This window comes from Oryzias latipes, chromosome 14 (genome assembly GCF_053564925.1).
Source record: "Oryzias latipes strain Hd-rR chromosome 14, Olatipes_Hd-rR_3.1".
NCBI lineage: Eukaryota > Metazoa > Chordata > Actinopteri > Beloniformes > Adrianichthyidae > Oryzias > Oryzias latipes.
The window spans coordinates 10,230,777-10,353,069 of NC_136250.1; the positions used below are offsets into that span (position 1 = coordinate 10,230,777).

Below are 122,293 nucleotides of genomic sequence, written 5' to 3' on the forward strand. Positions count from 1 at the left end.
CAATTACCAGTATGAAGCCCATGGAGACAACTATGTTGTAATATTGGCTTATATAAATAAAGTTGAATTGAATTTTGTGGCTGAACTGAGGCTCCAAAGCAGCTGAGGCTCTTAGCAGCATTTTGGGAAGAGTGTAAAATGGATGGATGATTTCTGACCCTCTCTTACCCAGAAACAACCAGACAGTCAAGAACTCACAGAACAGCAGCAGCAGCTCCTAGACAGAGTTTGACTGCTGGACATGTTTGTTCATCATAAAAATTCTGATTCTGCTTTTTTGTCTTTTACAGATGACAGCAGGAGAAAAAGGTTTTAAATATAGAAGTTCTTGTCAGCTTAGTAATGTTTTTTTATTGTTAGTTTGGCCTGAAGACTGGCGTAGACTTCATTATGATATCATGAGTGGATGAATTATATCATTTTTGATCTAACCAGGTTGAATCTGCTGTTAACTACAGGCTAACAAACCTAGACGCCCCCAACATCTCCTTGTGCAAGCCATGGATGTAGAAGTGACAGAGGTCATTACAGTTAAAGGAAATAATTGTGTTGACTTATTGTGAGTAATGGGTAATTAGAGCCCACTCTGTTATTTCTTAAGCATATGGATATTTTCTTTGTACCAAGTGGACTTTATACAAATAAGTTAACAAGTTTACATTAAAGTAGATTTTTTTCAAATTTAAAATGGTATAAAGGTTCACCCAGAGGTCTTGGCATCAGGTTTTTTTTTTTTTTTGTAGCTTTAAACTATTAAAGTGCAGTTTTGTAATATTGCAGGTTTTATTTTTTAATCAGATGTCTTCAGTGTTGAAGTCCCTTTAGTTGTCTTGCAAGATATGTGTGAAACTTAAAAATAAAACCATCACTATGAGGCGCAATCCTGCAGAAGCCTGCATAACTTTGTTTAGTTCCTGATTTAATGTGCAGCACTTATATCTAAAAGGCAGGACAGGTCAAATCAAAGTGGAAGTTCCTCATGGGCTAAAGCAGAGGTGCTTGCGAAAACCTTAAAAGATAAACAGCATGGCCTCAAAAATGAATGTACATCAGTTTTTAACCATGTTTACTGATATATTAAGCGAGTTTTACCAGCTTTTGTGTGGATGTTTTTGAGCCAAGTAATGTGGAACTTAATGGTTAACTGGATGTTTTCCTGCATAGAATAGCTCACATTGTAGAAACTTTAACATCTAGAAGGAGATTACCTTAAAGAGAATATCATCATTGCATGGGAAAATGAAGAATGACAGCAGATACATTAAATAATGGTTAGGTACCAAATACAGAAGACCTCCTTGTTCACAGAAACTGAATCGCTTTAATAAATGAACTCAAATGAAAAACTGAAACAGATTAAACCAGAAATCCAGTTAAAAAAAACTATGACAAAATGCAGGACCCAAAAATGAGTCATGGAACACTCACAGATTTGGAGCAGCAAAGAAAAATTAACATGTATGATATGTTTACAATTATATTCAATCAAAAGGTGCACTTAGGTTTGATTGAAAAGCAAAAACTGGAAATAATGGTGTAACCCACCTGCCTTTAACTTTCTAATACCATCTTACTGCTCATAATCAAAAAGCCACACAATGACAGTATATACACTGACCAAAAATATAAACGCAACACTTTTGTTATTGCTCCCATTTTTTATGGTATTAACTCCAAGATGTGAAACATTTTCCACATACACAAAATAACCAGTTCTCTGAAATATTGTTAACAAATCTTTCTAAATCTGTGATAGTGAGCACTTCTCCTTTGCCAAGACAATCCATCCCACCTCACAATAGTGCCATATCAAGATGCTGATTAGACAGCATGATTATTGCACAGGTGTGCCATATCAAGATGCTGATTAGACAGCATGATTATTGCACAGGTGTGCCTTAGACTGGCCACAAGAAAAGGCCACTCTGAAATCTTCAGTTGTATCACACAGCACAATGCCAAAGATGTCGCAAGTTTTGAGGGAGCGTGCAATTGGCATGCTGATAACAGGAATGTCCACCAGAGCTGTTGCTAGGGAATTGAATGTCCATTTCTCCACCATAAGCCGTCTCCAAAGGCGTTTCCGAGAATTTGGCAGCACATCCAACCAGCCTCACAACCGCAGACCACGTGTAACCACACCAGCCCAAGACCTCCACATCCAGCATGTCCACCTCCAAGATCGTCTGAGACCAGCCACTCGGACAGCTGTTGAAACAATCGGTTTGCATAACCACAGAATTTCTGCACAAACTGTCAGAAACCGTCCCAGGGAAGTTAATCTGCATGCTCGTCGTCCTCATCGAGGTTTCGACCTCACTCCAGTTCGTCGTCGTAACTGACTTGAGTGGGGCAAATGCTCACATGCGATGGCGTCTGGCACGTTGGAGAGGTGTTCTCTTCACGGATGAATCCCGGTTTACACTGTTCAAGGCAGATGGCAGACAGCGTGTGTGGCGTCGTGTGGGTGAGCGGTTTTCTGATGTCAATGTTGTGGATCGAGTAGCCCATGGTGGTGGTGGGGTTATGGTATGGGCAGGCATATGTTATGGGCGACGGACACAGGTGCATTTTATTGATGGCATTTTGAATGCACAGAGATACCGTGACGAGACCCTGGGGCCCATTGTTGTGCCGTACATCCAACAACATCACCTCATGTTGCAGCATGATAATGCACGGTCCCATGTTGCAAGGATCTGTACACAATTGTTGGAAGCTGAAAACATCCCAGTTCTTGCATGGCCAGCATACTCACCGGACATGTCACCCATTGAGCATGTTTGGGATGCTCTGGATCGGCGTATACGACAGCGTGTTCCAGTTCCTGCCAATATCCAGCAACTTTGCACAGCCATTGAAGAAGAGTGGACCAACATTCCACAGGCCACAATCGACAACCTGATCAACTCTATGCGAAGGAAATGTGACGCACTTCATGAGGCAAATGGTGGTCACACCAGATATACTGACTGGTTGTCTGAGTCCCCTGACCCCCTCAATAAAACAAAACTGAAGATTTCAGATTGGCCTTTTCTTGTGGCCAGTCTAAGGCACACCTGTGCAATAATCATGCTGTCTAATCAGCATCTTGATATGGCACACCTGCGAGGTGGGATGGATTGTCTTGGCAAAGGAGAAGTGCTCACTATCACAGATTTAGACAGATTTGTGAACAATATTTCAGAGAACTGGTTATTTGGTGTATGTGGAAAATGTTTCAAATCTTTGAGTTCATACCATAAAAAATGGGAGCAATAATAAAGGTGTTGCGTTTATATTTTTGGTCAGTGTAGTTACAAACAGCCTGATCTGAGTGATGAGATGACCCTAAAATAAAACCACTATGATGAAATTAACAAAAAAGTTGACAAACTAGGAGCAAGTTATGTAACTTAAAAAAAAACAACAAAAAAATAAACTTTGAAAAAGTAAACCAGTAAACCAAGATATGAAATTCAAGCAGCCCTTTGGCTCATTTGCCCACTGAAATATGTTGTGTTTAACCCCAGTAGATCTACTTGTGTTGTTCGTTACAGCACAAGCCCTGCTTAGGAATTATTGAGTTCATGTTGTTTCCTATTGACATTTAATACTAAGTCATAAAATCTATGGTCACTGATCTCTGACCCAATCCCAATGTTTAGGAAAAATACTGCATCCAACCATTGGAAGTGCACAGTTTGATAACAACAACAAAAAGGACACAAATGCATCACACTGCTCTGCCAATTGAACTATTATTTATGAAAAAAATAAGCATCACCAGCTGCATGAGCTCTGTATAACAGGAAACGCATAAAAGAGCCAACAAGGCTTCAGGGCACACAACAGAGGTTCCTCAAAATCAAGAGTGACTATTGTGCTATGTTGTGGTCTAATCCTCTTAGCCTGAAGTGCAGGTTTGAACTGTGCACCGCTCCATTTTAATCAGTGTCATGAGAAACTGGCTTCTCACTTAATCAACAAGTCACAGTCTGACATGGATATGCAGTCAATAAGAAATTCTCAGTCCAGGCACTTGTTTTAGACATACTTCAGATCACTGTTAGACATTTCTGAGATTAAAATGTGGGACTGAGGACTTTTTTTTAAAATATCAGTTATTGTGTCCTTGCATATTTTAGAACATGGATTTATTTTTTGTATACTCTCACTGGCTACACCTTACTAGTACAGGGTTGGACCCCCTTTTGCCTTTAAGGCAGTTCTGAAGGCAAATTCTTCCCTCCACACGTCACTCATCGAATAATCTTGACTTTGAGCCAATAGCTTAAGTGCTCACTTTCTTCTCTGCCAATCACATGCAAATTCCTCCCTTTAAATAAAAATAAATAAAAAATAAAAATGTGTTTATCTGCATTCCAGACATTTTGCCAGCCCATCAATGCCCCATTCTCATCCTGGCTCTTCCTTCAGGGGCAGTCTGGCCTTTACCACCATCAGCGTCTAGGCTCTGGAGTCTCTTCAAATGGTTCAAGGTCAACCCAAGGTCAGCCTCTGACCCAGAGCCCTAAGCACTATTTCACGCAAAAAAAAAAAATCCAGTTTTACTCTTAAATTTTTCAATCAAACGTTCAAGATCTCTTTTTATTGACATCCCCTTTCTTTGGTGCAGCAGGTCCTCTTGACCGTGCCTTCATGCTCATGGTTGCTGCCATGTGATTTGCCAATTAGAAATTTGCATTAATCTGACAGGTGTGGCTATTAAAGTGGCCAGTTCTCAACCCTAGTTCTACATGTTGTATCAGCTTAGCAGTGCAGAGAAATCTGAAGAACTGGAAACCTTGTACTTCTGAATTCATACCACTTGCAAGAGCAATCTGGAGCGGGCACATCTAGTCTGAGCTTATTTGACGTCAAACTTTTAAGCTCAACTGGGCATTGTGTGGCTGATAGAGAGAAAAGGAGCAGTCCTTTGATGTTGTGGTTGATATCCACAACATTTAATTGAAATGCTTTCAGTTAAAGCCCTCTGTTGCACTTGTTAATTAAGCACAAAGTGTTTGTTAAACTAAATGCACAGAGAGAAAGATAAAGTGTAGGAGGGTTGTTCTGGGGCCTGATTTGTGTGTCTGTTAGAGTGAAGCAGTGCACGCTTTGGGTGTTCACATGACAGCAAGCAAAACAGTCTGGAAAGCCAGAGCAGAAAATAAAGGAGAAACAAAGAGACTGCTTTGTCATTCTAGTCCTTATCTACTTCACTCCATAACCTCACTGCATTCATCTGACTTCTGCTATAGAATCCACAATCCATCATGGAGTAATATGTTTGTGAGCCTGCCTTTGTGTCACAGGCCTCCTACAGTTTGTGTTTTTGTCCAATTGTTTCCACAAAGGAGGCTGGTTGTTTAAATGTTGTTGGCATGTCCCTTGAGAGGGAGGCTAATCCCTGTACCGTGTAGATTTTCATGGCAGGAATGTCACAGATAGTGAGATGTCATGGTATTAGCTGACATGTCCTCTGCAGGGACTTTGCAACACTTTTACGGGTGTGCGTAAAAGCGCCGTTAACTCACACCAAAGAAGGTAAACAGTTCCGAAATCAGTAAGGTATCTTTCTGCATACAGTTGACGTTTTGCCAGAGCTATTTTTGTTAAGAAAGTGGCCTTTAGTCGTTAAAAATAGACTCCAGGATTCCTAATTAGCATTTTGCATGTATGTATGTCTAACTGCGTTGCCCTGTTTGTACTCTCTATGAACAGAATAGACTAAAACCTTGCCTTAATCTTTAAAAACTGAGACAATTACAAAAAAACTCATAATTTACAAACTTAAGACAGAAATTGCAGGCTTATTAAAAGTGTCTGCATTTTTTGGGGGGAAATTAAATTAGCCACAACAGTTTTTTCATTCATTCATTCAGTTTTTCGCTTTTTATTTCTTTAGCTATGTGAATAACATAAACATAAACATTTCACAGAATTTGCCTACCCATGTCATATACTGTCTTTGAAAAATCAAAGCATCTTTCCCATCTTTGTATCCCACAGTGCTTCTTTTCCACCTCTTCTATAATAAATAGTATTTTTCTTTTCTAAACCTTTAAAGACTTCTCTTCAGAAACGCAAACTAACAGCTAAGATAGATGAATACTACTAATTTGTTAAATTCACTTATTACAGATAATAAATGTACCAGATGGTAGACAGCCCACATAAACAGTAGGGGACTCTTCCGTTGTTTTCCATGTGTCACTAATTCACTAATTGTGCCATTTTAAATGCGACTCATGCACAGCTGTGACCCTGAAATTAACCTTTTATAAACTGCAAAACAGATTTTCATGGGCACAAATCTATCAAAGAGTTAATCATTTTAGGAATTAATAATCACTTTGTCTCCATCTAATCACTTGTTTTTTTTCTCCACTGTTTGCACTACTTCGAAAAAAGAGCAGCTCATGAATTTGCAAAAATAAGTTCACTGAGCCTAGAAGGGCATCTTTGTTGCTTGGAAGGAAAGACACCATCACATACATCAGTTCCATGTGAAGTGAATCGTAAGGTCACTTGTAAGTACCGGTAAGTTGTTAAGACAAGCAAATTTATTTTTTGAGAAAAGCACACCCTTGCTCTTTTGACAACAGCCAATCAATTAAAGCTTCATCTGCCATTTTGTCTACTTTTGTCACTCTCACCCACTCTAACTCTGTCAACCCTCCCTATGCTTCGTATTATAGTCTCCATCTCCTTCTCCTCCTGCCAGATGCCGGTGATTCACATTCAAAGTGTTTATCGCCCCTGCTGTTCTTCTCGTTCCTCCCACCATTGCATTCCTCACAGTTTCTCCTTCTCATGCAGCTTCTCTTCTGCCTTTTTTCTGTCCTTGTTCCCTCTCCTCGTCGTATCGTCTCCCACTGTTTTTCGGCCTCCTCCTGTGACTCTTAGATAACCGTGTTTGCTGCTGACACTTTCATCATTGTAAGAGCAGTAGACAGGGAGGAGGGGGCCTCAGCCCATCCGTGTCACCCTGTCACTCCCTCTGCGAGGATTCCTACCCCGGTTTCCACCAGCAGTAGGTTTTTTTTCCTGTTTTTCTAAAGACCCACTCCAATGAAAATTGTGCTTTTGGTGTTTTCAACATGTTTGTATGGCATTTTACCCATGATGGAAGACATGTATAAAGAAAATTCAGCTTAAAATTGCAGTTTTTGATGATTTCTTTAATCAACTTGTGGTGAAGTGGGGGCAGACGAAAAACTATCCTTGCAAAAAGCTTGTATCCACAAGCTCTCTGCTCTGCTCCATTCTGATGCGTCCACTTATAAACAAATAGATGCATGTATGTCTTTATTTTTCTCATCCGAGCGGGCATCTGACTCAAAACTACACAAAATTTTAGAATATTTGTTATTGACTAGACTTTAAGTGGATCTTTTAACAAGCGAGAATCATTTTGGTTTTAAAAAAGCCTTGGCACTGATGTGTATTTACAACTTACAGGAGATAGTCAGGAAATACCTGAATCTGAATACATCCTTATTTTTGTGTTTTATTAATGCCACTAAGGCCTTTGACAGAGTGAAGCACCATAAACTATTTAAGAAGCTAATAAATCAAGGTGTGCTGAAATATCTGGTACGATTCCTGATTTTTTGGCATGCTAATCAAATGATGGTTGTCAAACGGGGCAATGTTTTATCAGAGACTTTATGTGAGCAATGGTGTCATACATTCTTTCACTATGTTTTTTTTCAATGTATATATTGATGATCTTTCCACGGAGTTAAATCTCTGCAGAACCGGGTGTGTTTTTTTTTTGTTTTTTTTTACCGGGTGTGTTTTTGGATGTCGGGTTTTTAATCATCTTATGTATGCTGATGACCTTGTCATTTTTAGCCTGTACAGTGCTGGGATGCAAAAACGTTTAAAAGTCTGCTCTGACTACAACAGAGACTTTGATGTTAACTATAATCCTTCTATAAGCAAAATATTGATTGTCAAGACCAAAGACGACAAAAATGTAAACTTTCCTGTTTTCAAGCTTTGTGGACAGCCTTTGGTAAAAAATTCAATTATTAAATATCTTGGACATTTTATTCCCGATGATTGGCGGGACGACAGAGATATCCAGAGACAATATTGTAAACTCCATGCTCAGGCAAATATGCTGATGAGAAATGTGTTTTCTCCAAGTAAAGCATTTATTGTTCAGAGCTTATTTCACTCCACTGTATACGGCTCCTCTGTGGTGGAATTATGGATGTGGGAAATTCCGTAGATTCATAGTGGCCTATAATGATGCCTTTAGGCTTCTGCTACTGGTGCCCAGGTGGTACAGAGCCAGTCAGCTGTTTGTGGATGCTCACATCCCCCCCTGTGAGGCACTACTACGTCATCTTACCTGCAGCCTCATGGAGCGCCTGGACAAGTCTAAAGATGGAATTATAATGTCTCTGACTGATCCCCAAAGGAGCTCATGGCGCTATACCTCCACTTTGAGGAAGCACTGGGCACAGAGTTTATACTCTGTTTGACTGGTTGTGAATTGAAGTTCTCTTTTTGTTTGTTCTGTTTGTCTGTCTTCTTTTATGGACCGCACCCGAGTCTGCATAAAGTGTGTAAAAAATGCTCAAGCCAAGTTCCTGATTAAGTGACGCGACCCATCTTCTTCATCAAATTTCAGATATTTTTTAAACTCTGGACGCACCATGCCACCCAAATTATGCCATGACTCTTAAATTGTGCATCAGTCGGTCCGTCGCACTGCGCCTGACGCTCAAATTGCACCGCAGGACCTTAGATCGCATCTGTACATTGAGTTAACATTGAAACTGATACCTCTGCTGTGTGTACATTTGAAAAATGTTTAAGTTTACTTCAAGTGTAAAGTTAGAGGTCTTCTTTCTCTTTCAGCTTTTCCCATCAGGGGTCGCCACAGCGAAACAACCTCCCTTTCAACGATGAGTCGCATGGTTAACTTGGCAATGTTTTACGCCGGATGCCCTTCCTGACGCAACCCTCTCAATTTATCCGGGCTTAGGACTGGCACAGAAGCAGAGAAGGGAATAGGGAGCAGCCAAGAGTCCGAACCGAAAAAAACAAGAACAAAAAACTCACAGTTGGTTTGATGTTAAGCACTCTAATCTGATGTAATATTTGGCCTTACCTGCAGCACCATAACAGTCACAGTTTGTTCCACGACTGCTGTGTGAGTGTCGTTACGATTTTTAAAAGAGAGCTCAAAGAAACACCCTGCATTCGCCTTTCATACAATTTCTTGCAATTCACAGTGTGCCGAGGCTTATATCACGCACATAGCCACACACATACAAACACTTGGATGACTCAGACACTGCTCTGGCTGTGTGAGATTGGGAGGTCTTACAGCAGACAAATACGGCTGGCCCGGCTTGTGCTAACCTAAAACCATTTGTTCTGCTAAATGTACTTGTTGTCAGAGCTGCAGACAAAAAGGAAATGAACACTCACATTTAGAGACATGGATATGCACACAGAGATCTTCATTAACCTCTGTCAAAATCAGCTGACTGTTATCAAAGCTACACAAGTTGACTTCAACTTGGTTTTACCATGAGACAAATTATTCTCCATTCATATTTTTAGACTTTGTTATTTAAAAAAAAAATTTTTTTAATACTTAAAACTGTCCAAATGCTGGTATCCAACATATTTCCCAGCATCCTCTTGCAGTAACTTGGTGAGCATTTATATAAATTTCATCTATTTTTGTTTGAAAGATGACAACATTGTGACCCTGAGTGCTTTTCTCTCATAACAAAGGCCTGTCCTGAGCAGAGTCCTGCTGGGTGGAGTGAAGCTCCATCTGTCTTCATCTTCAGCCCTCATTATTCCTGTCTGCCCACTGGCCCAGCACCACACATGCAGCTATTCACTGATGACAACTAACTTACTGCACTAGCTGAAGGAACTTTTGCTGGCGTTTTATTTTTCTAGCAGGGAGGCAGTGCCACACATGCATAAAACCACAGGTCTGGGGTTTTACTGTTTGAAATTTGTGCAAAACTTTGAAACCGTCTATGGTGAATCCTCCTGGACAGGTAGTGCTGCTCCCTCATAAATTCTAACCTACATTGACTGTGTGTCCTGCTTCTGTCCAGACTACCATTAGTACCACATCACACTCACAGACACACAATATTCTAAAATGAACTTTTGGTGATAGCAGAGATGGTCTTCTAAGTCCCCTTTTGGCAGTTTAGCCCAAATTATTTTAGAAATTAATTTAAAAAGGCAAATTAGCATCTAAAAGTACCCAATTCAGGACTAAAAAACTTAAAGCAGTCACTTTCTGTGTTCAATTTCATTTATTTCTCATCTTTTAATGCAATTAATATTTATTTTGGTTAACATTATTTATATTTAAAATGTGTTTGTACAAAAAATTTGCTTACCTCAATGAATTTCCCTCACCCCTTTTTGAAAGGTGAGTGCTTTACAGTCACAAACCCATTCACACACACACACATTCAAACACTGGTGGTGACTCCACTGCTTAACACTGGCACCAACCTGTGGGGGTGCAGTGGCGCCACCAGGGGGTGGCCACTGGGGTGGCCACGGCCACCCCTGTCCGACACCTGGCCACCCCAGTGGCCACCCCACGGTCACTATAAGCTGTTGCATCAGTTATGCGTTTCATCCCAAATGTACAGCCAGCAGCAGCAAGTCGCTCTGATCACCTAAACCGGCCCTCACCCCCTCCCCTCCCTGCTGCCTTTGAGTGCACAGACATCTAAAGACGAGCCGCTGGACGCAGAACACGAATAAGACGCGGGGTTCACTTCCGCGTTCGAGCCCCCAGAGCCTCCGAGCCGGTTAGACAAAAAAACAGTCTCAGTTCCTAAAGTTGAACTTTCTTGATGACTTTTTCCTTAAGTCCAAAACGGTGACTGATTTCAGGACGAATCCACGCACGCACACATGCGTGTGCACGCACGCATTCACGCACACAATCGCACACCCCAAAACACTAAATTTCTTTTCATGCCTGTTAAATATTTTCTGTGGGTCTTTTAACAATCTGTTTACTTTAGATCACCTGATCTGTATTGTTCGCAAATACTTGGTGCAAAGACGCCACATCACCAGTGGTGGTGAATGTGCGATTACTTTTTATTAATATGTAAAAAAGGATGTCCCTGTCACATGCGCCTCTCATTTCATGACACTATCGGTTGTTGTGTTACCGCAACATTTTGATATGTGTTTGTCTTGTTTCCACATAGTTACCTACAGTCATTAGTTGATGCTTGTGAATGTCAATTTTCAGAGAATGAAGAGAAATTCAACATATATTCTTATTTTAAGAAGAAAAGTACAGCAGAAGGAGGGAAAGAGATTGTAGGGGAGCAACAGAGGAGTAGTGACGAGGAGGAAGATGAGACGGCATGAGACGAGGGACTGTCAGCATCATTGGTCAGAGACGCAAGGCAGAACTCAGTTAACCCTTGTGCTATCTTAGATGACCCCACCCTTACATTGACGTGTTCTCCCTACCATGACAAAGGTGGATAAAGGTGGAAAGATTTCATGTAATCCATGGACACCAGTGAAGATCACAAATCATTGAAGAAAAAAGGTTCAGCGCACTGTCCAGTGGGTCTAGATGACCCAACTCCCAACGTTAAAGTGCCTAGGATAGCACAAGGGTTGCAGGGGCTCCACCTGTCCCTGGCCCAACTGGTGAAGTTAGAATTATGTTGCCCTATTAATAAAACTTTTATGTTTATTAGCCAAAATAGAAATGTCTACAGATATAATTAATAATTACCATGGAAGGGTATTGTTATTTTTATTTCAGAACAATTAATTTCACTTTTGTTCATTATAGAAATCTCCCAGTCAAGAGCCGAACACCCCAAGCAGACACACCTAAGCATGAAATATAAACAAAACAAATAAAAATATATCAGTAGTATTATCTACTAATGCAGTGTTTTTCAACCAGTGTGGGAGATGGTCAGGTGTGCCGTGGGAAATTGCCCTCATTAACTGATCTAAAAACATTTTCCATCTCCAGGATGTCAGCTCTGTGTTCATCCAAACATCCTGATAAAATACTGAGTAGTTAGGAATATGAAAGATCGTAAAAAACTTTTTTCTTTGTGTTTATTTGATTCTATGAAAGACATTTTGATACGAATGACGTACCGCGATTTAGCAGGAACTAAAGCCGTTGCCGGCAAAGTCCCGCCCCTTTAACTGTCTCCACCAATCATTCTTGGAGTCTTAATCACATGTCATTGGTCTGACCAATCAGAAGAGGTGAAAGTCTTCACTTCCTTGTTCTTATTCTGTTGATAAAGTCTCTCAGTTCTAACAAGAATACCAGCTAAAGCTCGTTTTTAGCGGTGTAGCTTTCCACAGAATCCAGTATCAGACCGTGGAACAAGTGAACAAAACAATGAAGCTCAGAGACGCTAGTCTTTCTGCCATCACTACATCATGATGCATTAGGTTAAATTGACAGCGTCTCAGCGCACAATGAGTCTCTCCTCTTTTTTTTATTTTTTTATTTTTTAACTTGTCCTGTCCAACAGCTAGGCAGACAGATGAGAGCTGAGGGCCTCTTGTGTTGGACATATTTTACTTTAACAAGAGGGGTTATTAATCTTCAGACAAACCAAAGGTGTGCCCCCCGCCGCGCCGGGAGCGCCCAACGCAGGGCCCCACCGGAGAAGGACGCCCACAGCCCCAGACGAGCACCCCACCACCACCCAGGAGTTCCGGGCATCCCCCCGCCCCCACCCCAGGTACGAGCCAGGACCCCCCAAGGGAGACCCGCTCCGCACTCCAGGCAACCATCCGCCCGGCCCACGGTTGGTCCAGGGAGGAGCAAGGCAGGGGCCCGCCGCCCCCGCCCAGGAGGGGGAACCCCGGGGAAAAAAGAGGGTCCACAAGGGTTGTTGTAAATATGGCCCGACCAGGCTCGGCCACAGTTGGAAATTTGGCGGGGCCCAGCGCTCAGGAGCAGGGACCAGAACCCACCCCCCAGGGACACGAACACCTCCGGCTCAGATGTAATGTGAACCCCCCCACCGCGCGGAGAGAGCACCGCCGGGCCCAGGAAGCCGGCACCCCGGGGACACGGTCGCCGTTGCAAAGGGACCCGTACCCCCCACCAGGGAAGAGGTAAGGGACAGATGGTCCTAGGTCCCACCTTCCTTGCAAAATGTGTGTGCGCGTATGTGTGTTTGAGAGGGTGTGTGTGTGCATGTGTGTGTGTTTATGTTGGGATGTATATATTGAGGGGGGAGGGGTGTGTGTACTAAGGGGGGTACAGTTAAAATTGGCGGGTAGGGCACTAAGGGGACATCTCCTGATTACTCACAGTGACGTCCCCTCACCCTCCCCACCAAGGGGCCCTAAATGTCTAAGGTGCGGTTAAAATTGGCGGGTAGGGTGCTAGGAGGACATCTGCTGCTTGCTGGCAGTGATGTCCAAGCACCCCCCCTACCAAGGGCCCTACATGTCTAAGGTGCAAATAAAACCGAAAGAGGGGGGGCCCACTCCATACGGCAACCATAGGAGGGGGGCCACTGCCTAGTAACCCCCCCCCCCCAAGGCCCATCGCAGGCTAAGCCCCCCACCCCCTCACCCTAATATGAGTTTATATGAGGAAGGGGGTAAGTTGGGGACAGCTGGTAGACTGTCCCCCGGTGGTAAAACAGCTGTCCCCCGCCCGCCCCCCACAGCAAGGGGGCCAGGCCCACCCAGCCCAGGGGCCCCACCCCCGGAGGCGCCAACACCCCAGGCCCAGCACCACCCACCCCACACATAGAGAGAGGAGCCAGAAAGCATCCCCCCCCGGAGCAAGCCCAGGCCCCCACCCCCAAACGCCGGCCCTAGAAGAGCTCTGGTCAGGCCTCGACGGGACCGAGGCAGCCAACCGGCCGGGGAAACCGCCGATGGCCTCAGCGGAGACCCCGACCCGTCAACCCCCCCTGCCCCGTACCAATAGTGCCCCCCCCCCAGAATGCCCCCCTCAGGACAGGGCCGACAAGACCGCCCCCCCCCCCCACCCCACCCCAGACCCCGCAGCCGAAGCGGATGACACCCAGAGCGACCGGGGGCCCCAATAGGGTTGTCCCGTCCCGCCCCAGAGCCAGGGAAGGGCCGATCCCAGCTCCAGGTGTAGATGGACAGCCCATCCGGCGCCGCTGGGCCCCCCCCCGAGCAGGGCCCCCCGCCAACCCCCCCAGCACAGGCAAAGGGACCACCCCCCCAAGCCAAGCCAGACCACCACCCCACCCCCCCACCACGCACCCCCACACCCAAGCCCAGAGGACCACGCAGCACCCCAGCCCGCCCCACCCAGGTGCCGGACCCGACCCCCCGACCAACAGAGCCCCCACCACCCCCCGCCAGGCACCGGAGGCCCCGACCCCCACCCCGGCCCACGGCAGAAGGACAAGGAGCAACGACGACCAGGCCCCCCCACCCCCTAAGTCATGGAGTTAGCTATGGGAGACCAGAGAGACCGAATTCTTTCAAAGTTACTTGAACCTTGGGCTGACATTTTTTCCAAGCTGATCTGATCAAGCAGCAGATTTCTGTGTTGACTTGTATTTATATTTTTCTTGCTTTTCCAATTTATTAAAATAGTTTTTTTAGCAATGCAAAGAGTTATGAAAATGATAAAGCCTAATCCTCCTACATCGATGGCACTAATGTCACCAAGCACACAAAGTGACGGTGAAGCTGTGATTGAAACCTTAAGCCAGACTGATAGATCGGCACATACCTGCTGCCAGAGAGCCTGGACAGGCGTGCAGAACCATAGTGCATGCATGTAATTGTCGGGTAGATTACCGTCACAGTGCTGACAAATGTCTGAGTTGCTGAGACCCATATTGAACATCCTCTGTCCAGTGTAGTAAATTCTGTGTAGAGTTTTGAAATGGATTAGCTGCAGATTTGGACTTTTTGTCAGTTTAAAAGGTGTTTAGACAAAGTTCTGACCAAAAGCTTTCATCTGTGCTGATGCTCAAATCCGCATCCCATTTTGTTGTCGGAAGTGAAATATTATTATCTAAATTACATAAAAGTTTGTATATTTTGGAGAGAGTTTTATTCATTGAGAAATTGATCAGAGTGGTAACTACATCTAGTAGCTTTAAATCGTTGTCTCTGTATTTAAACTTTTTAGTAATAATTGATTTAAGTTGCTGATATTCCAAGAAGGTATTTATTCCATGTTTGTCTTGAAGTTCCTGGGTAGTTATGAATCTTCTATCAATAATTACGTGCTCTAGTTGTTTTATGCCCCCTGCTTGCCAAGCTGGGAAGTGGATAATTTTTTTGTTTTTGAGGATGTCTGGGTTGTTCCAGATGGGTGTCATTTTGCACGGTTGAATTGATGATTTTGATATTTTGAGAAATTCCCACCAGGCTGTTAAAGTGGCATTTATATTAATACTTTTGAAACAATCCTGTTTTTAACTGTTTGGCTAATAAATGGAAGATCTGATAGGTTGATCTTTCCACAAAACGCCTGTTCCAAGTCTAACCATGAGTTGGTTTCTGGATTATTTTTTAACCATTTTAAGATGTATTGTAATCTATTTGCAAGAAAGTAATTGTGGAAGTTAGGTAATTCTAATCCTCCACAGCTTTTTGCAGATTTTAAAGTTTTTAAACTAATTCTTGCAGGTTTATTGTTCCATAAAAAGCTTGATATGGATGAGTCTAATGTTTTGAACCATTTTAATGGCGATTGTGTGGGAATCATTGAGATGAGATAATTAACTTTGGGTACGATTTTCATTTTTACTGTGGCTACGTTGCCCATAAGGGACAGAGGCAGGTTGGTCCAGCGTGTTAGATGAGTCTCTCCTCTTAACGTCTTGAAACAACAACGAACGCAAATCAAACAGTTTTTGAATCTTTTAACTTAACTTTTATTCCATCTTTTAGAAAAAAAACAGCTGCAGCTTCCAGCTTTTCTGCCACAATTATCACAAAAATGCATGTGAGATTGTGGAGGGGCTGCACGTCAATACAGACTATGATTTTCTCCTTTTTAAAAAAATTTTTAGATGCTGGTGTGCCACGGGATTTTTGTCAATGTTAAAGTGTGCCGTGGCTCAAAAAAGGTTGAAAAACACTGATCTAATGATATCTACTAGAATCTATAGTAGTATCTACTAAAAGTTAATGTTCTACAAAATATCAGTAGGCATTTAACTTTCTGTTGGTTTTCTAAAGTTTGTTTTACTACGTTTAGTAGAATGAATTTTAAAAATATGGCTCATGGTTTTTCTGTGCCACCCCAAGATTTAATGAGGCCCCCTACCGGCCACCCCCATGAAAAATTTCTGGAGGCGCCACTGTGGGGGTGGGGTTCAAGTGTCTTGCCCAAGGACACATTGTGCGGGGGGGGGGGGGGGGGGGGGGGGAGGAATCAAACCTCAGATCTTATAGGATAAAGACTATAGGATAGAAATGAAAAAAATTGGTATATTCCTTTTATTTAACCCCTTGATGCCATTTCCAACCATGCAAAAAAAAAAAAAATCACTTTTTTTATTCTTTTGATTAGAGGCTAAATTAAGGTAATTTTGTATGTATGTTCACAAAAGTGTCTTGCAGCTATACTGAGCAGGATTGACATTATATTGATGCATATTTGCATCAATACATGTCAAGGGCTTAAAAATGTGTAAACCTGTCCAAAACCTGTGCTAAAGGTCTAACCATTTGATAAAAATACTATTTATTTTTGTATTTTTTTCAGAATTCATGTTGGTCTATCCAAAAAAAACTTCTGTTTTGTTTTAATAGTGAAATGCACCTCTGTGTTCATTTTAAACATTTTTTATTTAAAACTGTTTTTTTTATAAACAAAACTGTCTTGAAGTGTGACTTGAAAAACAAGCTATTCAAAATGTGTGGAAATTAAATCCTAGTGTGAACAAAATTTCTAATTATTTGAGTATTTTGGCACTGCGACGTAGCCCTAAAATAAAGGCACTGTTTATTTTTTATTCCTTTGCTGTAGTAAAATATGCTAAGAATGTCAGAAATGAATCAAAATGTGCAACTTTTGTAAAAATTAGTTAAAGTTTCTCCTCGAAGCACAAAGGAATGAGAATATTTAATTTCCTCGGTAAATCAAGAAATGGTTTGAACCATTTATAAACAAATAAATTAGAAAAAGACACAAATGTTAAAACAGAAATTGTATAAAGACCCAAATTTGCAGAGCAACTTAAGGAAAAGTTAGAAAGAAAGAGATCATTCAGAGGCTTAGTACAATTAGATACATAGATGCAAAACATGCCCTCTTTCTACATCAGAAAAAAATGTAAATCAACTTCCTTAACTTCTTTAACCTCTAAACATGTACTCACAGGGACCCAGTCAAGCAGAATTAACTAAAGTGGTCATAATGTGATGTCCAAACATGTTGACCTCAGGTCTGAAAAGGGTTAAAGATGCTCAAGGACTACCAGAGTGCTGACAAAAATCCCACAAAAAGTCAACAAAGGTCTTTAACATACCCAGGCAATAAAAGTCTGAACTAGCAGCTACACAATTTGTTCAGTGCACTTGCGAATAATCCTACTGATCAATGAGTTGATCAGAAATATTTGGGTTGGAGAAGGGAAATAAACCCTCACTAAAAGAGTGAATTGGGAAAAGTAATAAATTGCCTGATTTCACACTATAGACATACTGTAAATAAATGGATGATAATTTCTATCACCTTTTAAATTCTGCAAGAAAAATTACCAGTCTCAAAGCAACGTGGGTATGTTGAGAGTTTACAATGCCCAACTCAACAACTTCATGAAATTAGTAATGCAACACATGTATAAGTTTGAAGTTTTACCCATCTGCTAATCAACAAACCGAAACCTGTGCAACTTTGATCCATAAAAAAATTAAATGGTGGGTTTATATGGCCTTGCTTTGTGCACTGATGTACAGCCTTGTAGGAGGAACAATCCGCAAACCAAAGTTAGAAGGACTGAATTGTCAGACACACCTAGTTATATTGAAGGATTCAGAGAGCTCTTCTCACTGAGATTAAGGGGTCAAGCCCAGCTCTTGTAGAACAAAAACACAACCCCTCCTCCGTCAGATTTCACAATTCGTTCAATGCTTTTAAACAAGTACCATTCTCCTGAAAACCCCCAAACCCACTTCAGAGAACATGTCTGTGCTGCTTTAGTGTTCAGTGGTGGTGGGGCTTTAGACCACTGCATCCACAAATTTGCACTTTATTTTATGAAAATAAGCTTACCTTCAGCTGTTTGGTTATACAGAGCCTTACTACAAAGCTCTCTATAGATTTTTACATGTTGACCTGAAGGTCTGTTGTGATTGAGTGTGCAGAAATAGGTTGGCAGTATTTTTGGCAATAGCATGGATCAGATGGATTTCTTGTTTACGTTGCTTTCACATTAATGCATGTGAAATCTTCACTATGTTATTGTTAGTCGTCTTTCAGTGTTTGTCGTATGAATGTGCACATGGAGCTTTGCCGTTCAAAGAAAATAACTAAATAGATAAATGCAGACCGGATGCTGTGAGTGTGGCTGCTGCTTTTGTGCAAATTCTTTATCTGATTTATTAACTTTGCAGTTCATCTGCAAGATCTCCAGCGACTATTTGTTCTATAAAAGTATTTTCCAATTTGTTTTGATAGCCTTTATTTGCACAGATGCCTGCTAACATAAATAAAGTGAATGTGCAATTTGAGTTCATTATTTTGATTTATCCTCCGGTGACTGCTGTCAAAGAAAAGATCTATGCCTTTACTGTACTCTACTGTACTCTGAGCGAATCTTTAGTAAAAATGTTAGACAGTCCTGTAAGAAACTTTTACATAAACACACAGAAAAAGGAAACAAGGAATCAGCAGCTAAGAATGTTCCTCCAAAAGATCAATTGTAACTGGAAGGATGGGTGTGATTTATGAATTATCAGAGATCTTACAATGCTTTCCCTGAGGAGAGGATTCAGTTGTCAGCAACAGCTATGGCTTAGTCACACTGCATGTCGGTGAAAAATGGGCAAACCTGTACGGGGCACGCAGTTGGCCCATACAAAATATCAAGGTCGCAGATCGCTCAGAGAGCTTGTAGAGCAAAAATGTTCATGCACATTTTTTCGTTGGGCTTGCTGCAGGCAACAGTTTGAAAGTGAACGCTTCTATAACACGTAATACCCAAGTGAGATGTAGGCATCTTTTACCGATTCTTAATTTCTTTTAACCTCCCAAACTCTGAGCATTGTACAAGAAGGTTCAAGTAATAAGTGTGTGCTTCTTATGTCCAGCGTGACTGTTAGAATTGAGGAAATGAGACAATCAGGGTTGTTTATGTAGATATCCTATGGGCGTCCATACAGGCAATTCTGCCTGGTTTACCTGCACACCCCATGTATGTAGCTATGCGTGCGGTCAGCAAGGAGCCAGTGTGCGCATAGTTGGAGATTAACCTGCACTCTGTTAAGATGCAGCCACTCCTGTCTATGACCCTCCACGGGCCCGAACAACCCAACATTGCAGCACCTCTATGGGTCAAACCTCCCGTACATGTGCATGTGACTGAGGCTTTGAATTATAAATCTACGGAGCCCGTGTCCTGACATTCAAAAACTAAAATGTATCTCGTCCCCACAGATTAATATCTTGAGAATTACTATTCTGTTCCCAAAAGATAATATTGCGTTCCCTCGAAATGATCAACTCATGCGAACTTAACAATTAATTCGTGAGAAGCAATAATTATTCACGTCATAAGTCATTCATGAGCACGGATATGGTCTCTGTTCGGCCGCAAAAGCCACTTTCAGCGTTCTCTACTCGTTCGCACAAGTTAATCATTTCGAGGGAACGCAATATTATCTTGTGGGAATGGAATAGTATTTGGTGCGAACAAGATATTAATTCGTGGGAACAAGATATTAATCTGTGGGAATGAGATATCTTTTAATTTTTTAATGTCAGGACACGGGCTCCGTACAAATTACTATGTTTCAGAAAAAGAAAAGAAAAACAATTCTAGTCCTGTGTGTACTTAATAATTGGCTCTTTTAAACAAGTTGGCGTAAAGATTACTATATCATCAAGTGTGTTTGTGACTCGTTAGTAAGTCTAGTATATGTGCAGTCTTGTCCCTGGTGTCTTTGGACAACTCTTGCTTTGTCATGATGCAAAGGTTGCAACCTAACTTAAGGGTGTAGCTAGATTTGTTTTGTACTGATGACATTTTCAAACAAGTTCCATTACAACTGTTAACAAATGGTGGAAAGAAGAGCTTCTTAAAGAGGTAGTAACAGGTTTAAGAGGGACAGGACTCTTGCTCGTTTGTAAGAGTAAACCCTTTAACACAGAAGATTTCGCCAGCCACATCTAAACAAGATGTGCTCTTTGACATGCTGTTACTCCTCTACCGTTCACGCTGTCAATGTCAATGAAACGATATGCCGTGAAAAGTGGCTTTTCATATTGGCTTTCCACCAACATGCAACAAATTGCTAACGAAAAGAGTTGCCTAATGGCACAAAGCCACTTATTTTTCCCGCAGTAGAATCAACTGATTTGGTAAACGCTTCACTGGAATTTCGCTGGAATAATGTTACCTGAGTCAATGGTTGAAGAGTTACGCTCGTTGAAAGAATGTCAACACCGGAACTAAAGCTCTGGTTTAAAGGGTTAAAAATACTTGCTTTCTGTGCCATTATACAAGTAAATTCTTTTTCTATTTTTTTAACTTGTCCTCTCCAACAGCTGAGCAGACAGATGAGAGCTGAAAGCCTCTTGTGTTGGACATATTTTACTGTTACAATAGGGGTGATGAAACATTTGACACACTAGGTGTATATTTAAATAAACCCCTTTAGTAATTTAGGCTAAACTTTATTACGGTGGCCCTGAAGTGCAAACCATTCAACAAATCACTCGATACAAAAACATTTTTAAGATCACAGCAACAATTTAAAAAGCGTATTACATTTTAGAAAACAAAACAAAATTTCAGAAACCAAAACATAAAAAAGAAAAAAGAAAAAAAAGAAAAAAAGATTTCAGAAAACAAAATTAATTTCCAGAAAAAAAAGAAATATTACAAAATGAAAACATTTCAGAAAAAAAATTAATTTCCAGAAAACAAAATGAAATAAAAAAAATGAAAACATTTCAGAAAAACAAAATGAAATATTAAAAAATGAAAAACATTTCAGAAAAAAAATGAAATATTAAAAAATGAAAAACATTTCAGAACACAGAATGAATTTCCAGAAAACAAAACGAAATCTTCAAAAATGAAAAACATTTCCAAACCGGAAGAAGCAGGTACTATGGGACAACGCTGATTGGATGATGATGTTTGTCAATCATTTGAACTGAAAAGTATTTTAAATGAAGCGACGACGGATTTTATCGTCCAAACAACAATGTACCATGATAATTCCCGTATTTCCCATTTACATATTAAATCAAAAATGCAGCAAACATATAATGAAGGTTTAAATTATTTTGTTTGAATATTTCGTCTGAAGCAGAACGGTCACCCGGAAGTAGTTTGTGTGGATGACGTCCGTTCTGCAGGTAAACAAAGAAAGGGACGGTAAAACGTTAACATAAACGTTAATCTTTGAATATTTAGCGGATGTGATGACAGAACGCACGCAGAAATATCAACACCAACCAGGTTTACAAATGTTTCAAAATGTCGTGAGAGGATTCTGTCTAAAGCAGCAGCTGCGAAGAAACGGGTGTTAAAGACGGCGCACATCAGGAAATGCAGTCCCGCCATCCACAGATAAGGTATGGAGGCACATTTGTTTGATCTAATAAATGTAGCGTTAAACGTGATTTCTAGGTGGGTGTTTACAGACAGATCCAAGATCCTTCAGTCATACGTTAATGACAGGTTACCTCATCAGCTGGAGAGGGGGGGTCACGTGGGCAGGATTCTCAGACAGGTGTACCAGCAGCATAAATCAGCAAAGCTGTCAGGTAAACTGCAGCAGTTTGTGTCTCAGAATAACAGTTATGAATGCTTCTTATTCACACTATTAAGATCTGTGACTTTAGAGTGTGTCAGTGCACAGAAACATGACAGTAAATGACTGGATGTGCACATCATCAGACATGTACAGGTGTGTAACTAAAGGTGGCAAAGTTTGTAGTGTAAAATAAATCTTTAAAAAAAACATTTTAGTCTTTCAGGCAGAGGAGGAATACCAAATTGTTTTAGAATGTATTTTTTATAAGACTGAAATAATGTATTTTATTCTGAGTTTGGTGTTTTGACCCCTCCCTAATGAATTTCTGGTTTAACCCATTTTCTCCTAATTTTGATGAACTCAACTTTTTCCTGAATGAAAGATGAACGGCAGCCGATGTTTTTCTGTCAGGGATTTTTAATTTATTAATTTATCTCTGTCAGGGATTTCAAGAGCTGGAGCTGGAGTCCAGTGCAGAGGAAGCTGCAAGCATGCACGAGCAGGAACTGGGGTCCCTTACCTGTGCATCTTCCTCTGGATGTGATGCTGAGCAGCAATGTGGACAAAACTTCCCTGACATGACTCTTTTTGATATAGTTGTTAAGCACAAACAGACTTTTCCCAGATGCATTTTTTCCTCTAATAAATGTGACTGACAGGTACGCTGAGTAAATGCTGAATGTAAATGTAACATTTGATTAACTGCATGAAGAAGCCCTTAAAGGAAAATCCACAACTGTTTCTTTGTTTCTGTTATTGAATAAAGTATTTATGTTAAGTTTTCAATAAATATACTGCATTGCTATGAAACAAATTTGTTTATTTTCATATCCATTATTACAATCCTCACATCAGCATTCAGTTTTTTCATTGACAAAAAAACATTTCTAAACAACAGCTTTGAAAATCAAACATCATCTTTGTTAATAAAGCTTTAAAACCTAAAATGGTAAACATGGAAAAACTCCTAAATGAAGCAAGCCTAATATGAACATTTTAAACTGGAGTTTTGCTTAAAGGAACATTAAGTTGTTTGGAGTTGTACAAGTGTTTGATGCGATTCCTCATAGATGTGATTTCCAGATCATCAGCCCGACACTAAAGGCAGGAATTGTGCTTCGTTTTTCACTCCCCACTGCATCATTTACAACTAATCAGGCTTATGCAGCAGGTTAAATACGTTTTTTTAAAGGACCTGCAATTTAAAAAAAAAATTAGATATTAAGGTTAAATAATATTTATTGATTACATTGCACATAAATCATGGTGACTTGCCTGTACACTGCACAATGATATGAATGACTTTAGTCTTCTTGTATTCCCATGTAGAGCTGCCATCTGTTCTTCTGCAGCACAAACCTTTCTGGAACTTCGCTTTGAGTAACTTCACCTGCAGAAATATCACATGTTAATTCAATTAAGTATTTTATAAACTTTAAAGTTCATTTTTAAGTTTCAGTATATGTGTATATGCATGGTTCAAAAATATACAATGCACTTAAATATTATTTCCCATAAGAACTTGTTTACTGATTTCAGTCTTAAAGTCGATTTTTAGCAACACTGATGCCATATAATTACTGTAATTACTGTATAAATCACAGAATCAGGCTGGCTCGGAGCTTTTTCTCTCATGTTGTCACCGAAAACGGGAACGGCTATCATGTGAAGACGGTTCGTCTCCATCGGGTTCCTTTTGCGCATGCGCAAGATAAAAAGAAATTATCTTTTCAAAGCAGCACTTTAACATCCTAAAATTAACATCCTTAGAAACATGTGACTGACAAAAGAAAAGATCACAGAATTGATTCTTACCTAAAGATGATTGACAGCGTGAACCTCGCAGCCGTAGACATTAGCGCACAGCGTTCAAAGTAAAAGTGCTCACAAACTACTTCCGGGTGACCGTGTGTCAGGCGAAATGTTAAAAAAATAATTTTAAAGTTCATTTACAGTTTGCTGCATTTTTTATTTGATATATAAATGGGAAATACGTGGATTATTATAGTACATTGTTGTTTGGACGATAAAATCCGTCATCGCTTCATTTAAAATACTTTTCAGTTCAAATGATTGACAAAAATCATCATCCAATCAGCGTTGTCCCATAGTACCTGCCTCTTCCGGTTTGGAAATGTTTTTCATTTTTGAAGATTTCGTTTTGTTTTCTGGAAATTCATTCTGTGTTCTGAAATGTTTTTCATTTTTTAATATTTCATTTTTTTTCTGAAATGTTTTTCATTTTTTAATATTTCATTTTTTTTCTGGAATTTTTTTTTTCTGAAATGTTTTTCATTTTTTAATATTTCTTTTTTTTCCTGGAAATTAATTTTGTTTTCTGAATTTTTTTTTGTTGTCATTTTTGTTTTTCAAGTTTTGGTTTCTGAAATTTTGTTTTGTTTTCTAAAATGTAATGCTGCTTTTTATTTATTTTTTATTTTTTTAATTGTTGTGATCTTAAAAATGTTTTTGTATCGAGTGATTTGTTGAATGCTTTGCACTTCAGGGCCACCGTACTTTATTCATCTTACTCATATCTGTAACAGTCTTTTGTTGGACTGGACGGAAAAGAAAAGAAGGGAAGAAGAGAGAGTAAATTCTTAATTTCCTGGATTCTTTTGATTTTTTTTTTTTTTTTTTACATTCTGTCTCTCACTGTTAAATGTTACAAAACTCTCATCTATTTAAGTGGAACAAATTGCAGAATCTGTGACTCACAAATCCTTTTCTTCCCTCTGTTTAAGCGCACATATAGTCCTAATTTGTTGTGGGCTTGTGGAACCACAGATGATCAATAATAAAATTATTTTAATGGGCTAACTTATGCATGTCCCTTGGAAGCAGCAGACAACGTGCATATGTGGTGTGTTTTCCCCACTGCTTCAGCCTAACTTGTGCTTTGCAAAGAACCATTGTAAAGGAACTGAGATCATAATTTGTGAATGAAGCGCTCTTCCTGTCTTTAGATGACACAATAAGTCACCATACCCCGAACACTATTACTACAAGACATCCAGTAATAAAAATGGTTTTGTTCCTGTGCAAAACACAGCCTCCAAAGAAACCCTCTCTCCAATTACAGCCCAGTAGCACGCAGATAGAAAACGGGCCTTTGTGTGTAAGTCCTCTACTATGACTCTCCGATTTAAACAAAGAGAACAGATGTTTTAAAAAATGAGGGATTAAAAAAGGAGAAGAAGAAAAAAATCATTAAAACTGAAATCTTCTCATGAGTGATCTCAACATTTCATTAGTTTCTAAGTGGAATGGAATGCCCGACTAAGCTGAAATCATTAGCAGAAGGGGCAGGATAAATGAGATGGCAAAGTCTAGAGGAGGGGGACTCTGATTGGACATGCATACGACATGAGAAAAGAGTTTTATTTTTGCACAAAGAAAAGGAATAAATACAAACTGACAGATGGTTAAGACAGTTAGTGTTTCAAGGTAAACGTTGAATTTTTGTTTGTATTATTGGCTTAATTATTTACTGTGGAAAACATAACTCTTTATTCACTATTCTTAGCCTGTTGTGATCATTAGCTCACCAGGTTTTATTCATTGTCCTGCATCAACACAGGTCATGATGCGGAAAAATCACGAGGGCATGTAAATTTGCTTTGAATGAGTTATTGATGTTTAGCAAATCTATACCTGCATTTTTCAGAAACAATGATGCATGGAATTGTTTATTCTTTTCATCCCAGCTTCTTATCCAAAGAAAAGCAAACATTTATGACCAATTTAACAATGTGAGCTTTCCTATTACCCCAATGGACCTCCAATTTGTATCTAGGTTTACTGTAATTCTGCGGGAAATCAAATCAACAAATTACTGGAACTATTCCTTACATATTTTGATTCATTTTAACATGATAGCATCATGCAAATTCTACACACATACACACACGTTACCACTGAATGGTTGGTTTTGAGGCTGTTGAGGCCACTTGAGAATAGGGAATTTACTTTTGTGTTTAAAAATATATTTGACTATTGTGCTTATATTGGTCAAAGCATCCAGGAAAAGACGAGTATACCATGGTCTAAGCTGAGGTAGGTTTTTTTTTTTTTTTACCTGGGGGACCCAACATATGCAAAGCTTTTGTCACATCAGTGACAACACATCAGTATACCAGCACTACCAATCTGTGGTTGATCTAAGGTAAAATAGACCTTCACTTTTAATGTTGTTTAGGCATTCTTCAGGCCCCATCACCAAAATGTCACAGCTGAAATCCAGTGTCTTCTGACTTAATTTTTTTTTTTTTCACTTTTTGTATTCAACATTGTGAGTTTCCTTTTTTATAGAGGACTTGTGTTTAGAGTGGTGTCCTGATGCTGTGGTCTATCTGCTTCAAAGATCTAACGTGTCTGTTCAGAGATGGCGCTCTGCTGCAGCTCGTTGTTTTTGGAGTAATTGTTGTCACATAAAGCCAGCTTGTTCAGTCTCCCCTGAACTCTGACATCCACAAGGCTGTTTTTGCGCAAAGGTTTTATCTTTAACTTATATGAACCTCCAAGATCCCAACAAAAACCCTAAAGCATCAGTGGTTTCTGAAACACTCAGACCATCAGTTATAAGTTGCTTGATTCACCTTTTTTCCCCCCACCCTGATGCTAAGTTTCAACACTTAGTCATCTTTACTGCATCTGTGTGTTTGTACTCAACGACTTTTCTTAGCAAGGGATAGAGAGTGAAACCAAAAGAGTGACTTGAGTATTTTTCATTCTTTGTCATATAAAGAGTGTTTCAGTTGGAATGTTTTGAGTGACGTTTAACAGCCAATCTGAGCTGATTAATCAGAAACAAATGGCACTATAGCATGTGATGCACATGAAATGCAAAAGAATGATGATGAAAGAGGACATTGAGCAGAATTTCTATGGACCCCCTTTTTGGAAAAATATTTGTTTAAACATGACAACTCAGTAGGAAAAAGAAAAACAATAGGCATGTAACAATTCTTTTCAACCATCATGCATGCAAACCATTTTTTTGCAAGAAAAAGCAGCTGATTTTCTTTATGGCTCTGCAGTTTACGTCAAATCTATATATATATGTATATTAGGGCTGCACGATATGAGCAAAACTTGCGATGTGCGATATTAGTGATCAATATTGCGATAACGATATAATTTACGGTATATAAACAAATAGCAAAACAACCCAAAACATCATTACCATCTCATTGCAACAGTTTAAAAAAATGATACTCCAAATTACCCTTGTTGACGTAGGAGGCAAAAATCTAACATAAAAGGGCTTATCTGATTGGTCAACATCGGAAAGGGTCCATCCAATTGGTCAAATGCATAAATGGATTTATTTGATTCGTTAAATGCTTCAAGCTGCCATAGGATTGTATTAGCACATTTAAGGTAACCATTTATTGCGATTTTTGCTGACTTTTGCGATATGGATATTGCACTGCTTGATATTGCGATAACGATAAATTTGCGGTATATTGTGCAGGCCTAATGTGTGTGTATATATATATATATATATATATATAAATAATATAAATGCAACACTTTTGTTATTGCTCCCATTTTTATTGGTATGAACTCAAAGATGTGAAACATTTTCCACATACACAAAATAACCAGTTCTCTGAAATATTGTTCACAAATCTGTCTAAATCTGTGATAGTGAGCACTTCTCCTTTGCCAAGACAATCCATCCCACCTCGCAGGTGTGCCATATCAAGATGCTAATTAGGCAGCATGATTATTGCACAGGTGTGCCTTAGACTGGCCACAAGAAAAGGCCACTCTGAAATCTTCAGTTGTATCACACAGCACAATGCCACAGATGTCGCAAGTTTTGAGGGAGCGTGCAATTGGCATGCTGATAACAGGAATGTCCACCAGAGCTGTTGCTAGGGAATTGAATGCCCATTTCTCCACTATAAGCAGTCTTCAAAGGCGTTTCCGAGAATTTGGCAGCACATCCAACCAGCCTCACAACCGCAGACCACGTGTAACCACACCAGCCCAAGACCTCCACATCCAGCATGTCCACCTCCAAGACCAGCCACTCGGACAGCTGCTGAAACAATCGGTTTGCATAACCACAGAATTTCTGCACAAACTGTCAGAAACCGTCCCAGGGAAGCTCATCTGCATGCTCGTCGTCCTCATCGAGGTCTGGACCTCACTCCAGTTCGTCGTCGTAACCAACTTGAGTGGGCAAATGCTCACATGCGATGGCGTCTGGCACGTTGGAGAGGTGTTCTCTTCACGGATGAATCCCGGTTTACACTGTTCAAGGCAGATGGCAGACAGCGTGTGTGGCGTCGTGTGGGTGAGCGGTTTTCTGATGTCAATGTTGTGGATCGAGTAGCCCATGGTGGTGGTGGGGTTATGGTATGGGCAGGCATATGTTATGGGTGACGAACACAGGTGCATTTCATTGATGGCATTTTGAATGCACAGAGATACCGTGACGAGATCCTGGGGCCCATTGTTGTGCCGTACATCCAACAACATCACCTCATGTTGCAGCATGATAATGCACGGCCCCATGTTGCAAGGATCTGTACAGAATTGTTGGAAGCTGAAAACATCCCAGTTCTTCCATGGCCAGCATACTCACCGGACATGTCACCCATTGAGCATGTTTGGGATGCTCTGGATCGGCGTATACGACAGCGTGTTCCAGTTCCTGCCAATATCCAGCAACTTTGCACAGCCATTGAAGAAGAGTGGACCAACATTCCACAGGCCACAATCGACAACCTGATCAACTCTATGCGTAGGAGATGTGTCGCACTTCATGAGGCAGATGGTGGTCACACCAGATACTGACTGGTTGTCTGAGTCCCCTGACTCCCTCAATAAAACAAAACAAAGATTTCAGAGTGGCCTTTTCTTGTGGCCAGTCTAAGGCACACCTGTGCAATAATCATGCTGTCTAATCAGCATCTTGATATGGCACACCTGCGAGGTGGGATGGATTGTCTTGGCAAAGGAGAAGTGCTCACCATCACAGATTTAGACAGATTTGTGAACAATATTTCAGAGAACTGGTTATTTGGTGTATGTGGAAAATGTTTCACATCTTTGAGTTCATACCATAAAAAATGGGAGCAATAACAAAAGTGTGGTGTTTATATTTTTGGTCAGTGTATATATAAATTTATATAAAAGTCAAAACACAAATAATCTGGCAGATACATGAACAATGAATCAGAGTGAGAACGTAGTGTTAAAATGTGAAAATTATTTTACCTTAAATGACTTGATTAAATTATAGAGAAAAAAAACATGTCATGACAGCAGTTATTTCATTATTGTTTAACCTTTGTTTTATATGTTTTATCTTGCAAATTAGTTACAATAATAACTAAGAAAATGCTGGATATTGGTCTCACTATTTATGACATTTACATGATGTAAACTTTAACTGGCTAAGGAAAATTAAAATGTTAACTGGAAAAAAAATGAAGTTCAGAATGCTGTAGTCAGCAAGTTAGGTTGGTTTTATACAGAGAGATAATCAACAATACAAAGCAGCTCTGGTTGTTTCAAACCAAATCAGGTCTGAACAATAACAATAATGTTGTTAGGCTGCTAGAAGTTTAAAGCTGGGAAACCATGGTGCACTGGGGTTCTATTCTCGCCTACTTCTACTCTCCTCTTCTCTATTCTTGATCATTATTCATCATTTAGTTCTCCGTGCCTCTGTTGTGTGCAGTGTGATTCATGTACTCCCACTCCCCTCCTGGGGAGCGGGAGTGTTTCCAGATTGCAGTTGGCTTGTCCGTGTTCCTGTACCTGACCGTGTACCTCGTCTCTGGCTTACCTCCACTACTGCTCCTACACCTGGCTGTGGAATTCTCCGGCTTGTCTCGCGCCCCCAGCCTTCCCCCAAGTTCATCTAGATGAAGATCATTGGACTATTTAAATATGTAGTTTTAGAGCTGGATAAGTTAATTCTTCTCTAAGAGTTCTGGTACATAGCCTGTCCGTCCTGTTTTTCCTTACTGCAAAGGGGGGTCTAAGCCAGGGATGTCCAGTTTAGTTTAGTCTGTTTAGTTAAATTTTAGTGTTATCGTATTGAATTCTATGCATTTATGATCCTTTATGATTGTATATTTACCAGTACGAAGCCCATGGAGACGACTTTTTGTGAATTGGGGATATACAAATAAATTTGAAAAAAATTTAATTAAACAATTACCAGTGTGACCAAAAACACCACAGTCACTGGAAGAAGAAAACAGAAGTTAGAGCCATGTGCAAGATGTCAAATTAATCAGAATAAGAAGCAAAAACTGTAAAGCATTTATAAAAAATAAATAAGAAAATACATTATTTAAATAAATTAAAAATGACAACCCTAAATTTCATTGGTTTGACTTAGTTTTTTTACACCATTGTGCTATATTCAAATTACTATTAACATCACTAGAAAACCGAAGCATTTTTAATTTCCACACCTTGTTAAAAAAGTCAAATAAAAACATTTGATTTAAAATATTATTAAGTACAGTATAGTACCTAACTATTATACATGCACAGATACATGAACATGTACATAAACTTTTGGAGGTGCTATGATCTTCTCAGCTTTTTTCCCCCGAATCTATTGTGGATGCTGTGTGGCAAAACGACTTTCTAATAACAGAGAGCTGATGTTTCCTCCTCTAGATGTGTTTTTGTTTAATAAATGAAAGGGCAAACATGATTTTTGGTTGGGACAAAAACAAGAAGGGGGTCCGAAAGAAGCATGCTGTGATGTGATACATCCCATCTGTCTTCTGCTTTGTGTTTTCACTGGAACTAGTCTGCACAGTATATTAATGTGACCTGCTTTCACATGAGCGATGTATCTGTATTTGTAAGAACACAAAAAGTCTCTTTTTTTTTACTTTATGCATTTGTGAGAACCAGCCCAGAACTAAATAATATGAGGACATTTACAGTTGTCAGAAAATGTAGTGTTTTGCCTAAACTTTAAGGCTTTTGTGACTTTTCCGATTTAGTTTTATAGGAGAGTGAAGTGGTTCAAGAATCAGAATCGGCTTTCTCAGCAAAGACATTCATGACACTGGATTAAGTTTCACTTGCAGCTCACCAAACATGTTTAACCAAAGAAAATATAAGGCACCGCTGGGATGCCATCTTTTACCATAGTCATTCACTTTGAAAGAGTCCATACAAACGCAGCATCTATCTGTCGACAGTGTTGCCAGATAGGGCGAAAAAAACAGCCCATTAAATACTTGTCCACTTTGTACGGGAAAATGCCCAATCTGGCAACATTGTCCGTCTGTGTAAACAGAGTACCTCCTCCCTCAGTGCAGCTCACACCTTCCCCTCCCTTTCTTGCTTTAAAGAAGATCATTCATTAAAAAGCCACGTATTTGCACCAATGGCAGGATTTTTTGTTGGGTTGTTTATATTTTTATATTTCTTAGTGTGTTTTTTTTTCATTTTTTCCCAACTGACTTTATTTTCTGACTGCCTTTATTTTTTTTAATTAAATATATGTTTGTGATGTTGTTACACTTACATTTGTTTCATTTTTGCTTTTTTTTGAAATTTTGAAATAGTTACTGTTTTCTCATTATTGCAGTTTTGCAATTATTACTATAAATGTTCTATATTTGATGTATGTTCAGTTCAGATTATTGTAATTATTTAATTAACATTTTTACTTGCCAAAGTCTCTGTCCTGTGTTTTATTACATGTAATTACCAAAAAATTGAGTATTTCCAAAATTATTGTATGATATCATATTTCCAGGAAAAAAATTATGGATATGGATATCGGCAATGCTAGCCCTGTAAATATTTGGTATCCGATTGACAACCAAATCCCCTGTATTGAACATCCCTGATACTTGCAACTAAAGAAAAGCCTTTTTTTGTGTATGCATTTTAGTCCTTCGCACAGTTTGTGTGTTCCACCTGTAGGCCTGTCACTTGTTTTTTTCCTTCATTTTGACCAAAATATGATCCTTTTTCCACTTTGTGGGGACTTTGGCCAGAATAAATTCCTATGTGTACACAATAAAAGCTTTTCAAGTCACACTTTAGGTGTCTTTGTGTTTCCATTGTAGTCCTTCACACAGTCTGTGCTTGGATATAACGCAATTTTTTCTCCCCCTTGCAGTGATAACAGTATTGTTCTTGGCACGCTTTGTGCGTGATTGGGTCAAGAAAACTGTAAAATAAATACAATTTTTAAATTTGTAAAAATATTCATGTTGCATGTTTCATTTGGTTTAACTTGCATGAACAACAGGGACATTATTTTTCTTATTGAGAAATTACATGAATTAGATTAGATTCTTCAAAGAGCTGCATGATAACATCACAGATTTTAAACCGTTTACGATGCATCCATGTGTACATTTTACTGTAAAAATGTCTTTAGCTGGATACATCTACAAGAGCCACATCACTGTACTGTTAGTCAAATTTTCATGAGACTATTTACAAGCAGATAATTTCAAGAACAATGTTCTTGGAAAGGCTGATGTAAACAGCTGACGTAAACAAGAGATTATTTTTACACTTTCCCCACACTCGGAAAACCTTTAGTCTCCAATCTCCCACTCAAAATCAGCTACTCTCCTTTTTTCTCTTTATTAAAATTTCATTTCAGATTGTAAAGCATCCCACATCCTGATGTTGTGTGCTTTGGAATACAATCAGCTGCATTGTTGCTCGCGACCATCTGTACTGATGATCTGGCTAAAATAGCGAGCTACAGACACGTGGTGCATCTATGATTAGCCATGTCCCTGTGGGAGAGAGATTTATGAGCATCCAGCTTTATTGTTTTATTCTAAGTCTGGCAACACAAACCCAGTGTGTTTGTGGCTTCAGCTCCTCATCTTAGCTCTTTGTTTTCAAATGACTGGTGTACTTCAAGTCCAAAACTTTAAACATTGCATGATTTACATAGTCAAGTAGAGTTGAAAGCAGATATTTACATACATTTCAGATAAATTATTATATGTCTTCTTTTCTCAAACATTTAGTCAGAGTTAATAATTTTCCGTCATCATTTTCTACTATTTAGTGAAGTGCACCTGTCCTGTTGGCAGTCCCACATCATTATACTGCCAATACCATACTTTTCAGTTGCTATAGTGTTCTAAGGTGTTCACGGTTTGCCCTTTCTCAAGATATGTAGCTTTTCATTATGGCAGCATGCTTAAAATTTTCTATCAGGCTGCAGGACATTTCTCCAGAAATTATGATTGTTGTTCCCGTGTGCAGTTGTTACCTCAAGTCTGGCTTTTTTTGTGATGTTTTTGAAGTAATGACTTCCCAGAGAAACCCCTCAGCTCGTGGTGGTGCAAGACTTATTTTTTGTAGGAGAATGGCTTCATGTTTTAACCAGCATCTTCCTTGTCTCTTGCTGTTATGCTGGTGTTGATTCACACATTTTGCACCAACTCTGGGAGTTCGAACTGACTGTTCGAAATGATACATTTCAATGTTTTTTTTACTGCATTTTAACTGAACAGGTGAACATGGGACGTTCACATATTAGGATGAACTGCACATGGGGTTTCTTTAATTCACTGCTGGAGGTTGAGTATGTGTGTTTACGGTGTCCGTTCATAGGCATCCAGAGGTTAACCAACCAACCAACAATAGAACCGATTAACCAGTCAGATGAATTTAAGAATAAAATTATCTGGGTTTTATTTTTGTTTGACCCTTCAACACCGGAAATGTCACCAGCAACAATTTGACATACCATCAATTTTTAAATGTTTATGCGATTGCTGTGAATCAGCTGATTCTGGAGCACAGAAAAGCGGCTTTTTATATAACAGCTTAGCACCATTATGCAACAAGCTGCTTTTCTCCACTTCAGAATCAGCTGGACATGCATAAATTGCATAATTGGTAAATGTAAACAATAGGGTTAAAGACATGTACTTCTGACTTTGTTTTAACCCTTGTGCTCTCTTAGATGACCCCACCCTTACATTGACGTGTCATTCCTACCATGACAAAGGTGGATAAAGGTGGAAAGATTTCATGTAATCCATGGACACCAGTGAAAATCACAAATCATTGAAGAAAAAAGGTTCAGAGCACTGTCTAGTGGGTCTAGATTACACAACTCCCAATGGTAAAGTGCATAGGATAGCACAAGGGTTAATCTGACATGCAAAAACACATGTTACTGAATAGTGACTGATCATAAAAAATTTCAACAATGTATTTTTTCCCATAATATATATCTGTTTTCAATTGTATCAATGAAACACTCAGACAGCTGCACAGAGCAGAGAGCTTCTTTTCCACTCGTTCGAGATTCCTTTATACTACAGTTTAACTGTGTAACTTTTCATGGGGGTGTAATTACATTTTTTTGTGTAAAACGGTTAATTAGCAGTTACAACACTTAGCTCACAGCTGGATAAATGGAGGAGAGCAAAAGAAGAAGACACTGAGACTGCTATATCTGCTGAGTTTGACTTCTACAAACAAAAAGGAAATACAAACCACATGCTACTGAATTAGCTTCACTTTCACTCACACAATTTTGTTTGCCAAGTTTACTTACTCTAATCATCTTTTGATCTTTTGTAAAGCCATTTCCAGTCATTTGTCTTTAATTACGATTATGCTGTTTTAAACAAAAAGAAATTAAAAAAAATGTAATTTTTCTAAGACATATTTTCTGCAGAGCGACAGGAGTTAAATCAGAAATTCACCTCTGAGTTTTGGGGAAGTAACCGCCTGCTGATGTCCCATCATCCCTTTGTTTAAACTCTCCCACTATCTTAGAGCTGCTAACAATCCAAGCTGACATTAGCTGTTTGACAAAAAATTATGGAAGCTATTTAGGCGAACAGTTTTGAAGCGGATGCCAGCTCAGACGAGGAAAACGAAGACGAACATGGATCTATTTGTCTGCAAGTGGATGCATCATAATGGGACGGAGCAGAAAGAAAGACCGCCCATTTCAGTTTATACGTCAAAACTGAGCGCTTTTTCAAACGCTGGGTTTTTATTAGTTCCCTGTCCAACACGATTTGAATAAAGAAATACTCAGAAATTAAGATTTTAATCATTATTTTTTAAATGTCCTCCATCATGAGAAAGATGCCACAAGAACATGTCTAAAACAGCACAAACACAATTTTTATTGGAGTGGGTCTTTAAATAGCCAACATGTCCTTTATCTTCTTCTCAGGCTCAAAGCAAGCAGAGTTTTCATAGCTATGCCAACAGGAGCATCAGATTTAGTGGAAAAGCAACTAATACTTCAGTATCTGTGCGATCAGATTTGAGGCGATAAAAATAAAAGCGTAAGACAGTTATCAACTAGGTAATCAGATAAACACTACAGATGTCATCACATGGACTGACTCAACAACTAGTGATTGGATAGCTGCTGCATACTGATTTATTTTACATCAGCATTTTTAATAATAATAAAAATGGATTGGATTTATCTGTGCTTTTCCAGATGCTCAAAGCACTTACAGTGTGTCCAATATTCATTCATACTTGGTGATGGTAACTACAGTTGTAGCCACAGCTGCCCTGGAGCAGACTGGCAGTTAGTCTCTATATATATTTTCGGAGTAAAATCTGGAAACAAGCTGGAGAATTAGAGCTAAGTCTTAAATGTGCTGACAGTACAGCATGCAGAACAGCACATGTGGGTAGAAAAAAAAGGGAGTAAACAAGTAAGAGAAAAATGCAAATTTTATCAAGATATGCACAAACAAAAAACAATGGAAAGACTCAGCTGTAAAAGTGGAAGGCGGGTCATTATGATGGAACTGAAATCAGTCACGCAGAAATGAGAGGAGGAAATCTGGTGATTTACTAAAAAAATGGAAAAAAAAAGACATAAAAAAATAGACATTTTGATTCTAGTTGCAACATATTAAAGTTTTATAATTGTGTTTCACTCTCGGGCATTCCCGCCATTTTATGAGCTATCACTCACATGTACACAAAGGAAACATAAAGTTGCTAGTGATGCTCCCACTGTAGCAGGCTCCAGAGGAGCGTCCACTGATGAACCATTAAAAGGATTATGCAAACATAGTGTGTGTCCAGGATATGTATTATAGATGGGATATAACTAGAAAAGGTGGTACTGTCTCATACCCACCCAATATAAATCCAATAAATATGTGACAAAACTTGGCCGAAATCTGATTAATACATTTACAACGAAGTCATATAAACTTTGCACCAAAAGAGATGGTAAAAACTGATCAAATTCAGGAAAAAGTGGGCCTATCCTGCAAACTATAATATATTTTGTTGCACTGTAAATGAAAAATAAAAACCAGCATCTGCTAAAAGTATGGCCTGTCCATATTTGTGTGCAGGAGAAAGAGAAATGGAAGCCCAGAAAGAGAAAGCTGCATACAAAGTCGGGAAGTATAGCTTTTTCTTCTTGTACCAACATGTGAAAGGAGCTCCAGCACATTTGAAATGTGTCACATGACCACCAGTGATGGGCTACCATGGTTTGCAGCCCGATTTTAACCCTTTAACAACCCAACCAAGACAAAAATCAATTAAAAAAGGCTTTTTCTGCTGCTTATTGCCTTGGCAAGTAATACACACAATCACTGTTTTTAATAATATGTTTGTTGAGCAGGCAGTTAAAAGGGTTAAAGAAGAAATATTTTTAAAAAGGGAACTTGTAAATATGTTCCTTGTTGAATCAGGTCTTTGGATCTTTCGTCTGCTTCAAAAACATTTGCATTTTGACTTTAAAAAAATGCAGTGTATAAAAATTGTAATCAATATTTTTATTTCTCAAATATGTACTTTAGCGTGTGGTGCTATTAGCACATTTGCAACCTGTCATACTCTTAAAACTAGTTTAAGTCCCAAGTATGTCTTATTGTTTTTGAGCAAATTGTTGGAAGTGCAAAATAGAAAACCATTGGAAATTAAATTTAAGGACTCAAAAGTCTAGCATTTAGAGACCTTAAAGAAATCAAGTTTAGACCACTTTAGACCACATTTTAAACTACTTTTTAAATATATAGCTGGAATTATTAGAATAAAAGTATTAAATTACAGTAGTCCTCAAATGAAGTTATGTATATTTATTTTAGCATCTATAAATTCCACTTCACTCTTCTGAATCATCGACTGAGCCGATTGCAGAAGAAAACTCCAGAAACAAAGGCAGAAAATAGCACATCAATAGCACTGATGATGATTGACATGAGCCTCCACCACATCCTGAAAGCATATTTCTCATAATCATACCCTCCGTCCAACTGCGCCTCAATTGTGCCTCGTTCCTTTAGCAATTAAAAATCCAGAAGTCAGCTGCCACAGTGGGAGTGTCACATTCTGCATCACTGCGTCTTTAGAAAAGAGCCTCCAAACACCAATTTGTCAGCCAGCAGCAGCAACAAAAGACCAAAGCATAATAAAGCTTTGACTAATGTCTGCCATTCAAAACATTTTTCTCATTCTGCTGTATGAGATTTGGACATTTCCATTGCTCCGGTTGGTGACAAAAATGCAGCAAGTTCTTTTTATGCCTCTGAAGGATTCAGAAATTAGGGGAAATCCACAAACTAAAGTAAATTTAATTTATTTATTAACTGACTATCTCTTTATACAGTTGACGGAAGAGAGGGAGACAGCTGGAGCTTTTCAAGCTTTCATTAGGTGAAAGGCATCGCACACTCTTGATCGCTGGCTCATAAAAAAAGGGATGTTTTGTGTTGCAATTTAGCCTGAAGAGCCCTCAGCATGCAGTGCTTGGCACGCTAATAAAGTGAAGTATTGAAGGTGCAGTGTTAGTGCATAATAAATAAGTATTTTACCACATTTACTGCTGATTGTTGCACCACGAAGAAATACATAAAATTAACATTAATAAAATGCATACTATAGTTTCAACTCAAACAAGTTTGTAAGTTACACCCAAGAGTTTATGTACAAGTCAAAGTATTGTTTCCACCACTAAAAAGGTCTGACAATTAAAGTCACTGGTTTGTGGTCGATCCATGTGATTTACACAAAATATATAGCCCATTGACTGTAATTCAGGACTCTCACAGCATGCCTTTCCTAAAACATACAGGGTCAGAAAAAAACTTTAATTTGATTTATCATCCCAAAGAATAGAAAATTAAAACGAATAAGTCCAATTAAAGCCACAAGCAGCGTTAAACGCCCGCCAAGCTATGGGGACTGTGGCCATCCCATAATTATTTCAAAACATCTTGTGGATATCATGTATGTTTTGTTCATGAACATTTAAGTGTTTTTTTAGGTCAAAATTCCTCATCACCCAGTAATAGGTGCCAATTTGTAGAATCAAAAGGCAAAAACATTTTAGTTTGTGCTACCTTTAATCCCTTGAGAATTGTTATGTAAGTAGAAAAAAAGTAAATACTTTTTAAAGTAATTTAATTACAATTTCATGAGTAACTACAGCAAAGTCATCAAGTACTCTTTAAAAGTAATGTACCCACCACAGATTATCTGTGGGAATTATTCAGGAATCAGACATAGCGGAGCGGCTTCTGGTACGTGGGAACAACTGTTTCAATAAATCCACGTCGAGGAAGACTCCTGCATTTGTCTGTAAACAGCAGCGTTATTTTTCTTTGAAGTCGAAAGCTCTTATTCGGTTTCCTCACTGGCTCTTTTCTATCCAAAGAAACTTTGTTTGTTTTTCATTAGCTTTTTAGCTTTGGGTTTCTGACTTAGCAATACAAACAGATGCTTACAGTCATGTGGCGCGTCGAGACAGACGGACGTGGTGAACAGAAACCAGTAGATTTAAAAAAAAAATTATAATACAAAAAATTGCTAACTTCAGGATCAGAAAAGAAACAAAACAAAAATAATTGCAGTTGATGTATGCCTTTTTTTCTGTCTGCGGCCCGTTGGGAACCACTGCTTTAGTGAATGTGACAGACATTATGTTGTAATTTAACACCCTTTAGAATGCAATTTAAGTGTGAAATAGTTCTATTATTAGTTTTGTATGTAATATTAATTTAAATGTTAAATATCTTATTTGATAAAATATTTTAGGGGGTTTCTGTCTGTTCAGAAAGTTGTGTGAAGTGTTGCAGAAACCCCTTTTTAATGTCCCTCGTTGCACGCGAGGTAGATTTTTCCTTTACAACATACAATCAAAGTAAATAAGGGAGATTTCTTGTGAGATTATTAGGTTTATTGGTGGTTTCTTTAAACACCTTAGCTACGCCGACTCTACAAATGTCCTTTAAAAGCCACACACATTTTCTGACCCAGACGCGCCAACAATTCAGCAATGTTGCATTTTGAGCAGGTGAGGACTCAGCATGCCAACACCTAATCTCTCTTACAAACACTTGTATGTTTGCCAATACAAACAAATGTCCTTCTGGATGTTAACTGATGTGGTTTTTAGTTATGAAACATTAACAAGCTCAAAATTTTAGGGACAAAGAACCCAGGCTTTCTAATTCACATGGGGAAATTAAAAAAAGGCTTGGAGACATTATACACAAATGTCATTCAACCAGTGACGTGCGGTGAGGTTAATGGCTGGTGAGGCACTGACGTCATCAGTCAGATTTACAAACATATGAACCATACTGAGTAATTTATTCACCATTTAATTGACAACAGTTAACGTGTTTTGTTTAAAATATCATTTCAACGTGTTTTTTTCCATATACAAACTGCAGCATAGAAAAAAGCACAAACGTTATTATCATCTTACATTTACTTGTAAATAAAGTCCATATGCCGCTCCTTCTGAAGAAAATGTCTTGCCGCTTGCTATCACTTGTTCCATTATTTTTTTAGCTTCAAAATCTCAGGGCTCACCGGCGCCCCCTAACATGAGGCACGAAAACTGCTGGCCTCACCCAGCAGCTTTTTCGCAGGCGTTTAGCGCTCAGCACAAGAAACACGTCCCTCACATACAGTTATTTATAAAAACAAACACTTTACATCATATACATCTGCTAAATTATGTAAACTCAGCTCATATAGTACAAGTGATTGAACCGACATACAGAGAGACAGCAGTACCGTCTGACTGGATAGGTATTGCGCAATCCAAGGTGAGGCTCAGCGGGCTGGTGCCTCATCGCACGTCACTTAGTATCTGAACGGCAAATGCGGAAATTCAGCGATTTTGAAAAGAAAAAAAAACCAAAAATGGTACATTTAAATGGAAAATGACTGCAAAGCACAAATAACTGATCAAATATAATAATTTAATTTATTTTTTCTCTTTTCTTCCCATAATGACAGGTGAGGCACAGCCTCACCTGCCTCTCCTGACTGCACGTCACTGCATTCAACTATAAATCTAAATTATTAATTTTTTGAGCAATAATAAGTAAGGATGATTAGCTTAATATTTATGCATGTTTGCATGCATAAAGCCCATTTTTTGTAGCTCAAAACTCCCCATTTCCTTTTTTCTTCAGGAGATGCACATGCAGTTGTGTGTGTCAATTGCAGTATGTCAAGTAAAAACCACATGCTGGCAAAAACCATGCACCTCTACGCTCAAGCGCCGCCTCTAACAGTGAGCTTTTAAATCATTTAGCACTCCTTTATTTCAATGATTTATCATGTAAACATGTCAACGTCATTTTAAGCGGCTCTGTTGACTGACCGCCAAACACGACCCACATTTTCATGCGAAATCCGCATTCAGGATTTTAGATTATTTTTTATTCATATTCATGGGGTTTACTGCTATGACCCAGCTGGTTGTTGCAATTGCAAAGCTTGGTGCTTTTGCGCTCCGCGGGTATAATTCTGGTGTTAGTGTCTGCATGGCCTCTGGCCCTAAAAGAAGAACAAAGTTTGAAAGGAAAAGAAAAAAATTGGAAAATGGAGAAAGAAAAGAAAAGAACAAAAAAAAAAAAGCATGTCCGCAGGCTGAACCTGCATGATAAAAGGGGGCGAGGACATTAAAGTTTATCCTAGTACTGGGGGAGTAGGCAGAAGGTAAAGTCACCAGACAATTAAGAGAAATCCATGAAAAATCAATTAGTCCTGAGAGAAATAAAGACAGTTCTAAGGGAACAGTATGAAACACTAAATGTACTGTAGGTGGACATTTAAAAAGCAGAAAAAGCAGATTAGAAATATGCCAATGAGTTTCATGATTATCTTGTAATTTATGTGAATATGGAAGCAGGCAGAAATGCTATATATAGGGAAAGAAACCTTCAACTTTCAGAGCTTTTAAGGTGCACCTGCAGAATGTATAACACCGAAGAGGAAAAGTGTGTGCTGCTGCTGCCACCGGGGCTTTTTCTTTCTTCTCCCCTGAAATAACGAGATCTTGCACACATCCAGGCACAAACACATTGAGAGAAAACAGAGCCTATAAATACCCTGGTGAGCATGAGGTGTCCTTGATAACACAGTGAAATCCTTGAAGAGAAACAGGCAGTCAAACTGTCTATTAAAGTTATCTGTGAGATCCGCAGAGACCAAACTGATGAACGCAATCCCGTTTCTGCTAGCGGATGCATGTTTTGGATAAAATGAGAATTTTTAAATGATGCGCATCAAAGCACAACATGTAGATCTTTGATGGAATGCTATGCCATAGCTGACTTTAGGCTTTTCTTGATACATTTCAGTCTTTTTCACCCAGCAGCACATGTTTTTTTTTACCTTTGCAAACCAATATCATCCTAATTGGCTTTTGTGGGGTTACAGTTTATTTGTTAAAATTAAAAAAAAAAAAATACTGAACATAATCAACATTAGGACTTTCAGTCCATACAGAGTTCACACTTTTATGATGTCAATGTGACTGCTGGCCAAACTGCTTTTTGAATATTAGTCATGAATTCATTTGAAATCACTGTCCTTGGTTAATGCTGCACAGTCATCTCATGCCAACTTAGAGCACTTTCACTCTGGGCTGTTGGCCCGCACCACCATTTGTTTCCTCTGATAAACAACTTTGTTTGACATGTTTGAAAATTCACCTGCACAATCATGCAGAGCAAACACAAAACCCTGGTCCTGCCTGAAAATGAGGGTCTCAGTCCCTTTGAAATTAATCCCCGTTGCAATTAATTCACTGAAATGCAGACGTGAGATAGGTAAACCAAGAAAAGTGATTTGTTTCATGTATAATGAGTCTCAGACATAGAACTGTTTTTGTCAGGTGGTTTGGTTTGCTTCTGTCTTAGGTTTGCTCTAAGAGAACAAAGAAAATCAACAGTCTGCAAACTATTCTAAGCGTGAGGGTGCCCCTAAAAACTTTAACTGTGTTGATGAATTTATGTAGGCTAATGAGAAGTAGTGGAGGACTTGGACCAAGTCCTGAGAATGAGCAGGAACAATTTTTGTCTTTAGGTAAAATTTTGGCCCAGATTCCAATTCAATCAAATTTGAGTATTGGCTGAAAGCAAGTTTTGATCAGATACTTTTGTAACACATCAACGTAAACAGATCTAGGTTGGTCCTTTTTTATGTTATTAACTTTCATTTATCATTTCATATTTAGCACTTCTGTGAAGTAGCTTGAATAATCAAGCTACTCCGGGCTGCCGGGCCTGGTGTGCCCATGTTGGGTGCTTTTTTTTTTTTTTTTGCTTTTCTTAAGGTCTGTCATTTCTCTTTTACTTGTGCTTGTTTTTTTGTATTTTATTCTGATGGGCTTATTTAATTATTTTATTACATGTGCGGGGATTGGTTTTATTGTATTCTTGTTTGTTTTTTATGGAAAGCACCTTGAGCTGTCTGTGTGACATGAAAGGTGCTTTATAAATAAATTTTATTTGAATTTGAATTAATCAACATTTGTGCAACTAAAAACAAAAACAAAAAATAGAGAAAAACTAGAAAGTTTGGTGATGGATCTTCAGAACCATTAAACATTTTTTATCATATGCGATTGACATGGCCATTTAAATTCCTTAAAAATTAGCGATGACATGCTTTAACAGCTTTTCACATGACATAAGGTCAGTGGAAAAACTGGTAAAGCATGGAGAGAATGAAACCGTCTTGGAAAGGGGAGAGGAAAATGTTTTTTGGTACGAGCAACATGGGATGTTCTTCCATCTACAAAAAAAAATTGAATAGACAGACATGTGAGGATCCGTCATGTCTATTGTCTTCAGGGGCAGCCTGACTCCAACACTCAGAGCTTGCCACAGGGGAGACTCAGATGGAGGCATAATAAGTACAATGCAAGTGCTAAATGCAGTAAACTGCAAAAGCAAGGAATGGTGTTTATTTGTGAATTAGAAGAATGCACCAGTAGGAATGCTACTGGATGAAGCCAGAGAATGGCAAGTGAGAGTAGACTTGGGAGCCCAGCTTCCTCAGAATACATCACCTGCTCAAACAATTTGGTGTTGTGGTCTGAACATATTGTATGATTAAATGAGCTCATAGTTGCCTGGGAGAACTAGAAAATGGCATATGAAAGAAAAAGTTAAACACACAAAATTGGCCAAAGAAACAGAGGAACAGTTATGGAGGCCTTAAGGCTGCCAAGTTAAGGGTTGCTGGTCAGCTCACTCTCTGCTGAGAGAGCTGGGCATTAAAAGAAGGAGCCTAAAGCATGTGATTAACAAGCTGACCAACACTGCTGCTGACCATAGTGAGGTCTTGTGGAAAAAAGAAACAGGATTAATAGAAAGATGAATACTTGGTTGGGCACATTTACAGGATATGTTTTTAATGAGTTTTTTTTTTGGGAAAGGTCACTCTCAGGAGGGGAGTTTAAACAATTAAAAAAAAGGCTAGTAGAATAAGTGAAGAGTCATTCCACAGCTGATAAGAAACACTTACCGTCAGCAAAGGATTGACTTGAGAGTGACGTCTTTCACAGGTGTGAGTGTTTTAATCTGACTAAAGAAACTGTAATCCAAGTAGTTGGGGAAACAATCTACTAGACAGGCTACTTTCCACTCTCAGCACTGAAAACCTAAAGAGCCTCTATTAGACCCGCTGGAGGGTCGTAGAGAGGAGCGGCTGCATCTGAAGAGAAGTGGAGGTGTGTCTTGCAGTTCCTTGAGGTTTGTTTCATAGAAACGTGTATGGTGATGTGTGAACATTAGGGTTTTAAATGCCAAAGCCCAAAATGTGCATGTCGGGCGTTTACATAGACTTCATTGGAAATGCTTGCTCAACATTGCATTGCCCAGGACGCTGTGAACATAGTTTAAGGCTTAATGAATTCAGAAAAAGGGAGATCTTACAACAGACAGACAAACAGAAAAAAAAGGTCTAAAAGCAAACACGCTTGGTCAGATCACAAAAAATGTGAAGGCAAAACTTACAGTCTTGATCCAAATGACGGTGAGTCACATATGATAAATCCAAACAGAAGAGTAAACAATAACTCAATGAGGCTGAAACAAAAGTTAAGGCAAACCAATCTGGCACTAGGGTGAGGAGATACAGAAGCATCAATGCAGTGGCCGGCAGGTGAAGCAGATGAGGCCTGATTACATGGACCACGGTATGGATAGACAGAAGGGTCAAGAGGGACTTAATTAGACCTGAAAGGGCAGAAAACACATGCAGAAAAAAAACACACGAGTGAGGACATGAAGGATTCACAAATTCTGGAAGCAACTATAGACGAACGATGAATACATGGTGATGTAGAGAAGGTTTCACACATGGACAGAAAAGACATTTCATAATCTGTAGGAGATATTCATGGACATGGTTTATGACAATATGTTGAGTTGGGGCTTGATTTAACCCTCATCAACTTTTTATCTGTTTCTGTAACCACCGTTTTCTTTGTACATCTGTTTGATTTCTGTTCTGCTCCAGTCATACAAGCTTTTTTCAACTTCCCAAAGGTTTTTTTTGTAAGTTGTTGAATTCTACCCTCCTCAATATCACTTTCTTGATGTAGTGAGTGCCTTTTGGCTCTTTCAGCTCTGTGCCTCTTGTGTCCTGCAATAGGGTCCCACAACACTCTCAAGTAGAGAACGCTGAAGATATTCCCATGACTCTCCCACTCCCTAGGCGTTAACATCAATAAAAACATACTGAAAAAAATCCAAAAGTGAAGAGTTTCACACAACTTAAACCTTTTGTCACAAAAATATAGCAATAATTCCCCAACCAGGTGCAAAAAAAATATTTCTGTTTGTTGTAAAACCACTTTATGAAAAAAGATACTGCTAAAAGTGAGTGCAAACGTGAAAACAGTTTTTTTTAATGTATTTAAAAAAAGTAATCTTATCTATTATCTTTTCTTTATTTAGTCCAATCAATTTTATAGGGCTAAAAAAGCAAACATGGAGAAGCTGCATTCAGCTTCAATGCTCCATGGAACAGACGTCCAGAAAGCCTTAGATTAGTTGAAGCACTCGGTTTATTTAAATACAGGTTAAGAACCCACCTGTTCTCAGCTGCGTTTGATTAGTTTTTTTTCAAAGGTTTACATCAAACTGTTACTTCGAGCTTAAGTACATTTAATTTAACTTTCTTTGAATGTTAAGATTACTAATTTAGATTTTATTTTAATGTTTATATAAGGCTTTTAGACTTGTCTTTGTACACCAAATAAGCTACACAAATACACTTGCCTTGCTTAAAATTGAGCACTCTGTAATAACTCATACTTCATTTTTGATCCATCATTTGTCACCCTTTTTGCAATAATCATTGTGCAGTAATGATGCTAATCAAACATTCAATCCAAATATTTTTGTTTCTTCTTTACAAGTGAGGAGGTTGAAAATTGTGCAAAATCCTCCTAAATAAGCTCCTGGGAAGGACATCTGTGCAAATGTCCAAGCCTACATAGGACTGTGCAGTTGTGTTTTTCCAAAAATGCTCCTTGCATAGTAACACGCACCTGTTTCCAGCACACACATCCATGAACACAAACATAGCAAAGCTTGACTGAATCGCATTGTGACTCCCGACAGGACCGTGGACAGATAAGAGCGAGATCAGCAGCGTGACCTCTGATGGCAGCAGCTCATTTCCATGTGTCGTCCTTGTAGCCTCGCACATTCTCTCTGCAGATAGAGACACAGTACGCAGTGACCAGACAGAGGCTCCCACATTCCCATCCTTAAATCACTTCACTGTGTCCTCCACGCTCCCTTGAAGCCTTAGGGCTGTCCAGAACTGCAGACTCGCAGTTTCCATCTTAAATGTCATTTTTTAATTAGCTGGAAATGATAGCCCAACTGCTTAGACTGTATAGATTAGCACACACAGTTCATATTAATTGCAGCAAATGTAAAAAAAAAAAAAAAAATTCTTATGTTAGAAAAGGGATGCTCCAATGTTGGTGCCACTTCAAAAGCACATTGTCTAAACGGTGTTATACAATTTTACTCATCAATCACCATCAAAAGCAGCAATTAATTATTTACTTAACTTATTTTATACAGGCACTCGACCTAATTTAATAAGATGGGATTAATTGCCTTTAAAGTGTGATGATCAGAGACCAGAGGCTCAGAACAGTGAACACGTGTCAGAGATTATGATAAAAGGAACACTGGGTTTGGAGGAAAAAAAAAGGCGTGTCAGTGTTAAAACCTCCACACAAAGCTTGGCATGCAGCAGAAAGGAGGTGGCGCTGATGGTGAAGTCAGCGGAGCAGCACGTTATTGTCATAAATGAGGTCACTGACCCTGCCCCTTTCTATTCAGCGTTGGAGTGCAAGCTACAAGAAAAGAAAATGTCATTTCAAACGCTGTTGATGTTTCATCTGGCACATCTCTCGTCAGGCTAAACAACAGTATGTTGTACCACCTTAAGCCTCCCTCCTTTTTCAATAAGCCTACTATCGTCTGGTTTTTGAATGCCACTTTTCAAAACACAGACGGTGCAGAGCCAAATTGCTATTTGACAGTCAGAACAATTAATTGGAACCACCTGCATCTCAGATAGATGGGAGCACAACTTTTCATTGACGGAGCTTAGTGTCAGGCTGCAAACATAAAAACATGTACAGTCAGGACCATAAATATTGGGACAGAGACACATTCTTTCTAATTTAGTTTCTGTACATCACGACAGTGAATTTAAAATAAAACAACTCAGATGCCATTAAAGTGCAGATTTTCAGCTTTTATTCCATGGGTTGAACAAAAAGATTGCATAAAAATGTGAAAAACTAAAGCAATGTTTAAACACAATCCCTTCATTTCATGGGCTGGTGAGTAACTGGACAATTGACTTCCTTGCTATTGCATGGGCAGTTGTGGGAAATTCCCTTGTTATGTTATTATGAGTGAAGCAGATAAAAGGCCTGGAGTTGATTAGAGGACTCATGCTTGCATTTGGAAGATTTTGCTGTGAACAAACAACATGTGGTCAAAGGAGCTCTCCATGCATGTGAAAGGAGCCATCATTAAGCTGAGAAAACAGACAAAAAGCATGCCAGAAATTGCCACAGTATTAGGAGTGGCAAAATCAACAGTGTGGTACATCCTGAGAAAGAAAGAAAGCACTGGTGAACTCAGCAACGCAAAAAGACCTGGACGTCCACGGAAGACAACAGTGGTGGATGATGGCAGAATCATCACCATGGTGGAGAAGAACCCGTTCACAACAGCCAACCAAGTGAACAACACTCTCCAGGAGGAAGGCGTATCAGTATTCAAGTCTACCATAAAAAGAAGACTGCATGAAAGTATATACAGAGGGTACACTGCAAGATGCAAGCCGCTCATAAGCCTGAAGAATAGGAAGGCTAGATTGGACTTTGCTAAAAGGGCATCTCAAAAAGCCAGCACAGTTCTGGAAAAACATTCTTTGGACAGATGAAACCAAAATCAACCTCTACCAGAATGATGGCAAAAGAAAAGTATGGAGAAGGCATGGAGAAGCTCATGATCCAAAGCACACGACATCATCAGTAAAGCACTGTGGAGGCAGTGTGATGGTCTGGGCGTACATGGCTGCTAGTGGCACTGGGACACTAGTGTTATTGATGACGTGACACAGGACAGAAGCAGCCCAATGAATTCTGAGGTGTTCAGAGACATACTGTCTGTGCAGATCCAGGTGAATGCAGCCAAACTGATTGGGCGGCGTTTCATAATACAGATGGACAACGACCCCAAACAAACAGCCAAAGCAACTCAGGAGTTTATTAAAGCAAAGAAGTGGAATATTCTTGAATGGCCAAGTCAGTCACCTGATCTTAACCCAATTGAGCATGCATTTCACTTGTTGAAGACTAAACGTCAGACAGAAAGGCCCACAAACAAACAGCAACTGAAAGCCGCTGCAGTAAAGGCCTGGCAGAGCATTCAGAAGGAGAAAACCCAGCATCTGGTGATGTCCATGACTTCAAGACTTCAGGCTGTCATTGCCAACAAAGGCTTTTCAACCAAATATTAGTAATGAACATTTTGTTTTCAGTTATATCAATTGTCCAATTACTTACGAGCCCATGAAATGAAGGGATTATGTTTAAAAAATGCTTTAGTTTTTCACATTTTTATGCAATCTTTTTGTTCAACCCATGGAATAAAAGCTGAAAGTTTGCACTTCAATGACATCTGAGTTGTTTTATTTAAAATTCACTGTGGTAATGTACAGAAACTAAATTACAAAGAATCTGTCTCTGTCCAAATATTTATGGTCCTAACTGTATAAACTTTTTTTATAACTATTTCTTAATACTCCAGACTGTGACAGGCCAGGTTAGGAGAGGTTCAAAACCTCCTTATGGCTGTATACATGAAATCAAAACTGATTACACTCCATTGCATTGATAACACTGGAACTCATAAGGGACTGCCTATTGGCTTGTCTGCTACAATGTGACCCCCACCAGTCCCAGCTCATGACACTACATGAGACCACCAAGGTGGATACTTGGTAGCTCAATCCATGGAATTGGACTCCTTCCATCACAACATGGAATATCACCTTGCAGAGTGTGAAGGAGCCTGAACTCAGTCGAGTCGTATCGACTGGAGATTGTGGTGCTTCCCTCTACACACAGCTTGGACTCTCAATTTGTTGTGTAGTTGGACACTCCTCTATTCCGGAGTTGCCCATAGTAAAGAAAATACAGTTGGTTTGTGTTGATTCATGACTCTTAGTAAGGCCAGTCTGATCTCTGTACAACCAGAGCAGGAGATTGGTCTGCATTGCCAGCAGTGAGTGAAGCCTGTTCCCAGTGTTTGTCAGAGTCTGACAGGGATGACCTTTGTCATCGATTTTATTCATAATTTTTAAGAACAGAATTTCCAGGACCTGGAGTGAGCACTAAAGCAGTTTGTAGTTCAGTGTAAAAAGGCAGGAATGAGAAGCAGCATTCCCATTCTGAGGCCTTCTTTCTTGACATGGGGGGCTAGTCTACCTCAAAAATTCTTGTTTCAAATGGAGGCTTTGAATATCTTAAGGTCTTGTTCATGAGAGAAAGTAGATTGGAGCGCAATATCGACAGGTGGATAGGTGCAGCTGAACCAGTCTGAAGAAGCAGCTCAGCAATATTCAATTCAATTCAATTTTATTTGTATAGCCCAAAATCACAACAACAGTCGTCTCGATGGGCTTCGAAGTAAACCATGAACTCAAAAGGATCACAAATACAAAGAGTTCAAATAGGAAAATACTAAAATGAACTAACAAACTGACTAAGCTATACTGGCATCCCTGCCCTTAGACCCCCCTTCGCGGCAAGGAAAAACTCCTAAAAAAACGGATTCCGGAAAAAACAAAGAAACCTCAGGGGTGCCCACATGAAGGAGGGATCCTCCCCCAGGACGGACAGGCGATTTACCAGAACTCTTAGAGAAAAATTAACTTATCTAAATCTACAACTACATATATAAAGTCCAGCAGACGAGCTTCATCCAGCTGTGGTTGGGGGGACAGTCAAAGGCAAAGCTTTTGACCTACTAGTCAATAAATGTTGATACCCTCAGCTATGATAATGAGCTTTGGGTCATGACCAAAAGCACAAGATCCCAGCTGAAACTAGTTTTCATCTGCAAGGTGGTTGAGCGCTCCCTCAGAGATAGGGTGAGGAGCTTAGTTGCCTGCAGAAGCTTGTAGTGAAACCACTGCTCACATGCATTGAGAAAAGCCAGTAGAGGTAGCACAGGCGTGTCTTCTGAAGCCTGGACGCCTCCCTGAGGGGATATCCTCGGAGGTCCTGGGGAAGCTCAAGGATGCGCTGGGGGGACTATATCTGGCAGGGTTTTGCTGAAGTTTTAGGAACCCAAGGCGTTCCCTGAGCAGAGATGGAGGAAGTGGCTGTGGAGAGAGAAGTCTGGGGATCTTTAGACGTTTCCCCCCAACGATCTGGCCTGTGTAGGTAGAAGAAGATGGACGGATGGAATGTTACCCTAATCTATAAACAACTGCAGTCTAAAAATCTGACCCCTGCAATGATTGACAAAGGCCAAAAAAATATGAATATTAATATTAGAGCCAACACATGCAATTTGCCTTAACAAAAAATTATGCAAATCATATTATAGATCGTATCACAGGCTATCTATATTTTAATACTTCTCCTTTGCTTGAAGGCAGTAAAATACTGATGATTTCTTTCAAACATAAATCAAACTTGGCTCATATTCACCTTGGCTACATTGTTTAAATTCAACAACATTTAAATTCAGTTACTGCATCAGAAAGGGATTTGTAGCCATTATGTAAAAGCACAACACACATCCACTTCATACACTCTTTTATTTTTTGGTTGGGCCAGGATGCATAAAACAATGAAACAACATGACAATCTAAATAGAACTCAAAATGTAAATATGTCACACATTAAAGCCATTCCCACTAAGTTTCCCTCAAAGCCTCCTTAAGACTATGAACAGCTACATATTAGCCTTTGTTTGGCTGCCAATAATTCCCATGAGTCACTGACTGCTCCTCCACGGCATCACTCAGATATGATGTTATCTTGCAGTGAGAAAATACCAGAAACTCGCCAAAGATGTGTAATTACATGGCAGCCGTTTGGATGACTGGGACAGAGCTCAGCAAGCCAATCTGCGAATGTTACTGAGAAGCCTCCTGCTGTATTCTCTGTGGTCAACCGGCAGGACTTCCATCACTGTCACCTTCACTCGACTTTCATCCTGAGAAAGAAAAAAAAAAAAGGTCTGGAATCAACCATCACATCAAAATGCTCAAAATACTCTGTCTAAAGTCTGCCCTCTGACATTGGAAGCTGGATTTAGAGGAAAAACTAGAGTGGGGTTTAGCTTCAGCTGCCAGCTGGGATTTTTTTATGGAGGTCACTGCTCTAATAATGGTTTAACACATGGTATGAACGAATGGGTGAGAATGAAACCCAGACCAGTCTTTGTTTTGTTTTTTACACAGTTAACACCTCTAAGCCCAGCGGATTTCACTGTGCAGTTGATTTCAGGTGTTTTGACCGGAATGAAAGCCTAGCAGAGCTGTTTTTTATTTAAAATACTTTAATATTGAGAACAAAGAATAAAAACAGAGTAATTACAAACTTGTTCATTATAGATAAATACTGATACCTTTTTCTACTTGACACAGGCTCACTATTTAATTCTTTTTTAACGGCAAATATGACGTTACCCATTTGTCGAAGTAAAAACGTAATAAATGTGAATATTTGTTTGGACACACCTTCCCATTCATTTGAATGAGAAGGTGTGTCCAAAGGTCTATCCTCTCAGCCTTCCGCGGGTGGTTTCTCACATAAGCTCGGGGCCTCTATCAGAGGCGTGGGAGCTTGAGGGTCCTGCGCAGTATCTTAGCTGTTCCTACCACTGCGCTTTTCTGGACTGAGAGGTCTGAGGTCTTTCCAGGTATCTGTTGTAGCCACTCCTCCAGCTTGGGGGTTACTGCCCCGAGTGCTTCAATTACCACAGGCGCCACTTTGCACAGCCTACAACTTGGGTCTTGTCTGGTGTGGTAGATCTGAGCCTCTATCGATCTGGTGCTCAGGGCTTGTTCATGAGCTGCCAGGATGAGTGCTTCAGTGCTGTCCTGTAGGCCAGCCCTTTCTAGCTATTGGTAGGACTTCTTGATATCAGCCACTTCAGTTATGGTCCGGTGGTACATCCCATGCAGGGGTTGGTCCTCCCATGAGGATCTGTCCTCCAGCACTGTATTCTCTGCTCTCCATTGCCTGAGACATTCACTGAGCACATTGTCAGTTGGGGCCTTGAGCTTGATGTACTCATGCATCTTGGATGTTTCACCTTGGATAGTGGCTTTCATGCTGACTAGTCCTCTGCCTCCTTCCTTGCGGCTAGCATACAGTCTTAGGGTGCTGGATTTGGGATGGAACCCTCCATGCATGGTGAGGAGCTTTCGTGTCTTAAGATCCGTGGTTTGTATCTCTTCCGTTGGCCATCTTATTATTCCTGCAGGAACTCCTGTTAAGTGGCAGTGCGTAGCTGTTTATTGCCCGGGTCTTGTTCTTGCCATTGTGCTGGCTTCTCAGGACTTGCCTTACCCGTTGGAGGTATTTGGCTGTTGCAGGTTTCCTTGTTGCCTGCTCCAGGTTGCCATTTGCCAGCGGAATTCCAAGGTACTTGTAACTGTCCTCAATGTCTGCTATTGTTCCTTCTGGGAGTGAGACCCCTCCTGTGTGGACTACCTTGCCTCTCTTTGTCACCATCCGGTTACATTTCTCGATCCCGAATGACATCCCAATGTCAGTACTCTAGATCCTGGTGGTGTAGATAAGGGAGTCAATGTCACGCTCACTCTTAGCATTTAGCTTGATGTCATCCATGTAGGGGAGATGACTGATATTGGGCCCATTTCTGAGTCGGTATCCATAGCCAGTCTTGTTGATTATTTGGCTGAGGTGGTTCAGACCTGGGGGGTATTGCAGAAAGCAGGTTATGCTATGGGACTGCACCCTTTGAGGGATCCTTGAATTACCACTGTTTGCCCTTCCGTTAGCCATTTGGGGTGAGTCCCATCTCTTAGCAGCTGGTTCATTTGTGCTGCCAGGCGCTCGTGGAGTGCGGTGAGTTTCTTTAGCCAGTAGGCCTGTATCATGTCAGGCCCCGGTGCTGTTCAGTTCTTCATTCTTGAGACTCTTTCTTGGATGTCTGCCACTGTGATGGTTACAGGATTCTGTTCAGGGAGGTTGCTATGTTCTGTTCTCAGAGAGACCACCCACTGGGGATTGCTGTTATGTGCTGTCTCTTTCTCCCATATACTTTTCCAGTACTTTTCAGTTTCTAGCCTATATATATAGGCTAGAAACTGAACATATATATATATATGAATATATATAAAACTAAATATATATATATATTCATTCTATATAGAACATGCTTACACACATGGTGGTACAGTCCCCAATGACAAAGCTTCCCCTTTGAGCCCTCTGAGAGGGTAATGACAGTATAATTTAGACCTTTAGTTTGTGCGCATGAGAATGAAACACCTGAGGACAGAAAATCAAAAGGGGTATTTTTCTGCCCATTAAATGGACCCCTAAAAGCTCATCTTTCCTCCCCTTTTTTTACCCAATCTCTGATTTAGATTTCATCATTAATGTTCTGCATTTTAGAGAGAAAAAGGTGAAACCATGAAATTGATTATTCTACTCATTTGTTCATCACCTTTCTAAAAACAAACCCAAAAGCGTAACCATGTTATCTCTTTAATGGAACTTTATTCGGTTTTTTTTTAAGACTGATTGAAAAGAGGGAGAGAATAAAACAAGACTCTATACATTCAATTCTATACATTGTATTTGAGATCTGGACTGAAGATATGTGACGTCACCAAAAGAAATTGGTTTACTTTCAGCTCCAACAAAATGAAGTCAATTGAGCTGACATTTTTTCATAATACGGCAGACGCCATTTTGGAGCCAAACAATGCCAGTAAGCAGTGATTTGTCCGATTGGTCGCCAATCAGGAATGAGCTTGTTGGAGGGCCACACCCCTACAACTTGAATCGTGCTCGGGAGAATCTGTTAAGGTTTTTAACACTTGACGTAGGACCACATACTTTTATTGAGGCAACCGATTGGCCAGTTTACAACTTGAATAACTTGCACTAAAGAAAAATATCAAGAAAAAAATTTGGATTAGCAAGAACATTTTAAAAAAGGAAGTAGAGCAAGAACGGTTATTCTGACAAATACAATGGCTGCCTGCTTCTCAATAGAAGTCTATGGGATTTTGGCTTCCTGCTAGTCAGCAGGTACGTCCTTTTTGCGAGGGGGTCACTTAGTCCATTTCTCATATACAGTCAATGATTCTACATGATGAAGAAACTCAGGAGGGGATGATCTGACCTGACTTGAATATATACACAGAATAAACAAACTTTAGTCTGGAAGTGACCTCACTGGGGTCAAAGGTGTTATGAACTCCAAATAACTCGATAATGAATTCAATTTGTCAGGGTAGAAAAATGTGAAAGCTAATGTTTTTCCTTTTTGAAGCTGAAGTAAGGCCAGTTCTTTTAAGTGACAGAAAAAGACATTCTTGTCTTTTTCAAACTTGATTTAATTTTGTTTTTTTGCTACAAACAATTTACAACTAGATACCACTAACTACCAAATTATTAAAATGTGTGTTTTCTTTTTTAATCGAGGCACAGCTACAAAATGCCTGTGATAACACTGGTAGGATTCAATTAATGACAGTTCTTAAATCAATTAGTGACTCAGCAACAAGCCGGAAGAATTCAACGTCTGCCTAAATGTCATTGTTGATTTCACACTTCTATTAGTGATTTTAATTTGCATCCACCTGAAAACTGCAGGAGGAATTAAGTAACAAAGCGGGAGCTGTCAACTTCCACTTCACAAAATGTGACAACTTATTTGAAAGTAATAGTTTTCCGACAGGCTGCTGTTAAAAAGAGGTAGCGTTGATTTAATGTGCTTTGACTATTATTGCTCTCACACTTCAGACAAAAAAAGCACTTCTCAGCTCTCAAAGCACATTTCACCTGCTAAAGCCGACAATTGTTTTCCTCTTAGAAGAAACAAGACTTGGAGAATGCGATAATGACAAAACGAGAACAAACACTGGTGCAACACACAACTGTTCAGTCCACAGACTGAAAACATGACCTCAAAGAGAATTAATGGCAGGCTACTCTGTGCTAAATATTTGATTACAGGACTAAGGATGCATGCAGAGAAACAGTGATAATGAAGCTGCACACAACACCATCCCATTGTGATGTGCAGAGTTTTTTGAAGCAAAATCCAAACTTCCACTAATATTTGAACATATAATGATTTATAAGCTTTAAAGTCCGACTCCAATCAACTTTTGATCTATTTGTAAATAGTGGTCCTTTAATTATGATTATGTTATTTTTATGCAGGGAGCCGGTTTAGCTCGTGCTGGTTTACGGCACCTTCCGTCCGTGAAACCAGGGTGCTCCCTGTTTCCCTTCTCTACTTCTGTGCCGGTCCCAAGCCCGGCTAAATTGAGAGGGTTGCGTCAGGAAGGGCATCCGGCATAAAACATTGCCAAGATAACCATGCAACTCATCCGCAATTGGAAGGATGATTCAAATGGCTGTTTTTCACCAGCTCGTGATTTACCACCATTTCCATAAAGAAATACTCAGGAATGCAGTTTTAATCCTAAATAATTTTTTATATGTACTATATAGTGAGAAAAATGCTACAAGACTGTTAAAACACCCAAAATAAAATTTTCATTGGAGTAGGTCTTAAAAAGCTGTTTATCACACAAATGATAGCACAATTTACATTTAAAGTTTTACATGATTATAGGAGAAAATTTAGTCTGCATATTTGTGTTCACCTACTGAGTTTGTATTGAACCTCAGTTACACCCTGAAGAAGAAAGTAACTGGAAGACGTCAATGTATTAAAGTACAAAGCCATTATGCAAATGGAATTTGAGTTTCTGAAACCATTCCCTCACATAGTTCGACAGATGAACATGATGTTGGCAGAGTCTGCTTCCAGTCTGCTTGGTGGATGATCTAAAGTGACAGAGTTAAGTGTGTAGTTGGCTCTCAATGACCTGCCTGTGAAAATGCAGCATAAAAAGCAGGTCTCCTCTGACAGTAATGCATTCAATGAGACAAAAAGTATGTATTCCCTTAAGACAGACAGATGTACTTTTACCCACGCACACATACATGCATGCATACGTCTGAGGCCCTCTAGCAGAGAACAGGTGCACACACATTTCTGTTCGGATCAGACTTGTTCTGAAGGATTAAGCAAAAACAGTATTGCTGTTTGACGGTATTGCTTCTCAATAAACAATCTGAATGCTGTAAACAGCTTCTGGTGAATGTGTTGACAGGTGTCTTGCGTGTCAAAGTCTTAAGATCAATTTTACTTGCTCCTTTTGTGGGGTTTCACTTTAACAACACACGACAGGGCAATTTCATCTTTCACTTTTTTTGGTAGTTGTTTTGACAGCAATTTTGACTTTAATTTTAATTTAGCTACATTAAATCAATCAATTAAAAGATCCTTAGAATTGTTGTTTTATGTAAGTTTCAATCCTCAGTTTTAATTCTAAAAACACAACTAACTTGATAAAGCTGTGAAAGGATCAAACTGTTCCTTTTATTAAAACCCAGAACCCATTAATAAAAGGAGGAACAATCCCCCAAAAATAAAGTATCAAATACTATTTGTGTCAACTTAGTAGAAGAAAAATAGAAACTGAAGTTAAGAACTGGAATTTCTATCTTTTGACCTATTTCACATCAGGAAAATATATACAAAAATAGTTCATATTTTTCTATAAAGGCAGGCTTGATGGTTAAAAAACTATAGCTTTTTTCAGTAAGTGATACGTTTTCAGCCAATACCACATAAAGAACATCACCTGTCTAATGACTGCCCTAGAATAAGAACTGGTTTTACATATAAAAAGGTTCCAATACTAATATTAAAAACATTATATTAGAAAACAAACGTGACTGTTTTACCCTCACTCATCAAGCGAAGATAAAGTTTTATATTTTGTGCTTGGCTGTGGCCACAGTAATCAACTCTTAGAAGCTTTCTTTGTAAGAATTTACAGCAAGCATTCTTTAACTTATATATAGGTTCATCCCATTTCACACAAATCTGACTACAGCTGCACATCATGTTGGGTGTCTGCAAATATTAATTGCAGTTTCTTTCCTGCAATGGTTTCAGATCATTTTCCTCACTATAGAAAATCTTGAAAACTCTGCATAATGTTGCTTGAAGGTTTTTTTTAAGGTCACGACGCAGCTCACACCACATCTCAATCACTTCTCAGGCTCTAGAGTATGTGCCCCAGTAGCAAATTAGCCACTGAATAATTAAACTAATTAGGCTTAGACAGACAATAGCTAAATGCTAATTAGAACCTAATTAAGAGAAATGGAATCACAGTTGTATTTGTTTTCTAAGAGCATTGGCGGAGGAACAACTCTCTTGTCACAGACACAAATGGAAATGATTTTGATTCATGTTGCGTGACTCACAGTTTGTTGTGATTATGCAGCATTTATGTGTCCTGGTTGGTGGCCTTTTATGCTTTGGACTGCAGTTTGCTGATAGATAATAGGTGACAAGTTGCCTTTTATAAATCTATGCAGGACATGCAGGCTGATGAGCACAGAAGCACTAAACTGTTTCAGAAATTATCAGGTAATGTAAACCCCTGACAGATACATAATATGATAAATAAGACGTACCAGTATGTGAGAAACATTTCACTTCTCTGTTTCATTGCTCTTTAGTGTTTTATTTTGTTTTTCATTACAAAATTAGATCTAAATGAGACCATTTAACAGCTCTGAAAACAGTGCGTCTTGCTTGTAGTCCTGGCTCCTATAACAAATATATTTTTCCTGTGTCATTGTTTTAGTTTGAGGAAAATAAAATGCCTGCTGGGAAATTTCTTCAAAAATAAAGACAAGACAGGGGATCTGCCAGCAGGCCAATGATCTATTATTATGTGTCATTAAATTCCCCCAATTTTATACTTGCAATTCTTGTATTGCATTGCATCAAAGCCCATTGTACTACTGATTGCAGCTACTTACGTTGTACGTCTCCAGCTTGACTCGGTTTTTAAAGATGTGAGTTCTGAAGTTGGCCTTCTGGAAGACTTCATCAAATGCAGCCTCATCCTTTGAAACAGACCCACACAAAATAAGAACAAGGTCTGGAAGAAGCACTTTACCAGAAATAATTCATGACTGGAAAGACTTCCTAGAAAAATTAGGAGTCTGCAGCAGAATTTGCGTGTGAGCCTCACCGTTTCTCTGAGCTGTCCCAGCGTCTGTGCACTGTGACCTAACAGGACCTCAGCTGTCTCCTGGAAGCATGTCACCCACTGGTTATCCCCAAAGTCTGCCAAGTTGGCCTAAGACAGACAGATATACAGGGAAGAGTTGTGGGCAGGAGATACATTTTCAGTCTGATTGTGTTTATGCGATCAGTGGGGACCGCAGCTTGCTAGACATGAATGTGTTAAAGTAGATCTCTTCACTTACGGAGAGTAAGAATCTGTATTTGAAGTCTGAAAACTCTCTGTTACACTTCTCACAGCGGTACAGGCCATTATGCTGGATGATGACCTTTTTGTTGCAGTCTGCAGATGGGCAGGCCTGGTACAGACAATTCTCCTTACGCATGTACACCACTGTGGCCAAACAGCTGAAATACTCCGCCTGCAGAGAGACAGAAATGTTAGAAGGCTAATGAAAAAAGAGGGATCACGGGCCACAAAATCAAGTCACCTTTTAATTTGCTGTTAAAAAAAACACTAACACAATAAAGACATTTAGCTGAAGACGTTCCTCACAGATAAGTACCTTTGTTGATGAAACAGAAACACTTCTCATTTTAATAGCTAAATGCAAAAAAGAGTGAATTCCTCTGATTGATCATGGAGTAAACAATTACCAGGAAATAACTGATATGATTTTACATTAACCTCAATCTTCATGGCACTAATATTGCTTAACACCTAATTTACAAGCAAGAATGGCTCATGAAAAACAAATACTTAGCCTGTCTGGTGGTAATATTTAAGACATATTTCTGCATACAGATGTGCACATTTACAGAAATGAGCCTGCATACTCATTAGTTGTGAACAATACTCAGGTTTGTCGAAGGATTATACGCATGCAGGATTCTTTTTTAGGTTCGAATCAACTTTAATCTGACCATGAATTTGTTTTCACGAATTGTTTCACTTTTAGACAGTAAATCAGTGTCTTTAGAAACTAAGATCCAAATATAAAAAAAACATCAAAATATGCTATTTTATTGTGATCTCCAGCTTTAATCTGGCTGGGTTTCCATTTAAAGTTCTATTTCGAGTTTTGGTCATATAATATTATCTCTCATTATTTGGCTTGTGGGGGGTTCCAGGGTTGAAGGTTTTCTGTGTGTTTTATAATTTTATTTTTTATTGTTTTAAGTCTATAAAGCACTCCACCTAACTGCAGTACTAAAAGTCCTTTATAAATAAAGTTTGATTGAATTTGATTACTTTTCAGGCTGTTGATTAAAAATATATCCGATGAGATACATTTTTGGGGACATTTTTCCTGTTCATAAAAGCAGGAAAACTGATAGAAACTGTCTAAATAATTTTTCTTCCCAAAACATTTGCTGTTATGACTAAATAGTCGGCTGGCACAGTTTCGAAACTTCTTTTTTTAAACACCTAAAAAAATTGGGAACTGCTGACAATAAATCAACATTCTACAACAGTACAGTGCATTTAGAAAACACATATCCACTTCCGAAATACTGTATTTTTTGAATGTTTATAGCCTCCACAGCTTTCACAACAGGAAAGCAGCTTTTCAGCTGTCAACTTTGGCAGTATGGGTTCTACCACCAAAGGTGTTAAAAATATGTTTACATGACATCAGCATCCAGACACTTTAATAAGATTCCATTCATTCAAATTCACAACACAAAAGTTTAGCTCACCCCATGTGTGCTGTGCAAGTTTTGCTCTTCTTAACCTTGTATAGTAGTCAGTGTTGAGACTATTAGCACATTCAGTGTGCTGCAGCTTTATCTCACATTGCATCTATTATGCAAAGAATTCTCAGGCTCCCTCTCCGCTCTTTGTAAACTATTCCAAGATTGTTTGGAAGTCAAATAGAGATGTGCAGACAGGAAGCATGGAGCGGTTGGACTGACTTGAAGGCAATAGTTTGACAGAAGGTGCCAGGTTTGATGAGATTATTTTTATTTGCCCGGTGCAGCTTTTACGTAACACAAGGCGGTTCTGAGATAAAACACTGAATGGTTTACTGCTCATTTAAAAAACTAAAAGGTTTATGATCTAACTTGGGAAATTAATCACTTTTAAAGTTATCCAATGATCTTTTATCATGAATAATTGTTTGACCCTTACCCAACGATATTGGGTGGATTAAATTAAATTAAATTAGTTCAAATCATTGTGTCATTGGAAATGTGTATGAAGTGTTATCTTTGTCTCGGTTATCTTGTCATCAACTAATAAATAATTACCATCAACTAATAAGACCAATTTTGTCCATTAACACGTGTCAAAAGTTAAAATCATCTTATAAGGCTGATGAGGGATTTTTTTTTTTTTTTTTTTTGTTTTTTTTTTAACTTGTCCTGTCCAACAGCTAGGCAGACAGATGAGAGCTGAGGGCCTCTTGGGTTGGACATATTTTACTTTAACAAGAGGGGTTATTAATCTTCAGACAAACCAAAGGTATGTCTGAATAAACCCCTTTTGTAATTGAGGCCAAACTTTATTAATTTCAAACATGTCTGAAAATCTTTGGTGTTGGACCGGACGGAAAAGGAAAGAGGGGAAGAAGAGAGAGGGACGTTAGAGAGAGGGGGGGTAGGGGGTGATAATAGGAGGGGAAGGGGGATAAGACCATGAAGCAGCATAAAGCAACAAGTTTACTGGTTGTTAATCATTATGGTAAGGTTCAAATGTAAAAAAAAAACAACAAAAAAAAAAGGGCGGAGCCTGTCCACACACACACTCAAATGTTATAAACACACCTGTTAGTTGCAAAAATGTCCACCTGTCGACATGTACACAAAACAGATAGTGTTCACACGCATACTTATGCCTTAAAACCAACTAGTGTGAAATATTTCAGTCATTCAGTCTGTTGAGCTAACACCTGTGCTCAGGTGAGTGTTTATGTTCTTCTAAAATGGATGGTGGAACGTGAAAAGAAGGAGGGAGAGTGCCCAGCCATCCCCACCCCAAGACCCCCACCGCACCAGCAGCGGCAGCCGGATTCCCCCCAACGCCACACGGGAACCGGCAGGGAACAACCGCCGCCCGGGCGACCAAGCCCGCCACCCAGGCCAGGGCCAGCAGGGCCGCCGCAAGGCCCCCAGAGCCAGAGAGCAGGGAGGCACGGAGGGAAAGAGGGCGCCGCCCCAGCCCAACCAGGAGATCAGCCCCCCCGCCGCGCCGGGAGAACCCAAAGCAGGGCCCCACTGGAGAAGGACGCCCACAGCCCCAGACGAGCACCCCACCACCACCCAGGAGTTCCGGGCATCCCCCCGCCCCAACCCCAGGTACGGGCCAGGACCCCCCAAGGGAGACCCACTCCGCACTCCAGGCAGCCACCCGCCCGGCCCACGGTTGGTCCAGGTAGGAGCGAGGCAGGGGCCCGCCGCCCCCGCCCAGAAGGGGGGAACCCCGGGGAAAAAAGAGGGCCCACAAGGGGTGTTGTAAATATGGCCCGACCAGGCTCGGCCACAGTTGGAAATTTGGCGGGGCCCAGCACTCAGGAGCAAGGACCAGAACCCACCCCCCAGGGACACGAACACCCCCGGCTCAGATGTAATGTGAACCCCCCCACCGCGCGGAGAGAGCACCGCCGGGCCCAGGAAGCCAGCACCCCGGGGACACAGCCGCCGTTGCAAAGGGGCCCGTACCCCCCACCAGGGAAGAGGCAGGGGACAGATGGTCCTAGGTCCCACCTTCTTTGCAAAATGTGTGTGCGTGCATGTGTGTTTGAGAGAGTGTGTGTGTGCATGTGTGTGTGTTTATGTTGGGATGTATATATTGAGGGGGGAGGGGTGTGTGTACTAAGGGGGGTGCGGTTAAAATTGGCGGGTAGGGCACTAAGGGGACGTCTCCTGATTACTCACAGTGACGTCCCCTCACTGATGAGGGATTTTTTGTCAATGTACATGCAACACTTTTAAGAAAAAGCCTTATTTTGGGTTTCCTTCTATTTCTTTCAAGAGCGATGATACCCACTCCATGCATACAACCTACACATGTACTATCAGACAAAGAGCCCTGTGACACTTTTTTTCTTCCTCTAGCACACTACGACTGACTCACATCCTCATAATCTGTTCTCCCAACTACTGAGTACTCATGCCACACAGCAAGAACCCTTCTCAAACACTTAGCGAGAAGCTTTTTTTTTAATTAGGAGAATTTCCCCCGTTAGCAATGCTCCCCTTGTTTCTGTCCTCGTGCCTGTCTCATCACATTTCGCAGGCCCGAGCAGATTGTTGTGCTCAAAGGCTGGAGAGGTGGGGAGGACGTGGTCGTAGGAGGGTGGATGTGGGTGAAGAGTGGATTTTGTTTAAGGTTTCTGGTGACAGCAGATGCTGCTGTTTATGTAAATCTGAGGTCAGAGAGTTCTGGACCGGGGCAATTCCCTTACAATTAATTTCACATCATCTCTTCCAATCTGCTGTTTTTGGTTTCTCTCTATCTGTATGTATGTACATGGAAGCCCAGGGGCAAGCCTTAAACCTAACAACACAGAAGAGAGCATACTAAAAGCTGCATGACTAAAACGCAGCAAAACAGTAAGAAACATGCATGCAAGAAAGTATGCAAAAAGGCTCGCACACACAGCAGTTCTCATTCTTATCGCACCAAATCCTCGTGTCACCTTCTGGCACCTAAATGCAATTAAATTTAGTATGTGGAAGGGCAACCAAGTAAAACTCCCCTTCAAACAATTGACGTTGCTGCACATGCCAACCTAAATGTTGTCCAACGACTCAACACACACGCACGTGCGACGCTAATTAGAAATACCATGCACATCTATACCCCCCTTAGCCTCTTTCCTTCCTCATCCCCTCCAAACAGGGAGCCAATGAAGGCAAACAGGTCAATGTCAAATGAAATCCTTTAAAACTTGAAGCCAGAGATTTAGATCCCCATTGTTCTAGCCTGAGCTGTGGCCTCGCAGCCAATGACAGAAACCCCCTTGAACTATTCAATTATACAAACAGTTGGGGGGGTCCACTAATCTCACTTCCACCCTGTGTACCCATCTTTCAAGAAAAAAAAGTGAGAATTGCTTAAATAAAAACTTCTTCATCTTACAATCAGCCTCTGAATTTACTGTCATCTCTTTGAAATATTGCTGTTTCTTTTTTCCCTCCTGTGTTTCTTGCAGCTTTGATCCCTGCATGCTTTCACGCAAGGATGCCAGTGACTTCAAGTTGAAGAAGTACTGCCATGCTTTTGTTCTGAGGCGTCACCACCCCCATCTTCTCTTTAGGAGTTGTGGCCTACAGGCTTCCTCCACAGCATAATTCGAAATTTCCATTAGATTCATTAGATGGAAAATTTAAGGACTGGCAAATACTATTTAGATTATTCTGGCTCAAACATGATAATGCCATGCAGTGATACTAAAACAGGACTTTCTTCATTGATCTTTTAATAGTATCCTGCAGAAGACCTTCAATAAGTGGCAATATTTCCCTCCAATAGCTAAAACAAGTTGGCACAGCAAACCCATAAACTCACAGCAAGCGAAAGCAGCATTCAAGCTAACACATTACCATATTTTCTGGACTAGAAGTGGCTCCAGAGTAGTCGCAGCAGCCAAAATATGCATAATAAAGACACTTTTGGGGGACCTTTTTTTTTTTTTTTTACAAAATCTGGCACCAAAAAGGACAACTCATCTTGAAAGGCAAATCATTATAACAAAATAGATAAATAGTAGATTAAATATTTGTACGCCTCACTACCGTAACACATTGAAGCTTATTTAGCTTCATAAAACAGGAGAAATCTAGTATATTAGCGCAACATATGAGCAATTATTGAGATAACCACATAACGAACATGCGGTTGTTTTATTTAAAAAAAAAACATATAAGTTGCACCCTCGACCAAATTATTTAGAAAATCGCAACTTACTTAATTGTTGAATTTTTTGATAGATTTGGATGCCGTCCTGATTCTCTCTGTAACAAATACCTCATGATGCTGCTTGCCTGTCTTATCTCGTCTTCAGTGTTAGCACCTACAACTGTGATTCTCTACTTTCCCAACACCTGCTGATAGTCTCCCATGGAGAGGTAAATGAGTTGAATTCAGGAGATGTTAGAAAAACATGAAGCTTCCTTTCATACAAAAGGTGGAATAAGCAATCGGTGTGCTTTTGATGCTGAAGGTTGTCAGCACGATGGATCTTTCTGTCAATTCGGTCTCAGGTGCTTTCAGGTAAAACTGTGGACCCAAACCATCTTTGCTCATCTTCCAGCAACAGAATGATTCCCTGCTATCAACCTTGTTGCACTAAATCTACAATGCAGTTGCATCATCCATGCAGAGGCTCTTTTATGCTTCTTCAAAAAGAAGGTAAGTGACCTAGCGAGAGAGATTTTCTTTCTCACATCATTATGCTTCAGAGCTAGATTCTCAGAGAAACCAACCAAGAATTTAAGAGTAAAATCTGATGAGGTCTAATTCTCACCTGATTAAATGCTGATCCCTCAATGAGTGGCTTAACCTAATTTAACCTATGGCTTTGTAATTCCACTCTTATTTCAGGAAAACGGCTTTTTTAACGTCTCAAATGGAAGTTAGGATTGGAAATGCAAATTCCTTCTGTTTTCTCTGACATGCTCTTTGATTTAAAACAGGTGGCAGTTCTTCAGTGGGGAAAAAAAGGGTTGTTTTTAGAGTTTGGTAGAACTGCCAAAAGGCTGAGTTGATTCTACTGCATTTCAAAAGTTTTTAGTTTGAATCAATATCATAATTAAAAAAAAACTTGATTTGTTAAATATAGAATTTTTTGCAAGTTTCCATTCAAACCAATTTATTTTTTCTTGATTAAGAAAACCAGTTGTCACATAAGTGATAAAAGCTGAAGCTTTGATAAATACAGAATTAAAGCTACAATTTCATTTAAAAGTTTGATTGATTGGGTCTAATGAATCAATGCTGCATTTTCTAAAACTTATTCCATTGATGTATTTTTTTAAATCCAGATCGTTTTTTTTACTGTCTGAAATGTCTATTGAAGTCAATTAATTTCTCTTATGAATGTGAAAAACAAACTTTTAGTTAAAGTGAAAAACTTAAACAGAAAAAAGGAGGCATGTAGAACTTTTTAAACACAGAGACATGCATTTAAAGGACAAATAATACCCATAGATTCCTGAATGGCAGTGGGGACATAATAAATGGGTGATTGATGGGACAAAGTAGAGTTTTTCTGAGCGTACCCATTGGTCCTACCACTTACCAATTACAACCACCCCCAATAATGTTTACATTTGAGCTCTGTTACAATCAAGGCAGCTCATTAAAAACTAGCATTGAAGTTAATGGGTGATTGCTAAAACCAGCTTCCAGTGTTCATTTGAGGAGCTGCAACGATTGGTACTTTTTGGTTGGCTCCAAATTTACCATGGAATGTGGATACTTATCTTTACACTAATAACATGCTAAGTAGCCAGAGTTGGACATCCCACCTTTACTACAAGAACTGAAATATCACTTACAGTGTTCCTGTGAGAATTCTTAAGAAAAACTGACTTTAAAGCCATAGCATTAAATAATGCTTTGGGATTCTATTGTTGTCATTGCCATCTTATAAGTGTCAACTTTCTCTTTTTTGGCTTATAAATCTCTAAGGTTTTGGTGTGAAAAGCAATAACAGGAATTTTGTTTGGAGAGCTTTTTTCCCCCTTTCTTAAATACTTGGATTGATAGTTGATAGTAGTCACAACAACGATAGAGAAGCAACAATAAGCTATTCTTTCAAAATGATGCTCTCATGATCTCTTTCAACGCACCTTATCCTCATGCCCCATGTTTTCGTTCTTAACGTCGCTCAGTGTTTTCCAGTTCATCCTTGACCCGCTGTTGGTTGACCTCCTCTCTGTGAGGGACTGACTATTGACAGCATAGCCTTCCCGGTCATACCTGTGGCGGACATAATCAAACATGACAGTGAAGCATGCAAACACAAAACACAATTCACTTTTACACATGTTTTCATTTTACAAATGGAAAGGTTTCAACGCTGCTCTGAGCGTGAGGTAATATAATACACAGACCATTGAAAAGAAAGACAGTGCAAATACATTTTTGAGTGAGATTTTAGGGGATTATTTTCTTCTGAAGAAAGAACTCTGCAGTGATAGTTATCATCAACAGAGCGCATATCAAGCACGGCTGAAAACCTGCGTATTCCCCAAACGGATCTGCAGCAATCAGATCATTATCCTTGAACATATTTGATTTCATGTGGATCTATATCATCGACGACTGCATTCCATCATCAATCCGTTTTCCTATTTACATAGATTCTGGCCTTCTTGTACAGAGCTCGCCAGTCCCGTTTTCTAATTTAACTGCGTCTGTTTACTTATCTACCTTATTATTATTCTCTGAAAATCTAAGTTCATCAGTACATCTCCTGCTCTGCATTCTGCCTGAGAAATCAGATCAAAGCATCTTCTGGATTCATCCTTTCACGTGTCTAGTTCAAATAACTCAATATTTAATATCATCGCGTTGCCACAAGAACAATTAAAACAGCAATTATTTTTGTGTAAAGATAAGACTCAAAAAATGTTCATCTATTTAGAGAAAAACTTGCATCAGCCTGTAAACAAACACATCAAACAGGCAGAAAAGAAAGGAATTAGAGGAGAATTAAAGCAGTGATGAAAAGAAGACTGTCCTTTATTTTTGCTTATTGATCTTCTTTTACATCAGGGTGAGATGTTTTCTTGAGATAATTATGAACAAGATTAGATTGGAAATTGTCCTTTTTTGTCTTCCTTTTTTTACAAGAAAACACAAAAAATATCAAACATTTTGTTGGTGGAGCCTAAATTAAAAAAAAATTATAAAAGTTAGTGAAGCAGGCATTACCAGCTGTAGGAGTTAAACTGATGTTGCCTACGGGAAACAACAAGCAGACTTCTTTTTCTTTTCTTTACTGATGCCTGCTGAGGCCATGAATGTGTTAAATCTTCTTTTTGAGACATCCTCTAGTGTGGAAATAAAAAAGCGCAGGGCATTTATATTTTACCAGTGACCAGCCTTGGGAGCAGCCTTTATGAATAAATTAGTAATAATTCAAAATCCTTACTCAGGAACTTCTAATAAAAAGTCCAATTTGATAGGACTTGACATGAATTTGAGCATGCACAGCAGTGCTTCAGAACTAGAAGAAAAATCCCTGTTTTGCCTCTTTTACTCCCTCCATCCAACCCTGTCTGGAGTCCTGCTGAGAATCATGAAGCACATGCCATCCGTCTCCTGAAACGTGACAATCAGGGCTGTGCACTGAGGTATGCTTGTTAGTGTGCGTGAGTGAGTCCAAGTGTTATGTTTTTCGTGCACAATAACAAACTAGCTTATTAAAAACTGTTCGGACACAGTTTGTATTGTTATGAAATTGCGGGGAAGAGCTGGTGAGACTATAAAATTCATCTTCAACTGACTGGAAAAGTGATTACTGATGTGTGTGATCGTTGGTGTACGGCTTCATGTCAGGGTGACTCACCAGGCCCTCAGCCTAAAGGCTTCTGGTATGTCTGGGTTGACCATAATCGTTGAACTGAACAGAGCTGAGAGAGATCTGCCTCCGAAATCAGACAAGCGAGCTCCTTTGATGGCAACAACAGGCTGCCCCGAGCCGTCAAACTTCTCCGCCTGGAGAAAAACAAACAAACAAAAACAAAAGTCAAAGATGCTAATTTAGGAGATGGGAAATGCGGTAGCGAAAGCAGTCATGGTAAAGGCTCTAACATGTTTAGTCTGTCTGAGGCTTGCAGACATCTGAAACTAATGAGTGCAATAGTTTGCTTTTATAATTAGACAAAATACAAGTTAATTTGAAAGTCATTTTCAGACTGCGGCAAAGAAGCAGGATTAGCTTTTGCAGATCGAATGAGCTTAGAGAAGAACAATTGGGACTTATTTAGCCCGCTGTCTCAAATCTGGGTTTCTAGTTTTCTGAAGGTCAACAGAGTGATACCAACTAGTCAAATTCAAACTATGAAACTCAGGCAAACCCATTCCCATAAGCCATCAATAAACACATCTGCAAAGATGTGACAAATTCCTGTGTACATAAATGTGAGAGGGTGAGATTCTTCTCCTCACCTCTTCCCCCCACAGTGTGGCTGTAACCTCCTTGCCGGATGAGTCGATCAGGTGGAGGGCCCTCTTGGAGACTTCTCTGCTGTTCTTGGTGGTGATGCGGGACACATCCTCCGCTTTTTTGCAAATCCCGATTACATCTACAAGCAGACAAAGAGTCGTTCCACTTCCACAGATGGCTGATAAATGCAGGTAAACAAAAGCGCGCCGCTTTAAAGGGCAAAGAGGGAGCGCCTTTTCAACATTCTTTGCATACCGTGAGCGTAAATATGCCCCTAGGTAATAATACATTTAATAAGAAGTGTTATCCCATCAAAAGGGGTAAATATTAAAGACATCAGAGAGCTGTCGACTATCTAGTATTACCAATTCACAGCAGAGTGACATAAATGTCACAGCGGGCCAAGTAAGTTTGTGCCCTTTTCCAAATCCCAACAAACACTTTTATTTCTAATTTATGTTTCCTGTCATGTTCAGGGTCTTAACACTTCATTCAGGATTGCTTTACTGAAGAGCAGCTGCTGTCTCACTGTACGACCTGAAGGTCTGGTCTGCAATGCATTTCAGTAAGAGTCTATGTGGGACATACAGAGCTGATTAAAGAACAAACAGTGCATTAGTGGCTTCAATGTAACTTTTACTCCCAAATAAAATACATTTACTATTTTCTAAAGCAATAAACGATAAAGTAGGGGAAACTTAACTTCTTCAATTTAGACATGTTTTTAACTAAAACAAACCCTCACACACACACATAGATCATTTACAGGAATTCACTCTAAAGAAAACTTCTACAAATGTCTGGTTTGTCAAACTGTTTTAAAGTTGTCCCTTGAAAAACAGCATCTTTTTCACAAAATGTATAAACAAAATGAAGCTTTAGGATACAGTTAGTGGTTGGAATCTTCTGATGTATTAATTCATCCATCCTTTAAACAGACTTATTCCTGTTCAGGATCACACTGATGCTGGAGCCTATCCAGCTGGAGCCTATCCAGCTACTGAAGGGCAAAAGCGGGGAACACCCACTACGTATCATCAAAAGGCCACACGGTCACACAGCCATACACACACTCACATTCACGCCTAAGTAACAATTTTAGGTGTCCCTTACCCACTGGACTGTGGGAGGAAGCAGGAGTGCCAGAAAACCCACAAATGCTCAAGGACAGCGGGAAAACTCCACACAGAAAGGTCGGAGCTTGGATTTGAACCCGTCTTGGTGTGAGGTAAGAGTGCTAACCACCGTGCAGCCGAGGCATTATTTGTGCTGCATAATTTACTTTAAGTTGCCTCAAAATATTAGGACTGCTGTCAATACAATGTGATGAAAATTGACTGAGCCAGACTTTTTTTTTTTTAAATGTGTTTTCCCACAGTGGTTGAAGAACTTAACAAAAAAACAAGGCGCACCGATTACATCACATCGCGCTGTTCAATAGTAATGATCAACACAAACCAAAGCTAAAAAAGGACTTCACTGTGAACTTCAACACCTGGAACATCTGGGGAAAATATCTGCCGACTGATGAATGCGACTTGTTGAATTGCTAGTTGTTGCAGAGCTGACTGAAGAAGGAGCAATGGAGGTGGCAAATAATAACTCTGTTATGGCGTGATGAAATTCAGAGGGGGTTACAGAGGGGGATGGTGGTGGTGGTGGTGGTGGGGGGGGGGGGGCTGCGTGAACGGAGCTCCTGTCTGTGCTCTCTCAGCTCCTCTTAATTCCATTATGATTGAGACGATGTCATCCACCCATGAACTCCATTATCACCACAGGAACAGGCTGACGGTTCTCATTACCATGTTATAATCCCCCATTTAACAAAGGGGTAGAGAGACCGGGGGGGGGGGGGGGGGGGGGGGGCGTTGACACACAGGACATGTAACTTTGCTCCTCGGTGACCAGCACAGACACACTCTGCATGCTGGAATGCAACGCCCTACAGTGTTTCAGTGACTTCACTTGCTGTGATTGTAACGACAGGCTGCATTGTGGTGTAGTGATTCCTGTATCCCTCCAGTCAAAACTTGACTACAAAGACACACGAAAAACTATGTTTACAAAAAAAACCCCACAAAAAATAGTTTTTGTGTTTATAATAAAAGAAAAAATAAGGGTGGTTTCCTGAAAGCCATTTCTGACAGCTCCCTCACCGGGAGACGTTGATTTGCGCTGCTTCTCCATTTCTGCAGGCTCACACACCACTTGCAGCACATTATTGGAGTTTGCATCTGACTTTCTGAGAATTGACTTTATATTCCATCCTTCACACTTTCCTTTCACTGGTTGCTAACAAAATTCAAAGTCTTTTTTGTTGTCAGAAAACTCACCCCAGATTGCTGATTGTTTGACACATCCCAGGCTGATGGCATCTGGCTTGTTAACAATGTCTTTGACTGCAAAAACTTGATTCTCAGATACAGCTTTTCTTGTGAAAATTTTGCCTTTTCCAGTTTTTCTTGCAATCAAGCATACTGAGCTCAAAATGAATCATTTGAGTTTATCGTGGGTGGAACCAGAGTTAGGCTGATAAGCCCCGACTCTTACCTATGATGGCGTCTTTGTCGCGGTTTTCCAGCTCTTCTATCTGCACAAAGTTGCAGTTCATCGTGGGGATGCTCTGGTTGTCCTCACACGGCACAATTGATGAATGAGCATGGAGGGTCATCTCGTAGTCGTTCTTTAGTGTGCTGTACTGTTTGTTTGCCACCTTCAGTGTGGCCTTTGAGATGTAATACACCTACGGAGGAGAGGTGTGCACAAAACCCGACAGCATCATGAAATAAACCAGATAAAACAATATTTCCAACATAATGAAAACAACAGTGATAGTTAAGGCTGCGCGATATGAGGAAAACACGATTTGCGGTATTAGAGATTAAAATTGCGATAACGACATAATTTGCAGTATATAAACAAATAGCAAAATAACCAAATAACCATTCCCATTTCATTGCAACAGTTCAAAAATTATACTCCAAATGACCCTCGTCGACATAGATGACAAACATCTAAGATAATAGGGCTGCATCTGATTGGACAACAACCTGAAAGTGTCCATCCGATTGGTCAAATGAAAGGGATTTATTTGATTTGTTAAATGCTTCAAGCTGCCATGAGACTGTTTTAACACATTTAAGGTTTATGATTTATTGCGATAATCGCCGTCTTTTGCGATATGCATATTGCAGAGCTGGATTTTGGGATAACGATAAATTTGCGGTGTATTGTGCTGGCTTAGTGATAGTTGGAGTTGGTGCCCATTTCACTAATGCATCAAAAGCTATTTTTTTTTACAAAACAGATTGTATTTGTCCAAAATGTCTTATTTTCAACATAACATCTTCCAGTCCAACTTGGATTAAGCGTCTTATCAGCTTCATCACTTCTGTAATTCACCCGAAAATAAACAGAGTTTTTAGAGCAAGCCTGTTTAACAACATCATTTACACTCAGTCCGGAAGGTACATTCTTTCATTTACTCTCCCAAGGCTCCAATATCCCTTCTTCCACTCTCGCTGAGTGCTTTATTTTCTCCCTGGGATTCCTTATCATCTCCTCACTTCCTTTTTTAATTTAACATATGCAGAAACAGAAGCCTGAGACTTATGTGAGAATCCTTGTGGTTTGTTCAGACTCCCTGACTGCTCTGTCAATACTCGGAAAAGATAAATGACTAAATGAGTCGGACCTTTAGAGGTGATAGAGTTTAAATCCTGCATTTATCCTTGGATGGCAGAAAACACAAACTGAAGGAGGGCTTACACTGGGAAGCTCTTGGTTATCAACTTAATTATCAAAGTTACACAATGTATTAGGAAGTAGTTAAAGAATAATGTTCAACAATTTGAGTGAAGTGATGTAAAATATTCATTTATTTTTAGATTGGGTTCTATTTAATATGCCAGCTTTATTATTTGCCAATTAATGTTCAGTCTACCGGCAGAAAAGTACCGGTAATATTTAATCCCTACTATTTGTATTCATCAGCAATTTACTATTGTTATACGTAAGAAAAAAAAACTTCTGAATTTTTATATTCTATTTTTACAAAAATAATTAATAAAAGCTTTGGGTGACAGGTGAGTCAAAATATGACATAGTTATGAAGCAAATCCTGAAAGCATGTTTCAAATTTGAAGTCACATTCCAACTTCAGTCCATATGAAAATAAATCTATATTTCACATAAAGTATTTGTTGTAATTTAGAGTAAAGAAAATGCAAAGATGCAGACATCAGAGGAAGAGATGTTTCTGTAAAGTCACAAATCTTCACTTGAAAGTAGAAATGTCACTGCGATACTTGGTAGATCAATCAATGAGAGCGGCACAGCTTTGTGTGGGATGACAACAAGGCACAGTACTCCTGAGAGGAAAGCAGCTTTCAAAAAGAGGCAAAGGCCTATATCACTGAATATACAACAGTGGCAGCAAGCACAAGTGACTTAAACTGGATTCTTCGAAGTAGTGTTACTGAGGTGTTCTTATTTGATTGTCATTCATGGGCAACTTTATGGGAGGCCACCATAGATGCATGCGCTGCAGGATGAGAGTGTTGTGTCTTGAAGGTGTCAGGAACTGGTGTTGTAAATCCAAGAGAGCAGGCATGCCAAAAATGACAAAGGATTTTTTTAAACAAACTACACCAATCTGAGGTGTTAAAGACCCACTGTAGACGACTGGTTTCACGTACGTCTTTGTTTTCCTCGTCCAAGCTGGCATCTGGATCAAAACTATACGACTCCAATACTGTTCACCATTTTTGTTGCAAGGTTAATGTTAGGTTGGGGGTGTGAGGGACTGTAAGCTAGCAGGAGAGCGTGTAAACAGGTGGCAAGGCAAGGCAAGCTTATTTATATAGCGCAAGTCGTACACAAAGTAATTCAAAGCCGGTCCCTGAGGTCCTCAGAGTCCGAGATGGATGATGGGAATTGGTTACTCTGCACCAAAAGTATCGCCCACAACTCAGTGGTGAGTGTCTAATGAACTACTGCCGCTCTGCAGAAGCTATGTCTTAGAAGACGACACACACAGGTTCTTTTGATTTTGGCAAAAAATAAAAAGGCATCATCATAATCAAAAGACCACTGGGAACGTATTTATAATAATAAGTTAAAAGATGATCAGAGTGGAACTTGAATAAGCCGAACAACCAAATAAAACCCGCTGATTGTCAAATACCACAAAACCTTTTAAAAATGGAAATGGACTGGACAGAAACAGAGTATCTAGTTCCTTCTGTCTCTGAACATGGATATTCCACGGCTGCAAGTATCTCAACAAAAGTACATCACTCCTGGAAAGAGATGTTATGCGCTCGAAAAACACTGACGCACAGTGGTGTCGCCTTCACATCCATGATTGGCAAAAACCATCAACATTTTTCACCTTCCAGCTACTACATTGACCGTTCACTATTTTATACCTCTTTACTCTAAACACAAATCCATAAAGCAATAATTTGACAGCTAAAAAATTTGGGCCAAGTTACAAAAAAAAAAAAAAAAAACAAGTGCTACATACAATCCTACTTCAAAGTAACAGGACTCTCTCTTTAGGCTCTGTAGCTCACGATGCAAAGTAATAAAATATGCACGAGAATCCTTTATTAGAGAGACAACAAAACTTGCAGCCATTTCTGTCCCAATGGTGATAACCGAGAACAATAAAAACAGTACAACTGTGCTAAATGACACATATTTTAAGTCTAATGGATCAAAGTTAACTTAAGAACATTTTAATGAGGAATTAAGACAATCACTTTTTCATCAATGGTTTATTTGCTTTTCCTGTGCAAATAATCAGAAACAAAAAACTCAAAACGGCATAAAAATGTCTTTTGTGAAATTCTACTCACTTTGTAGAACCTATACTTTGCTTAGATTGTTTATATTTATTTTAAAGGAAGTTAAAACCCTGCATTGTCCTATTCATTCATACTAGTGGATGCACAACCGAGGTCATTTTTTCCCCCCATTTTATATTTCAAGGTAGCTCCTATCAGTTAATATATCAACAGATTTGGATGAGAGGGGAATCTGCTCACCTTGCCTTGCTCCAGTAGAGAGAAAAATTTGTCCACTTCGTTGTTGAAGGCAGTAATCTTGATTTCCCCCTGTTGACCAGCATATTTCATTGTATGGAGAAAGCAAAAGCAGCCATGTGTGATACAGTATGCTGACATGAAGCAAAAAAAGAGGGTTTCTTTACTCACACTCTCATCCACAACTTCAAAGGAGAAGAGCTTTCCCTCTCCTCTGGAGTTACTCCACTGACGGACATTGGACTTATTAGTAACTCTTGCTCTGATGGTCCACCTAGAAATGACAAAAGCGTTGACATTAGAGTATAGGAGAGGAGGTTGAATCACAGTACAACTTCAATTATTTTTAAAGAGAAATACCAAAGTACTTAAAGACCCACTCTGATGATGATTTTCTGATGATGGAGGACATATATAAAGAAAATTAAGCTTAAAACTGCGTTTCTGTGTAGACGAAAACATGCCATTTGATAAAGAACGTATATTTTACGTAGAAAATATGCTGGGTAGGCCACAAGCTCCCTTCTCCAATCCATTCTGATGCATACACTTGTAGACAAATAGATCCATGTAATTCTTTGTTTCACTTGTCCGAGCTGACATCTGGCTCAGAACTGTACGGCTGGATAGCTCCAATATTGCTCGCCTTTTTTGTTACACCAGGTTGGGGGTGTGAGAGAATTTAAGCTAGTGGGAGAGCATGTAAACAGAGAGCTCTCAGAAACTGGAAGGGGAGAAGGGGTTGCTCCACGCCAACAGTCCCACCCACAACTCGGAGATACATTTCTAATAAACTACTGCCGCTCTTCAGAGACTATGACGTGGAAAACTACTGCTTTTTATTTTTTATTTTGCCTTCAATAATTGAAAGAGTACTGGCAATGCTTTTAAAATAGATCAATACATGATTGAAGTCAATCTTTAAACTAGGGTTTTATTAAAGTAGACAAGATTGAGAAACAAATCTGTGCTCTCAAACAAACTCTCCTAAATAAGTACAAACAGATCCTCTCAAACAAAGACACTGTCTTGGAAACAGTGAACAATCTGAAACAACTTAAAAGGAAAAAAAAAGCTATCCAACTTATTTTTTAAAGAGTGAACCATGTGTTATCTCCATAAAATCCTTTTTTTTCTGTTTATAAACAACTAAAAATGCAGCAGTGAGCTTATTTAAATGTGTGATAATAGTGCAGGCCTGGATATTTAGACCATACCTTTTTGTGCAATTAAATCCTAAGAAAAGACGTTGGCCTAGAATGAACCCTATTTCCTGCTCAAAATGGAAAAGGCTCCTCCACCAAAGTCTATTACACCAGGGTTTATGGTGGCCAAAAGCCAATTATAGCATATGGTCAATGGTGTCACCTGACAACCAAAATAACCCAGTAAATGTTTTTTTCTGTTTTTCACATTGATATAGTGGTTCTCAGCTGCATTTCTCTTTTATTAGATTTTCCACAGAAGACACGCCAGCTGAAGTCATATATTTCCTGCATTATGGGTATTCCCTAAAATTAAAGTTTGAGCAGTCATCCATCACAACACCTATAGAGGCCAAGTTCATTTTCGTTGCTGCCTGTGTCACTTACAACGTTGTTGTCAGAGCCCAAAATGAAGAATTGGCAAAGTACATTTTACCTAGAACTACCTATGTTTATTACCAAGTTTTGGTTCAGAGCAACAAACTTAAAAAAACAAAAACAAGAGTGGGAAAACGTAAAAAATTGGAATTCAGTTCAAAAGGTTTATAAGAAAAACTAAGTAGCCTCGATTCATGCTAGCCCAAGCAATACATTCAAAACACCGGCAGCATCTGCCTGAGTTTCTACTTTTCTGGCAGAATTAGTCATTTCCTTTCCATGCAAATGGACTACACACTTGTAGCTGCACATTCCAGTATAGAGAAATGCTTACATGTGCATGTACTAACACATCTTTCCCAACATGCCCTAAGTCCTGTCTAGAATGGCAGCAAAAATGAGCAGGAGTCATTTCTGCGGAAAATGGTTTACCTGATTGACTAAACTGTTTAGATAGTGAAAGGGAGTGGAAATGAAATACTGAATGTACAGTATGCATTTTAGAAAAATAATATCATAGCTCAAGTTTAAGAAACGGCAAAAAATAACGTAGATAAAAACAAAAATGCACTGACTGGTTCCATCAACATACTTGCTTTGGTAGGGATTGAGTGTTGAAATAGGAAACACTTTCATTGGAGAACTGCTGGAAGCCTTCATGGGGGAATTTGTGTCTTTTGCTGGTGAAGACTTCATGGGTGAATTTGTGTCTTTTGCTGGTGAAAACTTCATGGGTGAATTTGTGTCTTTTGCTGGTGAAAACTTCATGGGTGAATTTGTGTCTTTCATTGGTGAAACCTTCATAGGTGAATTAGTCGGAGAACTCTGAGCAGCATTACTTCTGCTGAAAGATGCTGAAAGACAAAAAATATAAAAGAAACAGTTTAATACTTTTAATAAATAACATTTTTCATTTTAATTATGCAATATTGCTTTTAGTAGTTATTACACAGTTACTTTACTTAAAGAATATGAAACTAAGCTCAATTGTGTTCTTTTTTGTCTAACTCAAATGAGTTTTCAAGCCATTAATAAAGATTTTTCAAATTCAGAAGGAAAATACTGCTGACTTGTGCCCCATCAAAGTTTGGAGAAGACGCTGTATAGATAAGTGTAAAAAAATAATAGAAATAACTATTTATATTAATATTTGATGTAATATTACTTTTAAACAGAGTAAGGAGCCATACATTACTTTTTTGGAGCAACATCCCCAACACAGATAAAACACGCCGTTTCATTTTTTTCTTTTTTACAAATTCTAAAAAAAATTCAGCTGCATATTAATTTGTTTTACTATCATTGTGAAGAAGCAGCACTTTTTGATAACTACAACTAGCTTATGTCTTTAAAAATGAGCAAAATAAAATTATAGTGGCATGTTAATATTTATTTCTGTTTGGGAGCTGTGACTTGGTTCAAATGTAATAAACACACAGAAAAATCTGCATATTGATCGGAACGTACAAAGTTTCTGTAGTTTACAAAAAAATCTCTAAGCCCCTTTTTTTAAACAAAAAAAGAACCAGACTTTTATGGGAGCATTTTACCTCCCACAATAAAGAAGCCTTCATCCCATTTGTATGACTCAAGTAAAAATAATTAGCTGTTGTCAACATACTTCTTATGTAATGCTTTGTTTTGGCAAGAGTGATCTACCATATTGAGCAACAGCATTTGGGTAGATGAAGTATAAGGAATAAAGCCATTTAATTCCACAGAGATGGCCCCCCTCCCATGATTAAAGCTCCTGCTCCATCCAGTCCTCAAGTGAGTGTGTGTACTTCTGTGCCTGTGTGAGTGTGTTGTGGTCATACTCTTTGGGGAAAATCACTGATTGAACAGCTATTTTGAGGTGATTGGTAATTAGCTTCAATATTCATATGTGTGCTGCCAAGATGAAGAGCATGAAAGCAAGCTTGGAGCAAAAGAACCGAATTGGGGATGGGTGGGGGAATGAGGAATACTGCAAGTGGGGGTAAAATTATGAAAGCAAGAGTGAGGAGTAAGGCTTGCCTGACTAAATAATTATATATATATATATATATATATATATATATATATATATATATATATATATATATATATACATTTTTTTTTTTATTATAAATGAGGGTTGTTTTATTAAAATATAAATCCAAATTATATGCCAAACCTGGATGTAGCATGATGAACATAATACATATTACCGGTATACAAAGGAAGTAAACAATGTTCTGTTTTTACAACCAAGGAGTGCCTCTACATCTAAGCCGGACCTAGACCCTCACTAAGTAATAGGGCATTAGCTGACCATTATGATAAGAGCTGGAGCAATGACATTTGCATCGGCCTACATAATATCCACTTATTTGAGCTTTTTTGCCACATCTCTGAAGTATAGTTAGCACATAGATAACCTGAATTTTCCGTCAGCAGCTAGAACTTAAGCTGTGAGGATGAGCAGTAGCCTAAAGTGTTTTTTTAGATGAACATTTAAAGTCCATTTGCTTTACTTCCTGCACTAACATGACCAGGACGGCTGAGAATCTTTGCTCACATATTTCATATTGGTTCATTTATGGAATGATTACCAACTTAATTTAAAAAAAATAGATTTTAGTGGGACTTCAGACATTAGTTATATTTTGGACTGGTGTTTGTTGAAGGTTTTTGGGTTTTTCAGGCCTGTAGAAGGTCGTAGAGAAGAGTGGCCAGTGCAAGGTTGATCCTTTTTTTTTCTTCTTTTTTTTCTCTAACTTGTTCTGTCTAACAACTGAGCAAACAGATTAGAGCTGAAGGCCTAAAGAGGTTATATATCTTCGAAAAACCAGAGTATAAATTTGTATAAACCCATTTTTGTTTTTTTATTATTTTTTATTCATTCGTTACATTTATTTGTTTTCTTTTTTATTTCTTTTTTTCGAACTTGTTCTGTGCAACAACTGAGCGAACAGATTAGAGCTGAAGGCCTTTTGTGTTGGACAGGTTTAATTATCACAAAAATAGGTTATATCACTTCGAAAAACAAGTGTAAATTTGTATAAGACCCTTGAAGTTACTTTATTATTTTTTATTTATTTGTTACATTTAGTGTGTGTGGGAAGGGAGAGGGGAAGAATGTGAGGGGGGGTGGGGGTGGAAGAGAATAAAAGGAAGAGAGGTGGAGAAAGTGGGGCATACTAGCACTGATTTGAATGACTTAATATTTTAAGTTGTATAACAATTATACCATATCTACTTGAAAGACAAATATTACATCAAAGGTGAAATTCTGACACGAAGACGAGCGGAAGATATCTGTCCATCAATACACTGTGGGTTAGGAGGAGGGATGAAGCAGACAGGGAGCAGTGTGGCAGTGTGCACGTGGGGTGGACCCCGACCCAAGCAACCCAGAGATCACCGCGCACCCAAAGCTCCACCCCCCCCTAACCCTACCCTCTACAACCCTCCTCACCCGCCATGTTATCCGACCCCTCTTCCCATACCCCCTCTAATGCCCTCCCCACTCTACGATGGGGAGGGAGAGCCCCAGAGGATCCCGATGAGCCAGCCCCCAGGTCTGTCCCACCCATGCACCCTCGCACACACACTCACAATCTTCTGGTTGCCTCCCACCCCCCATCACGGCGCAGTCGCCCCTTCCGGCCGATCGACCCCTGCGCCGCACGCCGACCACCACTACACCCGATAGGATCCCCACAAGCCTGGCCGCCCTGAGAGGACCAGGCGGGTGAAGACCGGCCGCCCCTCCCCGACCCAACCTATGTTTGGTGGTGTGGATGTACTGTGTGTGTGCTGCAGGTAAAATAGGAGGTCTCCACTGTGGCGGGGCCCACCGCTGCCAAGTAGTAAAACCCCCAGTTCCGGGGTCCCTCTGTGTGTGGTGTGTATTTGCTCTGTGTGTGCTGCGAACATGCAGTGTGTGTGTCTAAAGTGGAAGTTAAAATTGTGGATTGGACCAGTGAAAGAGAAGCACGATGTTTCGCCGTGCCCCCCTACACCAGACCATCCCCACAAGGCCCTAAATGAATCAAGGTGTCTAATATGCGAGTAAAAGTGGAATGGAGGGCGGACGCCGACGGGACCCCAAAGAGAGACCCGCCAGCATGTCCCACCCATCCAATTCCCGGAGCCCTATGTGCCTATGTGCTACATTTGTTTGGGTGGGAGCGGGGAGGAGCAGGAGGAGCAGGAGGAGCAGCAGCAGTTTAAGGCTAATCTTAAAGGGAGCACAGGTCTGCCTTGTAGTTCCCTTGCGGCTTGTGACAAACGGAACGTAAGATTGCTGTGAATTCATAGAGCTATAGTAAGTAGCACTGACCTACGACCTCTGGGTGATTCTGTCATACGGTGCCCTTACGCCACGCTAAAGTCGTCAATAAACTATTAGTCACAACAGCTGTTACTGCTAAATACTAGCTCTCTGTGGGCAAAGAATGGGCAAACTTGTATAGGTATGCATGTGGCAAGCACCTATCGGGTGAGCAGCACTTACAACCCTCTTGCAAAGTCCACATGATTTGATAGTTATGAAAAAAAGGGACAAATCTACCTGATACGACTACGTTTCACCTACTTCACCCTTACTTTACCTTGACAGGTTGTATAATTGTTTGCCAGACCTGTTGTTTTACCGAGCGATACACAACCTTGCCATTTTGTGTGGACCAGGACCACCTTTGTGCCTAGTACAGGGTTGCACATTTTTTGCTAGACAGCCCACATCTAGCCATATTGGCATTTGTTACTAAGGCATGGGATTGGGCCCAAAATACATGTCAGTGTCCTCATAAAAGTAGACACACAAACGTATGTGTGGGTGGACAAAGAAGATCTTCACAGGTTGGGTATTTAAAAATAATGAGCATTTTATTTTCGCCCCACACCCAAATTTGCAAGTCAAGATCTCCATTTCGATTTAAAATGTTGAGTTCACAGCAGTTTGAAAAGGGGGTCACTCTGAGAGATAACTCCTGTGAATTTTTAACTGAAACAAAGATATTTCTCTGAATACTGCCTGGTGACCTCCAACTTCACACTTACCGCTCCACTTCTTAAGAGGCATTTCAGAATATTGATAGAACGACTTGTGAATTAATGGGGTAGAGAGTCACTTGCAATTCAGAAACTGTTATTCGTGGTGTAATACACAAAGCCTTTAAAATGATTTATTTAGCAGGCAAAAACAGCAGATCCCTCCAAAGATGTCAGAGGTCAAAGGTTTTAGTGGAGCAGTGGTTCCTTAATACTGATGGGGGTTTTCTCTCTATGGTTAATTACAAACATGACTGTTTGTCCTTGCACTTTTGCATCCGTTCTCAAAGATGTGCTTGATTGTTAAATGAGTTTAAGAAAGTGGAATAAATAGGAAGAGGCCTTGGTTATTTCCCAAAGTGACTCAGGGTTCAGTCAGGAGAAAATGTTAAACAAATACAAAGAAGATATAAGTATATGTTTACGTTAATTGGAACAATATTTCTATAATTTATTTGATTTTTTATTACACATATTCAAAGTGTCAGAAAACACTTTTATTCACAAATAAGAAACCTTAATATACGCATTTAGGTGTGAAGTCAACGGCCCAGTTGGAACACCTACAGAAATGCAAAGCTCGGATGGCGTTTGGTGGCTTGGTGAGAGTGTAGCAGCCTTATTGAGAGGAGCTCAAGGGTCAAGAGGCGTTCGATAGCTCAGTGCAAACCCTGCAGTCGATTTGCAAGCGACAGCTGGCGACCTGAATTTGATTCGGGAAGACATAAGTGCCCTGTAGAGGTCATTGAGTAGTTGGGAGATCATCTTTCCATCTTGGCTGATCAAGTATAGAACACAATTACATGCAAGCGACTGTGTTTTCCTGTGTCGTTCTTCTCCTTGTTAGGGAAAAGTCATAAGTCAGACACCAATATTCATATTGGGTAACACTTCAAGGAAGGAAATGCATTAATCAGGCTGAGAGACCAAGTGTTTGATGGATTAGTTTTTATTGAAATTTTACAGCTCACTGGAGAAGCTGTGAGATTGATCATTTCCACATAAACTGATGAGCAGAGACGTTCTGATTTTTGCCTCCTCCACTGAATCTCAACCGTTTAACATTCTTTCGACTACCATAACTCTTTAACTGTTGACGCAATTCCAGATTCTAAAGCAAAGAATCTGGAATTGATTCTAAAGCAAAGAAAAGCAGCCTTGCAGCCAGATTTGCAAACCATTTTAGTGGTGAAGTTCTTTGAAATACCGTGCCGCCAGCGACAGCTCTGGTGTTAAAGGGTTAACCCACAGGTCTCTAGTAAATGGTGGTAAAAATACCAAAAGAGGCAGTGGCAATGCTGTTACTTTCTCCTAGAAGCCTTATACCTTCTCCCATCATTGGTCTTGTTTTATATTTTTGTTTATTTGCATTGATATAAGCTTAAAAAATGATATGTGAATTACTATTATTGTTAAGTTCCTCCAATATATGCTATAAAGGTACTTGTTACAATACAGAGGGAGCTGTAAAGGAACTAGAATGGGATCAGGGCTGTAGGTGAGAAAAATGTATTGTCATGAACACAACTGCTGCTTAGAGTGAGGGTGCACACACGCACGCACGCACACACAAAACTGTCCAATAAAGACTGGAGCCAGCAACAACAGTTAACCTCCAATCTCACTTTCTCTCTAGATCTGAAGGCTTATATAGGGGCACATCAAATAGACTTGATTGCACCAAACTTTAGAAGAGGATTTTCAGGGATTTCTTTAAATCCTGCTGGGAGGAGCTGTGGTACAAATGAGAGAGATGTAAGTGAAAGAGGCAATGAGCCAAATTAGCAAAGTGGGACTCGTGAACAATGACTCCTTGCAGAAGCTTAAACTTAAACCCTCCGGTAAAACGAAAGTCTCCCTAGCCACGGTACTGGGGAACACATGGTTTGTGGCATTTACTTATCTTGTTAATGACTTTAAAAAAAAAACGCAATTTAAAGCACATTCGCTAGTATAAAGTGCTGAATCCTAATCTGTAAAGCTTGTTTTCAGCTCTAAAAGAACATTGCAGGAGTGTTTTATCAGGAGAACAACTAAACAGAGAGGCAGGCTCTCTCGGCTAGTTGGGATCTCTTGGGTAACATGGATCAGAGGATGTAACGAGCGAAATCTGATGAACTGCTTAACACACAGCCGAGTCAAATTAGTCGGCTCTCTTCCTCACCCCTCCATCTGCACATGACTACAGGGGGAATCAGTTCTCAGCACAATATTCATAAACCCATGAACTAGAGGAGCCATCAGCCCACACACTCACCCAGCCACAACACATGCAGACACACACCTACACACGGACAAACACAGTATACCAAGCACTCATTATCCACCCACATGCCAGTATCTTCCACTGCCGGGTTTGGCTCTGCTTTACAATAAAATCAATGTCAATGTTATGAGCATCTGGTCTTATGAAATAATTGAAACAGAGCTTATGTGGGAGAGGCTCCAAAGGTACACAGGATTTAGGCACCAGGTGTTGTAATATGAACCTGACTTAAAAAAATTAACTAGGTTTGTGCCAAAACACTTGTCTGATTGTCTCCTGAGGCAAAAAAAAACAAAAAACTAAACTAAACTAAACCTGCTCGAAGAAGAGTCATCCAGACGATCTTCATTTACCATATTCTGTATGTTTAGGAGTCTGCTTTGAAATCTTTATTAAGGGTGTATTCAGGCTTGGAAAATCCTTTGTTCCGGATCAAGTCCGCTTAACTTGTTCTGGATGGAGTCCCAAATCTTGCATTTGGTCTGTATTCAGACTGGCATCAGGCGGACCAAAGCTTGTAAACAAAACCACCTGACTAAAAATCTCTTCGGTCATTCACCAGAAACTACGAGAAGAAAAGATGGACATGCTACGCTATACTATTCTTATTGGGACAGTTAACTTATTAAAACTTTATATTTCAATTACTAGTTTTGATTGTGGTGAACAACACTTTTTACGATTCACTTTGGTACGGCAGAGCCGTCCTGCAAGGCGATTACTGTCAAGGAGACGTGCCGTGAGTGCTTTAACTCAGAGGATGCTAGCAACTACAGTGATGAGGATACGTCGGGTATGGAGGTAGGCTGCTAAGAAACGAACCGAGACCACCTCCAAAGATGGGTCCGAGAGCGGTTCCTGGTCCTGGACCAGAGTCCGCTTGGATGTTTTCAGACTGAAAAAAACTCTTGTTCACTCTAAATGTGTTCAGCCTAAATACACCTTATAGTTTCAGATTTAATGCTAAAAGTGGTCAATTTAATCAAATTTAAGTCGTTCTTGAACCACTTCCGCAGAGCAATGCCATTTAATTGAAAATCTAGACTGCATGGCATGAGTTGGTAGCCCAAATTTGAAGAATAAATAGCTCCATCTATTGGCCGGAATATGGAACCACACAATATTGACAAACTTTCCTGAAACAACTTTTATCCATTAAAGCAAAATGGAGAAGCTTTAACAAACAATTTTTTTCTGTTTAAACTTAAGAAGTGACAATAATATAAATTCAAAGTTTTCATAGTTAATCATTATTCACCTATTGATTTGTTATTTCACTTTCACAGTTGGCTTCTTTAGATGCTTCTTTACACATGCTACTCAACACGTGGCTCTATTTTATATGATTATATTGTAAAGCTTGTTTTCAGCTCTAAAAGAACACTGCAGGAGTATTTTATCAGGAGAACAACTAAACAGAGAGGCAGGCTCTGTTTGATTTTTTTTTCTTTTTCATTCATCAGAGTCCAGTAAAGAAATCCTGCTTAATGCTTCCACCTGATCTAAGATGATTAATGAGATTTTTTTTGAGGAGATGACTTAATATCAAACAAAGTCCTGTAGTGCAGTGTTTTTCAACCAGTGTGCCTAGTGTGCCGTGGGAGATGGTCAGGTGTGCCGTGGGAAATTGCCCTCATTAACTGATCTAAAAACATTTTCCATCTCGAGGATATCAGCTCTTTGTTCATCCAAACAGGCCCTGATAAAACACTGAGTAGTTAGGAATATGAAAGATCGTAAAATATTTTTTTCTTTGTGTTTATTTGATTCTATTAAAGACATTTTGATAGGAATGACGGTACCACGATTTAGCCGTAGCTTCAGACGTTTTCAGAAAAGTCCCACCCGTTCAACTGTCTCCACCAATCATTCTTGGAGACTTAGTCATATGTCATCAGTCTGACCAATCAGAAGTGGTTCAAGTCTTTACGTCCTTGTTCTTATTCTGCTCATAAAGTCTCTCAGTTCTAACAAAAATACCAGCTAAAGCTCGCCTTTAGCGGTGTAACTTTCCGCGGGATCAGGTGTCAGGCCGTGGAACAAGTGAACAAAACAATGAAGCTCAGAGACGCCATTTTGTCTGCGTTCGGCGGCTGTTTGCACTACATCTCCCATGATGCATTGGGTTAAAGTGACAACGTCTCAGCGCACAATGAATCGTCCTTGTTAAACGTCTTGAAACCACAACGAAGACACAACAAACAGTTTTTAAATCTTTTAACTTAACTTTTATTACATCTTTTAGAAAGAACAGCTGCAACTTCCAGCTTTTTCTGCCACATTTATCCCAAAATTGCATGTGAGATCATGGAGAGACTGTAGATCAATACAGACTATGAGTTTCTCCTTTTTTTTTTATTTTGTATGCTGGTGTGCCACTGGATTTTTGTCGAGGTTAAAGTGTGCCGTGGCTCAAAAAAGGTTGAAGAACACTGCTATAGTGACACGTGGCCATGAATGGGGGAGTCTTGGATGCAAAAACCTTAACCACACTCCCCTCACAGCTAGATGGCCATGGTTCAAATCCCGGCTGGGACCTTTCTATGTGGAGCTTGCATGTTGTCTTCATGCATGCCCAGGTTTTCACTGGGGATTCTGGCTTCCTCCAATAAACCAACGACATGTTTAGCAGATTTTATTTATTTCCAACTATGAAAAAAATAAATCACCTTTGTTTTTGCTTTCAAGTAGATATAAATTAAGGTAATTTTGGAGCTTAAGTGGTTTGATGCATCAATAAGCATCAAGGGGTTAATCATTTTACCAGAATATTCCTAGAAACTACACCAAAATAATCAAACCATATAAGTTTAGGATTAGACACTCACTGCTTCTGTATGAGGGTCCGGGTGCTGTGGCAGATGAAGAATCTGGTTCTAAAGTAGCTGATGATTTCTTTGCTGGAGAGGACATTTGACCTACAAATCAGATCAAACGTTATAGGAAACCAGTCAAGGGTTTCAGCTTCTCTGTTTATGACGACCTGTATGCAACAAGCTTTACCATCTCTGTTGTAAGGGGTAGGATTCCCGATCCTTCCTCCAGTTTCCTCTGCTGACTGCACTACCTCCATGTCCATCACAGTCACCGCAGTCCTAGAACATATTCCGTAAGCCAGAAGAACCATGAAGTACTAAGTTAGTACTTAGTTACCTGTGTGACTTCAGAGCTTTAAACCTTTATTTGGATTACTATTATCTAGAACATGCAACAGTTTAACGGTAAAGTTGTAAAGTGCAAACGCAAGAAAACATTCAAAGTTATAAAAACATATTCAGAAAAAAATGAAGGAAAATATGAATCCTAAAACAAAAAAGTTAAAATAATATAAATAGCTTTAATAGTTTAAAGACCCACTCCAATAAAAATCATGTTTTTGGTGTTTTTAACATGGTCTTGTTGCATTTTTCTCATGGTGGAGGACATATAATACATTTCTGTGTATTTCCTTATTTAAATCATAATAAATCAGGAGCTGATTAAAAAAAAGCCGTTTAATTAAAGCTCTCAAAGTCTCCCTGCTCCGCTCCATTCTGATGCATCCATTTGCAGACGAAAGGATCCATTGACATCTTTGTTTTTTCCGTCTGAGCTGGCATCTGACTCTTAACTGTACGGCCGGATAGCTCTGACATTGCTCACCATTTTTGTTGCACCCTTAATGTAAAGGATGATTGGAGTGGGACTTTAAGTCCACAGCATTTTTCTGACATGCAAGTCACAGAAACAGAACAGCCAGTAAAAAATGGTTTTACCTGCCATCCGCCAATGTACTGGTTACCACCTTTTTTAGCATGCATATACAGTGTTGGACCAACAGCTTCTGTTCTGGCAGATGATTCAACTGGGTGGTGAGCAGAAAGGCTGCACAAACAGATGAATGCACACACAAATATAAAAGTATCTCACATGGGCGACACTTTGCATTATCTCAGTGGAAGAATTTCCTGAAGCGCTTCTATAAGGATGTTTTCATAACAGGAATAGTCCCAAAGAAGTAGTCCAAATGGGAAGAGAATGCAAATACATGTTAAAACTTTTTTCTGGTTTGGTGAGCTTTCACACTAAACTGCCTGTGATAATTATGTTGTTTTAAATGCCCTCTATTGGGAGTGATATTGCTGATGTGCAAATTGTGAAAAAAGCAGGAAGACCTGCTTGCTAGCATTACATTTAGTAATACATTTCCTGACATTTTAAAACTGTCTCCCTGAATGCCGCTTTTTTTTGTTTTAAATTCTGGGCAGTTTATTTTTCTTTTCATTGTGCGATAGCCTGACATAATTTCCCTTTAACTCAATTCTGCGAATATTTGGTTAACCCTAAAGTAAACTGAGGGTTTGGCTCTTACCAGACGTGGATTTGCATGTTTGATTCACGCCAGAGTTGCCAAATAAATGTGCAAACCCTGGTGCAAATCAAGTCAGCCTTTGTGAAAGCACCCTTAAAATAACCTCCTGTGACAATAGTGACAGGACACTTTTATAGTTGCATTTTTGCAAGCATGCCATAACAGTTTTCTAAACAGCACAAAGTATTGTCTAAAAGTTGTTAATTTTAAATAAAAAAACTTACAAGACAGAGCGTGCTGACCGTCACTCATCATGAGCCGGAACCTGGGTAAACCTGAGTTACTCGTCATTTGACGTATGTTCTAGAAAAATTAAAAAGGCAAAGTGGGAAAAAAAAGATTGAGGCTAAACTGTAAAGATTTGACATTTCAAAATCAGTAGCCCTAAAACTGGGCAACTGAGAATATCATTTAAAAAATTATCAGCCAGACAGATGATATATAAACTAATAATATAGCATACATATATAATATAGTATAGTATAGTGTAATGCTTTAAAAGCTCATCTAAGAACTCTTACAGCTCCTGCTTTTTCCAGTGTGTCTTAACCATAAAAGTCAATAAATCTGTAATTTCAAGAAGCTAGCTTCCTTTTCTCGACAATATGTGCATTCTAAATCATTGTCAGGTGAATCACGCACAGCAAAATGTCGTATTTACAATTATAGCTAAGAAAAGTTCATTTTTGAATCTTTTAGATTGCTTACAATGATAGTCAAAGAGGAAACTCTTTAGTTTTTCCAGCTACATTAACAATTTTGACCAGTCCAACTCTCCAGACTTTTATTTGCTACTTTATGCAACTAAATTATTATTTGAATATCTTCTCCATGACACAATTACGGTAAGTTAAATTCTGGAAATGTTTTAATAAATCTCATGATGAAGCATTTTGTCATACTGTAACTATTGGTACATGTTCTTTAGATGTCTTACCAGCAGTTGAAGCAGAGGATTCTTGATAGGTAAGCCTTTATAAAGGGCCTAAACGACATATGGAGCAAAATCAAATGAACTGAATGCAGTTGTTGTTGTTTGTTCGTTTCAATCACAAGGTCAAATTAAACAATAAACAAAATAACAGGCACAACATATCAACAACTGTAAAAAATAATTCCTTCACTACAACTTTAAAAATTAAAATGATGTATTATGTAGCCAGTGCAACATTAACAAAACTTAATAACATGACTAAATACACACAACAGATCTAGTTAGTCCTGTAACAAAGTACTGCTCTATAGTGTATAAATCTAACAACACAGTTTGCTAAAATCCTCAGTAATTGAAAATCACCCCCTGATAGACATGTATCTATTAAGTGATATAAATGTCCCTTTTTGGCTAGGAATCCACCTCACTGGATGTAAACAATACTAAATAAATCAAGCTCTTGTCTGAAACAGTTCACTATTTAACCGGGTAGAAATTAACCTGAGTACCACAGAAACTAAACCGAATACCTTTTAGTTTCATATTTGCAATTTTACAGTGCAAGCCGTATAAATATTGCTTATGTTTGTATTTTTGTTGCCATTTAAATACCGTTAGCTCCAAGTGCTAATAGCTTCTGATGTAAATATATGACGTAAAAGACTCCGAGTCAAGGAAAGGAAAACGTTATGTTAATCTACAAACGTGTACTTACTTCAATTGCCCCTTGTGTCAATGTTATAGACATATCTCTGCTGTAAAGTTGTTAAATGAAGACAGCAAGATTTTAGTTCCCACACGCCTAGCCGGACACTGGGCTAATGTTATCGCGAGAGCCATGACTCAAACGTCACTTTCGAAACGTAAACAAGAAAATTCAACGGATGTGACATAGGCTTGACTTCAAAATAAAACATACGAGTGCCCTGTCTGAAAAAAAATAAAATAAACTAACATCAGTTTTTAACAACAAATAGGTCTCTTTTTTTAAATTTATTTAATATAAATTGTGAAAATTTGGAAAATTTTAAATGTTTTCAGTACCACAGTTATTTGACTGACGCATTTTCATATTCCGTGTAACACGTTATGCTATCACGTTTTGCACACTCAATTATACCCCCTTGTTTTAAACCAAACTCCGCTGTTTTTTGTTTGTTTGTTTTTTTTCATTTAAATTGTTTACGGTTGTCATGTTTTTTAAACGTTACAGGAAATGGTCAAGTCACGCTTTGGATTTCCGCTTCCTTTTCAGAGAGCAGGAATTGGTTGCGCGCAATGAGTTATATGACTCATTGGTTGCGCGCTAACCCGTAAATGTGCTTTTCATGCGTCTCTAAAACAGTGTTGTTCGTTCTGAGATGGACCTTCCGTGCGTTCGGTGGCAAGATCACATTGTCCGGAAATGGAGTTCGCTTCATTTAGGGATGAAGAAAAAATTTGAGTCCTTGGTTGATGTTGATGATATTTTCAAATGTGTTCTAAGCCAAACAACGTGAGTGTTGTTACTTGTTTAAAAAAGTAATTGCAACTTACTTAAACTTTAAACTATATTTTATTTGTATCCAAATTCTGCACATATACATATACATATAAAATACAAAATGGACAATAATAAAGAAATTATTGACAAAGTATGTATTTTTTCTTTGTGTTTGTCAGTCAGGGTGACGTAGACTTTATGAAGTCAGTCTCTGAAGGATACTCAATGAAGAAGGACGCTGAAGAAGCAGTTAAATACAGGGAGAGGGGTAACTCCCACTTCAAAGCTGCTGACTACAGGACAGCAGCTCTGCTTTATTCACAGGTAATGTATTAAAGTGAAACATGTATTCTTTATAAAAATCAGAAAATATAGAAATTAAAGTCAAATTTATGAAAGAATGAAAACTGTTTATTCATGTTGATCAAATACTGTATGGTATGTTCAGAGCTATGAGATCCAGGATTAACTGTTTTTCAGTAAAAACATGTGTGGAAGCCTATTAGGATTTGCACGCCTTCACCTTTGTGGTAAACACCAAATAAACGTCTTTTTTTCTGTGACAACAGGGTGTTTGTTTTGCTCCTTGTTGTTCAGAGCAGCTGTCTCTGTGCTACGCAAACCGCTCTGCTGCTCTTTACCATCTGAAGCATTTCCAGGTGAGAGGGTACTGTCTTAACAATTTTTTAAATGTAATTTTAATGCAAAACAGCAGTACACATTATGCTAGAAAAGAACATCTCCTCTCTTATCCGTCTATTAATATTGCTGGTTTCCCGATCTAACATTGTTTCACTTTTTCCTCTTTCTGCTGACTAGCCTCAAAAGCTCATTAAATACCCCCTCTCATGAAAATCTTGTTTATCTGAACATATTAAGTGATTTTAGCTTTTATTTTATTTTATTGAAATTGTGAATCAGGGCCTTAGAAAATACGCAGGGTGGGCTCCAGCTCCCTGCTCTGAGCTCTCAGCAACAGCTAGGGGAAGGGGGGTTTGCTCCACACCAACGGTCTGGAGGCAAATTTCTAAAGAACTTCCGCTGCCCTGAAGAAACTATGTCCTTGAAAATGACACAGGTTTGTTGATTTTGGCTAAATCGTAATTAAAAGACCACCGGGGAAACTTTTACAATAGATCAAAAGATGATCGGAGTGGGTCTTTAATAAACAAAAGCTATTCTGACAAGTCAATGATAAGTCTACCTAAAACCTAATTCTTCAAGTTAGTCATGTATGTTTTCTGTTCATAATGCCTGATTGAAGTTGTTACACCATGCTTGTGCTTTTTCCAAGGACTGCCTTGATGACATTGAAAGAGCTTTGAAGGCCGGCTATCCATCTCATCTAGCACACAAACTACAGGAGCGTCGCACAATGTGCCTAAATCAACTCAGTAAAAAAGCTGCTGAAGATGAGCCTAGTATGTACACCAACAGAAAAGCCAGGACATCAGCTTCAAATTTGGGGATTTGTCCTAAAGTGGCCATTGAATACAATTTGGAAAAAGGCCGCCATCTGGTGGCAGTAGAGCGAATAGCACCTGGAGATGTGATCCTCACCGACAGGCCATACAGCTTTGTTCTTATTCCAGAAATGGAGGAGATGAGAGAGAAAGATGCAAGGGCAGACATGTTTGGAACACAGTATTTGAGATGTCACCAGTGTTTGGCTAAAACTCTGTGTTCGGTCCCATGCGAGGGATGCAGCTACAGCCGATACTGTTCAGCTAGGTGTCAACGGGAAGCTTGGGAGGAGCATCACAGCTGGGAGTGTTCATTGGGAGCAGATCTGATGGCTATGGGCGTAATGGCACATTTAGCACTCAGGATCACACTAAAGGCAGGTTTGAAAACCATTCAAGAAGCGAGGCAACTTGTAACAGAAACCCATGAGGAGGCAAAGTCAAACGGCCTGATCAGCTCTCCCTGTAATCCTAATACATGTTCAAAAGGGGATGATCCTTTTGCATCACACTATGGTGACTCCTACACGAGTGTGTTTCACCTATTGCACCATACAAGTCATCAAAGCACCGCTGTGCGGTTCCTCTATGCAGTAACTGCAGCAACTCTTTCCATGAAGCTCAGCCAGGCAGGATTTTTTCTTGCTTCAAGGAACATTAACAAGCACTCATCAGCAAACAGCAGGTGGCCATGTGGACCAAAGAAAGAGGAAGGAGATGCAGAGCGGAGCTCGGAGCAATGGCTGCTGGGAAGTGCAATTTTGAGGCACCTGCTGCAGCTAAGATGCAATGCTCAGGCCATCACTGTGCTGCAGGATTCAGGTGACTTTTATCTAAATATTGTCAAAAATGTCCTTTTTTTTTTTACAGAAAATACTTTTTCCCCTAACCCAATCTTGAAGCAGGAAGAAAAGGGAAGAATATGGAACCTTGACTAGTTTTAATTAAATGTTTTATTTTTTTGCCAGAGGATGAGTTTTATAAAATAATCTCTGCTTTATTTCACAACAATTTTTAATATCTGCTCCTCTTGACAGAAATGGAAAACTCCAGAGTGCAATCTCGGCAGGAAATCCGTATTGCCACAGCGATGTTCCCATCTCTAAGTCTTCTCAATCATTCCTGCAGTCCTAACACCACCCTGGTGTTCAGCACTGTTACTGCTGATGCAGGTTGTGCAGATGGGCCTGCAGACATGCGTCAACATTTACCTGAAGAAAGGCAGGAAACTCGGGGCGTCTCTGTGACGGTGAGAGCAGCCAAAGTTATCAGTTTGGGACAGGAGGTCCTACACTGCTATGGTAAGATATTAAAAAGCTGCTTTTAGTATTTAGAAAAATTACAGTCATTTTGGCATAGGATTAGTAAAAAAAAAAGAAAAAAACACACAGCGATTCACGTAGTGAAAGATTAAATAAAAACTCAACTCAAAAAGAAATACTAAGCATAGTCCAAAAATAACAATGTAAGATCAAAGTTCCACGCTAAGTTGGAGTTCTGTTTGAAGAAGGAAGAGAATATGTAGAGTTGACTTCTGTTTTATTAGAAGTGTAAAAAAATGCCGGAAAAAATGGAAAAAGCAATGTTCCATCACCATTGTTTACTTTAATACAGGATCTGTGCTTAAAGAATAGCCATAAAATACATTTTTTTCAATCCTTCAGGGTAAGGAATCATTTATAAAATTGAACAGAATTTAAAAAAAATGTATCTGTCAAAATTATTATTTGTTGCATTCCCTCATATATTTCCGGTAGTGTCTTAGATTTGTAAGATTTGTTTTTAATCAGTTTAATGTAACAAACAGACTTTTGGGTCTGGTTCACTTCATTCTAAAGACACTTTGCTGCCCGTTTTTGTTTAAAGCTTTTGTGATATTTGTTCTTGCGATTTCTGCAGCCTTCGCCATCTCTTCTTGTGCTTCTCGCAGGTCCTCACAGCAGTAGGATGGCGGCTGAAGAACGACAGCGCCTCCTGCAGGAGCAGTACTATTTTCTGTGTCAGTGTGAGGCTTGCATCAATCCAGAGAAGGATGGAGAAGCCACGCACCCGGGGGTTAAAGGATCTCCATCTGAGGCTGAGCTGTTGTGTTTCAAATGCAACACCGTTCTTAAAGTATGTGATCTTCAGTGTTTGGAGGATTTATTCAACTGCCTCAACTGAATGTTTTAGTTATATAATGTTTTTTTGTTGGATTTTTCAGAAAAACCATGAAGGCAGGTTCTGTTGTTCACTGTCAACCTGTGGCCATCAAACTACTTCAGCAAAAGTAAGCAGCAAGCTGCAAGAAATTAGGATTGTTCTGGAAAAAGCTGTGGACCTCATGGAGAAAGACAGACCAGGTGATTATGAAAAAAAAAATAGATGTCATTGCTAATCTGGAAATATGATGTCATTTTGATGGATTTTCTCTTCTCTTCTTTAGCTGAGGCCCTGCAGCTGTTAAAAAAGATAGAGAGTCATTCTGAGCTGATGCTTGCACAGACGCATCCTTTGCAGGGCGAGCTGGCTGATGCAACAGCCAGAGCTTATGCTACCATGGGTAAGAATGGTGATGCGGTTGCCTCAGTTTACCATAATTGGGGCTGTTTGTTTGCCTGTTGTCAAGACTTCATTTGCCCTTCTATTAAAAACTCTGTTTTCACAATATTAATACATAGTAAAAAATAGTCAATTGGATTCTGTTTTTTTAGGAAAACTAAGATAAAATGTTTCATGTAAGAACAGGTCAGTTAGTTTAAAGTAATACTCCTTTTGTTTTTGACAAGTAAAAATAGAATTTAGAAGGATAGTTTACGTTTAATTTTATGGGAACCTATTTAGCTATTTTTTAATAGAAGTAAAGACAGATGTAGCAACAAAAGATGTCATAATGATCATTTAGCCATATAAAGTTTGAGTTACATCCTTTGTTCTCACACTTTGTTCTCCACATTTGGCTGTGAGCTGCAGCCACGCTTGGGAATGGTTTGGTGGTTTAGCCCACCAATCCAACCCTGGAGTGCTGAATGTCAAGCAGGGAGGCTTTGGATCCCATTTTTAAAGTCTATGAACCCATGACCTACAGGGCTCAGGGCACCCGTTAGGCCATTGAGACGGTCATCTAACAAAGTTGGGGATTTGAAGACCCACTCCGATCATCTTTTGATTTATTGTAAAAGCGTTATGCCGTTTTCAGCGCAAATCAAATCGTTTTCTAGAGTTTCTGCAGAGCAGCAGTAGTTCTTTAGAACTACTCCTCCGAGTTGTGGACAGGACTGTTGGTGCAGAGATACCCTGGACCCATTTCCCACCATCCCTCTGTTTACTCTTTTTTGTTCTCTTATCATCAAAAAAAATGCCACAAGCACATGTAAAAACACCAAAAACACCATTTTCATTAGACTAGCTCTGTAAAAGTTATACTTTGAGTTGTACCTGATAAAAATGTTGAATAAAAGGCTTTTTTTTCTAATTAAAGTTGAAAGTTAATGCCCTTTCGGTTTCCATTTTACAGTACATTACTTAGCTGCCGACTAAATATCAGCATCTCCGTTAAATTCAGATTGGCTTTTTTGCTCTGTTGCTGTAGGAGAATGGAACAATGCAGCGTCTCATCTGGAGCGGAGTGCTGTAGCCACTTGCTCTCAGTATGGAGAGGACAGCATCGAACTGGGACAACAGCTCTTTAAATTAGTTCAGCTGCACTTTAACGGGTGAGAGAGCTACACTCAAGTTGTGATTTTGTGAGGACTATCAAGCCCCACTGTGGTTTCAAACACAACCGTTGGCTCAATTTCCATCATTTTCCTGTTTTGTTGGACATGTTTTCTTAAAAAGTTTTGTTGTGTTTTTTTTTTTTTTTTTACTTACCCCCATTCTCCTCCCAGTGGTGCCAGAAGCCAAGCCCTCGCCGTCATTCCCAAGGTCAGACGGCTCTTCTCCCTTCACTGCGGTCCCCACTGTCCTGAATTACTGGAGCTGAAAGCCATGGAGGATTGTCTTCGAGGGTAGTCTTTTTTGCAAAAACAACATGAATCTAGTGCTGCATTCAATAAATCTCATTAAAATAAAAAGTTGGAAATTTTCTGTGTGAAGCAATTGTTGGATTTCTAGTATGTGAAAACTCGTGGGTGCATGTGTGTGAATGTATCCGTCAATAACTTCAATTTCATGCTTCAGTGCCAAGCCTGACAACTGTGGGAAAATGTATTTCCAGGATACACTGGGCTCTAAATGAAACGGAAATAAATATGAACTTTTCTATGATTTTGTGCTTTTTTTTTAAAAATTTACCATTAGTAAAAAGATTCCCAAACAAAGATGAAACCGCACAAAAGATGTCCATCCGCTGCTTACCCACATCGAAACACTGACCTTTAGATGGCAGCAGTTATCCACTGACTAATTCAATTTCATGCTTGAATGACTGGAAAGCAAGATGTAGCTTTGACTCTTGAACCCGCAGTACATGTCCTCCGAGACCTTCAGCAGGAAAAAGAAAACTTTTATAAAGTCAATTTTATTAAAGCATAATGCATGAGTGAGTAAGGGGTTCAGATCAGCATAAGCTTTGCTAGTTAATGCTCAAGGAGGGAAAACAGCTAAATGCAGGTCACAGCTTGAAATTCAGAGGCATTCACATCACCAGTTTGGTAGGGGGGGGCAGCCAATTTGACAGATGTAGACCTGGTTAAGCTGGGCAAGGTCAAGAAAACTGCCAGGCAGCTGGTGAGACCAGAAGAGGAGCCGTTTACACTAAGAGGTGACCTTGGGGTACATTATAGCTGACTGTTGTGCTGAATAGGTCATCTGAGGGAGGAGTGGCAAAGCCAATAATTGAGTGTTGTGTGCAGGCAAGAAAATGAAATATCCCATTTATAGACATTACTTTGAAATGGTATTTTGTCTTCATGGCAATAAAAAAAAAGAACTAAGGGCATATCACTGAAATCTCTCTGCCTCCAGATCAAAGTAAAACAAAAAACATCTAAATATTTAAAAAATCAAGGATATATATTGATTTCTGTCATTGTAACACGCAAAATTGATTTTAAATTTATTAAATGTTGCTTTGAATATTGGAAAAAATGATAATTCACATTTCATCCTCAATTCCCTCACGATAGTTAAATGATGTTTTTGCTAAATCTCTCCATTATGTGGCCCCAATTGTCTTTTCCTTGATATAGATTAAATTACCCTGTTGGCTTTCCAGAAAAGCATCACCAACTCATGATGTTTCCACCCCCATGCTTCACAGTGGGTGTGGGGTTCTTATTTATGCAATCTTCAGTATTTTCCCCTCTCTACAGGATATGATTCCATTTTGACAGAGTGTGGTAATAATAGTAACCTTTGGTACAGTGGTCCCAGCTCATAGGGACCAGTTCCCTCCATTTAATCGAGGTAATGGAGGGAGATTGTTGTTGATCTTCTATTTATTCCATTTTCTAATAATTGCTCACTTGATCTCTTCTCATCAAGCTGCTTGCTTATTGTCAAATAGTTCATCTCAGTCTTACTCAGGACTACAGTCTTGTCTCCGGTCTCCTCAGGATTGTTCTCTTTGGTCTTGGTGGCGAGATTGCAGTCTGACTGTTAAAGGGTGTGGACAGCTGTCTTTTATACAGACAACCAGTCCAAACAGGTGACATTAATACAGGCAACAAGTGCAGGGCAGATGAGCTTCTTAAAAGGTTATTAACAGGTCTGTGAGGGACAGAATCTGAACAACTGGAAGTAAAACTAGGCAACAAAAATACATGAATAGAATTCTGCATTGAAACAACTAAAGCAATAACGCTAAGTATAACTTAGTCACAGCAAGAACAACAGACCTGCAGTACGTTGGTAAATTTTGTACAAACGTCAAATAAAAAGGCAGTGCTTTTCATGTTTTAAAGCAGAATATAAATAAAAAGAAAACCAGAATTTTGTTTCATGGGCAAGAAAACGACTTGCTATATAATAAATGTAGAAATTTAAGCTCTTTGGAAGCAAAAGGTCCATCAGGTAAATTATCAAAACCTGGAGGTCCGACAGGCTACATGTCAAGTGTAGAAAAGTAGAAAAAAACAATTGCAAATTTCAATACAATGTTCGAAAATACCCAGCTTCTCTTCATTCATGGAAATCTCAATGCATGTTCTGCACAAATGTGCCATTAATTATAAAAGAAATGAACTTTTCTTTAGCATAAGAATATACCTTTTCTGCCAACCTTAAAACCAGTGCTCAAAAACGTTTATCCATCTACCTTATTTTTTATACCCGCTCAATCCTTTTTGGGGTAACAGAGTTGCTGGAGCCTGTCCCAACTATTGTGGGGCGAAGGCAGCCTACACCCTGCCAAGGTCACTAGTCTGTTCCAGGGCTCTAAAATGTCATTTTTGTAAAGATAATATGTCAAATTAAACCAACATTTCTTCATTTTAACCAAGTGAATGGGTTAAAGGTATATAACATTATAGCATTTTATATGAATATGTATTAATGTAACAAATACCTTGCAGTTGTCATTACTCTGTCTCGTTAAATATTCAAAAATGTATTTAAAGCTGGAGAGATTATGCTCATAAGAATCAAACTTAATGTCGATCAGAAAGAACAAGCAGCATGGAAAAGAACAACACACCTCACATTTCTGCTTTGGCTGGAAGAGGACAGACAACTAACAAAAAGATCATGTGTGTGGATTCTGTACGGAACATGTAGCCGTTTCTGACATGGACCTTTGTAAGCTTTACTATAAGCATTACATTACAAACACCCTCAGCATGAATTATACAAACACCTGTAACCATAACAGTGAACTCTGACCTACAGCCATGAGGAGTAGAGTAGATCCACATGGTGAGTCCATGACAAACACCACCTGGTCACTATCATCAAACAACTCATTTAGAGATGTATGTTCAATAGTTTTCAATTCATAGATTGGAATTAATCTCCAATATTAAATTCCTAATGATGTGTCCACTAGGTGCAATTGCTCATTGGTAACGAGGGTTACAACAAAGCAAAAATAAAGTTTGAAAAAAGTTCAGAAAAGTTATCCTGTCAGATTAAAGCTGTGAAACTATTTTGTTTTTTTTAACCTGTTTGAATTTAGAATACTTCTCTGTTTTATTGTGTTATATTTTGTTTTTTCTGCTAGACAATAAGGTTTGTGGCCTTTTTTTTCTGTTGCACTGTGAGTTCTTCATGTGTACTGTAGCATGAACAACTTTATGCCTCAGGAGCTGCGGAATGGAAATAAACTTGGTAATAGAACGAACACATTCAATAGTCTCAATGCAATAAGGACGTTCCGCAGGCATCGTCATTTGTTTCTGTGTTTCAGTGCACAAAAACATCAAATTTAGAGTCATAAAAAAGAAAATTAAACAATTACAAAGTAAAAAAAAACATTTCAATTGTCTTTACTTTCTGGTCAGTTTGAAACGCTTGGAAAAGCAAAGGAAAACAGCGGTATAACTCACTTTACCTTAGTCAGTGAATGAATTTGTTCAAACTAGCTTTCACTAAAAAGATAGACAGTTTCTTCCTTTCTAAACAGCCATATTCCAAATTCACCAGTGAGTTCAAAGTTTTGACAAACTACATATGAGAAAAAATGTAAAACAATTTCTTGGAAAATTGTTCATGTGATCCTCATTTACATTCCCAGAGTTTTGTTGTATAAAACTCATCTGTCTAAAGTGGTATTAATACCAATGCTCATATTGAATCTATCAACCTGTATTCTTATTGCACTCTGAAGATGATGGAGGCGACCCCGTCAAACTCTCCTGTGTCTCCATTTGTTTTTGAGTGGAGTTCTTCCTTCATTCAGTCTCCATCCTCTGTCACTCAGTTCATTCTCGACTGCAAATTCAATCTAATAGGTGGAGCATATGATGGAAATGTGCTAGGCCTGGTGTAAAAATAAAATCCCTATTTTTCTCTCGCACACAAGAGAAAATGACCAACTCTGATGGTAATGACCTGCACTTAATCATTTCTCAATTTCTGTTGGGGTAAAAATACAATTTTTCAATGCCTCCTGCTGGTGACTGATGTAGGATCCAAATAGGGAGGAAGCGATGAAGGGAAATTTGCATCCTCTTCAGACTAAATTTGGAAACTTTCCTAAAGAAGTGTGCATGTTACTAAACAAATGTGGTAACAAAAACACTCTGCTGAAATCCACATAAACATAATGGCATTTCTATGAGTCAGAAATTAAAAATTAAAGGGTTAGATTTGGATTATAAATCTGGTGTGTATTTCTACCAGGAGACAAGTTGGTCTATCTCTCCATTACTGCTACACTCCTCTGTTTCATTTTAAATGTCAGAACATCAGTAATTTTATTACCCAAAAAATCTAAGTCCAACTAAACACTAAGTCCAAATTCCCTCAATACTCCTTAACCCCTAAAAGACTATAGCGAAGCTGATTCGGTTAACATTTCATACAAATAATGCTTTTTGAGTTACAAGCACCAAATTAGGTATGAGTGTATCTTAGGATCCCCTCTTTCAGAAATGCACAAGAAAAATCCAAAATGTAAAATCCATTTTAAAGATAGCAGCCAGACACTTAATTGTCTGTATGCCCCAGTCTCATATGGCCTGTTTGTGCACAAAACGCAGTCTTTAAACATAGGGGTAGCTACAGAATACTGTTACTTTTGTGTTATTTAATAAATGTATTATAAAAAGTTGAATTTTCTTGTGGCGTTTCTGAAAGAGGGGATTCTAAGGTACATCCATGCTAAATTTGGTGCTTGTACCACAAAATGCACAAAAATGATAATAACCAGATTTCAATGCAATTCAGACATGCTCACTGCTTTGCTTTATGTTTTTAACTGCAAATATGACGTCACCCATTTGCAGAAGTCAAAATTTAATAATATGAACATTTTAAGAGGACTATTTATAAATTCACTGTTCTAATGCCGAAAATGTGATGATTCATAAAAAAATAAATGTCCATTTATTTTTTAATTTTAAATTGGTTTTCGCAGAGACTTCTGGGAAATTTCCAGGCCACTGGATTTTGGAATTGTAGATTTGGACACCCTGAAAAAATGACAAATGGTGTATATAGTGCACCGATTAGCAAGGGAATTCAGAAACAACCTAAGTGTTAGGCATAGATTAATATTGTTGTTATTATTCTAATCACTACTAGAAGTAGAGTGACATGCTGTTTTGGCAAGTTGACAAGTATAACTGAAGAGGGGTTGCATATTGTGTTTGTTGTAAATATTTACAACGTTTGATAATGTCTATTAAAAAAAAATCCCAATTCGTCACTATTTACCAAACATAAAAGCTATAAATTGTTGACATCGTTCATTCAGGTCTATTGAGCAGTAACCAGGCGACCTACTTTGAGACCTCACATATAAATCAGGGATGCTCAGAAGGAGAAAGTAGCCTGCTGGGAAATAAGCTTCATTCAAACAAATTCTGTACTGTCAGCAAAGCATTTTCCCACCCAGCTTTTAAACACATCAACTGCAAAGCTGAAGTGCCATCAGCCTTTTTTTTTTCTTATCTGCCATAAACAAACAAGATAAGTTTCCTTGATATAAATGATAAAGCGATAGTTTGGTTCAGCTATAAGGTTTAAAATTTCTTTCTCCAAGGATTAAAGCTATGAATAGATCTATCGTTATCTCATTTTTCCAGAAAAAATAATTACCTTTTTTTTTAATTTTGAAAAAGTGGCTCATAATATCCTCCTCTGTCCATTAGCTCTTTTTTTGTGCAAATGTCCTACGCTGTTCTCAGCTGTAATAGCTTGAGTATTTTCAGCCCAGTGGAGGAACGTGGATGGATGAGGAGGCCATTTATCCTCGGGATTGCTTATGGCTCTTTTCCATCAGTTTCCCCTCTTTGCAAAGTAATGTAATGTAATGTGATCCTTTATCAGTACTTGAGGAGAGGTTTCTTTTCCACCTCTTCCCCAATGCTGGGATACAACCAGCTGCGGGTTCTGTGACATGTTCAAGGACACGTGCTGCAGACAGTATATATATAATAACCTAGTTTTTCCATGGTATTACTCCAATAATTTAATTTTACACTTAAACTGGTTGCAGTTATACTTTATATTTCTGGAACAGCAGTAGCTCTCAAGACATTCTTTTATGACAGTGTGCAAACAGCCACCATCATGCTGTGCTGTGGCAACTCCTCCAACACTATGGTATCCAAGCCAAACACACCCGACTCTTCCAGAAATCCTATGAGGGAAGGTCCTGCCAGGTCATCCATGGAGGCCAGCTGACCCTCGCTTTGATATAAAAACTTTAGTGCATCAACTTTTCACTGTTTTTTTTCTCCTCACCTTCGACAGGGTAACGAAGCTGGCGGGTAGAAAGAAAAACGCCATAAAGTGGACTCTCATGTCACAGCTAGACATCCTTGACTTTTGCAGATGACACTTGACCTTGCCCTTCTCGTGCACAGTCAACAGACAAAATATCCATCATTAGAACACCATGATTCTAAAGATCAACTTTACTACTATAGAGCCAGTGAAGCTTAGTAACAACAACTTGGAAGGAATGGAGAATCTTTGAAGTGTGGTTAACTAACAAAAAGGAACATAAGTGGCAAAAAAAAGTGTTTAGTCAGCCACCTATTGTGCAAGTTCTCCCACTTAAAAAGCTTGAAAGAGGCCTCTAATTTCATCACAGGTATACCTCAACTATGAGAGACAAAATCAGAAACAAAAATCCGGAAAATTACATTGTCTGATTTTTAAAGAATTTGTTTGTAAATTGTGGTGGAAAATATGTATTTGGTCAACAATAAAAGTTCAACTCAGTACTTTGTTATGTACTCTTTGCTGGCAATGACAGAAGTAAGATTCAGATTCTGTAAGTCTTCACAAAGATTCACTAACTGTTGCTGTTTTTTTGGCCCATTACTCCATGCAGATTTCCTCTAGAGCAGTGATGTTTTGGGTCTGTTGCTGGGCAACACAGACCTTCAATTCCCTCCAAAGACTTTCTATGGGGTTGAGATCTGGAGATTGGCTAGGCCCCTCCAGGACCTTGAAATGCTTCTTACAACGCCACTCCTTTTTTACCCGGGCAGTATGTTTGGGATCGTTGTCATGGTGAAACACCCAGCCACATTTAATCCTTAAGGCCCGTACACACCGGGACGAATATTCGCCAGGCGTTATTCGCCAGCGTTTTTCGCCACGTTTTTTGTGTTCACACCCAGGCGATTTTCGCTGACGATGAGTGGAGTGAACATGCAATTTCATTCCCTGACATTAGATGGCGCTTAATGTAAAACAGAAATACTCCTGTACACAAGGTGGCGCTGCGCAACTTTACGCTTCTTAAAGTCGCTTTTCACTCAGAAGAAGAGAGCAAGTATTTACACGCTTGTCAGAATCAAACAAAGAAAACATGAATATTTCAAGCACCAGTAGCTCCAACTGGTGCTTGGTTCGGGGATGTTTTAGAATGTCCGTCATTATTGCTTCGCGGCTGTGTAGACGCTACTTGGCGTCTATCTTCTTCGCTGGTATGTGTGCTCAGCAAGGCAGTTTTGTGTTTGAGCGCCCCCAAGTTGTGTTTTACTGTAACTTCAGAAGCTCCAGACACGTGAGCAAAAGCGCCGTTCTCATTGGTCGAGTAGATTTCGACGCGACGCGTCGAAAAAAAAAAACGAACCCGAGGCGTTTTTTTTTTTTGACGCTTTAACGCCTGGCGTTTTTTCGCGTCGGTGTGCACACTCTCGTTGGTGCCCTTTGTTTAGTCACGAGGCGTTAAACGTCGGCGAAAATCGCCGGCGAAATTCGTCCCGGTGTGAACAGGCCTTTAGACCACTCTTTGGTCTTGGCCATAGTGGAATTTGGAGTGTGACTGTTTGAGGTGGTGGATAGATGTCTTTTCTATAGATAACCAGTTCAAACATGTGCCATTGAGACAGGTAAAGAGTGGAGGACAGAGGATCCTCTTACTCTTACTCTCTCTTAGGTCTGTGAGAGCCAGAAATCTTGCTTGTTTGTAGGTGACAAAACACTTATTTTCCACCATAATTTACAAATAAATTCTTTAAAAATCAGACAATGTTATTTTTTGGATTTTTTTTCTCATTTTATCTCTTAGTTTATCATATAATTGAGGTATACCTATGAGGAAAATCACGTCTTTCTCATTTTTCTAAGTGGGAGAATTTGCACAATTGACGGTTGACTAAACACTTCTTTGCCACACTGTGTATGGACAAAAAAAAACACATTGGAAAGGAAAGGACACCCTTCACCACCTTCAAGAACATCTGGAAATCCCACTTCATTACAACGTGCACAAATATATGCCTGGTTAACTCAAACATAGAGTCTTCCCTAATGTACAGAGCTGAAACATGGAGAACAACAAAAACCATCATCTACAGAGTACAGACTTTTTTATCAATTACTGTCTAAGAAGACTCCTCAAGATGAATTGGCCGGAAACCATCAGCAACAAAGAGCTTTGGCAAAGAACAAACCAGGAGCCAGTGGAAGAAAAAACAAGAAAGAGAAGATGGGGTTGGATCACCCAAACTCTTAGGAAACCAAAATCCAGCATCACCTGTCAGGCTCTGATCTGGAATCCCCAGGGGAAGAGAAAGTGAGGAAAACCAAGGAACGTGTGGAGAAGTGACCTGGAGACTGATTCCAAGCAGACCAGTCACACCTGCGAGGGAGCTAGAGAGCATGCTCAGGATCTCCACGATGGAGGAGAACTGCGGATACCAGGTTAACTAACTTGAAAGCAGTCACGATGAAGAGAAAAATCTGCAGCTAAAACCATATAAGACTAATAAGAAGAAGTTAAGAATCAAGTATTGCTTTTGGTGCCAACATGCATCTTAAACTAAAACTTTATTTGGAACTATTTGTATAGTTTGAACACAAGGCCTTTTACTGCAAGTCAGGAAGCAGAAGGGTAAAAGAAGAAGTGCTGATCTGGGGAGTGAAAACAGCTTTTCTGTCAGGATTTGTGGCATTGAAAAAAGTTACGCCTGTCAGAACAGAAAAGATCGATGGGAAGCTGCTGGAAAACTACTTAAAATTGAAGCAACTAAGTAATATATATTTTAAAAGCAAAAGAAATTCCTTATCATTTTGTGAAAAAGAAAATACATGGGGAGGTTGTAGTTCTTTAATGTGAATCTCTAAAAGTTAGGAAAGTTGAAAAGAAATTACAAAAATGTCAACATATTTATGTGGAATTATGTAAAGTTTTACAGTAAATTGTGTTTTTTTCTCTCTGTTTTCCACAGTAACACTTAATATATTTCAAAGTGTCACATTTTAAATAAAATATTAATTGAAAGTATGTTTTGAACTCCCCTGCTCACAGGTACAGCTCCACGCAACTTTGCACCAGAACAAATGTTAATTATTAAATAAATCAGGGGAGATAATATTGGACTTTGCTGCCCGTCCTGTTTCCTGGGGTGCAGAGCGGAAAAGCAGAAGTTTGGCCCAGAAAGTTCACTATGACTTTGGGTTCATGTGATGAGCACTCTAGTTGCTGATGGATGGAGGCCAGGCTCTGTGAGACAAGCCGGTCCTGCACTGCATAAATATAATGGCTTACTTTGCCTCTTCATGACAACCTGATGAGTCATTTTATAAAGGAGTGATTTAGGGTCAACTTGTCCTTGGCTCCTTGTTCAGTTTAACTAATTTTTAATAAAAATTGCACCGGCCCTTACAAGTGACGGTAACCTCATATTTAAAGTCAGAAAAGTCAGAGTTAAAAAAAAAGTTTTATTGAGATGTAAGTATTTAGTGTAAGTATTTAGAGCAGAAAAGCATTAACTGATTAAACTCGTCTGACAGGTCTGTTGGGCAACTGTCTTGCCTTGACTTGGGCAGCTGATTCACTTTCCAAAGTGTCACAGATACATTTCACCCCTCAACAGGAATGTCTTAAGCGCTGGGGGCTTGAATGTCATCAGTCACTGACAGCCAGAAGGACACACGACGGTCACCTGAACATCAGATATCAAGCACTTTGTAATTCAATCCAAACAAAGACATTACAAGCCAAGTATCCATATCGTTTAGTTACATGATAGATATGAAATCATTAAAGACCACAAATGGAGGTTAATTGATTCTGGGAGGTGTGTGGAGTCTATGGCATTTCTGGAAGATCAGTCTGTTATTGTGCTTTCATTTTTGATGTTTGTGACTTAACAGAGAACAAATCCATTAAATGCTGGATTCTATTGACATTTTACGCACAGCAGAGCAATGTCAACATATACATGTATATTAAAAATTAAAAGGTTTTGTGTTACAGTGTCTCTGAAGTCTCTCATGCAATCCAGCCCTAATACATCTTCTCAGATGGTAAAGTACCTGAATCAAATGACCGTTAATTGGTCTGAGCCATAAAAGTATTAAAGGGATTCAATTCAAATTGTCATCACATTTGAAGGTCACTTCTTAAGGAATCTGAGAAAAATTGAAGATACGGTACAAGAAAATTTATGCATGAACAAAAATTCCTTGTTCAAGTTTCTAAATGTTCAAAGTAAAGCCTTTTATTATAGTAGCTATTTCTGTGATGATGATATTATATTAATTCCCTTTAACCCTTGTGCTATCTTAGATGACCCCACCCTTACATTGACGTGTTCTCTCTACCATGACAAAGGTGGGTAAAGGTAGAAAGATTTCATGTGATCCATGGACACCAGTGAAGATCACAAACCATTGAAGAAAAACGGTTCAGAGCACTGTCTAGTGGGTCTAGATGACCCAACTCCCAATGTTAAAGTGCCTAGAATAGCACAAGGGTTAAATAATATCCCTTCATTAACACAATAATGATATTATGTCACACCCATAAACACATCCAATGGAGAGGGATTTTACTTGCAACCCTGAATAGAGTGAAGATACCAAACAAACGGATATAAAAAGATAAATAGTCGTTCTCAGTGATCACATTTGATAGGATAAATAAAACCATGTACAGCCGTTCATGCATGATTTCTGTGCTTAGAAAATATTCCTCTTTCTTTAGCTTCTTTCTTTGCATTAGCATTAAATTATCCCACTCTGTCATCCGTTAAAAACTCGGCGACCATCATAATTTTCCACTTTGAGCACAGTGAGATCAGCAGCCACAGCTAACTCGTTTGACTGAGTGATTTCGTTTTGTTTGGCCGTTTGCGTCTGTCTGGCTCCAGCTCACTCCATTACAAGTCTAAATTACTAATTAATGGCCCAGAGACAGGTGACACCAGCTCCTCAAGATCCATTTACACCCCCATCCACTCCACTGTGCTTCTTCACTTCAGCCCTCGCCGCCATCCTGTCTTCTCCCCCTTCCACTCATCCCTTATTCATTCAGGAGTAGAGTACTGTTTAAGGAGCAAGTTGGTGTGCCGATAGAGATTGAAGGACAGCTGGAGCAGACAATAGAGGTGCACACTGCATTTGATATAACAGAGAAGGAGGTGATGTGTCACTGTCTTTACTGGAAGGTTGACAGATTAACCCTGGTCTCCAGTTGCTTACAAATCACCAACTGAAGGCTTTCATTTTAGCTCCACTACCAGAAGTCTTAAAGAAGAGGTCAGAAAAAGTGTTTGTCTTTAAGTGCTTTGGCATTTAGCGTTTGGCACAAGTATGAACCAAACCTTCAGTAGCTGCTGAAACTACTTTGAGTTCTTGATATGCAAAAAAAAATACAAAAAACAGTGAATAAAACATTATTTATGAGGTAATATACTCAGCAGTGGACACACAAATCTTTGCTTGTCAAGTACAATGATCTCTCTGATCAAAAATTCTCTGATTTTTCTTGTACAGAATAAATTATCCCACTCAATGAATCAGTCAGAATATGTCCATTGTTAAACCCAGCACCATAAAGATGTGTTTTATAATGATTTTTTATGTATAAAATGTTTCCACAACTGTAACTGTTTTTCTTTCAATGTTCTGCAAGTAAACAGATAATAGTTCAATAGATAATAGTTTGGTTGAGCTCCCTTCATGTGTTTTCATATCAGTTGACTCCTGCTTTTTCCAAAGGCATTTTTTGTCTGCTCCTGATTCACAACAGTTAGAATAAAGAAACACTCAGAAATACAAATTTAAGCTTAATTTTCTTGATACGTGTCCTCTAACTTGAGAGAAATTCTGCAAGAATGTGTTGTAAAAACAGAAAAAAACATAGTTTTCATTGGAGTGGGAATTTTTTTACAATATCTTATTGTGCTGAAAGTTCTGAAAATACTTAAAAAAAATATTACCTTCAACATTAGTCTATGAATTTGAGAATTCTGCCCCAAAAAAACAGAAAAGAAATTTCCCACCGTGGTTGGATATGTATCATTATATGGACAAACAACAGCTTCTCTCTTTGGCTGGTTATGTCAGTTAAATCACCTTCAAACATCCATGTCGCTGCAGAGAAAGATCAAAGAATATTTCAGATCAAACTCTGCTCCCTGTAGTACAACAGGACATTATGTGGCATCCGTCTTTCTCCGTCTGGAAGGACGTTAGCATAAAAGACTGCACATCCTGTAACTCGGTTACTTCCATTGCTACTATTCTCTGTACAGATAAAATGTGAATGAATACTTTGATCCTTACATTTTTTTGTCATTGGGATTGAGGCTAGAGTCCATTTACTATAGAATTACACACAGGTTTTGATTTGGAAAAAAAATAAAGACCCATAAAAATGTCCCGAAGCACAAAATGTCGCACTCCATTTATTAAAAGATGAATAGGACTTATCCGAATCCCAAAAACGTTTTTTTCTTTTGCACAATCACAGACACACTCTCATTAAAAAAATACTTTATGGCATATTGCTTTATGGTTTATGGCATTTTTCTGATGGAGGATATATATTAAGAAATTTAAGATAAAAATTCAGTTTCTGAGTATTTCTTTAGTCAGATCAGGCGCACATAAAAAAAAATCACATTTGTGACGTAAATAAGAAAACTGGACAAACTCCTTGCTCTATTCCTTTCTGATGCATCCAGTTATAGACGTCTGGATTCATGTACGTCTTCGTTTTCCTCACCCGAGCTGGAATCTGGCTCAAAACTGTAAGGCTGGATAGCTTCAATATTGCTCGCCATTTTTGTTGTACCAGTAATAGTTTTTGTCAATATTGAGCCTTTTTTCCATCTGATGATCAAGCTACAGGTTAAAGTCCTGAAAAGCTTTAATTATCTAAGGGCTGCATCATTTTGATCAGCAATCCATCACTCGTCCACTCATTAGTATTTTTTTTACAAAACAGCAAACTGCCAGAAATAATGACCAGCTGGGAGAAAAATGCAACCATTAATGTTGTTAACAACCAGCCATTTGCATCTTGGTTGGTCTGCACACAGAACTCACTTCCTCACACGCTTACACACACACTGTGGTCAGGAGATAGGGAAGGGTAGCCTTGAGTAAATCAATTACGAGGTTCACTGTCAAGCTGAAGGCCCCGAGGATGGGATTGTAGCTCTATCAGCAGCAGCCTGAGAAAAAACAGCCACTCCTAAGCAGTCGTGGGTACATAAAGATAGAACACAGCTGTGCAGAACACAGGGGGATCTGGATAGAAAGGGGAAATAACAGAGCAGATTTCTTTGTTTCTGAGGCTGTTAACATCATTCTTTGTGCTTATCGGAAGCACCAGCATTGACAGTACTTTCAGTGTCTGTTGCCTTATACATTCCTAGTCTTGGTTTCTTTTTTTGTTTTTGCTTCACCACAATCACTTATGAGCAAAACTATTTTGATCCTGGTTTTTGTCAACTGAGAACTCAAACTTTTATTTGCATCTCAACAGTCTGGTCTTAAATCCAAGCATACAGATCTCACAAAGAAAATAACATTGACACCATTCAGTTCAAATGATCTTTTAATGCTAAAATAAAGCATTTGGAGGAGCACCAGTAGAAAATGAATAAATAAAACTAGCATCTCCATTTTACCTCTGGGAGGAAACTGTATTGACTATAAGATTGGATTAAAGAAGCAGATGCTTTTCAAATAAAAATTAGTTGGAGTCAGAGATGTTTTTTGAGCCAGAGCTTTGCAGCGATCATTGTTCCTGCACACTATAGTCTGACATCTGATATGGATTGATTTTGTTTACTTTCAATCATTGAATACATTCATTGGCACCCTCAGGGCACAACTGAAATATGCCTTTTGTTTGAACAAGAGCAGACATCATATTGGGACTTCTACAGTTGTTTATATAGAGCACAAAGAGCATAGTTTTTATGCTAATGCTAGAAAGGTGGAAAGAAGGATTTAATTAAATTAGTTTTGAGAGAATAAAAAACTGGCAGCTTTTTAGCAAAAGGAAAATATACATTTGTGTAGCATCTACAATGAATATTTAGAGACTATTACAACATCGAACAACTGTCATATTTTAACCCTTGTGCTATCTTAGATCACCCCATCCATACATTGAAGTGTTATTCCTACCATGACAAAGGTGGATAAAGGTGGAAAGATTTCATGTAATCCATGGACACCAGTGAAGATCACAAATCATTGAAGAAAAATGGTTCAGAGCACTGTCTAGTGGGTCCAGATGACCCCACTCCCAATGTTAAAGTGCCTAGGATAGCACAAGGGTTACTCCTGGAGATTGGAGGACCCAACATCAATTTTCTTCTGTGGTTTTAAAATGAATTATTATTTTTTTTGTGTTCATTTTGGGAAGCAGCAATTAGCACACAAACAAACAAACAAACAAACAACAAAAAAAAGAAAAACATAATAAATAAATAAATGTAACTTGTTAATACATAAATAAATAGCAACCTGGTGCTCTCCAGGATTAAAAAATAGATCAAAATTTTATAACTTGATTAAAAATAAATTAACACTATATTTGTTCTTGGAAAAAAAGTTATTGAAAATGTTGTTTTTCAAAAAATTCAATTTTCAATTCAATCACTTTTATTTGTATAGCCCAAATTCCAACAACAGTCATCTCAATGGACTTTGTGCGGACAAATGTAGGGTAAAACATAAAATAAAAAAGATCATGAATACATACAATTCAATAGAAAAAATCTAAACTGAACTAACCCAACTAAACTTGACATCCCACCCAGACCATCGCTACTAAGGAATAACTTGTTCATTTCTTTCTTTATTTACATTAGTGCTTAGGGAGATGTATAAACATAGCAAACACTGAGAAATAATTTGCAGATATTTTGGAATTTTGATACTTGATCTGATATGCCATGATGCATTCTGATAGTGTTATATCGGTCTATTTTACATAATTATTACTTCATCTTTGTCATATGATTTATTGATACTTAAAGATTCTTAAGGACCTGAGACTCTGTTGGTATGTTATAAATATCTGATAGAAGTTTTGAACCGGGTAATTATAAATCATGTAAAGAAAATTGTAAGGTAGAAGAGGGGTGGCTTTAAACAAATTCGCTTAACTCCCTTTCAAGCAATCTATGATTTAATGAATAATTATTAATTATTATGTTTGATCTTTGTGGGTGTAAAACTTTTATTTATTTATTTATCAAATCAGGGGAACTTGGAGGAACTTCAGTGTTCAGTTCCTCATTCTCTCTGGCGCCCTCTTCGCCTTTTTCTCTTTGTCGCCTCCTGGCTTGCGCTCTCTTCCTGTGACAGGCGTCAAAAATACCACCAAAGGAGCGCACATCAGCAGCTTTCCAGTCAGCTGGGAGGCTGATGTCCAACGATCCGATGCATAAAGCCCCTACAGACAACTACTTCCAGGAACACGCGCGGAGCCGAATGTAAAAAAGCGGAGCGCTTTTTCTTTTGCGCTTTATTTTGACAAAAATGCCACTCCTGGTTTATTCGACTTTGTCTCAAGTGTGAGTCTGCCTCTTTTTTAGAAAAAAAAATCTTCTTGTTTTGGACGAACATGATGAGGAATATGATTTGGAGACTTTACAGTTCAGATCGTTCTTGGGTTTTTTCTGTGTGGAATCAGTGGTGCGTGTTTTACGCAGCAGCTGCGTGCTTGCTGTTTACGCCCGTCAGGGCGGACGACACCTGTCCCTCATCGTGCGCCTGTGCCAGAGAGTGGGGAACGGTGAACTGTTCGTCCGCTGACGAGGAGACCGACGTGCCGACAGAAATACCGACCTGGACTTCCACTCTCATCCTCAAAGGGAGAAACATTTCAACTTTATCCACTCGTGCGTTCACTCCCAACGGTACAGAGTTGGAAATAATAACACTGTTGCTGCCCAATAACGGGATCCAGGCTATTGAGCCCTACGCTTTCCGTGGTCTCACCCGTTTACATGTCCTAGATCTCAGCCACAACCAGCTGGAGTCCATTTCACCCCGAGCTTTCCATGGATTACCAGAGTTGCGCTCACTTTACTTGAATTCCTCCTTTTTGCCCCCTGCCACAGCGCAGCTCCAAAACGCGCTCAGCGCACAAACTTTGCGCAACCTCCACAGACTGGAGTTAGCAGGAAATGACCTGAAGTCTATACCCCTAGAGAAATTAGACATTTACCGCCTGCACGATTTAGTGTTGGTGAATAACTCTTTGGAGAAAATCGAGAGGGAAAATATTAGCAGTTTGTACAGGCAAAAGCGCATCCGTGTCTACCTATCTTTGAATCCATTTCGATGTAACTGTGACCTGGAGGCGTTTTACTACTGGCTGAAGAACTCTTCGCAGTGCCCGGATGCTGCGCGCATCCTGTGCAGTGAACCAGAGAGTAAGAGGGGCATCCCTGTGGAAAAGCTGCGGGGGGAGGATGTGGACTGCATGAACGAGAACCTGGAGGCGGTTTCATACGTGCTCCTCGGTATAGTGTCGGCTCTCATCGGAGTGGTGTTTCTCATGGTGCTCTATCTCAACCGGAGAGGCATCAAACGGTGGCTCAACAACATCCGAGAGGCGTGCAGGGACCAGATGGAGGTTTACCATTACCGCTATGAGCAGGACTCAGACCCGAGGCTGGCCAGTGTGGCAGTTTAACCTGCTGTAACCGGATCCCAGAGCTGCCCTATGGAGGGGACGTCATGAAAAACAATAAGTCAGTGGTTTCAACCCAGTTACATAACCTTCAGGAACTGGTTGCATGTCTGAGTTTGGGACATCTACAAAGCCAAAGGCTGTCAAACTGTAAAAGACAAAACATATTTTCCATACTGTAAATAACTTGAGCAAGGTGTGCACAAAGTGAACTCCATCATCCCATGTGTAATCATTAATACCTTTAATTCTGTGGCAAATTTACCCTTAAGTAGAAAAGCTGCAGTAAAGACGGAACTCCTTGCTGTTATTGCTGGTTTACTGATGAAACAATGCATGGATGAGCAAGGTATTCAACTTTTAATCCATTGTGGTAGTGCATGATGCAAATAGCCTAAGGTAAGAAATGAGAAAAGGACAGGTTTGTTGGAGTGCCATGTTTGTTTTCAGCAGGGCAGTTTTTCTGAAAATCAACATATCATTTGATGTGAGGTTTCAATGAAGCTTCGACAGGGCAGTACTGACCTTGCATGCAACTGTAGGCAACGCTTAAATAAATGGTGATCGTTAAAAAAGGGGAGTTAGCGGTGTTTATGTCAGTACTTTTTAAGCGTCACTGCCAGGCTTCAGCACATTCAGTGGATGAAGTTTTTTTTAATTTTTTGTGTGTGTTTAAAGCAAATGCTATTGAGCGGGGCTCAATGAGCAGCAACAACATTATCATTACAATTCAGCATAAAAGAGCAGCCTTATCTGCTTTTTTAAGGGAATAGAGAGTGACAGGCCAGGTCATGAAGAATACCACTGCAAGACTGAGATGTGTCATCCTCACTCCGACCTTTTTTTATAATGTTGAGAATGATGATTGGCCTGCATGGCATGCCGTGCAGCTACCCCTCCACGTCCCTAAAGATCTGTTTGAAAATCAAAAACATTTCAAAATCAAATTCCTTTATGGAGATTTAATTGTGTGTTTGTGTTACACAACCTCAGGGACAACAGTATTGACACCAGAGCAAAAAGAAGTTCTCCTTTTTCACATATGCTTATTAAAATAGAAAAACATTTCTGAAAATTTTTTAATTTTAAGAACTGCTTAAATGCTCTTATGTTGGCAGATCTAAAGTATTTGATGCAAGACAAATTCTCTTTGACATGCAAATGTTTGCATGCACAGAAAAAATAACTGGACAAAAACGTTTAAACAGAATTCCTTTGGTTATGATAATCTGTAATTAAGAGTTTACATGTTATTTTTCACCTCCATGCCAAGCGTTCATGAGTCAGCAACAGAGGATGGGCTTTTAGACAACAAGATCAAAAGGTGGCACTACGTGCTGACGTGCCACTGTTCCATCAACTGTCATTTTGTGTAGGAAGGCTAGGGAGAAAAATGCAATCATTCAGAGAGTCATGTGAAAGTATGACATTGTTTTAGTGCTGTATGCATGCTCGATATCACAATCCAAAACCAAGCAAAGCTGCAGTGAAAAGATCACATGGACAATCTTTGTCCTTGTGAAGGTTCCTAAGTGCATGAAATAAGCTGTGGGAGCTGTCTCACTTCCTTCACTGTCCTCTCAAGTGCATCAGCTCATCCTTCATGAAGAAAAATGTTAGCATTTATTCTTACATTTTAACAATTTTAAAAAAATCAGCAACAATGGGAGAACTTTTTTGCTCCAATTCCTTTTTATTTTTTGATCCTTTATCAAAGATGCATGATCTGCTCTGTAGGTCCAAAACATGAACTTGCAGGAAATGCCGTTTGGGGAATGGTCTGACTGGTACCATCTGATAGAAAGGCATAAGTAACTCAAAGAACCACAACCGAGTTCTGCAGAAGAGCATCTTAGAACGCACAACTCATCCGACCTTGAAGCAGATGGGCTACAGCAGCTGAAGACCACACTGGGTGCCACTCCTGTTAGAACAGGAAACTGAGGCTACAATTCACACAGGCTCACCAAAACTGGACATTTGAAAATTGGAAAAAACATTTCCTGGTCTGATGAGTCGCCATTTCTGCTGTGACATCCAGGAGTTAATGTTAAAATTTGGGGTCAAGAACATGAAAACATGAATCCATCCGGCCTTGTATCAACAGTTCGACTGGTGGTGGTGGTGGTGTGATGGTGGGGGAATATTTTGATTTTGAATGCATTTTAAAACATTTTATGAGCTTCTAAACATATAAGACAAAAACAGGGAAAAAAAATCTAACTACTATTAACCAAATAACCATAACCCTATATTTTCCATGTATTTAGGATTTATGAACTAGAACCCAAACAAAACAACTCAAAAAGAATTGGAGAAACCTTATTTTCCTTACCAAGTAAAAACTAGTGAAAGTGTTTCTTTTGACTTTATAAGCCTTTATTGCTCTGCCTCTGAAAGAACAACATATTTTAGCTAAGAATAGCTAATCATGCAAGACATACTGCATGATACAGAAGTGCGATGGAGTGCCACACACAGCCTGAAGCTGTTAGAAATGTGATTGCTTCTGCTAGTATTTGATCATGAACATGGAAGTTAGACAAATTAAAAAACCTCCAAGTGTCCTAAGGAAAAGTCAAAGGGTCACCACAGTCATTACAGTTGAGCGTGTGTGCACTGATTAGTTTTTATTTCAGGACAATGTCTTGACTGACCATGAATGTTTTATGGCAGACTATGTCACTGGCATCCATCTGCTTGAAAATGAACACTGTTGGCTACACTTAAACTGTCCAGAGCTTATTCAAAGCTAGACTGCAAAGAAAACATGAAAGAATCTTGTGTTTTTTCTTGGTAGCTGGTCAGGCTCTTATGTGTACAAAGACAGGGACTTGTGTTTAAATTGAAGGCAATTGTTCACTGTTGTTGTTGCACCTGTTTTGTCTTGTTCTGGGTCTGAAAGGGTTGGAGGCGCGAGGCGGCTGCACCCTGGACAGCTCGGACATGTAACACTTGATAAATAATTGAGGTCAGAGTTAAGGCTGAGTAGAGTAACACTGGATCAGAAGAGAAAGAAAAGGGAGGTGGAATAGAGGAGAGACTCAAACTGGAAAAATGTTCTTAGCATTGTTTTCCTGTTTCTTATTCTTTCTTTCTTCTTTTTTTCTTTATTATAGTAACTTCCACCATTTTTGCAGCTTAAATCTTTCCACAATTTTTCAGCTATTGTAACCCTTGTGCTATCCTAGGCAACATTGGGAGTTGGGTCATCTAGACCCACTAGACAGTGCTCTGAACCTTTTTTCTCAATGATTTGTGATCTTCACTGGTGTCCATGGATTACATGAAATCTTTCCACCTTCATCCACCTTTGTCATGGTAGGGAGAACACGTCAATGTAAGGGTTGGGTCATCTAAGATAGCACATGGGTTTTAACCATTCAACTATTAAAATATTTTGCTCTTTCAGCCTTTTCCCTTCAGCTATGACTTTTGGTGCTTCAAATCCTTGAACTTTTCAAGATATTCCAGGATTTCCAGCATTTTTCCCCTTATTGAAAAACATGGGGAATCCTTGGTGCAGAAGCTCGGTGGTTCGATACCCGGCACTCACATTTCTCTTTCTACTTTTAATGCTAGTTTTCAGATAAAAATCCTTTTAATGGAAACTAGTTAATCCATGGAATATTTTTCCAATAGCTTAAAAGCATTTACATTAAACTCATGTGTTCATGAAATACAAGTCAGACTTGTATTAAATTTTATTCTTATTATATTATAGATCTTATTATATTATATTATATTATATTGGTGTTTAATCTGAACACATTTTTCATTTATGTCTTCTCGGTACAAATTAAACATAACTTGTTGCTGACATGTGTAAGCTGTATGGATGTTTTTTGGTGATGGAAAGATGTTTTAGGAAATGCTCAAGTGTTCTAAATTTTAACTTACCGGTAAATGGTAAGATTTTGGGGTGTAACAAATATTTAATGACTGGATTATTCTCCCTACAATCCAACCAGATCTATCTGTCAGAGGCAGAATCGAATCAACCTATACCAATAGACATAGTTTCAAAATGAGATCAAACCGATATTCAAAAATACAATATGGACCGAGACATGGTAGGTTTCTTTTAATATAATGTAAAAATGAGCCATTGTCATCACAGCGAACAATACACATGTGAAGGCAGCAAAAAAAACTTTGCAAAGACATGTGACCATCCAGTCTGGTATAATGTTCCAGTAAAACTCTGTTTGTGTTGTTTTGATGCGGATAAACCACAGTAGGCTGAAGTTTATGAAACTAAAATTTGAATGGATTATTGTTTCCTTGTTTGTTTGTACACATGTTTAATTTACACTTCATTATCTTGCAAGAATTCAAGGAATCTTCAAGGAATCACCTGCACTGTTTAGCACCCAGGTATGTATCTCTGAGTCACACTGGCTGAATTTTTGGCTAAAGATGTCCTGGATTCATTTTAGGTCAGTGGATCTGATTGTTCAAAATGAACCAACATCCACTTTGAATCATATCAACAACCACAAACTATGAAATGAATCGAATCGTTAAAGGGAATTGTTACCTGTTCACTCTTAGTAACAAGGGAAGGTGCAGGTCAGATGATGTAAAATTACATTTGATATGAAACCAAGGGCAAAACTAGCTGGTCTGCTTAAACCAAATCTGCATTTAAAACGTAATTTTTGTGCGTCCATTTCCACAAAAAAGGTAAGGAATGACATGTTTGACAAATTATTCAAAATGCCTTGTCAGTATAAAAGAAGACTGTGTGATAGCAAAATCTTTGATAACTGTTCATCTCAAACATAAAACACCTGCCTTTGACTGCAGTCCTATTTATCTTTCTCTGTCATTTTTGTGTTCTATCTATCGTGTGTGTCTGCTTCAGCTCTATTATTGGACACAAAAAGTGGAGATGGTGAAATGTGTTCTTTTTCAAAAAGGAGCTGTTTGCCTCTCCTGCACATGTAGCCTTTAGCAGTCAGTGTTCCATCAGTGTGCTTTTCAAAGCCACATTTATGTACACATTTTTTTTGCATCCTCCTTAACAAATAGTGTTTGTCAAAGACTTCTTCCTCTGTGCCCCTGTTCTCTGCACTTCATTCAGGTAAATGGCTTTATCCAGTTGAGTGACTTTGTAAGGACAGAGTTTAAGCCGAGCCCAGCAAATGGAGCAGTGCAGAAAAGGAGAGATAAAGTAAAAGAAAGACAAGATTCATTAGAGTTCTTCAGTCCCGGCACCTAATGTTCCTTGCCTTATGCAAAACGATGAGTCACCACCTCGCTGTGCATATGACTGTCCAGTGGCTAAAGCCCAAAAGCAAACTTGGAGAACATGTATGTTTCCTTCTCATGCTTTGGAAAATTTGATTCCTCAAAAATCTGAACTCTTACTTACGGTATTCAGAATAAACTAAAATGAGCTGAAAAAATGCTAAATCTATCACATCCTCCCATTACGAGAAGTTACGACTGAGGCTGAGAAAGCAGAGAACTGCCAGAGTGTCTTGAATATGGAAATGTGAGGGCCAGTTTGCTTCCTCTTGATTGCATACTGTAGATAGCTACAGTAGATTAGCCTTTATTGTTGCTTGAAGATGAAAGAGGGATATTGACTGTGAAGGAGGGGAAAGAGCAGCACTGCTGCAGGCAGCATGAGGTTTACAAATGCCTCATTTCAAATAGCTGGAGTCAAAATTTCAATGTCTGGCAGCAAATGCAATAATAATGTAGAATAAATTACTTTTGAATTTCATCTTGTGTGGATGAAAAGAACAAGTAAACAATAAAAATAAAGCTTTTTTTTGCTATGACCCATTTTCTGATGCTTTTATAATTAAATAACAATTGAAAATTCATTCGAATGAATAGATTCAAGAGCTAAAATGCATGATATATTACAAAATTATGAAAAAAACACAATAAACTTCAGAATATACTGTTGTTTTTAAAAGTTTCTGTCCCTGAAATAATAGAATAATAAACAAGAACAAACAAGGAGAAGACAACTTGACAAAAGCCTCTCAGTAGAATCAATTGAGTGATGTTCTGTTACTCTGTGCAGCAACACTAGAACTACTGTGAAATAAAGCATTTATAGGGCTTGAACTCCAGCAGAACTTTATCAGCTTCCCCAGAATTCAGCCTTCCATGTCTGTCCAACATCCCCCACTGCCATCTGATCCAACTTTCTGTCTGGTGGTGATCAGCTGACAGCCCGGCTCCTCTCTTTACCTGAGTGTACCGAACATATGGCTGCGAGTCTGAAGACGTGACTGGGAAGTCAAGCCTTAAACTGCAGCTGCCACATGCTCCCTTACTGTTCAGTCATAATATTCAAGAGTCCAGTGACGTGTAGCATGTCGAGAACATGTCTACTGGAGTTGCCAAGGAATATGTGAAGTGGCCAGGCCTTAAGAATGGCAAGTAATTAAATGTTTTTTTTTTTTTTTTTTGCTTAATGTATTTCATTGCTTTAGTTTAATTTAATTAAATTAATATATTAAAAAAATCTAAATAAAACAGAAAAATAGCATTTGTGCATGGATATTTATTTTATCTACATTTCATGCAGCAATTTGGCAAATTCGAGTGTTTAAATCAATGCTAATTATTAAAAAAAATGCTTGACAAACTACACATGGCTGTTAGCTTTTTATTGACAGTGTAATATATTCATGAGCCTTGTCCCCCTGAGGAAAAAAAACAAAAAAAACAGATGCCAGAAGTTCTCTCTGCCCTCTCTGGACAACCGCCCTTATGGGTGGGTACAGGTTGTCTGTGTGTAAAAAAATGTTAGTTGCATGCAGGGGGCCCGCAGGAAAGTCATAAACCATTTGAGGAACTAATAGAGCAAAAGTATTCATGCACATCTTTTTTCTACGGGGACGCTGCATGCAACAGGTCAAAGACACGTAAGGGTATAAGTAAGGGTGAAGTAGGTGAGATGTAGGCACGTCTTACTGATTTTTCATTTTTTTCAACCACCCCAAACCCTGCTCAATGTTCAAGTGCGCGCTCCTTGCACACCTTTTGTGTGATCCTTGCATGCAGCCTGCCTGTTAGAAATGAGGAAATTAGACAGAGAATAATTTGTGTGGGGAACCTACAGGTGTCCCACAGGCACTAATGCATCTCACAAATAACTTGTGAGTAAGGGCACCATCACCTGTAAGTCATAAGTGTGTGCAACTTATATTACCTCACATTTACTTCACAATACATTGACCATACGCATGACAACTGTACTGAAAACTTTTTAGACGTCCCCTGAGGTGGTCGTACGACCCTCATGGGATCTCTTCCAACACCTCTCACCATGAGGTACTTTTAGAACTAATAAAGACCCTCCTCATCCCAGAATATTTAATCACTTCCTTCTAATCATAAGCATCAGTGAAATTTCGATCCCTATCCATGAAATGGCAGTGAAAATTACAGTTCTTCCCTTAGAGGAGTGAGCCATCAAGAGGATAATCCTGATTGAGCTTAATTAAACCCTCTTAGGTAAAAAAGAAATTATTGCTTCTCACCAACAGCCTCCTTCCACAGGCCTGGTACCGGGGTGGGGCCCTTTTTACTAGGAAACCTGTGGTTTCTAAAGGCTTCTTATACTTGGGGTTTTCATGAATTGGGTTTAGTCAATAATCACTGAGTGCAAGTCAATGAATTTTCCCCCATATGTTAGCATTTAGAAAAGCCTGAAAGTCGAACCATTAGAGAAGAGGAAGAAACTTTTTTTTTCTATTCACGATTTATAATGGTTTCTAATGAGATTAATTAGTTTCAACTTAAACAGCAAAGATGTTCTGGGGTTTGTTTGTTTGTGTGTTTTTGTTACAGGCAAAGAAGTCATTAGTATGTATTTGTGGTCAGTTTCATCGTCGAAGGAGTTTTAGGAAGAGACTCAAAGGAGTGAGTTTGTCAGGAGTGAATCTTTGAATGGGCTTTCTCTGTCTTGTTTACAGTTGCACTAACTTCTATTTATCTTGACACACACTCGTGATTTTGTTCTCCCCTGCTGATCAATCAGTCAGTGGATACTGTACTCGTACAGTTTTGTTCTGTACTACTTTAGACTTTAAGCTGGGTGAACATGAGGGATCAAATCAGGAGGGTGAGTCCCATTTTATTTTGACGCAGTTTGACCTGATCTTCCTTCATCCAGTACATTTGACAAGCATATTCTGCATCACAATTTGTTTATTGCTACAATTTGTCTTATTCTTTGAAGTCAGAGAAGCTCAGAGGTGCAATATAAAAAAACTGTCAAAATCTGAGAAGAAGTGGTTCCTATTTAAAGTGCAGATTAGAAAGACCTTAAACTTTTATCTCTGACTCCAAGACTGTTCAATATCCTTTTGTACAGCAGAAAAGCCATAACTTTGTTCTGAATTTCAAAATTTCCCAGAAATAAATCACCTCAAAGAAAGCAATTTTTTTCTAACAAAAAAGGGAAAAAATCTTTCTCAGGAAATTTCTAAGCAAATATTTTTTAAATTACTAGCGAAAGGTCTGCATAAAAGACAGAAAAGACAACAAAAGCAGACTCAGCAGCATGAATATTTTACAATGTCCTTCGCTCAGGAAAAGCTGCTGATTCCATGACCAGTCATAACATTGCTTTGTTGCTGCAACGATGTCAACAGCATCTGCTTTGACAACCTGTCTGTCTTTATTTTTTTTCTTTGGAAAAGCTCCCACCTTAAACAGTCTAGGCTCACCTAAGTTATATAATAAATGATGCAAACTTATTCAGGGATTAAGTCAAAACATAGTCTTGTAATTCAATTGTGCATGAAAGACTCCTATCAAAACATATAAATATAGTTTTCTTTTTTTTAATACATTTCACTTCAAATTTTTAAGTGCTTATAAAACATTAGATAATTAGTTTATGCTACAACAACTCTGCACAGAAAAGGCGAAAAGATAGCTTTTTATGTAAGTTACTGTGTTCTGAAAGTACAATATGACTACAAGCATCCCCCCCATCTCTGTCCTCCTCAGTGTCCTTCACTGGCTTCATCCCATCCAACATCACTTACTGCCCCCTTATGGTATTCTGACAATATTGCAGCCAAAAAAAAGATAAAAGGGTAAAAATAAAGATTATAACCTTTCATAACGTTGTACTATTAAAGAACACAAAAGAAGTCCAAAGTAGTGGCTACATTTTATTGTTAGACTGGTGTGCTTTGATATTTTACAAAATTAATTTTAATATTTTCACAGTGCAATTTACTGATTATTCTTTTTTTCTTTCTATAGGTTTACAATTATTATTACTTATTATAATAATACTATTATTATTTAGTTCATGTATCTTTGTAGTATTTATGACTTGCTATAAGTGTTGCGTGGAAATATTACTTAAATGAAAAATATGCACTTTAGCCTCTGTAATATAATAGAGCCAAAAACTATGGCAAGGATTTCCCAGTGAAAGCCAAAAGGTGTTTTTAAAATTAAATACATTTGACTTCATTACAAAATCACTTAATGTAAATATTAAAATACGAGCCCCATCGATAATTAACAGCTACCAAAGTCCTCCGAAATTACGACGATGCCTTCCACAAGACAGATGACCAGAACAGTTTTCTTGGTGACAAACAATAAACATAAACAATCTCATTATAATGATGACATTTGGTTACCTTTCATATTTTCTTTACTGTAAAATCAGATTTACAATATTTTTTGGAAAATTGCATTCGCTTAACAAGCACAATTTTAGTTACAGATTATTATTTTCTTCAATAAGTATACAGTAGCTATTTGCCATATTGCATGGCAGATAGTCCTTTTTTATGTCAGGAAGGTGTTGGGCCAGATCTTCTCCTTCCTCTGAGGTGTTTTCATGTTTTCGTAGTTTGGCCTTAGGGTGTTCTCTCTGGCTATGCTGAAATTTTAATGCTGTGCTTTGATGGACTGGCCATGAGGGCACATCTTGATTTCTATAAGGGCGGGG

The 122,293-nt window shown here is 39.1% G+C and overlaps 3 protein-coding genes and 2 long non-coding RNA genes across 6 annotated transcripts; 3 read left to right on the forward strand and 2 right to left on the reverse strand.

Moving 5' to 3' along the window:
- The first annotated feature begins 20,872 nt into the window (after positions 1-20,872).
- Positions 20,873-22,762, forward strand: LOC144983609 (uncharacterized). Its single transcript, XR_013647335.1, has 2 exons — positions 20,873-21,958; positions 22,392-22,762. It is a non-coding gene; the product is annotated as an uncharacterized LOC144983609 (long non-coding RNA).
- Positions 22,748-24,251, reverse strand: LOC144983610 (uncharacterized). Of its 2 annotated transcripts, XR_013647337.1 has the most exons (3): positions 23,764-24,251; positions 23,224-23,641; positions 22,748-23,143 (listed from the first exon to the last, which is right to left on the reverse strand). It is a non-coding gene; the product is annotated as an uncharacterized LOC144983610 (long non-coding RNA). The 2 variants fall into 2 exon arrangements; XR_013647336.1 differs by lacking the exon at positions 23,764-24,251 and having other exon boundaries at positions 23,224-23,755.
- Positions 24,252-50,543: 26,292 nt separating this feature from the next.
- On the reverse strand, positions 50,544-89,275 carry LOC101164493 (replication protein A 70 kDa DNA-binding subunit). Its single transcript, XM_004076188.5, has 17 exons — positions 89,119-89,275; positions 88,407-88,454; positions 87,694-87,772; positions 86,874-86,982; positions 86,122-86,213; positions 85,947-86,036; positions 76,426-76,687; positions 74,422-74,524; positions 74,254-74,322; positions 70,754-70,946; positions 68,206-68,342; positions 67,604-67,752; positions 65,880-66,009; positions 58,325-58,501; positions 58,087-58,194; positions 57,872-57,958; positions 50,544-50,963 (listed from the first exon to the last, which is right to left on the reverse strand). Exons 1-17 carry the CDS (start codon positions 89,149-89,151, stop codon positions 50,862-50,864), a joined length of 1,968 nt encoding a protein of 655 aa, XP_004076236.1. The 5' UTR covers positions 89,152-89,275; the 3' UTR covers positions 50,544-50,861.
- A 356-nt stretch (positions 89,276-89,631) lies between these two features.
- Positions 89,632-95,597, forward strand: smyd4 (SET and MYND domain containing 4). Its single transcript, XM_004076283.4, has 10 exons — positions 89,632-89,898; positions 90,066-90,210; positions 90,456-90,545; positions 91,181-92,171; positions 92,387-92,650; positions 93,280-93,464; positions 93,553-93,691; positions 93,775-93,891; positions 94,921-95,044; positions 95,219-95,597. Exons 1-10 carry the CDS (start codon positions 89,765-89,767, stop codon positions 95,340-95,342), a joined length of 2,313 nt encoding a protein of 770 aa, XP_004076331.1. The 5' UTR covers positions 89,632-89,764; the 3' UTR covers positions 95,343-95,597.
- Positions 95,598-110,908: 15,311 nt separating this feature from the next.
- Positions 110,909-113,416, forward strand: tpbgl (trophoblast glycoprotein like). The gene has a single exon (XM_004076284.5). It carries the CDS (start codon positions 111,268-111,270, stop codon positions 112,342-112,344), a length of 1,077 nt encoding a protein of 358 aa, XP_004076332.1. The 5' UTR covers positions 110,909-111,267; the 3' UTR covers positions 112,345-113,416.
- Positions 113,417-122,293: the final 8,877 nt, after the last annotated feature.

Coding starts and splice junctions, on each gene's coding strand:
- tpbgl (XM_004076284.5), top strand. CDS start 111,268: ATGATGAGGAATATGATTTGGAGACTTTACAGTTCAGATCGTTCTTGG.
- LOC101164493 (XM_004076188.5), bottom strand. CDS start 89,151: ATGTCTATAACATTGACACAAGGGGCAATTGAA. Junction 76,688..85,946: donor CGGACCCTCATACAGAAGCA/GTGAGTGTCTAA, acceptor TTTGTCTTTCAG/CATCTTTCAGCAGAAGTAAT. Junction 57,959..58,086: donor TGGGACAGCTCAGAGAAACG/GTGAGGCTCACA, acceptor TCTGTTTCAAAG/GATGAGGCTGCATTTGATGA.
- smyd4 (XM_004076283.4), top strand. CDS start 89,765: ATGGACCTTCCGTGCGTTCGGTGGCAAGATCACATTGTCCGGAAATGG. Junction 90,546..91,180: donor ACCATCTGAAGCATTTCCAG/GTGAGAGGGTAC, acceptor GCTTTTTCCAAG/GACTGCCTTGATGACATTGA. Junction 92,651..93,279: donor GGAGGTCCTACACTGCTATG/GTAAGATATTAA, acceptor TGCTTCTCGCAG/GTCCTCACAGCAGTAGGATG.